A 144,179-nucleotide genomic window follows, 5' to 3' on the forward strand; every position below is an offset into this window, starting at 1 on the left:
GTAGGTTGTAAGCATCCCTGAATAGTAGAGTCTTCAGGGAGCACTTGAAGCTTTTAAAACTAGTGGAGATTCTTGTGGAGCGAGGCAGAGAGTTCCATAAGATGGGAGCCAGTCTGTAGAAATCTTGTAGATGGGAATGTGAGAGTTGCAGTAGTCGAGGCGGGAAAGGATGAGAGTGTGGATTAAAATCTTTGTTGTGATTATACTGTTGTATACTTCAACACTTTGTTTGAGTATATTAGATTTCAACAGTATATCCAAATATGCAACACTCTCCCTACTATGTGTGTGAGTAAATTCTAAATTAAGATCATTTTCCTGTAAATAACTCAAAAAAGAGGGGATCAATTCTTCTGGACCTTTCCGCACAAACAAGAGGTCGTTGATATAGCAACCATAAAAGAGAATGCTCTCTCTAAATGGGTTACTATCTCCAAAGACGCGGAAGAGCTCCCACCAACCTAAATACAAGTTGGCATAGGACATAGTGTTTCCCTTCTTATATTGTCTACCTCTCCTCCTATTACCTGAAAAAGAAAATTTATAGACATTATCATTATCATAGTCCTGTTTGTCTCTAAGGCTAGAGTGACACCGCATTTGCATACTGTTTCACAATATCAAATAAATAATAGGGATAATGATGTAATCTTTCTTTACAGCGCTGGTATATATGATATCTAGATCTAGGTCTATGTCATATGCAGCCTCTATACAATGTATCGTCAGTGTTGTGCCGAGTGTGCATCTATAATGTCAGCTGATTGCTGATTAATCTGTTCAGACGTTCTTGAACAGAATAGTACTATACTCTGATACACTATACAGTTAGTATTGTGCCGAGTGCATCTCTGTGATGGCAACTGATTGCGCTTACAGTCTGGCTATAGTTACTCCAAACAATGATTAAATGGACTAGCATATAATAATACTTTAGCAGCAATTAATCGGATTGTTTAAAAACCACACAGTAAGGATCCCATCGTCCCACACAACCCCCCTGACACGTTTTGCTGGTTAAGACTTTATCAAAGCAAGTGGGACGCCGTGATTTCGGGGATATATGTGCTTCCGCTACCGGACGTCCCTTCTCAATTTTTTTTTTTTTTTTTTTTAAACTGACTTTATTGAAAGAAAAAAAAAAAGGCATATTTGGTACAAAATGGGAGACGCAGCTCCCTTTGGTACAACAATCATGTCAGTGAGGAAAGTAGTCTCTAAAATTTTCTCCATCTCCGCTATGATGGTTCTCCAGAAAGTCTGAATCGTATTACACCACCACCACATGTGCGCCGTGTCACTGCCCTTGTGGCCGCAACGCCAACAGTGGTCTGGTCTATGATTAAATAAGCGGTGGAGTTTTCGAGGGGTGAGGTACCACCTGTGAAGTAGTTTAAGGTTAATTTCCACTATTGAAAGTGAGATTGATGATTTAGTTATGTTCTGAAAGATGGATAAGCATTTTTGTGGGAGAACAATAACACCCAGGTCATCTTCCCAACTCTCCATAAAAGGGGGTATATAGCCTGGAGGGTTAGTGGATAACAATTTATATATCTTTGAGAGAGTGTGTGATAGGGGGGGGGGTTCGAGTACAAAGAACTTCGAAATTTGTTAAGGGTCTTAGCATGTTTCTATAGTGTTCATGGCGGGTAATGTATTGATGTACACGATGATAGTTATACCAGTTACGAAAGTATATGAATCCCTTTTCCACTAGCTCAGGTTGAGAGAGGACTTTCTCATTGGATGAAATCATATGTATAGTGAGATCACGAATGTTACTATCTGGTATGATGTGGTTGGTATTGGGTCCAAGTGAGAATTGTTTGTTATCAATGAGGGATGTTAATGGAGATGGCTTGGATGAGATATAGATGTTGTGGGACAGAGCATTTTCCCATATAGCATAGGTTTCTATCACCATGGGTGGTATATGGGAATGAGTGTTTTTTGTTGTCTCCAAACTCCAGCACTGTCTCCCCAAGTGAGAGGTGTTAGATATTAGGTGTTCCAGGAGTACCCATCGCTTATGGTAATAGTGTATATGCCAGTCTACTATTCTTTGTAAAAAGATGGCTTGTCTATAGAGAGAGATGTTAGGTAGTCCGAGGCCGCCTTGGGATTTAGGAGATTGCATAATTTTAGCATTAATCCTCGGTCGTTTTCTGTGCCAAACAAAGTCGCTAAATGCTTTCTGTAAGCTGGGGATATAACTTTTGGGTAAGGGAATTGGGAGTGACTGAAGAACATATAATAACCTGGGAAAAATGTTCATCTTGATGACATTTATTCTGCCGGACCATGATAATTTTTTTGATAGCCATGATGAAAGGTCCCTAATGATATGTTTTTTGATCAGACCGAAGTTTTTCTCAAAAGTTACTTCTGCTGAGGCTGCTAACTCTATTCCTAGGTAATGTAGAGACCGTCTACACCAAGTAAAGGGGGTTATCTTTTTAACTGACTGTAACGTGTTGCCATCTAGATTAATGTTAAGCACTTCAGATTTGGCGGAGTTTATTTTAAAGTTGGAGAGTGAGTTGAATAGTTCAAATTCTTGTAATAGGGGGGGGGATAGATGCTTCTGGGTTAGTCAGTGAGAACAGTATGTCGTCCGCAAAAAGAGAAAGGACAAAGTCATGTGTGTCAATCTTCACACCTGTAATATAGGGATTTTGCCTAATTTTGGTCGCAATAGTTTCGATAAAGCATGCAAATAAAAGAGGGGACAGCGGACAGCCCTGTCGGGTACCATTTGAGATAGCAAAGGGTTTAGAAAGGGTTCCATTAATTAACAGTTTAGCGTTAGGGTTTGAGTATAGGGAAAATATTCTATCTAGCATTTTAGGGCCAAAACCCATGTGGGTCAGAGTAAGGCGCAGAAATTCCCAATCAACACGGTCAAAGGCCTTCTCTGCATCTATGGACAGTAAAACTGTCGGGATGTTCTTATCTTGTGCAAAGTAGATGAGATTTAAGGCCCTGACCGTGCTATCTTTGGACTCACGTTGCGGGATAAACCCCACCTGGTCCCGATGGATTATATCTGATATGAGGCGGTTCACCCGGTTTGCTAAGACTTTTGCATAAATTTTTATATCAGAGTTTAAGAGTGAAATTGGTCTATAATGCGAGGGGTGATCCAGGGATTTATTTGGTTTTGGAAGTAGTATAATATGAGCTTCTAAAGCTCTTGGAAATAATATTTTAACTTCATCTATATGGCGGAAAAATTGGGTAAGCTGTGGCACCAATTCCTCCTGGAACAGTTTGTAGTACTTATTGCTAAATCCATCAGGACCAGGAGCCTTGCCACTTGGGAGATCCTTTAGTACTACTTTAATTTCCGTTGCTGATATGGGTTCCTCTAATTGGTCTTTTTGTGGGGGGAGACAAGTGGGGGAGATGGAGTGAAGACAGATATGTATTAATGGCATTGGTTTTTATCATCTGATCTGAAGGATTTAATTTGGAAATGTCTTTTAGGTTATATAGTTTTTGGTAGAAGTTCCTGAAAGTGTTTGAAATAGCCTTGGAAGAAAAGTGTTCTGTGTTCTTATCGTCTTTTATGCGTATAATATAGGATTTGTGTGCTTTTTGTTTAAGGTATCGCGCAAGGGACCGTCCAGCTTTATTCCTCCCTTCATAGTGTGTTTGTTGTAGTCTAAGTGATTGTCTTTTGTGTTCTTTATTATAGTGTGAGGATAATTGTTCTCGTTCAGCTTGTAATGCTAAAAGCAACGTGTGGTCAGATGGGGATTTTTTATGGTTTTGTTCTAAAACTTCTATATTGGATAGTAAGGATGCTAAGTAAATACGCTTCCTCTTAAGAATAGCTGCCTTGATACCCATAAGTTCTCCCCGTATCACGCATTTATGTGCTTCCCAGACATCGAAGGGGGAGATATCAGGGGATACGTTATTGGTAAAATATTCTGTGATTAACTGTGATATTTGCTGCTCTACTGAAGGGTCTAGTAAAAGATAATCATCCATTTTCCAAATAAAATCTTGTATGGGTTTGGTTGGCCACGTTAGTGTTCCCATTACTGCTGCGTGGTCTGACCAAGTCGTCGGGGCTATCTGTGAGGAGTGAAACAATGATAGACCTGTTACATCTGTGAAGATGTAATTGATCCTAGTGTAGAGTTTGTGGGGGTACGAATAGAACGTGTAATCGTATTTCTCAGGGTTAGATACCCTCCACAGGTCGTGTACGCAGAGTTTTTTAAGGCAATTGTTAGTGCGGGTAATTTGTGAGTCCGGTATCGATGACTTTGCGTTCAAACAGTCTACTCTAGGATTTAGGGGTAGATTTAAATCACCTCCAATTATTAATACACCTTTCTGGTGTTCTAAGATAAGGTCAGTCACGATTTTAATGAAACTTGATTGTTTAGCATTCGGGGTATACAGAGAAACCAAAGTGACGGGGCGTCCGTATAACAGTCCTATTAATATAATGTATCTGCCCTCTCTATCCCTGAGTGTCTTAATTGCTGTGAATGGTACGTTTTTCCTGATAAGGATCCCCACTCCCTGTTTCTTAACTTTAGGGTGGGAAGAGTAATAGCAAGCGCCAAATTTAATTGAAAAGGTGAGGGGTTCTCTACCTTTAATAAAGTGGGTTTCTTGGATAAAGCTTATGTCTGTTTTATTTCTATCAAAGTCTCTAATTGCTTGGGATCTTTTGGAAGGAATATTAAGGCCTTTGGCATTAATCGTTTTAATCCGGATTGAATCTAGTGGTTTTGTAGAATGTGATGTGTTAGCCATTAGTGTGTAAGTTGGTAAGGGGTATAATTAGAACACCTGGACACCAGACAGCTATATTATGATAGTGGGATAATAGAACATTCTGGAGAGTGTGAACAAGGTCCGCAGCAGAAGGAAAAGGAAAGGGAACAGAAGAATAACAGGTTACATATAACAAGAACATTAATATTGACAGTGGTGACTAAGATGAGGAAGCATTCTCCCCGTCACAGCCCATCAAAAAGAAAAAACATAGTAGAACATATAAAATATGCATAGAATCAGAAATACCAGACTTGTAAAATCTACGAGCTTTAGCTCAGAACCGCATGCCAAGTGGGAAAGCAGAACACAAACAGGTGTTAACCATATAACAGTCCATATGACTCTAGTATAGCCCCTAAGATTATAGCTTTAGGGTATTCAGCGGATACGTTGACCCCAGGGCCCACTTCAGCTTAACCTCTTCAAAACATGTCAAACAAGGCCATCTTGAGGTATTGACAACTTAAAACATTATTATATACAATTCAGAGATATATTGCTGTTGACTGTGTACAAAAAGCTAACCATATTGCACTGCATAAAGTCAGTGCCTCTGTCCAATGCGTACACCAATCAGAACACAGGTAGTATATGCATAAATGACTTTGGCATAAACAAACAAAATAAACTGTCTAGTACATTTACCGATGGCCTTCGCACTACTAGAACAAACAAGAGCAAGTGACAACTCAAGGTAACTATATATACATTGTGAAGTTAAGTTGCTGTTGTCTGTGTGCGACAAGCTAACTTTGATATACTAGAGAGAGTCTGTAACCCCGTCCAATGTGTAAACCAAACAAAGCACAGGTATTGTAGACACAATTAACTTTTGTATGAACATTCAAATTTAACTGTTTAATACATATACATACGACCTTCGTGCTAGTGGAGATACATCAGGTTATTGACTGCCTAGGAGTATGTCCATCCCTAGACAAAGATGACATGTCTTCACAGTCATAAGGGACCTCAGCTCTTTTTTTTGCCGGTTACTAGAGTCCACTTGGATCCTTGGTGGACCGTATTGACCCTTGAGTCGGGGCCACGTGCGGAAGGTCGCTGAGGTTGTGGCTGTTGGAATGTTAGTCCTAAATTTTTGGAGAGTTCATCCAGATCTTCTGAAGTTTTATAAACTAAGGTTTTCCCATCTTTTTGGACTAAAAGGCTGAATGGAAATCCCCACCGATATCTTATCTTATTTTCTTGTAATACGGTGGTGATAAATCTCAGTGAGCGGCGTTTCTCAATAGTGGTTGGACACAGGTCTTGAAAAATTTGTAGGTTATGGTCTTGAAAAGTTATTGTGCCCTGGGATCTTGCCTGTTTCCATATCGCTTCTTTATGTGGGAAAAAAGCAAACTTCAAGATTATGTCCCTGGGGGGGTTTGTGGGTTGAGGTTTCGGGCGAAGGGCTCTGTGGGCCCTCTCCAGAGACATTGCTGACAGATCTAATGAAGGGTCAAGTTGTTTAAATAGTTGAAGTAGGTATGTGACGATATTCTCCTGAGAGATGTCCTCCGGGACCCCCCTAACCCTCAGGTTGCTGCGTCTGTTTCTATTGTCAAGGTCTTCAACCTTTAACTGTAAATCTTGGATTACAGAGTCTTGGCAGTTTAGGTACTGATTGTTGTTACTGACTATGGCCTCTAGATGTTCCTGCCCCTCCTCCAAACACTCAATCCTGGAGCCCATTTTGTTTAGATCTTTTCTAATATTTGAAATCTCAGATTTAATAAAGGTTTTAAGGTCTGCAATGTCCGATTTGGAAGGAAGTGCAGCTATAGTTGTTTGAATTTGTGATAGCTGGTCTATCGAAGCCTGAGGGAGCTGTGTAGGCGAAGGGGTCGCCATGTCCAGAGGTTGCTTGTCACTGTGTGACTGGGATAGATCCTGGTCTTGTTGAACAAAAAAGGAGCTAACTGGTGGGGTTTTAGAGGACGTCAGTTTCTTGCTTGATCTATTAGTTTTCCTAGCTGCCATATGCGTAGAAGAGGCCTAGTATGTCTAGGGAAGTGCCACAAATAGAGAGTAACATGAACATACAGCCCCTGTGCTTTATATGCTCTGAGTGAGGAGTTCACAATCATATACCACAGGAGTTATATACTGTAACTTATTGCTTAAGTCCTGACAGAAAGGACCTGACCTCACTTGTAGTTTTATTATAATAATTTTTAGGTGCCTATCTGTATGTCTCACTATTAAACCGATGATGAAGTAGAGCCCTGTGTGTATAGATTGCGTCGCTGACTAGGTTCACTTAAAGCATGGGCTCAATATCAACAGTCAGGCATAGAAAAAGGCAGGCAAAGTCACAGGACTCATCCTTTTATTTTGCTGGTTAGACATTGTGTTGTTAGAGGTTGAGAAATCATATTTGTGACCCTTTTAAGAGCAACTTAGTTGTTTGTGTCATGCGGCGTGGAGTAGTGTAAAAATTTGCATATCACTCCTATCTGCTTTAGCGGTTCATCTCACCCTCATGGCGTATGTCTGAAGAGGTCTCTCGCACTCCAAATCACTCCGGTACCGGAGTTCAGTAAACGATCAGCTCTCCCCTTCACTTCGTAACTAAACTGCGGCTTTTCAGGGGGCCGGGAACACAGGCCGCAATCAAAGATGGCGATCGGTCGTATGCGCATAAATATAAATTTGCTGTGTATTGCGCTCGGATCTCAGCGCATCTTGCTCAAGTTGTTGTCGAGTTGCCACAGCTAGATACCCTGCTTGCTGGCATAAGATTAGGGGGGACCCAAGCGCTATAAGGGCTGATGACAGGGAAACTGCCACGGAGCTTCACTGAAGTGCAGCCATTCTCATGAACGGCTATGCTCCGCCTCCGTCCCTTCTCAATTTTTAATGATTGGAGTTTGAGGTTGTCAATGAAATCTTGACAGCCTTTGTGGAATCAGATAGAGTTTTGATAGACTTACTCGATGTAAGGTGAATTGCCTTAGTTTAAAAAAGTGAATATATATATTCGTTGTATGTTTGTTCATATACAAAGAAACAAATCCTCATTAATTCACATTATTGGATCTATATGCTTCCTTTTTAATATAATACTTTGAATCTGTGAATTTCTGTTGTATTGTTTTCTAATAAAATTGGTATTTGGAAAAATATGTTTGTGTCAAATATATATTTTTATTTTCTTTATTATATCTACATTGATAATTGTTATCTGTACCTTTTGGATTTTGTTTGTATAAAATCAATGCTTTACCTTTGTTTTAACTTGTTTGTGCTTTGCTGTTTGAATGGATATGTTTGTACTGTAATACAAACTTTCAGTATATTTATTGTAGAAACCAATTTTATTAGAAAACAATACAACAGAGATTCACAGATTCAAAGTATTATATTAAAAAGGAAGCATATACAGTGAGGGGCAAAAATTATTTGATCCCCTGCTGATTTTGTACATTTGCCCACTGACAAAGAAATGATCAGTCTATAATTTTAATGGTAGGTTTGTTTGAACAGTGAGAGACAGAATAACAAGAAAAAATCCAGAAAAACGCATTTCAAAAAAGATATAAATTGATTTGCATTTTAATGAGTGAAATAATTATTTGACACCTTTGCATTACTTAGTACTTGGTGGCAAAACCCTTGTTGGCAATCACAGAGGTCAGACGTTTCTTGTAGTTGTCCACCAGGTTTGCACACATCTCAGGAGGGATTTTGTCCCACTCCTCTTTGCAGATCCTCTCCAAGTCATTAAGGTTTTGAGGCTGTCTTTTGGCAACTCGAACCTTCAGCTCCCTCCACAGATTTTCTATAGGATTAAGGTCTGGAGACTGGCTAGGCCACTCCAGGACCTTAATGTCCTTCTTAAGCCACTCCTTTGTTGCCTTGGCCGTTTGTTTTGGGTCATTGCCATGCTGGAATACCCATCCACGACCCATTTTCAGTGCCCCGGCTGAGGGAAGGAGGTTCACACCCAAGATTTGACAGTACATGGCCCCGTCCATCGTCCCTTTGATGTGGTGAAGTTGTCCTGTCCCCTTAGCACCCCAAAGCATAATGTTTCCACCTCCATGTTTGATGGTGGGGATGGTGTTCTTGGGGTCATAGGCAGCATTCCTCCTCCACCAAACACGGCGAGTTGAGTTGATGCCAAAGAGCTTGATTTTAGTCTTATCTGACCACAACACTTTCACCCAGTTCTCCTCTGAATCATTCAGATGTTTATTGGCAAACTTCAGACGGGCCTGTACATGTGCTTTCTTGAGCAGGGGGACCTTGCGGACGCTGCTGGATTTCATTCCATCACAGCGTAGTGTGTTACCAATTGTTTTCTTGGTGACTATGGTCCCAGCTGCCTTGAGATCATTTACAAGATCATCCCGTGTAGTTCTGGGCTGATTCCTCACCATTCTCATGATCATTGAAACTCCACGAGGTGAGATCTTGCATGGAGCCCCAGACCGAGGGAGATTGACAGTTATTTTGTGTTTCTTCCATTTTAAAATAATTGCAACCAACTGTTGTCACCTTCTCACCAAGCTGCTTAGCGATGGTCTTGTAGCCCATTCCAGCCTTGTCTAGGTCTACAATCTTGTCCGTGGCATCCTTGCACAGCTTTTTGGTCTTGGCCATGGTGGAGAGTTTGTAATCTGATTGATTGATTGTTTCTGTGGACAGATGTCTTTTATACAGGTAACAAGATGAGATTAAGAGTACTCCCTTTAAGAGAGTGCTCCTAATCTCAGCTCGTTACCTGTATAAAAGACACCTGGGAGACAGAAATATTGCTGATTGATAGGGGATCATATACTTATTTCACTCATTAAAATGCAAATCAATTTATAACTTTTTTGAAATGCGTTTTTCTGGATTTTTTTGTTGTTATTCTGTCTCTAACTATTCAAATAAACCTACCATTAAAATTATCGACTGATCATTTCTTTGTCAGTGAGCAAACGTACAAAATCAGCAGGGGATCAAATAATTTTTTCCCTCAATGTAGATCTAATAATGTGAATTAATGAGAATTAGTTTTTTTGTATATGAACAAACATACAAAGAATATATACATTCACTTTTTCAAACAAAGGCAATACACACCTTGAATCGAGTAAGTCTATCAAAACCTCAAATCAGTCATTAAAAATTGAGGGGGGACTTCCGGTAATGGAAGCAAATATATCTCCAAAATCACGGAGGCCTGCTGCCTTTGATAAAGCCTTAACTGGCGAAATGCGTCAGGGGGGTTGTTTGGGACGATGGGCTCCTTACTGTGTAGTTTTTAAACAATCTGAGTAATTGCTGCTAAAGCGTTATTATATGCTAGTCCATTTAATCACTGTTTGGAGTAACTATAGCCAAACTGTAAGCGCAATCAGTTGCCATCACAGAGATGCACTCAGCACAATACTAACTGTATATTGTATCAGAGTATATTACTATTCTGTTCAAGAACGTCTGAGCAGATTAATCAGCAATCAGCTGATATTATAGATGCACACTTGGCACAACACTGAGGATACATTGTATAGAGGCTGCATATGACATAGACCTAGATATCATATATATCAGCACTGTAAAGAAAGATTACATCATTATCCCTATTATTTATTTGATATTGTGAAACAGTATGCAAATGCGGTGTCACTCTAGCCTTCACAAAAAACAGTGATTTAATTAGACGAATAATATTGTTTCTATTAAAGTGAAGGTAAAATTTGGTGAATGAAAGCCCGTTTTTTAAAAATATTATTAAAAACAGGGGCACTTTCATTCATCAAAGTTTACAAAGCAGCCGTTTTGATTAAAAACGTACCTTTTTTTCCTTTCACAGCCAGAGCAGCTTCCCCCTCCTGGAAATCCTCTCTTCACACATCAGCAATGACTAATCTGGCTTCCTCCAATCACAGCATGGCCTCAGGCAATGACTACCCTGGGGGGAAAGCCGTGATTGGAGGAAGCTGGATTAGTCATTGCTGATGTGTGAAGAGAGGATTTCCAGGAGGGGAAAGCTGCTCTGGCCGTGAAAATAAATAAAGGTAAGTTTTTAATCAAAATGGCTGCTTTGTAAACTTTGATGAATGAAAGTGTCCCTGTTTTTAATAGTATTTTTAAAAAATGGGCTTTCATTCACCAAAGTTTACCTTCACTTTAAGTGTCTCTTGGTATTATGAAAACATTGACAAAAGGTCAGATAGTATGATATCCAGGAGATAACTATCATAGTATTGTAATATATTGCAGCAACAACTTGTGATGAAATTTTAATAGTTTCACCCATCTTTTAAAGAAACTGAATAAAAGTTATATTTTATTATTTCCATTCTCTGCCCCCTACTATTCACATTATTTATAAATGATTTGCCTAATGTCTGCAAATCCTCAACTGTATACATGTACGCAGACAACACGGTAATCTATGCAAACAAATCTGATCTGCCGCAGCTTGAAGCAGTGCTCCAAGACCAGTTCACAGAGGTAGAAAAGTGGATCTCGAAAAACAAACTCTTCCTAAACACTGACAAAACTGTCACAATGATCTTTGCAACGGACCTAATATACAAAAATTACAAAATTCCCATCTTCGCATCAAAACAAAATCCAATTGCACGCTGACCGCAGTCCACTCATTTAAATACTTAGGTATGTTGTTAGACCCCAATCTATCTTTTGGACTCCACATAGAAAAACTTGCCTCTAAACTTTATCCAAAACTAGGTGCCCTGTACAGAAACAAATCTTGCCTCAGCCCTACAGTAAAGGAAAAGATTGTACAGCAAATGCTGATGCCTATCTTGGATTATGGGGACATAGTATACGCACCTGCACCGCAAACTCACCTTAATAAACTAAATACATTATATAACTCGTTCTGCCCCTTTGTGCTACAATGTAACTACAGGACCCACCATTGTGACTTGCTAAAAGAACTAAACTGGCTGTCGCTGGAATTCAGACGCACCCTCCATCTTTCCTGCCTTGTCTTTAAGAGTCTTTCTGGGAAGCTCCCACCCTACCTGAGCAGAATGCTCTCCCCGGCTATTCCCACCTCCTATAACCTTCGATCCAATAACAGCGCATTATTTAGCTTGCCTCAATACAAAAAGAAAGCAGCTCGATCCTCCTTTTCCTACAGAGCACCACAATTGTGGAATGACCTCCCGCACACTTTAAAGACTTCCCCAAGCCTAAAATCCTTTAAGAGATCCCTCTATACATATCTCAAAACAGAATGCTCCTGTTATGGTTGATTAAATATTTCGTACCTGCTCTATGTTAAATGTTTGCATATATTATGTATTATTGTTTTTGTATTTTATTGTACCCTATTGTATCAATGCAATGTTTTGTAGTCCCAGGACATACTTGAAAAAGAGAGAAATCTCAATGTATCCTTCCTGGTAAAATATTTTATAAATAAATAAATAAATAAAATAAAATTTCCAGCCTCACATCTAGTCTGGGCACAGAGTGCTATCAGGGCATCCCTTTTCTTAGAACTCTTTCCAAAGCTTTCTCAAAATTATGAATGATGCCAGCATGACTCCCCAATAGAGATTTGTATTAAAATTGGAGTCCATACACTCCCATTTAACAAAGATAAAACTAGTCATAGGGGAGCTTGCCTATATAGTGCCGTTGCCAGTGTGTGTGTGTATATATTTTGATCTAGTGGAGTTAGCCTTGAAAAGTCAGCATGGGGTATTTTAAGTTCTGAGAATTAGAAATTGCTCAATTATCAAAGCTAACATGAAAAGGGGGCAAAATAAACAATGAAAGATATTGCAAAGTTGTTTCATTACTCATAACTAAACATAAAAATCTCAGTGTTTACTGTCCCTTTAAAATTGTGTGCTCTATCTGCTTATTGGACAGACTGGTCTGCCAATCAAATATTTCAATGGCATGAAACACAGATTGTGACCGGTTTCTTCCTCTGCTGATGAAACCTTCTCCAAGAATGTCCTCCAGAAAAGGGAGCCACAAAGATCTACTAAGATTAGCTCTTTGCTAAACAAGCAGCAAAGACTAGTAAAAACATTGGGGCAGTGTAGACCAAAAACTGGAAACATAAATGTTACACAACAAACGTGATCTGAAGTGATCAGTATAAATAGAAATATAACAATAAGTACCCATCACATCTATTCTATTCTGCCGTTTTACAAAAAAGAGAATGGGAAACAATTCGGCATGCATCCATCCCTCCACCATCATGTAAATATAGCACCATTGTAAATGTAATATATATATATATATATATATATATATACTGTATATATACTGTAGTATCATTGTCAATGTAAAAAAATAAGAAAAAAAATATTCACCTAAAAAAATACAGGATATCCATCATTAAAAATATTTTTACGGTCCATAAAGAATAAATGTCACATTAATAAGAAATACAATTAAATATAACTGATTTAAGTAGATGTTCCAATGTGAAACTTATTCTTTCATAATAGTATAATTCAATCCTGTGAATATTAATACTTTATAACATTTTGACAAGTTTATAAGAATGTAATAATAAGTCATACAAATTAGTATACAGCTTTATGCAATCTTGTGCACTCCTGACCAATAGGTTTGTCAGGTGTCCAGTATTTTAGCAGGCTGTCCAGTAAAATGTTCACAGAAATACTGGACACTCAAATGTCTAGTTTTTTAAAGTTCCTGATTTAGCTAAATGTAAAAAGGCCTCCTGTTTCTAAATGAAATACAAATATGGATGAAAAAGAAGCAAAGGGCAGGCAAGGTGGTAAAATATTTTTTGTTTATATTTGTTAGCCTCAGCCAAAGAGATAAAATGTATTTATTTGTTTGTTACTGGTAGCTAAGGAATAAAATAACTTATCAGTTGTAAAAAAATATACATATGGGATCAAGAGTAGACGCTAAGGTAGAGCTTTTGGGGGGGTATTTTGTGAGCCCAGATAAATCACTCCCAGTCACAGACAGATTGTACGGTATGTTTTTGGATGACAGCTAGGAACCCTAAACATTGTTTATTTTTTTGTTTTTTAAGTGAAAACCTCTGCAGTGAACAAATTTTAATTCAACGTAGATTTGCAGTTTAAATTAGGGGTTATGTGGTTTGATTTTTTTAGAACGATGATGGTTGCCAGATGTCTTCCTTAAAATACTAGAAACCAGTGGGTGATCTGTTGAAAACAGTAAATGACCTTACTGACAAGCTCTCAGATCAAACCCCTGGTACTTAAAAGGACAGTATACACCAATTTTCATATAACTGCATGTAATAGACACTACTATACAGAATAATATGCACAGATACTGATCTAAAAATCCAGTATAAAACCTTTTAAAAACTTACTTAGAAGCTCCCAGTTTAGCACTGTTGAAAAGGTTAGCCTGGGACACCCATTGAAATGGGCTGGAAAGCAAAAAGAGCACACACTCCCCTGCATATGAAAAGACCCTTAATACAAACAGGAGCAAGCTGGAGTAGGTATAAAACAGTCTACTTCTAAAACTTTGGGGCTTGGTTAGAAATCAGAAAATCAGCACGTTATTTAAAGGGACACTCAGGTCAAATTACATTTTCATGATTCAGATACAGCATGTAATTTTAAATAACTTTCCAATTTACTTCTATAAAAATAAATGTGCACAGTCTTTTTATATTTACACTTTTTTGAGTCACCAGCTCCTACTGAGCATGTGCAAGAAGTCAGACTATACGTACAGTATATGCATTTGTGATTGGCTGATTGCTATCACATGGTACAGGGGGAGTGGAAATATACATAACTTTGAAATTTGTTAGAAAAAAAATCTACTATTCATTTGAAATTCAGAGTAAATGCTATTGTATTGTCTTGTTATCTTGCATTTGTTGATTATGCAAATCTTTTTTTTTTATAGCCTGATGAAACAACCCATAGGTCACTTTTAAAATAAAGTTTTTTTTTAAATATACACTTGCTGCTGGATGGTGCTTGTTACCATATTTTATCTGCTGACTTTTTGGGAATATACTTTTGGGACTGCTGTTGTCCTGCTTTGGAGCTAACAGTCCACTGGGTGGCTGAGAGGTCCCAGTATGCTGGTATAGCACCTGGAGGTGCTTAGTATCCTGTAAGTGCAGTCACATATCTCTTTGGTCCAAACGATATTGAGCTATGTCTGTGTGTTTCCTCTGACCAACAGGCTCTCCTAAGGACTTTTTGGATCTGTGCTGGAGGTGACCAGTGAACTGGACCACTGCGAAGTTCCAGTCTGCTACAATAGCACCGCATGGGTGCTCCCTGTTTGTGAGTATACTACATCTCCTGCTTTTTTGTATACTTGTTCTGGTGGTACTAGGCCATGTTGGCGCATCTGTTCCCTTCTTTCTCTAGATTATGCAAATCTACTGTGTTTGCTGGTCCTTTAAAGGGACATGAAACCCAAAATATTTATTTCATGGTTAAGATAGAGAATACACTTTTAAACAACATTCCAATTTACTTCTATTATCTAATTTGCTTCATTCTTCAGATATCCTTTGTTGAAAAAAATAACAATGCACATGGTGAGCCAATACCACGAGGCATCTATGTGCAGCCACTGAGCCTATTTAGATATGCTTTTCAACAAAGGATATCAAGACTGTGAAGTAAATTAGAAAAACAAAGTAAATTGGAAAGTTTTTTAAAATTGCATGCTCTTTCTAAATTATGAAAGAAAAAATGTGGGTTCTGTGTCCCTTTAAAATTAAGCAAAACTATACATTAAAAAAAAAAAACTGTATGGGCTTAGTATAAATGGATCATCTACAACTACAAAACATTTATGCAAAGACAACTCTAGTGTACAATGCCCCTTTTACCCATATTGATTATATTTGAATTTGACATTTAACCCTTTGCCTGTCTAGACTGCAGCGCATTCTATAGAAATATAACATAAAAGCATCACTTAACAGAACGCTAAAATTAAGGTTAATCCACGAGATTATGTTAAAAGACAACTAAATATTTATTTAAGAAATAAATTCACAAGGGTGTAGATATTTACACTTATAAACGAATAACTATCATTTGCACTACATTTCTCTGAATGTTAACCATTGAAATTTTCTTTAAAAAAAACTTTATTTAAAACGTACATGTTCACAAGTTTGTATGGCTTCACTCAATTGGTGATTGCGATTTGACGTAATCACTTCGCGACTTGCCATTCATTGCATGCCGGATGCATAGGATGGCTGCGCTGTCAGGGGCTCTGCGTTTGAAGGTGAATGAGAAATATTATATACAGTCAAACTTTTGCTTTAAAATGAGAGCTCGGGAGTGAGCATTTTAAAGGCGGATATTACGGCACCGATGTATGGTTTGTAATAGACCTTTAGGATACCATAGGAGGCTCATCAGATAATACGTACTGGCTGTACTTCAAGTAGAATCAGCCAAGAAGGGAATTTAAAAAAAAAAGTGATGGGCGTAGGAATAAATCTTGTGGTTACAGATACCTTGCAGCACTTTTTAATCGCATTTGTATTTTTCTTTTGTCAGCTTCTGTCCTGGCAGCAAGCTAGGTTGATTCACTCGTGTGTTAGGCTGCTGGCAACCGACAAAGAGATCTTAGTGAAGCTCAGAAAGAAAACTGGATACTCTTTTATGAACTGTAAGAAGGCTCTTGAAAAGTTCAACAATGACTACAAACAAGTAAGATACAAGACTAACTACATGTCACACATGAATATATGATATACAAACCTAATCAATTTAAAATAGATTTTGATGGGGATGGGAGCCCGTTGACACACTTTTAATCAACTTTTATATAAAGAAAATTATAAATGAACTGGATAGAAGGTGTTTTTAGGGGTGTGGGTAAAAGCCGGATCCATGCCTAATTTAGACAAATACACACAAATGTGGGTGTGGGTAAAAGCCGGATCTTGCCGGATCCATGCCTTATTTAGACAAATTTACACACAATTTTTTTTTTTCCACACAAACGCATCCAGACACTTCTGTATCAAACAACATTTTACTCAAAAACATTTGGGTCCTTTCAGAACCAACAGTTTTGCTGTTTTTCTGTAAACAACTGTTGGTTCTGAAAGGTTCTGTGTGGACAAAAATTAAATTTGTGTATATCTGTCTAAATAAGACATCAAAAAATAAGACATCAAAAAAAAAAAAAAAAAAGGATCAGATTATTTGTGTGTAAAACAAATGTGTTTGTTCTGAAAGGACCCAGATGGTTTTGTGTAAAATAGTGATAGATCCGGAAGTATCTAGAGATATTTGTGTGGAAAACACTTACATTTGTGTGTATCTGTCTAAATTAGACATGGATCTGGCTGTTTTTGTGTAAAAAAAGTGGTGGTTCTAAAAGGGACCAGATTTTTTTTTTATAAATATTGATGGATCCACAAGTATCTGTATTTGTGTGGAAAATACTTACATTTGTGTATATCTGCCTAAATTAGGCATGGATCTGGCAGTTTTTCTGTAAAAAAAAAGTGTTGGTTCTGAAAGGACGTAGATGTTTTGTGTAAAATATAATTGGATCCAGAAGTGTCTGAATGTGTTTGTATAGAAAATATTTAAATTTGAGGATATCTGTCTAAATTATACATGAATCTGGCAGGATCCGGCTGTTTTGAATAAAAAAAAAAAAAGTGTTGGTTCTAAAAGGACACAGATGTTTTGTTGTAAAATATTGAAGGATACAAATCAGAAGTGTCTGGATGTATTTGTGTATATCTATCTAAATTAGGCATCTGTCTAAATTAGGCATGGATCCAGTTTTTCTGAAAAGAAGTGGTGGTTCTGAAAGGACCCAAACGTTTTTGTGTAAAATATGTATGGATCCAGAAGTGTCTGGATGTGTTTGTGTGGATAACAATTAAATTTGTGTGTATCTATCTAAATTAGACATTGATCCGGCTGTTTTTCTGTTAAAGTGTTGGTTCTGAAAGGACCCAAATGTTTGTGTGTAGTGTCTGGATGTGTTTGTATGGAAATACTTAAATTTGTGTGTATTTGTCTAAATTGGGCATGAATCCGGCTGTTGTTCTGTAAAAAAGTGCTGGTTCTGAAAGGACCCAAATCTTTTGCAGTAAAATGTTGTTGGATCCAGAAGTGTCTGGATGTGTTTGTGTGGAAAACAATTAAATTTGTGTATTTGTTGGGTGTGGGTAAAAGCCAGATCTTGCCGGATCCATATCTAATTTAAACAGATATACACAAATGTGTTTTCCACACAAACACATCCAGACACTTCTGAGTCCACCATTATTTTACACTAAAACATCTTTTCAGAACCAACACTTTTTTTTTTTTTTTTTTTGCAAAAAAACAGCCGGATCGTGCCAGATCCATGTCTAATTAGGCAGATACAGAAATATAAGTGTTTTCCACACAAACACATCCAGACACTTCTGGAACCAACAATATTTTACACCAAAACATCTGGTTCCTTTCAGAACCAACACATTTTGTTTGTGTGTAAATATAGCACTGGATTCAGCAGAGTGGGTTCTGGTAGGACCCAGATGTTTTTGTACAATAGCTTTGGATTCAGGAGTGTCTGGATGTGTTTGTGTGGAAAGTACTTAAATTTATGTGTATCGGTCTAAATTAGACATGGATCCGGCAGGTTTCAGCTGTTTTTCTGTAAAAAAAAAAAAAAAAAAGCGTTGGTTCTGAAAGGACCCAGATATTTTTGTGTAAAAAAGTTGTGGATCCAGAAGTGTCTAGATGTGTTTGTGTGGAAAACACTTACATTTTTGTGTATATCTGTCTAAATTAGACATATATCCGGCTTTTACCAACACCCTTCAATGAGATAGCCAGATAGATCTAGACACATTGTTTAACGTAAATAACACTTAGGATATACCCCAGACAAAATCTATAAATAAAGGGGGGGCAAAGGTGTATTAATATATTGATTGAAGCCATATAATATACGGAATCAAAGACCATTTGCAGCCCTTTAAAAGCTTCCATTGTGTGCCCCAACCTCTCCATGTTCTTTAAAAAATAAAAATACATATACTATGAAGTATATCATACCCTTACCCTCCCACCTTGTATATCTAACAATCAAATTAATGGAACAAAACTTCCTGTACTTAAAGTGAATGTCTATTTTCAACGAGTGACCGTTTTTTAAAAATACTTTTAAAAACAGGGGCACTTTCATTGATGAAAGTTTACATTGCACCGGATTTGTAGAAATACTTACCTTTTGCTTCTCCAAAACTGGATCGCTGATCCCCTGCCTTCCTCTTCCTGCTGTACAAACACAGCAATGACGAAACCGGCTTCCTCCAATCACAGCCGGGCATCACGAGATGGACGCTCTGGGGGGGGGGAGCCATGATTAGAGAAAGCCGTTTTGTAATTTCTGACGTCGGTACAGAGGAACTGAGGCTGGGATCGGCGCTCCGGTTTTGGAGAAGTAAAAGGTAAGTATTTTTACAAATCCGGTGCAATGTAAACTTTCATCAAAGAAAGTGCCCCTGTATTTTAAAAGTATTTTTAAAAACCGGGCACTCATTGTTGAAAATGTACATTCACTTTAATAATTTAACAACATTGTGTTAAACATAGTTTTGCTTTAGGTCCAGCAGAAGTGCGAAATAAATAGTTTTAGTTCTTTGAGCATTATTACATTTCTCTACTCATTACCCTTGGATGCAGATAAGACATAAGTTTTATTTAGGGCTGCAACTAACGATTATTTTCATAATCGATTAATCGGCCGATTATTCTTTTTCGATTAATCGGATAAAAAATAAAAATATTTGTTTCCTAATTTTTAAATAAAATCCACATACTGAGTGTTAAAAATATAAACTTCAGACTAAAACTTTACATTAACACAACCGTTTGTCCATTTTTTAAGCAGCAGAGCAGATTTTTATAGTCAAGCAAAACAAAACAACAAACTGATTGAAAAGTGGTAGAACTAGAAAGAGGTAGAGTATCACGGTTTTTAACATTGTTATTCACTCTTTCAGAAACTTTGCATTGAAATGCAAAGATGTCAACATGTCCACATGTTCCTGGCTGAGGCTGGCTCTCTTTTTGCAGCTATTTTGCCTGCAGCAGAGAAGAGGCGCTCAGATGGTGTCGAGGTGTCTGAGATGCATAAGTAGGGTTTTGCCAAAGTGGGATATTTATCTTTAACTCTTCACCAATGCTAAGTGTTTTCATCCTTGGCAAAGGGCCTCACAACAAAGTAAGCCTGGACTTCATTATAACATAAATATATCTTGAATACCTATATGCAATGGTAAATAACCAGCTATAAGGTTAGGGAAAAATATCTTGTCCGCTCTAAAAATAACAGATATATAATTATAGAGGTTGCATTTAGTACATATTATCACAATTTATTAACAATACAAAAAAAAAGTCAAAAGCTCTTTGGACTATATACCAATAACAGGACAAAGCCAAAGACATTTATCTATACAGTACATGTGATCAGCTAATAATTGTGCAAACAGATAATAGTGTACATCAATTCAAATAACTCCCATCAATCTAGGGCTAAGTGTAAATAACAAACTTGACACTATATCATGCAAAGCATAATCCCAAATCACCTGATTTAAAGGGACAGTCAAGTATAAATTAAACTTTCATTATTCAGATAGGACTTTTAATTTTAATCGACTTCCCTTTAATATAAACAATCCAAATGATGACTCCTATGATTTCTGGGTTGCACATAAGCCAGGAGTAGTTGTAAACAGGAGTTAATGTCTGTAGACGTCCTTTAGGCTAAGGACATAACCTTACAATACCATGTGCAGGAGCTCATTGGAGTGAAGCAGCTGGTGCTGTTTACAGACCAATTAATTGCAAACCAACTAATCGATTATGAGATTTGTTGACAACTATTTTTATAATCGATTATGATCAATTATAACGATTAGTTGTTGCAGCTCTAGTTTTATTTAATGTTCATGTTGTATGTTTTTAATCTGCCAAAAAATACAAAAATGTATCCATAAGCATATTTTATTTTATTTAATTTGCATACAATTAACAGTTTTCATTGTCAACACATACATATTTATGTAGGATGGGTTACAGAAAATAACACATTCATCACTAGACTATTCAAAACCGTCTTCTAGTACTAATGTTGACTTTTTTAAAGGCAGAAACATGGCTACATCAACAGGCCCAGAAAGAGGGATGGAACAAAGCTTCCAAACTACAGGGGAGAAAGACTGCAGAAGGGCTTGTTGGGCTGCTGCAAGAAGGAAATACCACAGTGATGGTGGAAGTGAGTATGGACCACAAATGTACTTGCTGTATTGTGCTAACTGCCAAAGAAGTTCAGGTGTAGGCTTTTGAACACTATTTAACTTTGCAGATATCTTAGGAGGACAAAATTTAGGAACCTGATGATTATTTCTTTAATATAATTTATCTCTCTAAGTCCAGCTTCCATAGCTCCCAAAAATCACAATGTTCAGTAAGTTTTAAAAAAATATTTTTTTTTGCACCTTGATGATGGTTATTAAATTATTTACTACACTTATTTCACACTTAAAGGGACACTGAACCCAATTTTTTTTCTTTCATGATTCAGATAGAGCATGCAATTTTAAGCAACTTTCTAATTTACTCCTATTATTGTTTTCTTCATTCTCTTGCTATCTTTATTTGAAAAGCAAGAATGTAAGTTTAGATGCCGGACCTTTTTTGGTTCACAGCCTGGGTTGTGCTTGCTGATTGGACAGCACCTATAAACAAGTGATGTCCAGGGTCTGAACCAAACATTGGCTGGCTCCTTAGCTTAGATGCCTTATATGCTTAGATGCCATGCTCTATCTGAATCATGAAAGAAAACATTTGGGTTTAGTATCCCTTTAAATGGATATTAAACAGTAAATACATGCTAGACATAATGATGTATTCAAAGCAAAGATTAGCCTTAGAATAATATGTAGAAGTGTTGTTACAATCATATTAGTTGTGTAAATATTGAAGATAAACATGTAGAGGTTTAGTTTCTATAAAGTACTTAAAGGGACAGTCAAGTCAAAATTAAACTTTTATGATTTCGAGTATGCAATTTTAACAACTTTTCAATTTTTCTTTCATCATCATCACGTTTGCTTTGTTCTCTTGGTATTCTTTGTTGAAGTCTAAACCTTGGCAGGCTCATGCTAATTTCTAAGCTCTTGAAGGCCAACCTCTTATCTCATATCATTTCATTAGCTTTTCACAGTTAGACAGTGCTAGTTCATGTGTGCCCTATAGATAACATTGTGCTCATGCCTGTGGAGTTACTTATGAGAGGGCACTGATTGGCTAAAATGCATAAAATTTATTGCGTCATATTTGGCGCGAGACTTTTTTGGTGCAAGATTGACGTTTGTCTGACGTCAATGACGTCATTTCCGGCGTTGTAGTTGCGTCATTTTTGGCTCTCGTGTTTGTTGCAGACGCTTTTGGCGCCAAAAAATATGTGGGCATCATTCTTGGCGCCAGATTTTTAACATTATTTAAGTCTCATTTTTTAGTTGCTTCTGGTTTCTAGAGGCCTGTTCTGTTTGCATTTTTTTTCCCATTCCTGAAACTGTAATTTAAGGAATTTGATAATTTTGCTTTATATGTTGTTTTTTTCTATTACATATTGCAAGATATTCCAAAAACTGTTCCTGTATCAGAAAATACTGAGGGATTCCTGATGACTGATATCAGTCCTACCAAAGCTAAGTTCATTTATTTTAATGTTATGAATGTTTATCTTTAGCTATGGTTTGTAATAAGTTATTATGATAAACTTTTACATGCAGAGTCCATTAGTATTTATGCATTATCTATTGCTATTCTTTTTACATCTTATGTACAAGATATACTTAGGAATTTATAAGAATATTTTTCTGATTCTATTCTAAAGGCTTTGTCTGACATCCCGCCTTCTAATAAAAATTTTAGGTCTATTTTAAACTTCTCATTTAGTTGATGAAGTTTCAAATGACCAACAACATACTGAATTATCCTTCTCTCATGGTGTTTTTTTCTCATTCAGAATATTCTTCATCAGATATTGACACTAACAAATCTACTTTTTTATTTTTAAATAGAGTACATTCGTTCTTTGTTGAAAAGGTGTTGATTATTTTGGATATTGAAGTAACTAGTTCTTTTGATTTTAAGACTAGCTAACATTTAAATTCTGCTTATTAACCTTCTGTGGTTTCTTCAGAGGTTTTTTTCCAGTTCCTGATACTAGGGAATGGAATAGGCCGGGAATTTCTTTTATTCCTTCTTTAAGGTTTTTAAATTGTATCCTTTGCCGGCAGTTAGTTTTAAGTTTTGAGGAAGATCCCCCAAGTTAATGGGGCTATCTCTACTCTTGCTAAACATACTACTATTCCTATAGTAAATAGTATTTATTTTTTTCCTTGGTGATGTTGCAACTGCTTCAACTTTCTGGTTGGATACTTTAGTGCAACAAGTATCGGATTATGATTTGTTTAGCATTGTTAAGCTGATCAACATGCTAATAATTTCATTTGTGTCGTCATTTTTTTGATATTTTCGCAAATGAGGTTTAATCTATGTCTTTAGCTATTTTAGCTAGAAGAACTTTGTGATTTCAATCTTGGAATGCTAATTTGATTTCTAAATTCCATATTTCTTTTTTTCCAAAGTAATCAATTATTTGGTTCACAATTGGATTTAATTCTTCAACTGTTACTCTGGGCTTCAAGATTGAGTTCTAAGACTAAATTTTAAGCTTTTATTAGTTTTTGTTCTTACTAAGGAATGGAATTCTAAATTCTTCCCCAAGTAACATGTTTATAATTGGAAGTTTTCTTCATTCAATTTAAGCCATTTTAAAGATCAAAGTCAGCTCCCCAAATTTGCATGTAGGTGCAGTTCTTATTCCAGCTTAGCTGGTAAGGGGCAGGTTAAGACTTTTTTTAAAAAATTTGTTTGGTTCAATTCGGTCCAAACTTCTTAGATTTGGGTACAGAATAGAATTCAGAGTAAAACCGTCTGTGAGAAGTGTTTTTTTTTTTTTTTCTATAACATATTCCAGTATGGCTCAGACTTTCCTGAAGTGTGTTTCAGACCTGTATGTATTGGGTACTTGTGAAGCGCGGCTGGTCACCCGTTGGGGCTCAAGGCGCTGCTCAGACCTGGAGTTTTCTGGGGTATTGATACCAGTTCCATTTTAGGAACAGGGTTTGGGGGTTTTATTCACAACTATTCATTATCCCAAAGATGGAAAATCTTTTTGAATTGTCATATAAGTATACCATCTTTTAGAATGCTGTTTATATGGTCTATTCTGCCTTTTTGGTCAGTGATGGCATTATTTGTTTACAATAGATACAATAGATGCATATCTTCATTTTCTGTTTTCATTCAGATTATTTTCATTTTCTGAGATTCTCTCTTTTTGACAAGCATTACCAATTTGTTGCTTTTCCTTCTGGTCTAGCGACAGCTCTAAGAATCTTTTCAAGGTTCTCAGTGTTTCCTTATTTGGACGGTTTCGTGGTACTGGCTCAGTCTTTTCGTTCTACGGAATCTCATATGATTCAACTTTTGTTGTTTCTTCAAGACATGGTTAGAGGATCTTTTTATCAAAGGCTCCTTGATTCCTCAGACTAGGGTCACCTTTTTTAGGTTTCCAGATAGATTGTGTCAATGTCTTTGTCTCTAGCAGACAAGTGACAATTTTATTGGGTTCCGTTTGTCGGAACCATCAGTCTCTATTATTTCCTTCCGTTGCTATATGCATGGAAGTTTTAGGTATTATGGCTGCAGCATTGGATTCCATTCCCTTTGCTCATTTTCATAAGAAACCTTTCCAGTTTTTTATACTGAATTAATGGTGCAGGGATTCTAGGATATCACTTTTTATATCTTTGAATCCCAATGTTCAACTATCTTTGATTTGGTGGTTAGATCACCATCATATAGTTCTACGGGTCTCTTCGGTTTATTCAACCTGGACCATGATCACTACAGATGCGAGTCTTTTAGGTTGGGAGGCTGTCTGGGGATCTCTGTCAGCACAAGGGGTTTGGAAATCTCAGGAGGCGAGATTACCAATCGATATTTTGGAACTCCGTGCATTTTTCAGAGTTCTTCAGTTTTGGCTTCTTTTTGAAGAAAGAGACGTTTATTGTTTTTCAGGCAAACTGTGGCATATGTCAATCATCAGGGTGGGACTCTCAGTCCTTAGGCTGTGAAAGGAGTATCTCAGATACTTGCTTGGGCTTAATCCAGCTCCTGTCTAATTTCTGAGGTCCATTTCCCAGGTATAGACAATTGGGAAGCGGATTATCTGTCAATCAAGCTTTACATCCGGGAGAATGGTCTCTTTACCCAGATGTGTTTTTTCAAATTGTTCAGATGTGAGGGCTTCCAGAAATAGATCTGATGGCATCTCATCTAAACAAGGAACTTCCCAGAGGCCTATTTAGGTCCGGGGATCCTCTGGCGGAAGCAGTGTATGCATTGACACTTCCTTGGAGTTATCAATCTGCCTATATTTTTTCGCCTCTGGTTCTTCTTTTTAGAGTGATTTTCAAAATCATCAGGGAGCGATCTTTTTTTGTGTTGCTGGTGGCTCCAGCATGGCCGCACAGGTTTTGGTATATGGTTCTTATTCGGATGTCCAGTTGCCAATCTTGGTCACTTCCATTAAGGCCAGACCTTATATCTCAACATTCGTTTTTTCCATCAGGAACTCAAATTATTAATTTGATGTAATGGAGATTTAACGCTTAGTACTTAGTCATAGAAGTTTCTCTGATTCAGTGATTAATACTATGTTGCAGGCTCGTAAATCTGTGTCTAGTAAGATTTATTATCGAGTTTGAAAGATTTACATCTCTTGATGCTCTTCTCATAAATTCTCTTGGCATTCTTTTAGAATTCCTAGAATTTTATAATTTCTTCAGGATGGTTTAGATAAGGGTTTTTGTCTGCAAGTTCCTTGCAAGGACAAATCTCTGCTTTTTCTGTGCTGTTTTCACAGAAAAATTTGTTAATCTTTCTGTTATTCATTGTTTTGTTCAGGCTTTGGTTCGTATCAAGTCTGTCATTTCAGCCAATTTCTCCTCCTTGGAGTCTTAATTTGTTTCTGAGGGCTTTACAGGCTCTTCCATTTGAGCATATGCTTTCTTTGGACATTTAAATTACGTTCATGGAAAGTATTGTTCCTTTTAGACATCTCTTCAGCTAGAACAGTTTTTTAATTATCTGCTCTTTCTTGTAAGTCTCCTTTTTCTGATTTTTCATCAGGATAAGGTGGTTTTGCTGTCTTCATTTCAATTTTTACCTAAAGTTGTGAATTCTAACAACATTAGTAGAGGAATTATTGTCCCTTCCTTGTGTCCTAATCCTAAGAATTCTTTGGAGAGATTCTTACATTCTTTGGATGTGGTAAGAGTTTTGAAATTATGTTGAAGCTACTCAGATTTCAGAAAGACTTCTAGTCTATTTGTTATCTTTTCTGGTTTTAGGAAAGGTCAGAAGGCTTCTGTCATTTCTTTGGCATCTTGGTTAATGCTTTTTGATTCATCATGCTTATTTGGAGTCGGGTTAATCCCCGCCTCAGACGATTACGGCTCATTCTAATAGGTCAGTTTCTACTTCCTGGACTTTTAAGAATAAAGCTTCTGTTGATCAGATTTGCAAAGCAACGACTTGGTCTTCTTTGCATACTTTTACTAAATTCTACCATTTTGATGTTTTCTCTTCTTCAGAAGCAGTTTTTGGTAGAATAGTACTTCAGGCAGCTGTTTCAGTTTGATTCTTCTGCTTATAACTTCAGTTTTTTTCATTATAAAAAATGAAACTCTTGATTTGGGTAGTGGATTAATTTTTCAGCGGAATTGGCTGTCTTTATTTTATCCCTCCCTCTCTAGTGACTCTTGCGTGGAAGTTCCACATCTTGGGTATCTGCTATCCCATACGTCACTAGCTCATGGACTCTTGCTAATTACATGAAAGAAAACATAATTTATGTAAGAACTTACCTGATAAATTCATTTCTTTCATATTAGCAAGAGTCCATGAGGCCCACCCTTTTTGTGGTGGTTATGATTTTTTTGTATAAAGCACAATTATTCCAATTCCTTATTTTTTATGCTTTCGCTCCTTTCTTATCACCCCACTTCTTGGCTATTCGTTAAACTGAATTGTGGGTGTGGTGAGGGGTGTATTTATAGGCATTTTAAGGTTTGGCCCTCCTGGTAGGATTGTATATCCCATACGTCACTAGCTTATGGACTCTTGCTAATATGAAAGAAATGAATTTATCAGGTAAGTTCTTACATAAATTATGTTTTTCAGCCACTTGAAATTCTGGCCGTCACACCACGTCATCCGCCTACTTGATGATACACACTATGTGTTGCAGTGCGGGAGTTATTTTGAAGCTGCAACATCTGGTGGCCCTAATGTTGAGTGGTGCAGTGTTCCGAAGTGTGTAGTAATTTTATAAATCCGCCTGATGTCTTGGTGTTAAGCTTTGTGCTCTTTTGGAGATTTTGGTTTTGCTGCTTTTATCAAATCCCTGTGGTGAGTTGAGGATTCTTTGAACAACTCACCCCTTATGACATTGATGTGGGGAATCTTAAGTTTGTCTGCACAATTTGTCCAGTTGTGTGCTATTTGCACTAAGTGCCCGGAGGACAATAAAATACTCTCTATGCTAAACTAATTATTTAGTTACCTGTATCATTTTCTGGGACTTGTCTGGATTGACTATTTTGTATTGTATATGTAATTGTTTGCAGTAATGCTGCTTTAAATTTACATGTTTTATTTAAATAAATATGTTTTGGAGTTATAGTGCAGCCTTAGTATATGATATATATGTTCTTTTCAATTTTTCTCTACTTTGATAAAATATGTGGCCACTGGGAATCCTGCCATAAATTACTGGTCCTTCATATGAAAACATTTAAGCAAATCGCTGACCAGACCATTTTTCAATTTTCTTACCCTTAAAGGGATAGTGAACCCATTTTTTTTTCTTTCATGATTCAGATAGAGCATGCAATTTTAAGCAACTTTCTAATTTACTCCTATTATCAATTTTTCTTCGTTCTCTAGCTATCTTTATTTGAAAATGCAGGAATGAAAGCTTTGGAGCCGGCCTATTTTTTGTTCAGTACCCTGAATAGGGCTTGCTGATTGGTTGCCTGCATTTAGCCATCCAATCAGCAAGCGCGCAACCCAGGTTCTCAACCTAAAATGTTTACATGTTATAGGGATAAGTACAAGTAGCACTTTGCTATTTCCAAACCATTTTTTTTTCTCTCCAAAATTAGCGATATTTACATTGTAATACTGATATCTGTCAGGAATCCGTGAATAACCCTTCGCATGTATATATTTTTTTAATAGACAGCCCAAAGTATTGATCTAGGCTTATTTTGGTATGTTTCATGCCACCATTTCTCCGCCAAATGCGATCAAATAAAAAAAATTGTTAACTTTTTCACAAACTTTAGGTTTCTCACTGAAATTATTTACAAACAGCTTGTGCAATTATTGTAAATGCTTCTCTAGGATTCCTTTTGTTCAGAAATAGCAGACATATATGGCTTTGGCATTGCTTTTTAGTAATTAGAAGACGGCTAAATGCCGCTGTGCACTACACTTGTATTATGCCCAGCAGTGACGGGATTAATTAGGGAGCTTGTAGGGTTAATTTTAGCTTGTAGAGATCAGCCTACCACCTGACACATCCCACTCCCTGATGCTTCCTTGACCCCTCTCAAACAGCTCTCTTCCCTCCCCCACCTCACAATTGTCACCGCCAGGGACATTATACACTCATTTTTTCTTTGCTTAAATGTTTTGTAGACAATTTATTTATATAGCCCATAAAGTTTTTGTTTTTTAAATGTATAGTTTTGCTTATTTTTAAATAACATTACTCTGATTTTCAGACTCCTAATCAAGCCCCAAAGTTTTAGGAGAATACCGTCAGCTACCTACTCCAGCTTTCTCCTGTTTGTGTAAAGGGTCTTTTCATATGCAAAAGAAGGGGGAGGGGGGAATGTCTTATTTCCCACTTGCATTGGGCTTTCCAGCTACCTTTTTAACAGAGCTGAACTGAGAGCTTCTAAGTAAGTTTTTAAACAGTTTTATACTGGATTTTATATCAGTATATGTGCATCTTATTCTTTATAGTAGTGTCTATTACATGCAGTTATATGAAAATTGGTGTATACTATCCCTTTAAGTACTGGCAGAATGTCTGCCAGTATAAAAATAAAAGTTGTTTTTTTATTATATATTTTCTGCAGTGTAGGAACCCCCCCTTACCACCCACCATCCCTGAGCGCCCCCAAACAGCTGTCTATCCCTCCCCCCCTTTACCTATTTCCCGCCATCTTGGGTACTGGCAGCTGACTGCCAGTACCCACTTTGGTTGAAATGTTGCCTTTTTTATTAAAAATAAATAAATTAAAAACCCCTATTTTCTCTTGTTAAGTGTATTCAGTCCACGGATCATCCATTACTTATGGGATATATTCCCTTCCCAACAGGAAGTTGCAAGAGGATCACCCAAAGCAGAGCTGCTATATAGCTCCTCCCCTCACATGTCATATCCAGTCATTCTCTTGCAACTCTCAACATAGTAGGAAGGTGTGAGAGGAGTGTGGAGTTTTTATACTTAATTATTTCTTCAATCAAAAGTTTGTTATTTTAAATGGCACCGGAGTGTGCTGTTTTTCTCTCAGGCAGTATTTAGAAGAAGAATCTGCCTGCGTTTTCTATGATCTTAGCAGAAGTAACTAAGATCCACTGGCTGTTCTCGCACATTCTGAGGAGTGGGGTAACTTCAGAAAGGGAATAGCATGCGGGGTCCCCTGCAGATGAGGTATGTGCAGTAAAATATTTTTCTAAGGAATGGAATTGACTAAGAAAATACTGCTGATACCGATGTAATGTAAGTACAGCCTTAAATGCAGTAGTAGCGACTGGTATCAGGCTGATGAATGTATGTGCAGTAAGTAATTTTCTAAGGAATGGAATTTGACTAAGAAAATACTGTTAATACTGAAGTAATGTATGAGCCTTAACTGCAGTAGAAGCGACTGGTAGCAGGCTTATTAATAACACTTCATAACTTTTAAAATGTATGTTTAAAACGTTTACTGGCATGTTATTCGTTTTTGTGAGGTACTTTGGTGATAAATCTTTTGGGGCATGATTTTTTCCACATGGCTGACGTATGTTTCTGCATAGAAACGGTTAACTGAGGTTTCCCACTGTTGTAATATGAGTGGGAGGGGCCTATTTTGCGCTTTTTTGCGCAGTAAAAATTCAGTCAGTCTTCCTGCTTCTTCCTCCTTGATCCAGGACGTCTCTAGAGAGCTCAGGGGTCTTCAAAATTCATTTTGAGGGAGGTAATCAGTCACAGCAGACCTGTGACAGTGTGTTTGACTGTGATAAAAACGTTAATTGTTAAATTGATTATCCGTTTTGGGTATTAAGAGGTTAATCATCCATTTGCTAGTGGGTGCAATGCTTTGCTAACTTAATACATTTACTGTGAAAATTTGGTTGCTATAACTGATTTGGTTCATTGTTATTTCAACTGTGACAGTTTTTTGTGCTTCTTAAAGGCGCAGTAGCGTTTTTTATATTGCTTGTAAACTTATTTGAAAGGATATTCCAAGCTTGCTAGTCTCATTGCTAGTCTGTTTAAACATGTCTGACACAGATGAATCTGTTTGTTCACTATGTTTGAAGGCCAATGTGGAGCCCCATAGAAATATGTGTACTAAGTGTATTGATGTCACTTTGAATAAAAGTCAGTCTTTATCTGTAAAGAAATTATCACCAGACAACGAGGGGGAAGTTATGCCGACTAACTCTCCTCACGTGTCAGTACCTTCGCCTCCCGCTCAGGAGGCGCGTGATATTGTGGCGGCAAGTACATCAGAGAGGCCCATACAAATCACTTTGCAAGACATGGCTACTGTTATGACAGAGGTATTATCTAAATTGCCAGAATTAAGAGGCAAGCGCGATAGCTCTGGGTTAAGGACAGAGCGCGCTGATGATGTGAGAGCCATGTCCGATACTGCATCACAATTTGCAGAACATGAGGACGGAGAGCTTCATTCTGTGGGTGACGGATCTGATCCAGGTAGACCGGATTCAGAGATTTCTAATTTTAAATTTAAGCTTGAGAACCTCTGTGTATTGCTAGGGGAGGTATTAGCGGCTCTGAATGATTGTAACACGGTTGCAATTCCAGAGAAGTTATGTAGGCTGGATAGATACTATGCGGTACCGGTGTGTACTGACGTTTTTCCTATACCTAAAAGGCTTACAGAGATTATTAGCAAGGAGTGGGATAGACCCGGTGTGCCCTTTTCCCCTCCTCCGATATTTAGGAAAATGTTTCCAATAGACGCCACCATACGAGACTTATGGCAGACGGTCCCTAAGGTGGAGGGAGCAGTTTCTACTTTAGCTAAACGTACCACTATCCCGGTGGAGGATAGTTGTGCTTTTTCGGATCCAATGGATAAAAAATTAGAAGGTTACCTTAAGAAAATGTTTGTTCAACAAGGTTTTATCTTACAGCCCCTTGCATGCATTGCGCCTGTCACTGCTGCTGCGGCATTCTGGTTTGAGTCTCTGGAAGAGGCCATTCGCACAGCTCCATTGGATGAGATTATGGCCAAGCTTAAAGCACTTAAGCTAGCTAATGCATTTGTTTCTGATGCCGTTGTACATTTAACCAAACTAACGGCTAAGAACTCCGGATTCGCCATCCAGGCGCGCAGAGCGCTATGGCTTAAATCCTGGTCAGCAGACGTGACTTCTAAATTGCTTAATATTCCTTTCAAAGGGCAGACCTTATTCGGGCCCGGCTTGAAAGAAATTATTGCTGACATTACTGGAGGTAAGGGTCATACTCTTCCTCAGGACAGGGCCAAATCAAAGGCCAAACAGTCTAATTTTCGTGCCTTTCGTAACTTCAAGGCAGGAGCAGCATCAACTTCCTCCGCTCCAAAACAGGAAGGAACTGTTGCTCGTTACAGACAGGGCTGGAAAGCTAACCAGTCCTGGAACAAGGGCAAGCAGGCCAGAAAACCTACTTCTGCCCCTAAGACAGCATGAAGAGAGGGCCCCCTATCCGGAAACGGATCTAGTGGGGGGCAGACTTTCTCTCTTCGCCCAGGCTTGGGCAAGAGATGTCCAGGATCCCTGGGCGTTGGAGATCATATCTCAGGGATATCTTCTGGACTTCAAAGCTTCTCCTCCACAAGGGAGATTTCATCTTTCAAGGTTATCAGCAAACCAAATAAAGAAAGAGGCATTTCTACGCTGTGTACAAGATCTCTTAGTAATGGGGGTGATCCACCCAGTTCCGCGGACGGAACAAGGGCAAGGTTTTTACTCAAATCTGTTTGTGGTTCCCAAGAAAGAGGGAACCTACAGAACAATCTTGGACCTAAAAATCTTAAACAAATTCCTAAGAGTTCCATCATTCAAAATGGAAACTATTCGAACCATCCTACCCATGATCCAAGAGGGTCAATACATGACCACAGTAGACTTAAAGGATGCCTACCTTCATATACCGATTCACAAAGATCATTATCGGTACCTAAGATTTGCCTTTCTAGACAGGCATTACCAGTTTGTAGCTCTTCCCTTTGGGTTAGCTACGGCCCCGAGAATTTTTACAAAGGTTCTGGGCTCACTTCTGGCGGTGCTAAGACCGCGAGGCATAGCGGTGGCTCCGTACCTAGACGACATCCTGATACAGGCGTCAAGCTTTCAAATTGCCAAGTCTCATACAGAGATAGTTCTGGCATTTCTGAGGTCGCATGGGTGGAAGGTGAACGTGGAAAAGAGTTCTCTATTACCACTCACAAGAGTTCCCTTCCTGGGGACTCTTATAGATTCTATAGAGATGAAGATTTACCTGACGGAGTCCAGGTTATCAAAGCTTCTGAATGCTTGCCGTGTCCTTCATTGCATTCCACGCCCGTCAGTAGCTCAGTGCATGGAAGTAATCGGCTTAATGGTAGCGGCAATGGACATAGTTCCATTTGCGCGCCTGCATCTCAGACCACTGCAATTATGCATGCTAAGTCAGTGGAATGGGGATTACTCAGATTTGTCCCCTCTACTAAATCTGGATCAAGAGACCAGAGATTCTCTTCTCTGGTGGCTTTCTCGGGTCCATCTGTCCAAGGGGATGACCTTTCGCAGGCCAGATTGGACGATTGTAACAACAGATGCCAGCCTTCTAGGTTGGGGCGCAGTCTGGAACTCCCTGAAGGCTCAGGGATTATGGACTCAGGAGGAGAAACTCCTCCCAATAAATATTCTGGAGTTGAGAGCAATATTCAATGCTCTTCTAGCTTGGCCTCAGTTAGCAACACTGAGGTTCATCGGATTTCAGTCGGACAACATCACGACTGTGGCTTACATCAACCATCAAGGGGGAACCAGGAGTTCCCTAGTGATGTTAGAAGTCTCAAAGATAATTCGCTGGGCAGAGTCTCACTCTTGCCACCTGTCAGCGATCTACATCCCAGGCGTGGAGAACTGGGAGGCGGACTTTCTAAGTCGCCAGACTTTTCATCCGGGGGAGTGGGAACGTCATCCGGAGGTCTTCGCTCAACTGATTCATCGTTGGGGCAAACCAGAACTGGATCTCATGGCGTCTCGCCAGAACGCCAAGCTTCCTTGTTTTACGGATCCAGGTCCAGGGACCCGGGAGCGGCGCTGATAGATGCTCTGGCAGCCCCTTGGGTTTTCAACATGGCTTATGTGTTTCCACCATTTCCGCTGCTACCTCGACTGATTGCCAAGATCAAACAGGAGAGAGCATTGGTGATTCTGATGGCGCCTGCGTGGCCACGCAGGACCTGGTATGCAGACCTAGTGGACATGTCGTCCTGTCCACCATGGTCTCTGCCTCTGAGGCAGGACCTTCTAATACAAGGTCCTTTCAACCATCCAAATCTAATTTCTCTGAGGCTGACTGCATGGAGATTGAACGCTTGATCCTATCAAAGCGTGGCTTCTCGGAGTCGGTTATTGATACCTTAATACAGGCACGGAAGCCTGTTACCAGAAAAATTTACCATAAGATATGGCGTAAATATTTATATTGGTGCGAATCCAAGAGTTACTCATGGAGTAAGGTTAGGATTCCTAGGATATTGTCCTTTCTACAAGAGGGTTTAGAAAAGGGCTTATCTGCTAGTTCGTTAAAGGGACAGATTTCTGCTCTGTCTATTCTCTTACACAAACGTCTGGCAGAAGTTCCAGACGTCCAGGCTTTTTGTCAGGCTTTGGCTAAGATTAAGCCTGTGTTTAAGACTGTTGCTCCTCCGTGGAGCTTAAACTTGGTTCTTAAAGTTCTTCAAGGGGTTCCGTTTGAACCCCTTCATTCCATTGATTTTAAGCTTTTATCTTGGAAAGTTCTGTTTTTGATGGCTATTTCCTCGGCTCGAAGAGTCTGAGTTATCTGCCTTACATTGTGATTCTCCTTATCTGATTTTCCATTCAGACAAGGTAGTTCTGCGTACTAAACCTGGGTTTTTACCTAAGGTAGTTTCTAACAGGAATATCAATCAGGAGATTGTTGTTCCATCATTATGTCCTAATCCTTCTTCAAAGAAGGAACGACTTTTGCATAATCTGGACGTAGTCCGTGCCCTGAAGTTCTATTTACAGGCAACTGTCAGTATATTTATGAAAATCTTAGTAGTGCTATCCAAATAATATATATAAGTTTATGGCAGGGTTATAAACACAATACAAAGAAATAGAAACCCTTATCAACCATGCACCTACTAGACCATACAATTAATATAAATATCTGAATTCTTTTATTTAGTTAATATCCATAAACATATTGAACTATATTTGCAGTGAAAGGAAACTAAATAAAAGTTTATATGCGTTAAAACCAACTCTTAAGATATGCTATCCTTCTTACAAAACCCAGAAAAATATACCTTCACAATTCAGCCTTTTATTTATTTAACACAATGGGACTAAAAACCTTTAACATCCAAGCAATACAATTCTAAACAGTGTTTATAAAACAATAGGATAATATATATATTCTGCTATTTAACTGCAATTTATCCTAATACAAAATTAACTGACAATATCAGAACTTGCATAGATGAGTTACTTGGTCAATCAGACGCAGATTTAAACAATATATATATATAGGCTGTGAAATGCTAACTAAAACACACTGTTTCTTTAAATCTATTAAATACAAATTGACTATGCATATAACTTATCTTATAATAAAACTTTTATATACATCACCCAAATAAACAGCAATCCGGTTCCCAATGTTTTGCAACAGATCCAATTCACCTCAGAAATTCAAAATTGGGGTAAAGCATATGGAGTCCATATGGTAGGTGTGTGCTTTTGATTAATAACTGCCGCAGTTACTCCTTTCTGGATCAAAATAACACCACCTCTTCTTAGTCTCTATGCTGGGGTTAAATCCTCTGATTTCACCCCTCCCCTTTTTGATTATTTATCAGTCATTGGTGAATATTGGAAACGCCCACGGCCTTGTCTTGGATTAGTTCTTTGCAATTGAACATGGATTGGTTTATTTGGTAAATGTGTTGTCAAGGAAATGCATTCTTTGCAACAACCAATCATCTCATGGTTGCAATTCCGCATCATAACACTAGGTGGCAGCAGACGTACAAACAAACAAATACAACAAGACCATCTCTAACATTTTTAAGCAAGTTAAAAAAAAATTTTCTTTCATAAAATGGTTATTTAATCAGATCACACTCTCTGCATTAATCATATATAACCCCAATTACAGATGGTTAATATTAGGTTATTTTTTTCTGATTATTCTGATACCAAATATGTTATATTATTAACATTTTATTATATTAAGGTAATTTAACACTGCCAATTACTAGCCCAAAATGCATCACAACTTTGTCAGCATTCTGGCACTTCATTGTAAATAACAGCCTATTTTTATTTCAGTATTGTACTGTATTCCAAGTGAATCCTGTCTATGTAGATCTGAAATAAAAAAAATAAATGTCAATAATCACCTCTCCTCAGGTCCACAAACATCCACTCATGTTTTCAAACACACAGAGGCCAAGATATTCATGCCTTCAAAATATACACATATATGTACACACACACATACATATATATACACATATATATATATATATATATATATATATATATATATATATATATATATATACATATATATATATATATATATATATATATATATATATACACACATATACACATCTCATATCCATTAAAATATATACAGTTGTTTTAAAATCATAATGTAAGTCATGTGCCTTCACTGTATTATCCTAACGTAACGTTCTAACTGCCCTTTCAGTAACTTCAGACTCCCTGTCTCCCATTCACTACATGGGGTCCCCTGCATCAAAGGGCAGATGCTGAAAATCTCACATGACTTGTCACCTGAGCTAGATTCCTAGGTATATTGGGAGGGGTAAATAGATTTTATCTCACATTCCCAAGCAATCATACATATGGTCTTCTGAAACTGTGGCTACATTTTAATTAAACCAAATGTTGTATTGTCAAGCTTTTGGAGACATCCTGGAGATGTGTATTCAGAATTTTACCTGTGTTAATTGAAGAAGTGGGGGAAGAGCTGAACATGATTGAAGTCAGTTTGTCTGAGAGGAATGAATCAATTTTTTTTTTCTGATCAGTGAAATATCTGATCAAAAATACAGATTTATTAATCTTGAGATATATGATTAAAATATATATATTTATTAACCTCACATATACCATGACATAAATCCCCCTTCCAATTTTAAATAGATGTAGGACACATGTATTTAAATTGGCCTAAAGTCAATGGTATTTGATGAGGATCAACCGTATATCTCAGTTCATTTTATGACACTTCATTCTCCCTCTATAACTTGTAGTTGGGATCTGGGATGACATGCTCGCAGTTGATTTATATGGACCCATTTATCTATGAAACTTTCATTTTTGGGGATCCGTATTTTATAGGCCACTGGAGATATTTTGTCAGTAATGACGAAAGGACCTTTCCATGAGGGAAGAAATTTCTTCTCCCTAACCTGATCTCTTCCAAAGTTATAAAGATAAACTTTATCATTTATTTCATATTCCTTTTTGGATGTTTTGAGATCGTAATAGGTTTTAGTGGCAGTTGCGGCTCTTTCTAAATTCCTTTGAGCAAATGCAAAGGCATATTGCAGGTGCTTTCTTAAGTTTTCCACATATTGATGTGTATTGGCAGCGTCTATCAAATTTTGGTCTGATGTACGGTACAGCAGATGCTGAGGTAGAACCATTCTTCTACCAGTCATCAGCTCAAAAGGTGACATCTTGGTAGCACTACTTGGAGTTGCTCTTAATGCCATTAAGACTAGAGGTAGTTTTATATCCCAGTCTTTACCTGTTTCACTCACAAACTTTTTGAGGATTTTAACAATGGACTGGTTGTAACGCTCTACACCACCACTTGAGGCAGCTCTATAAGCAATATGGAGCTTTCTTTTAACCCCTAGTATTTTCCACATTTTTGTCATCACTTCGCTAGTGAAGTGGGTCCCCCGATCTGATTCGATTCTTTGGGGCAAACCAAATCTGGAAAATACATGGTTGATGAGCAATGCTGCACATGTTTCAGCACTATTGTTAGGTGCACTAATGCACTCTACCCATTTAGTGAACAGGCATGTCACTGTTAACATGTACTTGTTACCTCTTGATGACCTTGTTACCGGACCAATAAAATCAATTTGTATATCTGACCATGGCATTACCATCCCCCTTTTCTGCAATGGCGCTCTATGTGTTGGTGCAGTGGGTTGGAACTGTGGGCAGATTAAACACCCTTGACAGTAGGTTTGAACATCTTTCAACATGTGTGGCCAAAAAGCATAATCACGTAATATTTCATACGTGAGTTTGGCACCACGATGACCAGATGTGGGAGCATCATGGGCATGTTGAAGCATTAGACCTCTGAACTTGGTGGGTACTACCCACTGCTGGATGCCAGTTTTGGAGGTTCTAATTAACAAACCATCCTGTAATTTGAATTGCGATTTAGATTTTATTAAGATTCTCAGATCTTCTTTGCCAATACAATCATCTTTTGAGATGGGGTTGCTTTCAGGATCTTCTATGTGTTTATAGAAGATGCCTACAATGGGGTCTTCTTTTTGACTAGTGATCAGGTCCTCACTAGGAGAATCCTGACTCCATTGTACCAAGTTAGGCTCACTCTGTTGTTTTGCCTGGTTTCTGGTAATGGCTTCTACCTGAATTGCACCCATTAAATGGTCAATATTAAGGAGTTCTCCAGTTATGGCTCCTTGTTTGGCTAATGAATCCGCAAGGTCATTGCTTTCCTTATCAGGACCTAGAACTCTGGAATGACCCTTGGTCTTTTTCCAGTGTATGGTTAAATCATTGGATACTACCAGATTATCAATCTCGCAGAACAACTTGCCATGCTTGACTGGTTTGTTATTGCTTTTCTGCATGCCATTTCTTTTCCAAGTTGGCAGGTATTCAACAAAACTGTCACGCACATAATTTGAGTCAGTTATGATCACAAATTCATGAATACCATGTTCAATAGCCATTTCAATGGTTTTGAAAACAGCAGTTAGTTCTGCAACTTGACTGGATCTTGGTCCAATGTTGAAACCTACAGATATATTTGGGAATCCATTTGCCCCCGTTATACCAATGCCAGCGACTAATCTGCGCTCATTATCAATAGTGGCATGGTAAGAACAACCATCAACATATACCCAAGGTAATGTTTGACAATGGTCCTCATTGTACATTTTATATGGGGAAAGCAATTGTTCTTCCAGAAAATCATCTTCTGATAATTCTTCCCCAGGATCTCTAGCAGTACAGTCGTGGAGCTCAGCAAGCCCTTGTGCGACTGGATTCTTTTTATTCTGCTTGTAGCGAATTTCTAAGGGCCAGCCTTGTAAGGAAAGAGTCCACGCTGTTATGCGGCTATTAGACAAATTCCCATCTCTTATTCTCTCACTTTGCAAATATAGCAAAGGCTGGTGGGCCGTTTCCACAATAATTTTCTCGCCCTGTATATAGCTGCGGAAATTTTGTAGAGCCCATACAGTAGATAAGAGGGCTTTTTCGCAATCGCTAAATTTTATTTCTACTGGGGATAGATTTTTGCTCGCATAAGCAATGGCTTTGTTCAAATTATCATGCTTTTGGTATAACACAGCACTCATGCTTATATCTGTGTAACCTGTCTCTAAGAAGAAAGGTTTGCCACCTTCAGGGTATGCTAAGCAAGGTGCTTGAGTGAGTTTTCTCTTCAGCTCTCTGATGGCTGTCTCTTGAGACTCACTCCAGTGCCATTTCACATCTTTCTTCAGAAGAAGTAGTAGTGGTTTAGTTAATTCCGCATAATTATCAATGAATTTGCGAGAATAATTCGTCATACCCAGGAATGATCTCAATTCCTTTAAGTTAGTCGGGTTTTTAGAATTCACTATAGCTTCCACCTTTTTCTTCTGGGGATTAAATCCGTCAGAGGTAACTTCATGTCCCAAGAAGTTTACACGAGTGCGGCACCATTGAGCTTTTTGCAGGGATAATTTGACACCTGCCCTTTTAAGTTGGCTGAGGACATGTTTAAGTTCTGTGATGTGTTTTTCAAAGTCGGTGCTTTTGATTAAAACATCATCAACATAAGATAAGGTCCCCCTTTCCAGTGCGTCAGGCATAGCCTTATGCATGAATACAGCAAATTCATGTCCAGAATTTATGTATCCAAATGGAAGTCTCTGGAATGCATATTGGACCTTTTGGAAAGAGAATGCCAGCTTATACTGGTCCTCCTCATGTACCTTTATGGTCCAATATCCCTGTGCACAATCAATGGCAGTGAATATTTTGGATCCCTGCATTTGTGCTAGGCACTGGTCAATGTATGGTACAGGCCAGCCAGACATGTATACTCGTTTGTTTAGCTGTCTTAAGTCAGCACACAAACGCCATTGTCCATTGGGCTTAAGGACACCTAGAATAGGATTATTGTAAGAGCTGTGCACCTGTCTGATAATACCTCTTTCTTCCAAATTCCTTATGATCTCTGCAAGAGAATCATATGAGGCTAAGGGAAGTCTGTATTGTTTGACAAATACAGGTGGCGCATTAGGATCTGTTTGTATTCTTGCAATGTGCAAGTCTGTGGTACCACAGTCATAAGAGTCCTTAGCGAAAATATCCTTGTATTCCATTAGGAGTTCTCGCAGCTGTTGGCGTTCATCATCGCTGGAACAGCCATTAGCTAAGGATATTTGCTCTTCGACTATTTGCTGAAATCCTGGAAAGATTTCAGGCTGTCCTATTTCATAGGCTTCTTCCAGTCTAGAGGTGAGATCCCCTTGATTATAATTTACATTGCTCCCATGACTCTGGGTATTGGGGTAATCTTGCTGTTTGATTGGCTGATCAAACACTAGAGAGGCTTCTTCAATTTTACAGATGCCTTCCTCTGAGCTGAAGGGATAAATAGACTGAATATTAAATAGACCCTCTGGCATAGATGCAAAGGATTGTTCTATTAATTGTTCTTCAGTTAGGTATCCTTCAGGTATTAGCCCAATTACATTATTCTGGAATCCAAAAGTGTAATAACTTGATTCCAGTGCATATCCTATGGTAGTTCCCTTGGATAATGTTATATCCTGTGGGGTCATGTTATGCACAACAATATGTATTGGAACAGTTCCAATATTCACCATAGGAGTGTAGGTTACTGTGACACCCAGATTTTGTATTCTATGGGAGAGGCAAATCAGTGTTTCAGAAGTTTTTAATTTCTGACCTCTCTTTACCTGTAAGGGTAAAATAAATTTATCAGCCCCAGCAGGAATTATAACATCGCTAGATACCTGCATATTCACAGCATATGGCAATTGCTGGTTTGATTTTAGGGCTGCATTTTCATCCTGAAAAACTTCAGGGTCCCCCTTTAACCTGCTCCAAAGGCAAGAATTAATCAGATCTATTTGTATGGCATATCTATGTAAGATATCATTGCCAATGTATATTTGATTATGGGGAGTATTTAAAACTAAAAACAGGTGTCTTCACTGACTTATTACCAATAGAGATAGATAATAAGCACTTAGCTGTGATGTTATAGCTTTCAGACCTGTCATCCAGGCCGTTGACACTGTGGTCTTGGGGAGAAAGATATTTAATCACTTTAGGTTCAGCTATTTGCGTTAATAAACCTTCGCTTATATAGCTAGCTTCCTGTTTTAAGTTTATTTTAGCATACTCGGTTTTACCAAGGTCATGCACTTGTATAGGGATAAATAGATCCTCTTTAACTCTCTCAATCCCTGTGAGGTATTGAGTGTGGCCTCCCCCCTTAGGGATTTTATGATCCCCCTTGTGGAGTGATATGGTTAATACATCGCTATCTAGGGAAATATTCGCTATCTTTCCAGGCGATATTTTAAAAGTATTACCATCAGAGCCACTAAAAGGAGTCTGATCATCTATTTGTAGAATAGTGATTTCAGGTGTAGAGTTATTCCTGAAATGAATCTCCACAGCATCTGGTTTCTCTTCCACCACGTGACAGCTGTGTCGGGTGCGAGATATACCAGATTTTTCATAATTGATAGGCCGTTTAACTTGCGACCAAATTACATTATTTATGCAATCAATTATGGTGCTTAATCGTTTCAGGAGATCACTACCAATAATTAAACGATCAGTTGGCAGATCCACTATAATGACAGGGTGTCTTATGACCCTGTTCCCCAATTTAAATTTTAACCAGGCAGTACCGTAGACTTTTAGGGAGTCACCCCCAACACCTATTAGAGAACCGTCAAATTCTTTTATTTTAGGTTTGTGGGGTGTTAGCTCATTTAGCTGTGTGTAGTACCTGTGGGATAAGATAGTTGCCTGTGACCCAGTGTCAATTAATCCCCTGATAGGGTTGGAGACTGAATCTTGCAGCTCAACTAGTACATAATATCTTCCTGCAGTTTCTATCATTTCACACATAAAATTTGCATTCTTGTACATCTGTGGGCTTCGCCACATTTTACCTGGATCCGCTGTGTCATTCGATGCAGAGGAAATTTCATACCTACCTGTTTCCCCTATGACAAGGTCAGCTGGGTTCTTGTGTACTGCATCTGTGGAAATAATGTTAAGAGAACACTGCAGAGGAAAAGTTTGGTTAATTTTTCCCGGCTGATGTCGCTCATTGTCACAGCTAATTTGTCCGTTTCCGGTCTGTGGGGAGATAACATGATTAGTATCATTGATATTTATTACTACATTTTTTTATATCTCTCCCCTCCCCTTCAGGTGATACTGCAGTATTTATGACTGTGCCTGTGGTCCACTGCTGACCACTGGCTGTACCCCTAAAAAAGTATTGTTCGGTTGCTGAGCCGTAGATTTTTGACTCATATTAGCGATTTGTTCGCTCAACCGATTTAATTGGGTAAACAGCATATCTACCTGATTGTACAAGTTACCTCTACCCCTGGGCCTATCTCTTGGTGCCCCATTGTACTGATTCCTGGACCATTGGGTTCCCTCAGAATCAGGGCCACTATTTCTATTCTGGCGTGGTTGCCCCTGGGGTTCAGCTTGTTCAGTATTAGTATTTTGGGGAGCATTATATACCTGGGGTGTCTGGTTACCCTGAGAATATCTTCGCCGTTTATTGTATCTACCCTTGCGCGGATGCCAATTATTTGGTGAGTATTCTCTTTGTGAGTAATTATTCACCTGATTATGTCCCCCACTTTGGTTATAGTCTCCCTGCGCCTCAACCTGTGTAGGGGGAGGGGCAGAATTAAACCTCTGTGGAGATGGCCTGTTTTGACTGGCCACCTCTGCATAAGTCCTCTTGTTAGACTCCAAATTGAGGGGGCTAGGTGACACCCTAGTTTCTGCCACAATTTTGGGTTTTGACTCCTTTTTAACCCCCTGCTCACTGGACTGCTGAATAGAGTATAACTTCGTACTCTCTTTGATCAGCCATTCCAATGAGCAGTCCTCATCAAAATCTCTAGCTAAGTTGATTTTGATGGGTGTAGGCAATGCTTCAAAAAATAAATTTACAAATTCTGAGCCATCAAATCTGGGATTATCTTCAGCCATAGTGTACGCATTTTTCAATACAGAAAGGAATTCGACTGGACTCTGATTTGCACGACACTTTAAACCATATACCGCTATTTTCGCGGCAGTTTTAGTGCGATATTGCCCGAATTCTTTTCTGCATTGTTGTTTTACCCCATTCCAGGAATGAATATTCATATCCTTTAGTGAAGCAAAGAATTTGTGATGCTTACTGTCAAATACCCAAGGCAGAAATTCAATTTTCAATTTCTCACTTGTAACATTCATTATAGCTAACGCATTTTCAAAAGCCTGTAAATGATCAATTACAGATGTTGTTCCCTTATTGGAGAATATAGGTACTGCGCGTTGTACGAAGGTGATTATTTTATGGGAATCATAGACTTTATCAGACTTATTTTGGGATTCTCTGTTAGAGTTTCCCTCCCCCGCATCAGCTGCGCTACAGCTGTCCTCTGGATTTACATCCTGAGGGGATTGTCTATTTGGGAAATCTACTTCTGACCCGTTAGGGGTCATTTGTCTATGTTGTTCTATATATTTTCGTACCTCGTCCCTTACGCGTTCGCTAAAGGAGTTAGCATTATCTGTATTATTCTCACTGCTAATATAGGGGTTTTCATTATGGCGATATGACCTTTTTAAATCGCTTAATTCTCTCTGGCTTTGCGCAAGCTGTTTATTTAAATCTTGTATCTGCGCGATTAAGTCCATATTGTGCTTATCTAAGGTGGCTAGGTTTTGGGCAAATTCATCCATTTTATTTTTGGCTATTTTTAAACCCTCTTCGCGTCTGCGCGAGGAACGAATACTATTTTCTAGCTCCTGTATTTGCAATCGTTTGTCTGTGACACAAAACGACATTTCGTCAATTATGCATATTAAAAGGGGCCAGGATTTTAGTATTAGTTCGTCTCGCTTTTTGGGAGCTTCGCATTGATTAATCATTAATAATTCCTGGAAGAATTCATTCTCTTCATTCCACATATTATTATTAACGGTAATATTTTTAGCCCTAGTTTCAAGCATATCCATAAAATCATTTAATTCACCCGCAATATTAAACTTCCCTTTAAGGTAACTTAAGATATCTTTCTTAAGGACCTGACCTTTAGTAATAGGTATGGTTATGGGACCAATTTCATTGCTATGTATAGAATTAAATGAGTCACTTCTGGCTACAGACATTATTATATTGGTTTAGTACTTAGTTAAACTAAAACGCTAATACAATTTTTGCCAACAAAAAGAGAGAAGGAAAATTTTTATATTTCAAAAAAAAATATTATTAATTTTGAAATATGAAAAATTAATATTCCAAAATATGAGAAATTAATATTTTTGATTAACTTTGAAAATATGAAAAATCAATATTTTTGATTAATTTTGAAATATGAAAAATTAATATTTTTATTAATTTTTCAAAATTAATCTTTAATAATATTTCAAGATATTAATGTCAATCTCGAAATATGAAAATTAATATTTCAACTTTTCAAAAAAAATTATATCTTCAAAATATTAATATCGAAATATGAATTTTTTTTTTTTTTTTTTTCTCTTTTATAATAATTTCTATTTACTTACAAATATATTATATCAATTATGATGGAATATTAATAAATCTCAGAAAAAGTGCCTCCAATTATTATGTCAGTATATTTATGAAAATCTTAGTAGTGCTATCCAAATAATATATATAAGTTTATGGCAGGGTTATAAACACAATACAAAGAAATAGAAACCCTTATCAACCATGCACCTACTAGACCATACAATTAATATAAATATCTGAATTCTTTTATTTAGTTAATATCCATAAACATATTGAACTATATTTGCAGTAAAAGGAAACTAAATAAAAGTTTATATGCGTTAAAACCAACTCTTAAGATATGCTATCCTTCTTACAAAACCCAGAAAAATATACCTTCACAATTCAGCCTTTTATTTATTTAACACAATGGGACTAAAAACCTTTAACATCCAAGCAATACAATTCTAAACAGTGTTTATAAAACAATAGGATAATATATATATTCTGCTATTTAACTGCAATTTATCCTAATACAAAATTAACTGACAATATCAGAACTTGCATAGATGAGTTACTTGGTCAATCAGACGCAGATTTAAACAATATATATATAGGCTGTGAAATGCTAACTAAAACACACTGTTTCTTTAAATCTATTAAATACAAATTGACTATGCATATAACTTATCTTATAATAAAACTTTTATATACATCACCCAAATAAACAGCAATCCGGTTCCCAATGTTTTGCAACAGATCCAATTCACCTCAGAAATTCAAAATTGGGGTAAAGCATATGGAGTCCATATGGTAGGTGTGTGCTTTTGATTAATAACTGCCGCAGTTACTCCTTTCTGGATCAAAATAACACCACCTCTTCTTAGTCTCTATGCTGGGGTTAAATCCTCTGATTTCACCCCTCCCCTTTTTGATTATTTATCAGTCATTGGTGAATATTGGAAACGCCCACGGCCTTGTCTTGGATTAGTTCTTTGCAATTGAACATGGATTGGTTTATTTGGTAAATGTGTTGTCAAGGAAATGCATTCTTTGCAACAACCAATCATCTCATGGTTGCAATTCCGCATCATAACACTAGGTGGCAGCAGACGTACAAACAAACAAATACAACAAGACCATCTCTAACATTTTTAAGCAAGTTAAAAAAAAATTTTCTTTCATAAAATGGTTATTTAATCAGATCACACTCTCTGCATTAATCATATATAACCCCAATTACAGATGGTTAATATTAGGTTATTTTTTTCTGATTATTCTGATACCAAATATGTTATATTATTAACATTTTATTATATTAAGGTAATTTAACACTGCCAATTACTAGCCCAAAATGCATCACAACTTTGTCAGCATTCTGGCACTTCATTGCAAATAACAGCCTATTTTTATTTCAGTATTGTACTGTATTCCAAGTGAATCCTGTCTATGTAGATCTGAAATAAAAAAAATAAATGTCAATAATCACCTCTCCTCAGGTCCACAAACATCCACTCATGTTTTCAAACACACAGAGGCCAAGATATTCATGCCTTCAAAATATACACATATATGTACACACACACATACACATATATATATATATATATATATATATATATATATATATATATATATATATATATATATATATATACATATATATATATATATATATATATATATACACACATATACACATCTCATATCCATTAAAATATATACAGTTGTTTTAAAATCATAATGTAAGTCATGTGCCTTCACTGTATTATCCTAACGTAACGTTCTAACTGCCCTTTCAGTAACTTCAGACTCCCTGTCTCCCATTCACTACATGGGGTCCCCTGCATCAAAGGGCAGATGCTGAAAATCTCACATGACTTGTCACCTGAGCTAGATTCCTAGGTATATTGGGAGGGGTAAATAGATTTTATCTCACATTCCCAAGCAATCATACATATGGTCTTCTGAAACTGTGGCTACATTTTAATTAAACCAAATGTTGTATTGTCAAGCTTTTGGAGACATCCTGGAGATGTGTATTCAGAATTTTACCTGTGTTAATTGAAGAAGTGGGGGAAGAGCTGAACATGATTGAAGTCAGTTTGTCTGAGAGGAATGAATCAATTTTTTTTTTCTGATCAGTGAAATATCTGATCAAAAATACAGATTTATTAATCTTGAGATATATGATTAAAATATATATATTTATTAACCTCACATATACCATGACACAACTAAAGATTTTCGTCAAACTTCTTCCCTGTTTGTCGTGTACTCTGGACAGAGGAGAGGTCAAAAAGCTTCGGCAACCTCTCTCTCCTTTTGGCTTCGTAGCATAATACGTTTAGCCTATGAGACTGCTGGACAGCAGCCCCCTGAAAGAATTACAGCTCATTCCACTAGAGCTGTGGCTTCCACCTGGGCCTTTAAGAATGAGGCCTCTCTTGAACAGATTTGCAAGGCTGCAACTTGGTCTTCGCTTCACACTTTTTCAAAATTTTACAAATTTGACACTTTTGCTTCTTCGTAGGCTGTTTTTGGGAGAAAGGTTTTACAGGCAGTGGTTCCTGCCTTGTCCCTCCCATCATCCGTGTACTTTAGCTTTGGTATTGGTATCCCATAAGTAATGGATGATCCGTGGACTGAATACACTTAACAAGAGAACATAATTTATGCTTACCTGATAAATTTATCTCTCTTGTAGTGTATTCAGTCCACGGCCCGCCCTGTCTTTTTTAAGGCAGATCTAAATTTTAATTAAAACTCCAGTCACCACTGCTCCCTATGGTTTCTCCTTTCTTGTCTTGTTTCGGTCGAATGACTGGATATGACATGTGAGGGGAGGAGCTATATAGCAGCTCTGCTTTGGGTGATCCTCTTGCAACTTCCTGTTGGGAAGGGAATATATCCCATAAGTAATGGATGATCCGTGGACTGAATACGCTACAAGAGAAATAAATTTATCAGGTAAGCATAAATTATGTTTTTTCTGTAGTGTGGAAGCCCCCCTCCCAGATCCCTTTAGAAGCATGGATCCCACATATGATCCCCCTCTCCTACCTCCCCCTCCTCCCTCTATCCCACTCGCTGCCGTGATCACTCATCACTGATCGGATGTAGCGTGGCTGTAGCAGTCCCGCCCTCCTCCAACGATGGGCCACCCACCCACCCACCCACCTTCTTCAAAACCCTCCCACACCACCTACGATCGGCGCTATCGCTGGCCGATACAGAGAGGGCGACAGAGTGACCCTCTCTGTATCAGTGTCTTAGGAAAGGGTATTGCACAATGCCTCAATATCGAGGCATCGCTGCAATACCCTGAAAGCGCCTGGAAGCTCCAGCGCTTGAAACCCCAGAGGATGTGTCAGGCACATCCTTGGTCCTTAACGGCTGCTTTTTGTAGGACATGCCTGACACGTCCTCGGTCATTAAGGGGTTTAATCCAAATGTTTTTTCTTCCATTTACTAATTTGTGTGTTCCATTTTTTGATAATATATTTAGTGCCAGATTACAAGTGGAGTGCTAAATATCACTTTTGTGAAAGCGATATTTGCGCTCCACTGAGTAATACCAGAGCACGCTAATGTGCGCTGGTATTACAAGTTGAGCAGAATGCAAACACAAGCTCGCGTTACCATTGCTAGGAAGCATTCCAATGGGAGCCTCGTTCTCACTTTTTTATTTTTTTACGTATAACTGTGATTTTTTTTATTTTATTTAAATGTTTTGCAATTTTTTTTGTATTTACTATTGCAACTATTTTGCTTGAGAGACTACAGGGATGCACATTTTGAAAGCATTGATACCATAAATGACAGTAGTATTCAGTTTACTGCAATGACTACTCTGCTACAAAGCAGTGTTTCAAAAATAATATATATATATATTTTATTTTACAGTGAGATAGGCGCTAGGCACAGTGTGGGTCCTGTGGTGCCAATCTGAGCACTGATTGGTAAGTATGCTTTGTCTGCTTTGAGCATACCTACCAATCAGTGTCCATGTATGGCTCTTATTACATCATTTGTAATGTATGTTGTGTGTATTGCAAAGCCATTTAAAATAGTGTACAGGGTATAGTATAAACATTCCTGATTAAGCAGAGAGAACTAGTATTGGACACCTGTAATAGCCTTTTAATGGGACATTAATGTAATTGGAAAAATGGATTCTGTGCTTAGTTCTATATAGTTGTTTTTTTCAATACACTTGGGGATAGTATGCTTCCTTTCCTATTTTCTAATAAAATTAACCCACTTTCCATCAGTATACATCATAACCAAGCACTCCCATATGTCTTTAAGCCAAGTGTATCCATATTTTTGCATGTGCACAAACTGCTGAAGACTGCAGAAAGGCAGTTAATTATAGCCTAAGATATCTTTTTAAAAAAGCATATTTGTTATTTTTGGGCTTAGTTTATTGGGAATTTATATATAAGTAATGAAACCAACATTAGAGTGTATTCTTTATTTCATGACTAAAACAATTTTTGCATCTGGGTAAAACTATAAAACACTAAAGAGTTCACATTTTTTTCAGGTGAACTGTGAAACGGATTTTGTTGCAAGGAATGTCAAATTTCAGCAGTTAGTTCAGCAGGTGGCTCTGGGATCTTTGAGACTCTGCCAAAGCCAAGAGCAGAACCTGAGCTCTTATGTCAAGGTGAGTAATCTCAGTTATTGGTATCAAGCTCTGAATGAATGATGCCCATGCTTGAAATTATATTACTGCTTTACAATTAAAACACAGAAACCAAAACTTAGATTTTAACAGTGAATAAAACCAAAAAGGCCCACTAAGTCTGTTCATTCTTAAATAGATTTATGTTTAGCCTTAGTCACATCCCATGTTTCTTGAATTCCCCTACAGTCTTTGTAATTATCACTTCTAATGGAAGCTTATTCAACTACCTTTCTATAATGTAGTTAATTCATAAGTAATTACTTTAAAGTGCCCTAAAATATTTAAAGTTATGTGCATATTATAGAAGGGTAAACTGAGGTAAAACAGTGTGTGTGTGGGGGGGAGAGTAAAAAAGCGTATAAGTATTTTAATACAATTTGCAAAAATCTGCAAAATTGCTTTCACTTTAGTGTTGCCAAGTGTAGCCTGCTCCACCCCCCCTTATCAGTGTGCTACTCAATACCTTGTGGTGTCATGTAACAAAAGTATGGTAGTGAGGATAATTACTTCTGCAAGCAAGGGGGAGTTGAGGAGAAATAGCCCTGATATCTAGTGCCTACTGAAAAAAAAAAGGATAATTTATTTTTGTAAAAAGTATATGGAAACATATTTTCTCCTGTTAAGTGTAGTCAGTCCACGGGTCATCCATTACTTATGGGATTATATCTCCTCCCTAACAGGAAGTGCAAGAGGATCACCCAAGCAGAGCTGCTATATAGCTCCTCCCCTCTACGTCATACCCAGTCATTCTCTTGCACCTAACTAATAGATAGGACGTGTGAGAGGACTGTGGTGTGTTAAACTTAGTTTTTATTTATTCTATCAAAAGTTTGTTATTTTAAACGGCACCGGAGTGTGTTGTTTCTTCTCAGGCAGCATTAGAAGAAGAATCTACCTGAGTTTGTCTATGATCTTAGCGGTCGTAACTAAGATCCACTTGCTGTTCTCGGCCATTCTGAGGAGTGAGGTAACTTCAGAACAGGGGATAGCATGCAGGGCCCACCTGCAAGGAGGTATGTAATGTAAGTGCAGCCTTAAATGCAGTAGTAGCGACTGGAATCAGGCTGATATGTATGTATGTATACTCTGAGGTATTTCTGGGGAATGGAATTTCACTAAGAAAATACTGTCTATATTAAAGTAATATTTGAGCCTGCACTGCAGTGAAAGCGACTAGCAGCAGGCTTATTGATAACACTTCATAATTTTCATTTTTAAAAACGTTTACTGGCATGTTAATCGTTTTTTCTGAGGTACTTGGTGATAAAACTTTATGGGCATGATTTTTACCACATGGCTGTCGTTTGTTTCTGAATAAAAACAGTTTACTGAGCTTCCCCACTGTTGTAATATGAGTGGGAGGGGCCTATTTTAGCGCTTTATTGCGCAGTAAAAATTTAGTCACAGTCTTCCTGTTTTCTTCCTCCATGATCCAGGACGTCTCTACAGAGCCCAGGGGTCTCCAAAACTAGTTTTGAGGGGGTAATCGGTCACAGCAGATCTGTGACAGTGTGTTTGACTGTGATAAAAAACGTTTATTATTTCAACTGTTATCCGTTTTGGGTATTAAGGGGTTAATCATCCTTTTGCTTGTGGGTGCAATTCTCTGCTAACTTTTTACATTTTCTGTTAAAATTTGGTTGCTTTAACATATTTGATTCATCGTTAATTCAACTGTGTCACAATTTTATGTTTCTTAAAGGCGCAGTAGCGTTGTTTATATAGCTTGTAAATTTATTTAAACGTTTTTTTCCAAGCTTGCTAGTGTTATTGCTAGTCTGTTTAAACATGTCTGACACAGATGAAGCTGTTTGTTCAATATGTTTAAAGACCAATGTGGAGCCCAATAGAAATTTGTGCACTCAATGTATAGATGTTACTTTGAATAAAAGTCAAACTTTATATGTGAAAAATATATCACCAGACAACGAGGGGGAAGTTATGCCGACTAACTCTCCTCACGTGTCAGTACCTTCGCCTCCCGCTCAGGAGGTGCGTGATATTGTGGCGCCAAGTACATCAGGGCGGCCCATACAAATCACTTTGCAAGACATAGCTAATGTTATGACTGAAGTACTATCTAAATTGCCAGAATTTAGAGGTAAACGAGATCACTCTGGAATAAGAACAGAGTGCGCTGATAATAATAGAGCCATGTCTGATACTGCGTCACAATTTGCAGAACATGAGGACGGAGAGCTTCATTCTGTGGGTGACGGATCTGATCCAAGTAAACTGGATTCAGACATTTCAAATTTTAAATTTAAGCTTGAGAACCTCCGTGTATTACTAGGGGAGGTTTTAGCGGCTCTGAATGATTGTAACACGGTTGCAATTCCAGAGAAAGTATGTAGGCTGGATAAATATTTTGCGGTACCGGCGTGTACTGTCGTTTTTCCTATACCTAAAAGGCTTACAGAAATTGTTAACAAGGAGTGGGATAGACCCGGTGTGCCTTTTTCACCCCCTCCTATATTTAGAAAAATGTTTCCTATAGACGCCACCACACGGGACTTATGGCAGACGGTCCCTAAGGTGGAGGGAGCAGTTTCTACTCTGGCTAAGCGCACCACTATCCCGGTGGAGGATAGCTGTGCTTTTTTAGATCCAATGGATAAAAAGTTAGAGGGTTACCTTAAGAAAATGTTTGTTCAACAAGGTTTTATATTACAAACCCCTTGCATGCATTGCGCCTGTCACTGCTGCGGCGGCATTCTGGTTTGAGTCTCTGGAAGAGATCCTTAGCACAGCTACATTGGATGAGATTATAAACAAGCTTAAAGCCCTTAAGCTAGCTAATTCATTTATTTCTGATGCCGTAGTACACTTAACCAAACTTACGGCTAAGAACTCCGGATTCGCCATTCAAGCGCGTAGAGCGCTGTGGCTTAAATCCTGGTCATTACTGGAGGTAAGGGCCATGCCCTGCCTCAAGACAGGGCCAAACCAAGGGCCAAACAGTCTAATTTTCGTGCCTTTCGTAACTTCAAGGCAGGAGCAGCATCAACTTCCTCCGCTCCAAGACAGGAAGGAACTGTTGCTCGCTACAGACAGGGCTGGAAACCTAACCAGTCCTGGAACAAGGGCAAGCAGGCCAGAAAACCTGCTGCTGCCCCTAAGACAGCATGAAGTGAGGGCCCCCGATCCGGAAACGGATCTAGTGGGGGGCAGACTTTCTCTCTTCGCCCAGGCTTGGGCAAGAGATGTCCAGGATCCCTGGGCGTTGAGAGATCATATCTCAGGGATATCTTCTGGACTTCAAAGCTTCTCCTCCACAAGGGAGATTTCATCTTTCAAGGTTATCAGCAAACCAGATAAAGAAAGAGGCGTTTCTACGCTGTGTACAAGACCTCTTACTAATGAGAGTGATCCACCCAGTTCCGCGGTCGGAACACGGACAAGGATTCTATTCAAATCTGTGGTTCCCAAAAAAGAGGGAACCTTCAGACCAATCTTGGACTTAAAGATCCTAAACAAATTCCTAAGAGTTCCATCGTTCAAAATGGAAACTATTCGAACCATCTTACCCATGATCCAAGAGGGTCAGTACATGACCACAGTGGATTTAAAGGATGCCTACCTTCACATACCGATTCACAAGGATCATTACCGGTATCTAAGATTTGCCTTCCTTAACAGGCATTACCAGTTTGTAGCTCTTCCCTTCGGGTTAGCTACGGCTCCAAGAATCTTTACAAAGGTTCTGGGCTCTCTTCTGGCGGTACTAAGACCGCGAGGCATAGCGGTAGCTCCGTACCTAGATGACATTCTGATACAAGCGTCAAGTTTCCAAACTGCCAAGTCTCATACAGAGTTAGTTCTGGCATTTCTAAGGTCGCATGGGTGGAAGGTGAACGTAGAAAAGAGTTCTCTATTGCCACTCACAAGAGTTCCCTTCTTAAGGACTCTTATAAATTCTGTAGAAATGAAAATTTACCTGACGGAGGACAGGTTATCAAAACTTCTAAATGCTTGCCGTGTCCTTCATTCCATTCAACACCCGTCAGTGGCTCAGTGCATGGAGGTAATCGGCTTAATGGTAGCGGCAATGGACATAGTACCTTTTGCGCGCCTGCATCTCAGACCGCTGCAATTGTGCATGCTAAGTCAGTGGAATGGGGATTACTCAGATTTGTCCCCTCTGCTAAATCTGGATCAAGAGACCAGAGATTCTCTTCTATGGTGGCTTTCTCGGCCACATCTGTCCAAGGGGATGCCCTTCCGCAGGCCAGATTGGACGATTGTAACAACAGACGCCAGCCTTCTAGGTTGGGGCGCAGTCTGGAATTCCCTGAAGGCTCAGGGATCATGAACTCAGGAGGAGAGACTCCTTCCAATAAATATTCTGGAATTAAGAGCAATTTTCAATGCTCTTCTGGCTTGGCCTCAGTTAGCAACTCTGAGGTTCATCAGGTTTCAGTCGGACAACATCACGACTGTGGCTTACATCAACCATCAAGGAGGAACAAGGAGTTCCCTAGCGATGTTGGAAGTCTCAAAGATAATTCGCTGGGCAGAGTCTCACTCTTGCCACCTGTCAGCGATCCACATCCCAGGCGTGGAGAACTGGGAGGCGGACTTTCTAAGTCGCCAGACCTTTCATCCGGGGGAGTGGGAACTTCATCCGGAGGTGTTTGCCCAACTGCTTCATCATTGGGGCAAACCAGATCTGGATCTCATGGCGTCTCGCCAGAACGCCAAGCTTCCTTGTTACGGATCCAGGTCCAGGGACCCGGGAGCGGTACTAATAGATGCTCTGACAGCACCTTGGGTCTTCAACATGGCTTATGTGTTTCCACCCTTCCCGATGCTTCCTCGATTGATTACCAGGATCAAACAGGAGAGAGCATCGATGATTCTAATAGCGCCTGCGTGGCCACGCAGGACCTGGTATGCAGATCTAGTGGACATGTCGTCCTGTCCACCATGGTCTCTGCCTCTGAGACAGGACCTTCTGATTCAGGGTCCTTTCAAACATCCAAATCTAATTTCTCTGAGGCTGACTGCATGGAGATTGAACGCTTGATTCTATCAAAGCGGGGATTCTCGGAGTCAGTGATTGATACCTTAATACAGGCTAGGAAACCTGTTACCAGGAAAATTTACCATAAAATATGGCGTAAATACTTATATTGGTGCGAATCCAAGAGTTACTCATGGAGTAAGGTTAGGATTCCTAGGATATTGTCTTTTCTACAAGAAGGTTTAGAAAAGGGTTTATCTGCTAGTTCGTTAAAAGGACAGATTTCAGCTCTGTCTATCCTTTTACACAAACGTCTGGCAGAAGTTCCAGACGTTCAGGCTTTTTGTCAGGCTTTGGCTAGGATTAAGCCTGTGTTTAAGACTGTTGCTCCGCCGTGGAGCTTAAACTTAGTTCTTAACGTTCTGCAAGGTGTTCCGTTTGAACCCCTTCATTCCATTGATATCAAGCTGTTATCTTGGAAAGTTCTGTTTTTAATGGCTATTTCCTCGGCTCGAAGAGTCTCTGAGTTATCGGCCTTACATTGTGATTCTCCTTATCTGATTTTTCATTCAGACAAGGTAGTTCTGCATACTAAGCCTGGGTTCTTACCTAAGGTAGTCACTAACAAGAATATCAATCAAGAGATTGTTGTTCCATCATTGTGCCCTAACCCTTCTTCAAAGAAGGAACGACTTCTGCACAATCTGGACGTCGTCCGTGCCCTGAAATTTTATTTGCAGGCAACTAAAGACTTTCGTCAAACTTCTTCCCTGTTTGTCGTTTATTCTGGACAGAGGAGAGGTCAAAAAGCTTCGGCTACCTCTCTCTCTTTTTGGCTTCGTAGCATAATACGTTTAGCCTATGAGATTGCTGGACAGCAGCCTCCTGAAAGGATTACGGCTCATTCTACTAGAGCTGTGGCTTCCACTTGGGCCTTTAAGAATGAGGCTTCTGTTGAACAGATTTGCAAGGCTGCAACTTGGTCTTCACTTCACACTTTTTCAAAATTTTACAAATTTGACACTTTTGCTTCTTCGGAGGCTGTTTTTGGGAGAAAGGTTCTACAGGCAGTGGTTCCTTCCGTGTAAAGATCCTGCCTGTCCCTCCCGTCATCCGTGTACTTTTAGCTTTGGTATTGGTATCCCATAAGTAATGGATGACCCGTGGACTGACTACACTTAACAGGAGAAAATATAATTTATGCTTACCTGATAAATTCATTTCTCCTGTAGTGTAGTCAGTCCACGGCCCGCCCTGTTTTTTACGGCAGGTCTAAATTTTAAATTAAACTCCAGTCACCACTGCACCCTATAGTTTTCTCCTTTCTCGTTTGGTTTCGGTCGAATGACTGGGTATGACGTAGAGGGGAGGAGCTATATAGCAGCTCTGCTTGGGTGATCCTCTTGCACTTCCTGTTAGGGAGGAGATATAATCCCATAAGTAATGGATGACCCGTGGACTAACTACACTACAGGAGAAATGAATTTATCAGGTAAGCATAAATTATATTTTTGTCCACTATATATGACAATTTCCAATACACAATAACATCTCTCTATCTCTCATATATGGAAATGGCCAGGGGGAGCTTGCTGCAAACGAAACTGTCTGAATTAAAGGGGTTAATGGGGGTTAAAACAAACCGCTTTGCAGGTAAGCTTTGGCTGCATTATATATTCAGAAACTTATTTTAGTTCCTACTGTTTTATGTCCCTTTACGTATTGCTGACATTTTCAACAGCAGCCAAATGATGGGTGCATGAAAAAAAAAAGCCATAGTGAATTTCATAGGTTTTATACATTGCAGAAGTTTACTGTCAATAAATTCTTATTCAATTTTAAAAGCTAAATATATTTTGCCCAACCAGTTTGAGCTACAGAGGTTTTTTCATTGACTAAAAATGTGGAACAATTTATGCAACACTGGCTTAAAGTGATTGTAAAGTTTAATGAATAAGTGCCTGGTATCTAAAAGTAATCTTAAAAACAGGGGCACTTTCATTCATTAAAGTGAATGTCAAGTTTGATGAATCCGTGCCTGTTTTTTAAAAACCCTATTAAAAACAGGGGTACTTTCATTCATCAAACTTTACATTTCATTCGTTTTGGTAAAATAACTTTTAATCTTGAAAGCCGCTGCAGCGATTCCCCCTCCTGTCACTCGTCACTTCATACGGCACAATAAACAAATACGGCAAGCCGGATTCGTCATTTTTGACATATGAAGAGGCTTGCGACAGGCGGGAGAAGCGCTGGATCGGCTTTCAAGATTATAAGTTTTTTTTTATTTATTTATTTATTTATTTCTTTATTTAGATTTTCAGACATTACAGAATTCAAAAATCCATGAGTTACAATATTTCTATTAAATTGACTCCATTCTTAACAGAAAGTCTAATGCTATCATACAACCATACCTTGCATAGATTACCAGATTAATATTAGTCCTTTTATAGAGTCCTTCTTTCATCTGAACTTCCTATGTTGCTTAACAGAGTATTGTTCAATAACAATTAACAAACAACAATTAAACTAGTTTTAACAATAACAAACAACTTGCAGACTTTAAATCATTCTTATGCAACAAAAGTGGGAAGAAAGTATCGTGCCAACCTGCTTGTAGGGTTCATTTTAATCTTCACATCTTGACTTAACAAGAAAATAAAGAGATGGCTAATTATAAATATAAATTTCCTTTAAGTACCCACATATGATTCCCAATAAAACATCATATTATGAAACATTGTCAATCTGTTTGTTTTTAGATAAAAGTATCTCTCTAGCATTAGGGCTCCCCCAACCTTCTCCTTCCAAGACTCAATTGTGGGAACCTCATTAGATCTCCACTTAAAGGCTATAAGCTGTTTTGCTGTGTTCAGCATAATGTGTATGACATTTCTCTTAATAACACATTGAACTTCTTTCAACACATTAAATAGGCATACCAGTGGGTCAGAAGCTAAATTACAGGACAATGCAACGTTTATTTCTTCAATTATTTGTTCCCAATAAGTTTTTATCTTTTCACACGACCACCAAATGTGGCCCATGTTGCCCACTCCTTGTCTGCATCTCCAACATTTCTCATTGGCAGATGGAAATAGATGTTTCATTCTATTTGGTGTCATGTACCAACGGAAAAGTATTTTATAATTTGTTTCTAAGGCAAATGTTGTATGGGCAGAGAAAGCTATGCTATGAAAAATCTCGTCCCAGACCTTTGGGCTCTTAGCCCCTAGTATTTCCCTAGACTATCCCTTTCTGTGGTATAGTGGAAATGCACATCTGTTCTAGAGGTGTTAGCTGTCTCAACAAGTTAACCCTGTCTCTATGAGTCATTATATAGTGATTTACCTGATGGTATCTAAACCATTGGTCAAAAAAACCCTCTCCCACCTCTTGTAATTCAGACCTCGGAATCATTTTCCCTGATCTAGTTATGAGAGTAATGGGAATATGATCTTTCAAGCTGTGAATTCTGTGTGGGAGATGTCCTTGTCCTTCTGAAAACTCAGGATTCATCAAGACAGGGGTTAGGGGAGAATAGGTGCTAGAGATGCCTCCACAGCTATCACGTATTTGTTTCCAGTCTAAGAGGGAATTTGAAACTGTTTGTGTGGTGTTGGTCTGTATCTTAGATAGTAAATTGGGTGACCAACAGGCCCCCCCTAGTTGTGACATATTACTAATGTCGCATTCTATTTGGATCCAGTGCTTTGGTTCTTCTGAATTATGTCTGCACCATTCCACTATTCTCTGTAGTGAAATGGCCCATTTATAAAGTATTATATTGGGTACTCCTAGGCCCCCCATACTCTTATTAGCATATAAAGATAGTTTATTTACCCGTGCTGGGTTTTTTTTCCATATAAAATTGAGTATCACTCTTTGTATTTTTTGTAGGTATAATTGGGTATGAGGGAGTGGTAACGTCTGTAAAATGTACAGAATTTTAGGCAACAATACCATTTTTACTGTGCTTACTCTCCCTATCCAGGAAATATTTTTAGATAGCCACGAAGAGGCCTGGTTAGAAATATTAGTCAGTAATTTAGAGTAATTATAAGTGCGAATTAATTCTAAATTATGCATCAAGTATATACCTAAGTATTTAATATGTCTCTGTTGAATTGCAAAAGGGCTGTTCTTTTTAATGTTGATTAGTTCTACTTGGGATATATGTAAGGGTAGCAGTTCTGACTTGCTAGGGTTTACTAGAAAATTTGATACGCTTCCATAATCTAGCATTTCTGATTGCACCGCGGAGAGAGATTCCAAAGGACATGATAAAGACAATAAAACGTCGTCTGCGAACATAGATAATTTGTATTCCCTATTTTTAATAGTTATGCCCTTTATGTTATCATTTAATCTAATTCTGCTAGCCAATGTTTCTAGGGAAAGGATAAATAAGAGCGGGGAAAGCGGGCATCCCTGACGTGTGCCGTTTCGTATTTCAAATTGTTCTGAAAGAGTACCATTTATTCTAATTTGGGCCGTGGGAAAGGAGTATAGGGCCATGATTTTATTTATAAATAGGAGAGGGAAGTTAAATTTATTTTAAGTAGTCTGTAGAAAGGTCCAATCTATTGAACGCTTTCTCAGCATCTGTGGAAAGTAGTATTGAAGGAATTTTGTTATTTATATATTCTAAGATATTTAATAATTTGACGATGTTATCCTTTGCCTCTCTCCGCGGCACAAAACCCACCTGATCCAGTGAGATCAAAGTTGGAAGTAGTCTATTAAGTCTAGATGCCAACACCTTGGCTAATATTTTCAGATCTATATTCAGTAAGGATATAGGTCTATAGTTCGCTGGGGTGTCGGGTTTCTTGCCCGGCTTGGGGAGAACCGTGATATAGGCCTGTAACATAGTATCCGGTAGTGTACCTCCATTGTCTATTTGGCTAAATGTATTTAATAAATGAGGGGTCAATATACAGGAGAATATTTTGTAATAGGAACCAGAGAATCCATCTGGTCCCGGTGCCTTTTCTGGTTTTAGTGATTTAATAGCTACTGTAATCTCCTTATGACTTATGGGTGCTTGTAACATCTCTCTATCTACCTCAGACACTTCCGGGACTTGGACGGTTTCTAAATAATCCAGACATTTAATCTCATGATCCGAGCTAGTTCTCCTGGGATAAAGGTTATATAGAGCATGGTAATAATTCTTAAAGGTGTCAGCTATTTTTTTAGTGTCCTCTACTCTCTCCCCTGAGGTTTTTTTTATAGAGTGTATGTACGTTTTTGTTTGCCTAGATTTAAGTAGCCTAGCTAGTTGACGTCCCGGTTTGTTAGCTTCAGAATAATATTTCTGCTTAAGTTTAAATGCAATCGACTGAGCTTTTATATGAAGGTGTGACTGCATCTTGGCTCTATAGAATTTCAATTGTTGGAGGATCCTATCATCTTGTGGATGGAGTTTATGTAAGTAGTCTAGTTGTTCAATCTCTTTAGCAATGTGTTTATATTCCTCTCTTAATTGTTTGTTTGTTAGCCCTAATCTTGATTAGTGAACCCCTTATAAAGCTCTTGTGGGCTTCCCACACCATGGCTGGCGCTATATCCCCCTTGACATTATGAACAAAAAATTCTTGAATTTCTTTTTCTAGTGTCTCACATATCACTGGATCCAAAAGTAATGTCTTGTCAAGTCTTCAGTTAAAATCCCTTATCGGTGCTGAGGGCCAAGCAACGGAGCATCTGACCATGGAGTGGTCTGACCACGCCGTATGTGTGATGTTTGAAAGTGTTGCATTAGATAATGTTAAATGGTCTAATAAAATGAAGTCAATTGTCGAATAGGATTTATTGGGATTAGAAAAAAATGTATAGTCCCTTTTGTCGGGATTAGCTACTCTCCAAGGATCGTGTAGGCCAAATGCTCTTAAAAAATGCCATAATGACTTCAATGTGTTCTTTGCAATGTGTATATTGGTGTTTGAGCTGTCTAAAGAAGGGGTAATTGGCATGTTAAAGTCTCCTATCACTATTAGTTGTCCTTTCTGTATATCCCTCAGAAGGGGAATTATGGATTTGAAAAAATTGGCTTGTTTATGATTGGGTGCATAAATATTTACTATTGTTACTATTTTGTTATATAGGAGTCCACTAATGGCGAGGAATCTACTGTTCTATCAATTTAAATGGGATAGTTCTGTGTATTAGAAAATCTTTTTTTTGCTATGCGCACTATGATAGTGTTGAGAAAAGCCACTATGCATATATTCTTGTAATCCTATAATGTCCCCTCCTTTTTGTCCTAAATCTCTGAGAGCTAGTGATCTCTTATGAGGAACATTAAAGCCTTTTACATTTTGTGTAATAAATTGGATACTTGTAACAGTCATTTAATTACCTTTGTCTCTACTCCTCCGCTCCGGCATGACACTTTACCTGAATATATAATGAAGTGAATCTGAAAGATAACTCCTAACAAAAATCTAACAACATAATCTATATCAACACATAGAACTTTTAACTTAATAAAATAATAACAATTGTAGGGGAATATGGCTAATAAATTCCAATCGGAATCTACTCAGCCCACTTATTATTACTTATATAAGTTTCATTCCATTCAACTTTCTTTACCTTTAATTGGTATTTTAACTAAGCAGACCAAACAGTTGGCACATGAACAGTTACACTAAACACACAAAGGGCACCCCATAAAGATGGAAAATATCTAGCCACCTTTTAATGACCTTTTGTACCCTGATGGGTATTGTCACATAGTAATCAATATTCATTTGACCTGTGAAATATAAATCAAACTTTTCCACACATGCACACATTTTTGGTGTATAACACACACTCCACCACTGGTCTTACCACTGGAACAAATTGTCCTGTGTCAGTCTTTATCAGCCCATTTGGGCCCCAGAGTTCATTGAGGAATGATGTGTCGTTTTCTTGGGCTTGACCGTCTGCCATTCTCTGCGTTGGGGCAGAGGAGTAGAATGGAGATTAGACGAAGCGGTGGTATCTCTCCCTGGTTCTGATTCTCCAGTAGGAGGTGGAATTTCTAGCTTCTTACAGAAGTCCCCAATTTCTGAAGGTGATGAACATAATGCCCTCCTGTTTTTCCAAATTGCTATTAGGTGAAAAGGATGACCCCATCTATAGTTGATATTCCTGGTTTGCAAATGTTTTGTAAGTGGTGAAAGTTCTTTCCTCCTGAGGAGGGTCCTAGTGGACAGGTCAGCAAAAAACTGCAGGGTGGATCCATCTTTCTGTATCGGGCGTTTCTCCCTTGCTGCTGTCATAATGCTCTCCTTTATTTGATAGCTGTTGATCCTCGCTATCACGTCCCTGGGAGGTGCTGTCTCTGGGGGTTTAGGCCTCAAAGCTCTGTGAGCTCTATCTATGACCACTTCCTGTGTGACAGGTGAATTTATTAGGGATGAGAACAAGGATTGCAAATATTCTTGTAGGTTAGTGTTTTCTATGATCTCAGGGATACCTCGAATCCTTATGTTATGTTGTCGGGAGCGATTTTCCAAATCCTCCAATTTGGCTTCTAGTTGCAAAATCACCTTGTCTTGGTGTTCCATATGGTCGCTCACTTTGGTCAGATCCAAGGAATGAGCTTGTGTGGTTTCCTCTAGGCCATCTACCCTATTTCCTATCTCCCCGAGATCTCTTTTAAGGTCTGCTATTTCTTCTTTTGTGCAGTTTAACTTGCACAATTAGAGTTGAAAAATCTTTTTTTGATGGGATGGAGGATAACACATTTTTTGATATTGTTACCATGTCACCTTCAGATTCTGACTCTGACGGCCCAGAGGAAGGTTGCTGTCTTAACGATATTTGGGTCATGTCTTTAGATGATGGCAGGGGAGTAGCTTTAAAATATTCATCCACAGTTGGTGTCGTAGATCCCCCCCCCCTTTGCCTGATTTCCCTTTCTGTATAGCTTTCCTAGGGGACATTGTCCGTTATTTCTAGAGGGGTCTTTAGAATAGACAGAAGTGGAAAGTATTGCTCCAGCAGCAGCTTCCGTGCTGTTGCTCAGTGATAATTTACCCCTTCTCCTCTGTGGTTACCAGAAGTGAGACAGTGGGCTAGCTCACACGTGATATGCACTTATGTTGGTTAAACTGTCCTGGCACTTCATATACTCTTATTTATCTCTATGCATTTAGTGAGATCTGTGTGAGTGATCTACCCCTTTTTATAGTTTTCCTCGTAGTTGGTACTTCTGCCCCGTCTGCTAAAGTTGGAGACCTATTTTCAGTAAGAGGGACGTGATATAGTAGCTGTGGGTTAGTTTGGTGAGAAGTGAAAGGTTTTTATGTCATTTCTACAATTTTGCTCCTACTTGTCGACTTAGGACTGCAGTGCCAGCTACCAATCATTCCTCAGCCTGCTATTTACTTATAAAGCAAAACACATTATCACCGCTGGTAGAACAAGCCACATGCTGCCTGATTAAAACTTGATCTGTGTAGAGTGCTTTGCGTGTAATCGTTGCTGTGCTGAGCCAAGTGATTTCTCCCTGTCTATTAAACAAGGTGTCCCAACTTATATATGCATATCGGGTTAACCAGCATTGGAGACCCAAACTGTACAGATGCCACCAGTATTGATCAAGGTATTCCAGATGCCTGTTGAAAATAAATTTTGTGTGTAGGGGCTCCGAATCAATATAGCAAGCAGAGCGGCATTTATTGTAGTGCGTATGTTTGTCTAAGATGGCGCCCGGCACTGTTATGTGGATTTGACTCCGCATGAGCACACTATCAAGCAGTCCCAATTAAAGACTTTATCTCTCTTGTATGGCACTTTTTATTCAATGTGGGGTTGCCTGAGGTTAAAGCCCTGAGGTTAAAGCTTATTGCTGTATTGTACTCACTAACATTTGTTGTGCCGACGGCTAAAGTTGATCTCAGGAGCCAAGGAGGATGACCTTTGCTGAATTTTCAATTCTCCCCATGGTCAGCGCACCATCCGGATTGCAGGGGTATTAATGTTTGGGCTGAAACAGGTATTTTAAAGGTGATGGAAATATCTTTGTGGGCTAACGCTCCGGAGCTCACCTAAAGTGCGGCCATCTTCTCCAAGCGCCGGCTCCGCCCCTCGTCATAAGGTAAGTATTTTAACAAAATGAGTGAAATGTAAAGTTTGATTAATGAAAGTACCCCTGTTTTTAATAAGGTTTTTTAAAAAAAAACAGGCACTGATTTATTAAACTTGACATTCACTTTAAACTTTACAAAGATGCTTATTTTTTAAAATACTTACCTTTGCGTTTTGATAAACATAATGCAGATCCTCCGCCCGCAGCTCCTGCTTTTATTAGCAGATCAATGACGATCCGGCTTCCTCCAATCGTTGTGTGCCTCACGAGCTGGACGCGTAAGGGGTTACGCAATGATTGGAGGAAGTCAGATTTTTCATCGATCTGCTAAGGATAGCAGCAGATACGGGCGGATGATCAGCGTTATGTTTACCATAACACAAAGGTAAGTATTTTAACAAAACAAGTAAAATGTAAAGTTTGATGAATGAAAGTGCCCCTGTTTTTAATAGGGTTTTTAAAAACCGGGCACTGATTCATCAAACATGACATTTACTTTGCGTTATGGTAAACATAATGCAGATCCTCTGCCCGCAGCTGCTAATTTTATTAGCAGATCAATGACGATCCGGATTCCTCCAAGCAGCAGATGCGGGCGGAGGATCAGCTTTATGTTTACCATAACACAAAGGTAAGTATTGTTAAAAAAAAAAAATAAGAATCTTTGTTTTAATGAATGAAAGTGCCACTGTTTTTAAGATTATTTTTAGATACCGGGCAGTGCCCTCCTCTTTGTTTTCTTCTTATAAGCATATTCTGTAGTAAACTTTTTGAACAGGGTGTTTTTTTTTTTTTTTTTTTTTTTTTTTTTTATGACTCACCCGACACATTTTGGTTTTTCATCCCCGTTTATTAACAAAATCTTAGCTTTATACTCCCAACCTTACGATTTGATTAGGGTCAACGGTATAGTATCTGAAAGTTCCTTAACGGGACTAGGCAGGGATCCCCCTTATTTTAGCCTGTTTAATTAGACACAAGCTTAGACATTACAAGGCCTTATTGTAGGCTCCACAGAATACAAAATGTTATTTATAGATTCAATTTTTTTACTTTATCTTCTTCAGTGTTTTAAATGAAATTCACAAGATCTCGCACATTTTTTTTAACATGAACTCCACCTCAATAATTTACTTAGGAACACCGTTCCCTATAAGGTGTGGGCTTGTGTGCACATACCCTTTTAACCCTTTAAGGACCACCTGGACCAGCGGCGTATTCTGTACATTACTGGTCTTTCTATGGGGCTTACATTTTTTCATTGCGCAGTCTTGCTGCACTATTCTGGGAGGCCTGCTTGAGGGAGGTCATAATAGCAAGGTCTTGCCACCGGCGCTGAGACCCACACTATTTTGCACTGAAAAACCCTTAAAGCTCAGCGACATATGGGTACCATGTGGTCGTTAAGGGGTTAAAATGTGCATAGCCCTAAATCATTTTTTTTGTTTGTCCCCCCCCCCCCCCCCCGAACATTTTCATTTATTTTTTTTAAATGTAGTGTTCCGGGGAGAAAAGAGAGTGCGCTATTTGCATGGAGCAGGCAGGAGGAGAGTGCACGCTATTTGCATGGAGCAGGCAGGAGGAGAGTGCACGCTATTTGCATGGAGCAGGCAGGAGGAGAGTGCACGCTATTTGCATGGAGCAGGCAGGAGGAGAGTGCACGCTATTTGCATGGAGCAGGCAGGAGGAGAGTGCACGCTATTTGCATGGAGCAGGCAGGAGGAGAGTGCACGCTATTTGCATGGAGCAGGCAGGAGGAGAGTGCACGCTATTTGCATGGAGCAGGCAGGAGGAGAGTGCACGCTATTTGCATGGAGCAGGCAGGAGGAGAGTGCACGCTATTTGCATGGAGCAGGCAGGAGGAGAGTGCACGCTATTTGCATGGAGCAGGCAGGAGGAGAGTGCACGCTATTTGCATGGAGCAGGCAGGAGGAGAGTGCACGCTATTTGCATGGAGCAGGCAGGAGGAGAGTGCACGCTATTTGCATGGAGCAGGCAGGAGGAGAGTGCACGTTATTTGCATGGAGCAGGCAGGAGGAGAGTGCACGCTATTTGCATGGAGCAGGCAGGAGGAGAGTGCACGTTATTTGCATGGAGCAGGCAGGAGGAGAGTGCACGTTATTTGCATGGAGCAGGCAGGAGGAGAGTGCACGTTATTTGCATAGAGCAGGCAGGAAGAGACTGCACGTTATTTGCATAGAGAAGGCAGGAAGAGACTGCACGTTATTTGCATAGAGCAGGCAGGAAGAGACTGCACGTTATTTGCATGGAGCAGGCAGGAAGAGACTGCACGTTATTTGCATGGAGCAGGCAGGAAGAGACTGCACGTTATTTGCATGGAGCAGGCAGGAAGAGACTGCACGTTATTTGCATGAAGCAGGCAGGAAGAGACTGCACGTTATTTGCATGGAGCAGGCAGGAAGAGACTGCACGTTATTTGCATGAAGCAAGCAGGAAGAGACTGCACGTTATTTGCATGGAGCAGGCAGGAAGAGACTGCACGTTATTTGCATGGAGCAGGCAGGAAGAGACTGCACGTTATTTGCATGGAGCAGGCAGGAAGAGACTGCACGTTATTTGCATGGAGCAGGCAGGAAGAGACTGCACGTTATTTGCATGGAGCAGGCAGGAAGAGACTGCACGTTATTTGCATGGAGCAGGCAGGAAGAGACTGCACGTTATTTGCATGGAGCAGGCAGGAAGAGACTGCACGTTATTTGCATGGAGCAGGCAGGAAGAGACTGCACGTTATTTGCTTTGAGCAGGCAGGAAGAGACTGCACGTTATTTGCTTTGAGCAGGCAGGAAGAGACTGCACGTTATTTGCATGGAGCAGGCAGGAGGAGAGTGCACGTTATTTGCATGGAGCAGTGTCAGTCTGGGGGTATTGGAGAGCCCGCCTGCACGATGTTAGTTGTATAGCACAAGGCATGAGGAGAGAGAGGCTGAGTGAGCACTAATGCTTAGAGCGTTGGTAGTCAGGAGAGCGCAGGAAATAAGAGTCTGAGCTTACGGAAAGATAATTAAGCCTGCTTAAAGGGACAGTAAAGTCATTTATTAGACATTCATGATTTAGACAGAGCATACAATTTTAAACAACTTTCCAATTTACTTCAATTATTTATCATTTGCTTCCTTCTCTTTTATCCATTGCTGCAAGGTTTATCTAGGTAAGCTCAGGAGCAGCAAAGAACCTAGTTGTGGCTGCATATTTATAACGATTGTCATTGGCTCACCCATGTGTTCAGTAAGAATCCAGTAGTGCATTGTTGCTCCTTCAACAAATGATACCAAGAGAATGAAGCAAATGTGATAATAGAAGTAAACTGGAAAGTTGTTTAAAATTGTAAGTTCTACCTAAATCATGAAAGCAAAGCCAGCATCAGTCTTATTATTTATCCATTTGTGCTTTTAATATGATTGTGTTTGTGTTTATTTATTTTTTCTTGCAATGTGAAACTGCTTGTGGTGTTCTGAATACACAATTTAAAAAAAACTTTTTGTGTGTGTGTGCAGATTGTGCTTTGTGGTGTGTGTGTTAGCGTTAGCGTCGGTAGAAACCTTTAATTTAGGCACATGCATAACATGCAGACATTTAATAATACTGATTTGATTGATGTCTTGTTGCAGAAATTGAAGGAAAAACTGTTGTAGCACACCGGTTTATTTTCTGTAATGGGGTTTAAATTAGATTTTAAAAAGCATCTCATTTTAGTAGCTCAATATGAATATGTGCATTATTTACTTCTATAGTTCTGGGGATCTAGCAGCTTGATGGCCTGGTTACTGATCAGTAATGACAGACACCGAGCCAGATGTGCTCTGCTAAACAGTATTACAATTTATCAAACCAGCTGCTGTCAGTGTTGAGGAAGAGATTATCTCTGAAGGGTTGTGTTAGCTTTTTGCAGGTTTAGAGATAATTGTATTTATAAGTGTAACTTTGTCTGTGTATGGCTCCTGTTATCAACGTGTGTGGTTTTGTGCTGATGAACGTGTATGTGCCTGCAAGAATGATGAGATCATTATTATTTTCTCTTGCAAGGTGTATCCAGTCCACGGATTCATCCTTTACTTGAGGGATATTCTCATTCCCTACAGGAAGTGGCAAAGAGAGCACACAGCAGAGCTGTCCATATAGCTCCCCCTCTAGCTCCACCCCCCAGTCATTCTCTTTGCCGGCTCTAAGCACTAGGGTCTGTCTCGGGAGGGTAAAGTGAATGTGTCCATGACTCTATCTTTGACAGACAAGAGACGTCTAAAATTGATATCAGCTTGTCGAAACCTTCAGTCACGATCATTCCCTTCGGTAGCCTTATGCATGGAAATTCTAGGTCTTATGACTGCTGCATCGGACGCGATCCCCTTTGCTCGTTTTCACATGCGACCTCTTCAGCTCTGTATGCTGAACCAATGGTGCAGGGATTACACAAAGATATCTCAATTAATATCTTTTTAAAACCGATTGTACGACACTCTCTGACGTGGTGGACAGATCACCATCGTTTAGTTCAGGGGGCTTCTTTTGTTCTTCCGACCTGGACTGTAATTTCAACAGATGCAAGTCTTACAGGTTGGGGAGCTGTGTGGGGGTCTCTGACGGCACAAGGGGTTTGGGAATCTCAGGAGGTGAGATTACCGATCAATATTTTGGAACTCCGTGCAATTTTCAGAGCTCTTCAGTCTTGGCCTCTTCTAAAGAGAGAATCGTTCATTTGTTTTCAGACAGACATTGTCACATCTGTGGCATACATCAATCATCAAGGAGGGACTCACAGTCCTCTAGCTATGAAAGAAGTATCTCGAATTCTGGTTTGGGCGGAATTCAGCTCCTGTCTAGTTTCTGCGGTTCATATCCCAGGTATAGACAATTGGGAAGCGGATTATCTCAGTCGCCAAACGTTGCATCCGGGTGAATGGTCTCTTCACCCAGAGGTATTTCTTCAGATTGTTCAAATGTGGGGACTTCCAGAAATAGATCTGATGGCCTCTCATCTAAACAAGAAACTTCCCAGGTATCTGTCCAGATCCAGGGATCCTCAAGCGGAAGCAGTGGATGCATTGTCACTTCCTTGGAAGTATCATCCTGCCTATATCTTTCTGCCTCTAGTTCTTCTTCCAAGAGTGATCTCCAAGATTCTGAAGGAATGCTCGTTTGTTCTGCTGGTAGCTCCAGCATGGCCTCACAGGTTTTGGTATGCGGATCTTGTCCGGATGGCTTCTTGCCAACCGTGGACTCTTCCGTTAAGACCAGACCTTCTGTCGCAAGGTCCTTTTTTCCATCAGGATCTCAAATCCTTAAATTTAAAGGTATGGAGATTGAACGCTTGATTCTTAGTCAAAGAGGTTTCTCTGACTCTGTGATTAATACTATGTTACAGGCTCGTAAATCTGTATCTAGAGAGATATATTATAGAGTCTGGAAGACTTATATTTCTTGGTGTCTTTCTCATCATTTTTCCTGGCATTCTTTTAGAATTCCGAGAATTTTACAGTTTCTTCAGGATGGTTTAGATAAAGGTTTGTCTGCAAGTTCCTTGAAAGGACAAATCTCTGCTCTTTCTGTTCTTTTTCACAGAAAGATTGCTATTCTTCCTGATATTCATTGTTTTGTACAAGCTTTGGTTCGTATAAAACCTGTTATTAAGTCAATTTCTCCTCCTTGGAGTTTGAATTTGGTTCTGGGGGCTCTTCAAGCTCCTCCGTTTGAACCTATGCATTCATTGGACATTAAATTACTTTCTTGGAAAGTTTTGTTCCTTTTGGCCATCTCTTCTGCTAGAAGAGTTTCTGAATTATCTGCTCTTTCTTGTGAATCTCCTTTTCTGATTTTTCACCAGGATAAGGCGGTGTTGCGAACTTCTTTTGAATTTTTACCTAAGGTTGTGAATTCCAACAACATTAGTAGAGAAATTGTGGTTCCTTCATTATGTCCTAATCCTAAGAATTCTAAGGAGAAATCATTGCATTCTTTGGATGTAGTTAGAGCTTTGAAATATTATGTTGAAGCTACTAAGACTTTCCGAAACACTTCTAGTCTATTTGTTATCTTTTCCGGTTCTAGGAAAGGTCAGAAGGCCTCTGCCATTTCTTTGGCATCTTGGTTGAAATCTTTAATTCATCATGCTTATGTCGAGTCGGGTAAAACTCCGCCTCAAAGGATTACAGCTCATTCTACTAGGTCAGTTTCTACTTCCTGGGCGTTTAGGAATGAAGCTTCGGTTGATCAGATTTGCAAAGCAGCAACTTGGTCTTCTTTGCATACTTTTACTAAATTCTACCATTTTGATGTGTTTTCTTCTTCTGAAGCTGTTTTTGGTAGAAAAGTTCTTCAGGCAGCTGTTTCAGTTTGAATCTTCTGCTTATATTTTCAGTTTTTTTCATTATAAAATTTAAATTATTTTGGGTGTGGATTATTTTTCAGCGGAATTGGCTGTCTTTATTTTATCCCTCCCTCTCTAGTGACTCTTGCGTGGAAAGATCCACATCTTGGGTAGTCATTATCCCATACATCACTAGCTCATGGACTCTTGCTAATTACATGAAAGAAAACATAATTTATGTAAGAATTTACCTGATAAATTCATTTCTTTCATATTAGCAAGAGTCCATGAGGCCCACCCTTTTTGTGGTGGTTATGATTTTTTTGTATAAAGCACAATTATTCCAATTACTTATTTTTTATGCTTTCGCACTTTTTCTTATCACCCCACTTCTTGGCTATTCGTTAAACTGATTTGTGGGTGTGGTGAGGGGTGTATTTGTAGGCATTTTGAGGTTTGGGAAACTTTGCCCCTCCTGGTAGGAATGTATATCTCATACGTCACTAGCTCATGGACTCTTGCTAATATGAAAGAAATGAATTTATCAGGCAAGTTCTTACATAAATTATGTTTTTGCGCCTCAGATGCGCACTTAGAATTGCAGAGAAGTTCATGCTGTTTCACATGGAGGGTCCTGCTGCGGTTTGAGGGCCTTACAGAAGCTATATTCCCCCAAATCTGATCCCTAAGGGCAGGTAGGGCCACAGCAAGGCTGTGGCAAGGTGCTGTAGTAATTTTAACCGGGTGTTGGCTTTAGGCTGCTCCGGTTTGGGCATTAAGGGGTTAATCATTCTGCAACTTGTGGTGCAATCTTATTAAGGCTTTAGGTACATACTGTGAAAACGTTTTTTTTTTTTATTTGATTAAAGTGATTTCCAAGCCTGTTTGTGTATACTACTAGTCTGTTAAACATGTCTGACACTAAGGAAAATCCTTGTTCAATGTGTTTAGAAGCCATGGTGGAACCCCCTCTCAGAATGTGTCCCACTTGTACTGATATGTCTATACACTTTAAAGATCATATTGTTGCACTTAAGAATGTAGCCCAAGATGATTCTCAGACTGAAGGTAACGAGGGTAGCCCGTCTGCCTCTCCCCAAGTGTCACAACCAGTTACACCTGCGCAAGCGACGCCTAGTACCTCTAGTGCGTCTAACCCTTTTACATTACAAGACTTAGCGGCAGTCATGGATAATTCTCTTACAGCCTTCTTATCTAAACTGCCCGTGTTACCTGCAAAGCGAGATAGCTCCGTTTTAAGAACAGATTATGAGCATTCTGACGCTTTGGTAGCCGTATCCGATATACCCTCACAACGCTCTGAAGTGGGAGCGAGGGATTTGATGTCTGAGGGAGAAGTCTCTGATTCAGGAAGGGTTCCTCCTCAGACAGATTCAGATACATTGGCTTTTAAATTTAAACTAAAACACCTCCGCGTTTTGCTTAGGGAGGTATTAGCTACTCTGGATGACTGCAACCCTTTGGTGATCCCAGAGAAATTGTGTAAAATGGACAAGTACCTAGAGGTCCCTGTTTACACGGATGCGTTTCCGGTCCCTAAGAGGATTGCGGATATCGTTACTAGGGAGTGGGATAGACCAGGTGTTCCCTTTGTTCCCCCTCCTGTTTTTAAGAAAATGTTCCCCATATCTGAGACCACGCGGGACTCGTGGCAGACGGTCCCTAAGGTGGAGGGGGCTGTTTCTTCACTTGCTAAACGCACAACCATACCAATTGAAGACAGTTGTGCTTTCAAAGACCCTATGGATAAGAAGTTAGAGGGTTTACTTAAGAAAATGTTTGTTCAACAAGGTTTTCTTCTCCAGCCTATTGCCTGCATTATTCCTGTAACTACTGCAGCCGCTTTCTGGTTTGAGGCGCTGGAAGACTCGCTCCAGACGGAGACCTCATATGAGGAAATTATGGATAGAATTAAGGCTCTTAAGCTAGCTAATTCTTTTATCACTGACGCCGTTTTCCAAATAGCTAAGTTAGCGGCAAAAAATTCAGGTTTCGCCATTTTGCTGCGCAGGGCGATATGGCTAAAGTCCTGGTCGGCCGATGTGTCATCTAAATCCAAGCTTTTGAACATCCCTTTCAAAGGAAAGACCCTCTTCGGGCCTGAATTGAAAGAGATTATTTCAGAAATCACTGGGGGAAAAGGCCATGCTCTCCCTCAGGACAAGTCCTTTAAGACAAAGAACAAAGCTAATTTCCGTTCCTTTCGTAATTTCAGGAACGGCCCCGCTTCATCCTCTCCGGCTGCAAAGCAAGAGGGTAACGCTTCACAGCCCAAGGCAACTTGGAAACCTTACCGGGGCTGGAATAAGGGGAAACAGGCCAAAAAGCCTGCAGCTGCCACCAAGACAGCATGAAGGGGTAGCCCCCGATCCGGGACCGGATCTTGTAGGGGGCAGACTCTCTCTCTTCGCTCAGGCCTGGGCAAGAGATGTACACGATCCTTGGGCGTTAGATATTGTATCCGAGGGATATCTTCTAGAATTCAAGGGTTCTCCTCCAAGGGGGAGGTTACACATTTCTCGTCTGGCTACAGATCAGACAAAGAAAGAGGCGTTTTTACGCTGTGTACAAGATCTACATACAATGGGAGTGATCCACCCAGTTCCAATCGTGGAACAAGGGCTGGGTTTTTACTCAAACCTGTTTGTGGTTCCCAAAAAAGAGGGAACTTTCAGACCCATCCTGGATCTAAAAATTCTAAACAGATTCCTCAGAGTCCCATCTTTCAAAATGGAGACCATTCGGACAATCTTGCCAATGATCCAGGAAGGTCAATATATGACTACCGTGGATCTAAAGGATGCATACCTACACATTCCTATCCACAAAGATCATCACCAGTTTCTCAGGTTCGCCTTTCTGGACAAGCATTACCAGTTTGTGGCTCTTCCTTTCGGCTTAGCCACTGCTCCCAGAATTTTCACAAAGGTGCTAGGGTCCCTTCTGGCGGTGCTAAGACCGCGGGGCATAGCAGTGGCGCCTTACCTAGACGACATTTTAATTCAGGCGCCGTTTTTCCAAAGAGCCAAGTCTCACACGGAGATTGTACTGGCCTTTCTGAGGTCTCACGGGTGGAAGGTGAACATCAAAAAGAGTTCTCTTTCCCCTCTCACAAGGGTTCCCTTCCTAGGAACTCTAATAGACTCGGTAGAAATTAAAATATTTCTGACGGAGGTCAGAAAATTAAAACTCTAAACTACTTGCCGAGTTCTTCATTCCATTCCCCGGCCATTTGTGGCTGAGTGCTCGGAGACAATCGGATTAATGGTAGCGGCAATGGACACAGTCCCTTTTGCTCGGATACACCTCAGACCACTGCAACTATGCATGCTCAAACAGTGGAATGGGGATTATGCAGATTTGTCTCCTCAAATTCAGTTGGACCAGGAGACCAGAGATTCTCTTCTCTGGTGGTTGTCTCAGGACCACCTGTCTCAGGGAATATGTTTCCGCAGGCCAGAGTGGGTCATTGTAACGACCGACAACAGTCTGTTAGGCTGGGGTGCGGTCTGGGACTCCCTGAAAGCTCAGGGCTTATGGTCTCGGGAAGAAACACTTCTCCCAATAAACATTCTGGAACTGAGGGCGATATTCAACGCTCTTCAGGCATGGCCTCAACTAGCTGCGGCCAAATTCATCAGATTTCAGTCGGACAACATCACGACTGTAGCTTACGTCAATCATCAAGGGGGAACAAAGAGTTCCCTAGCGATGACGGAAGTAACCAAAATAATCAGGTGGGTGGAGGATCACTCCTGCCATCTCTCAGCAATTCACATCCCAGGAGTAGACAACTGGGAGGCGGATTTTCTAAGTCGTCAGACTTTTCACCCAGGGGAGTGGGAACTCCACCCGGAGGTATTTGCCCAGCTGACTCAGCTATGGGGCATTCCAGAATTGGATCTGATGGTGTCCCGTGAGAACGCCAAACTTCCTCTCTACGGGTCCAGGTCCCGGGACCCCAAGGCGGTATTGATAGATGCTCTAACAGCGCCTTGGTCCTTCAATCTGGCTTATGTTTTTCCACCGTTTCCTCTCCTCCCGCGTCTGGTCGCCAGAATCAAGCAGGAGAAGGCTTCAGTGATTCTGATAGAGCCTGCGTGGCCACACAGGACTTGGTATGCAGACCTAGTGGACATGTCATCTGTCCCACCATGGACACTGCCAATGAGGCAGGATCTTCTAATACAGGATCCGTTCCAGCATCCAAATCTAGTTTCTCTATGTCTGACTGCTTGGAGATTGAACGCTTAGTTCTATCAAAGCGTGGGTTCTCTGTGTCAGTTATAGATACTCTGATTCAGGCTAGAAAGCCGGTCACTAGGAAAATCTACCATAAGATATGGCGGAAATATCTTTGTTGGTGTGAATCCAAGGGTTACTCATAGAGTAAGATTAGGATTCCCAGGATATTGTCCTTTCTCCAAGAAGGATTGGAGAAAGGATTGTCAGCTAGTTCCTTAAAAGGACAAATATCTGCTTTGTCTATCCTGTTACACAAGCGTCTGGCAGAGGTACCAGACGTTCAAGCGTTTGCTCAGGCTTTAGTCAGAATCAAGCCTGTCTATAAACCTGTGGCTCCGCCATGGAGTTTGAATCTAGTTCTTTCAGTTCTTCAAGGGGTTCCGTTTGAACCTTTACATTCCATAGACATTAAGTTGTTATCTTGGAAAGTTTTGTTTTTGGTAGCTATGTCTTCTGCTAGAAGAGTTTCAGAATTATCTGCCTTACAGTGTGATTCACCTTACCTGGTGTTCCACACAGATAATGTAGTTTTGCGTACCAAGCCTGGTTTTCTTCCTAAAGTTGTTTCTAACATGAATATTAACCAGGAAATAGTTGTTCCTTCTCTGTGTCCTAATCCATCTTCGAAGAAGGAACGTCTTTTACACAATCTTGAGGTAGTTCGTGCTTTAAAGTTCTATTTACAAGCAACTAAGGATTTCAGACAAACATCTTCCTTGTTTGTTATCTTTTCTGGTAAGAGGAGAGGTCAGAAAGCGACTGCTACCTCTCTTTCCTTTTGGCTGAAAAGCATCATCCGTTTGGCCTATGAGACTGCTGGCCAGCAGCCTCCTGAAAGAATTACTGCTCATTCTACCAGAGCAGTGGCTTCCACATGGGCTTTCAAAAATGAGGCTTCTGTTGAACAGATTTGTAAGGCAGCGACTTGGTCTTCACTGCATACTTTTGCCAAATTTTACAAATTCGATACTTTTGCTTCTTCGGAGGCTATTTTTGGGAGAAAGGTTTTGCAAGCAGTGGTGCCTTCCGTTTAAGGTACCTGTCTTGTTCCCTCCCTTCATCCGTGTCCTAAAGCTTTGGTATTGGTATCCAACAAGTAAAGGATGAATCCATGGACTGGATACACCTTGCAAGAGAAAACAGAATTTATGCTTACCTGATAAATTATTTTCTCTTGCGGTGTATCCAGTCCATGGCCCTCCCTGGCATTTAAGTCAGGTAAAAATTTTTTGTTTAAACTACAGTCACCACTGCACCTTATGGTTTCTCCTTTTTCTTCCTAACCTTTGGTCGAATGACTGGGGGGTGGAGCTAGAGGGTGAGCTATATGGACAGCTCTGCTGTGTGCTCTCTTTGCCACTTCCTGTAGGGAAAGAGAATATCCCACAAGTAAAGGATGAATCCGTGGACTGGACACACCACAAGAGAAAGTAATTTATCAGGTAAGCATAAATTCTGTTTTTGTTCATAAATTAATTTGTAAACATTATAACACCATACCTAGATTTATTGCAGTTTCCACTCCCCTTGCATATAATTAACTAATAAGTCTTATTTTTAACCACAATATGTATAATCACAATGTGCAATTAGCCCTTAGCATACAATAAAAAAGAATTGTGGCAATAACTCTAGGCAAAAGTTTTTGTATTAAGCATTTTATTATGCAGTTATCACACAAGTAATATGCACGTTCCTTCTTACAATGCCAGAAAGTTACACATTTTTCAGTTAAAGGGACATAATACTCATATGCTAAATCACTTGAAACTGATGCAGTATAACTGTAAAAAGCTGACAGGAAAATATCACCTGAGCATCTCTATGTAAAAAAAGGAAGATTTGTTACCTCACAATTTCCTCAGTTCAGCAGAGTAAGTTCTGTGTAAAATGTTATACTCACCTGCTTCCAGTTGCAGGTAAAAATAAAAAAAAATGAATAAATGAACAGCAGCCAATCAGCATCAGCAGTGCTGAGGTCATGAACTCTTACTGTGATCTCATGAGATTTGACTTAACTCTCATGAGATTTCATAGTAAGCTTCCTTTACCTGATTGGTGAAATAATATGAGAGTGCACGATGCTCATCCCTTCAGATGTCCCAGGACAGACACACTAATGGAAGGTGGCTACTGAGGAAGTTTTGAGGTAAAATATCTTTCTTTTTTACATAGAGATGTTCAGGAGATATTTTCTAGTCAGCTTTTTACAGCTATGCTGCATCAGTTTCAAGTGTTTAAACATTTGGGTATTATGGCCCTTTAACAATTAGATTTTCTGATGGCTTAAAATATTCTTCTTTGCCTGTAAAATGTTAGTCACTATAAAAGTGCATTCTGCATAAAGCTACAACAGCAATGTGGATGCTAATTGATTCGTGAACATAATCTCTTGTTTTGGTTGTATTTAAAATAAATCACTGGTTTTCAAACCTGTCCTCAGGCCTCTCCAGCAGGCCAGATTTTTAGGATTATGTTTGGTAGAGCAGGTTAATAACCATGTTTACTAATCAACTGTTTATTTTACCTGTGCTCTAGTTTAGATATCCTCAACACCTGGCCTGTTAGTTGAAAACCAGTGAAATAGAGTAACGTGGAAAGTTTCTCTTTTTCTCTTTCTTTTCTCGTTGGCAATATATTTAGTAATCCAATCATAGCGGGAATTCTCACTACTCGCTACTTTGCCAATTTCCTTCCTTATCCACAAAACCTTCTCCTTTTACCCATCTTTTAGGAAATAAGCATCGAATTGCTCCCAATTTCTGAATGGGCTCAGTATAAATATTAAAATTATAGACGGGTTCCCCAATTTCCTATTTTCCTGGTTCACCTACTTTCCAATACACCACTTTATATCCTTTTAGAAAATGGGACTTTGATCAGACTTCAAACCATATTTAAAATTTTATGTGATAAACTAAAGAACCTCAGAAAAAGAGAATTTCAATTTAATATAGAATTATCTTTGAGATCTCCATTCAATCTCTTCCTTCTTATACCTCTATATGGGAGAAAAGGACTTAAAGGGACATTAAACCCAAGAAATGTCTTTCATGATTCAGATAGAGAATACAATTTCAAACAACTTTCCAATTTACTTCTATTATTTAATGTGCTTCCTTCTCTTGTTATCCTTTGCTGAAATGTTTATCTAGGAAAGTTCATGTGCAGCAGACAACCTAGGTTCTAGCTGTTGATTAGTGGCTGCATATATAAACTGATTGTCATTGGCTCGCCCATGTGTTCAGTTAGAAACCAGTAGTGCACGGCTGCTCCTTCAACAAATGATACCAAGAGAATACATCAGATTAGATAATAGAAGTAAATTAGAAAGTTGTTTAAAATTGTATTCTCTATCTGAATCATGACAGAAATTGTTTGGGTTTCATGTCCCTTTATACACACTATAATGCACAATAGATCAAGATATTCTTATCCACCAAAAATCCTCTATCTCTGCATCTGTTTTAGAAACAAATAATAAACTATTGTTGAGATGGTATCTAACTCAAACCCACCTACATTCCATATATCCTCCTAGTTCAGACAGGTGCCGGTGAGAGTCCCATTTCGTGGGGTTGCGAGGTGATACAGACCTATTAATCCCAGGTAATCAACCATATGGAATCTACACTAGGTTGCTCCATTGGTTTTTCCCTCTTCTTATCCTTCTAAATTACCCCCATAAGATAACTTATAGATACAGACTAACCTTATTACTTATTACTTACAACCTTATTGTAAAAACCTCATTCTAAAAAAAAAAAAATTGGACTTCTTTTTAAACCTAGAGTATTTTTGGTACGATATCTCCCATGGTTGAGATCAGTCAGTGAATGAAGTAACCTGGTATGACCTCATACACATAAGTTTCTTTCTCTTCAATATAATAAAGACTCATTTTTATTTTGATGAACAGTTATTTTTCCTTGGTCATATACTACTGAAACAAGAAAATCTTTAACTGGATTTTCACCAACATGCACTTTATTTATGGTTACATTTTGTAGCCACTGCATCTTTTATGTGAATTTTTTAAAATTATTTTTTTATTGAAATTAAAATTATATTCTATAGTGCAGAGCTCTAGTTTTCCATGCTCCAGAGGTGATTAGAAAATGGACCCTGGCGCTTGGTAAAATTTGCTCCAAACTGGCTGGGGAGAAGGGAGGGGATCTCCCTATATTGCCTCTCAATGAGAGCTGCAAATCATTTTAGCTTTCTATGTGCACGTTGAATAACTTCCCTGTTGAACGTAGAAAAGTCTGCCTAAGATATGAGATGTGTAGTAATTTTGCAAAATTCCCTTTTTCCAACTGCCATGGTTTATGTTCATCTCCTCTGTGTGTGCTGGTAACAGACAATTTCAATAGGCAATATTTAAGCACAGTGACAGGTTGTCTTTCCAGTCTCTTAACCTTCCTGCTAGAGATTTACTTTTTATACTAATATTAATAGTTACTAGTATGTCTGCTATAAAACAGTGGGGAAAGGGAGTAGATGTGAGACTTAATAGATTTGGTCACGTTCAGTGGAGCATATTTAGATTAGATTAAATAAATAAAATTTCTCCAACATTGGTGTGTCCGGTCCACGGCGTCATCCTTGTGGGAATATCTCTTCCCCAACAGGAAATGGCAAAGAGTCCCAGCAAAGCTGGCCATATAGTCCCTCCTAGGCTCCGCCCACCCCAGTCATTCTCTTTGCCGTTGCACAGGCAACATCTCCACGGAGATGGTTAAGAGTTTTTTGGTGTTTAAATGTAGTTTTTTATTCTTCTATCAAGTGTTTGTTATTTTAAAATAGTGCTGGTATGTACTATTTACTCTGAAACAGAAAAGGATGAAGATTTCTGTTTGTGAGAGGAAGATGATTTTAGCAGACAGTAACTAAAATCGATTGCTGTTTCCACATAGGACTGTTGAGATGAAGTAACTTCAGTTGGGGGAAACAGTTAGCAGACTTTTCTGCTTAAGGTATGACTAGCCATATTTCTAACAAGACCATGTAATGCTGGAAGGCTGTCATTTCCCCTCATGGGGACCGGTAAGCCATTTTCTTAGTCAAGCAAACAGAATAAAGGGCTTAATATGGGCTATAAAACTGGTAGACACTTTTATGGGCTAAATCGATTGCTTTATTTGGGCATTTTATACATGTTTATGCTGATAATTCACATTTATAAACTTGGGGAACGTTTTTTAACGGCAGGCACTATGTTAGACACCTTTTCCAGTCAGGGAGGGCCTTCCCAGTTGTAGGCTGAGCCTCATTTTCGCGCCATTACTGCGCAGTTGTTTTTTGAGAGCAAGACATGCAGATGCATGTGTGAGGATCTGAAAGTAGCTGGAAAAGTTTCTAGAAGGCGTCACTTGGTATCGTATTCCCCTCTGGGCTTGGTTAGGTCACAGCAAAGGCTATAGCTGGGACTGTATAGGGCTTAAATTTGTAAACGGCTCCGGTTCCGTTATTTTAAGGGTTAAAGCTCTGAAAATTGGTGTGCAATACTCTTAATGCTTTAAGACACTGTGGTGAAATTTTGGTAATTTTTTAACAATTCCTTCATACTTTTTCACATATTCAGTAATAAAGTGTTTTCTGTTTAAAATGTAAAGAGACCGTAACGGTTTTGTTTTAAAACTTTTTTGTGCTTTATTGACAAGTTTAAGCCTGTTTAACATGTCTGTGCCTTCGGATAAGCTATGTTCTATATGTATGAAAGCCAATGTGTCTCCCCATTTAAATTTGTGTGATAATTGTGCCATAGCGTCCAAACAAAGTAAGGACAGTACTGCCACAGATAATGAAATTGCCCAAGATGATTCCTCAGATGAGGGGAGTAAACATGATACTACATCATTTCCTACTGTGTCTACACCAGTTTTGCCCACGCAGGAGGCCCCTAGTACATCTAGCGCGCCAATGCTTATTACCATGCAACAATTGACGGCTGTAATGGATAACTCCATAGCAAATATTTTATCCAAAATGCCTACATATCAGAGAAAGCGCGATTGCTCTGTTTTAAACACTGAAGAGCAGGAGGGCGCTGATGATAATTGTTCTGTCATACCCTCACACCAATCTGAAGTGGCCATGAGGGAGGTTTTGTCAGATGGGGAAATTTCAGATTCAGGAAAAATTTCTCAACAAGCTGAACCTGATGTTGTGACATTTAAATTTAAATTAGAACATCTCCGCGCACTGCTTAAGGAGGTGTTATCTACTCTGGATGATTGTGACAACTTGGTCATTCCAGAGAAATTATGCAAGATGGACAAGTTCCTAGAGGTTCCGGTGCACCCAGACGCTTTTCCTATACCCAAGCGGGTGGCGGACATAGTGAACAAGGAGTGGGAAAAGCCCGGCATACGCTTTGTTCCCCCCCCTATATTTAAGAAATTATTTCCTATGGTCGACCCCAGAAAGGACTTATGGCAGACAGTTCCTAAGGTCGAGGGGGCAGTTTCTACTCTAAACAAGCGCACTACTATTCCTATCGAGGATAGTTGTGCTTTCAAAGATCCTATGGATAAAAAATTGGAGGGTTTGCTTAAAAAGATTTTTGTACAGCAAGGTTACCTTCTACAACCCATTTCGTGCATTGTTCCTGTCACTACAGCAGCGTGGTTCTGGTTCGAGGAACTAGAAAAGTCGCTCAGTAGAGAGACTCCATATGAGGAGGTTATGGACAGAGTTCACGCACTTAAGTTGGCTAACTCTTTTATTTTAGATGCCGCTTTGCAATTAGCTAGATTAGCGGCGAAAAATTCAGGGTTTGCAATCGTGGCGCGCAGAGCGCTTTGGCTAAAGTCTTGGTCAGCGGATTTGTCATCCAAGACAAAATTGCTTAACATCCCTTTCAAAGGTAAAACTCTATTTGGACCAGAATTGAAAGAGATTATCTCAGACATCACTGGGGGAAAGGGCCACGCCCTTCCACAAGATAGGCCTTTCAAGGCCAAGAATAAGTCTAATTTTCGTTCCTTTCGCAATTTCAGGAACGAACCGGCCTCCAATTCTGCATCCTCTAAGCAAGAGGGTAATGCCTCACAACCCAAACCAGCCTGGAAACCGATGCAAGGCTGGAACAAGGGTAAGCAGGCCAAGAAGCCTGCTGCTGCTAACAAAACAGCATGAAGGAGTAGCCCCCGATCCGGGACCGGATCTAGTAGGGGGCAGACTCTCTCTCTTTGCTCAGGCTTGGGCAAGAGATGTTCAGGATCCCTGGGCACTAGAAATAGTTTCTCAGGGTTATCTTCTGGAATTCAGGGAACTACCCCCAAGGGGAAGGTTCCACATGTCTCACTTATCCTTAAACCAAATAAAGAGACAGGCGTTCTTACATTGTGTAGAAGACCTGTTAAAGATGGGAGTGATACACCCAGTTCCAATAAAGGAACAAGGAATGGGATTTTATTCAAATCTGTTCGTAGTTCCCAAAAAAGAGGGAACTTTCAGACCAATTTTGGATTTGAAGATCCTAAACAAATTTCTCAGGGTACCATCGTTCAAGATGGAAAACATTCGAACGATTCTACCCACTATCCAGGAAGGTCAATTTATGACTACCGTGGATCTAAAGGATGCGTACCTACATATTCCTATCCACAAAGAACATCATCAGTTCCTAAGGTTCGCCTTTCTGGACAAACATTACCAGTTTGTGGCCCTCCTATTCGGGTTAGCCACTGCTCCAAGGATTTTCACAAAGGTACTAGGGTCCCTTCTAGCGGTTCTAAGACCGAGGGGCATTGCAGTAGTACCTTACTTGGACGACATTCTAATACAAGCGTCGTCCCTGTCAAAAGCAAAGTCTCATACAGACATCGTTCTGGCCTTTCTCAGATCACACGGATGGAAGGTGAACATAGAAAAAAGTTCTCTGTCTCCGTCAACAAGAGTTCCCTTCTTGGGAACAATAATAGATTCCTTAGAAATGAGGATTTTTCTGACAGAGGTCAGAAAGTCAAAACTTCTAAGCACTTGTCAAGTTCTTCATTCTGTTCCACGTCCTTCCATAGCGCAGTGCATGGAAGTAGTAGGGTTGATGGTTGCAGCAATGGACATAGTTCCTTTTGCACGAATTCATCTAAGACCATTACAACTGTGCATGCTCAAACAGTGGAATGGGGACTATACAGACTTGTCTCCAATGATTCAAGTAGATCAGAAGACCAGAGATTCACTCCATTGGTGGCTGACCCTGGACCATCTATCCCAGGGAATGAGCTTCCGCAGACCAGAGTGGGTCATTGTCACGACCGACGCCAGTCTAGTGGGCTGGGGCGCGGTCTGGGAATCCCTGAAAGCTCAGGGACTATGGTCTCGGGAAGAGTCTCTTCTCCCGATAAACATTCTGGAACTAAGAGCGATCTTCAATGCTCTCAGGGCTTGGCCTCAGCTAGCAAAGGCCAGATTCATAAGATTCCAATCAGACAACATGACGACCGTTGCGTATATCAATCATCAGGGGGGAACAAGGAGTTCCCTGGCGATGAAAGAAGTGACCAAAATAATTCAATGGGCGGAGGATCACTCCTGCCACCTATCTGCGATCCACATCCCAGGTGTGGAAAACTGGGAAGCGGATTATCTGAGTCGTCAGACATTCCATCCGGGGGAGTGGGAACTCCATCCGGGGGAGTGGGAACTCCACCCGGAGATCTTTGCCCAACTAACTCAATTATGGGGCATTCCAGACATGGATCTGATGGCGTCTCGTCAGAACTTCAAGGTTCCTTGCTACGGGTCCAGATCCAGGGATCCCAAGGCGACTCTAGTAGATGCACTAGTAGCGCCTTGGACCTTCAACCTAGCTTATGTATTTCCACCGTTTCCTCTCATTCCCAGGCTGGTAGCCAGGATCAAACAGGAGAGGGCCTCGGTGATCTTGATAGCTCCTGCGTGGCCATGCAGGACTTGGTATGCAGACCTGGTGAATATGTCATCGGTTCCACCATGGAAGCTACCTTTGAGACAGGACCTTCTTGTTCAGGGTCCATTCGAACATCCAAATCTGGTCTCCCTCCAGCTGACGGCTTGGAGATTGAACGCTTGATTCTATCAAAGCGTGGGTTTTCAGATTCTGTGATAGATACTCTGGTTCAGGCCAGAAAACCGGTAACTAGAAAGATTTACCATAAAATATGGAAAAGATATATCTGTTGGTGTGAATCCAAAGGATTCCCATGGAATAAGATAAAAATTCCTAAGATTCTCTCCTTTCTACAAGAAGGTTTGGAGAAAGGATTATCTGCAAGTTCTCTAAAGGGACAGATCTCTGCTTTATCTGTCTTACTACACAAAAGACTGGCAGCTGTGCCAGATGTTCAAGCATTTGTGCAGGCTCTGGTTAGGATCAAGCCTGTTTACAGACCTTTGACTCCTCCCTGGAGTCTAAATCTAGTTCTTTCAGTTCTTCAAGGGGTTCCGTTTGAACCTTTACATTCCATAGATATTAAGTTACTATCTTGGAAAGTTTTGTTTTTGGTTGCTATTTCTTCTGCTAGAAGAGTTTCAGAGTTATCTGCTCTGCAGTGTTCTCCGCCCTATCTGGTGTTCCATGCAGATAAGGTGGTTTTGCGTACTAAGTCTGGTTTTCTTCCAAAGGTTGTTTCTAACAAGAATATTAACCAGGAGATAGTTGTACCTTCTTTATGTCTGAATCCAGTTTCAAAGAAGGAACGTTTGTTACACAATTTGGACGTAGTCCGTGCTCTAAAATTCTTTTTAGAGGCTACAAAAGATTTCAGACAAACATCTTCTTTGTTTGTTGTCTATTCTGGTAAAAGGAGAGGTCAAAAAGCGACTTCTACCTCTCTTTCCTTTTGGCTTAAAAGCATCATCCGATTGGCTTATGAGACTGCCGGACGGCAGCCTCCTGAAAGAATCACAGCTCACCCCACTAGGGCTGTGGCTTCCACATGGGCCTTCAAGAACGAGGCTTCTGTTGACCAGATATGTAAGGCAGCGACTTGGTCTTCACTGCACACTTTTGCCAAATTTTACAAATTTGATACTTTTGCTTCTTCGGAGGCTATTTTTGGGAGAAAGGTTTTGCAAGCCGTGGTGCCTTCCGTTTAGGTAACCTGATTTGCTCCCTCCCTTCATCGGTGTCCTAAAGCTTTGGTATTGGTTCCCACAAGTAAGGATGACGCCGTGGACCGGACACACCAATGTTGGAGAAAACAGAATTTATGCTTACCTGATAAATTACTTTCTCCAACGGTGTGTCCGGTCCACGGCCCGCCCTGGTTTTTTTAATCAGGTCTGATGAATTATTTTCTCTAACTACAGTCACCACGGTACCATATGGTTTCTCCTATATTTTTCCTCCTGTCCGTCGGTCGAATGACTGGGGTGGGCGGAGCCTAGGAGGGACTATATGGCCAGCTTTGCTGGGACTCTTTGCCATTTCCTGTTGGGGAAGAGATATTCCCACAAGTAAGGATGACGCCGTGGACCGGACACACCGTTGGAGAAAGTAATTTATCAGGTAAGCATAAATTCTGTTATTCTCTTTAAATTGATTTTTCTGTATATTTAAATAGCAACCTAAGAGGAAAATAGTCTTCAAACAAGTTAAAAAAATAGTAAATAAAAGGGCAGTGCTAAAAATATATAGTAACCAGAATTAGTGTAGACCAAATATAAATTCCTTGTTAATTATTGTGGAGAAGAGGAAAAAAATAAATATAAATATATATATATTGCTATAAATAATAAAAAACGCACAATAAATCTCAAGTTTGATACACTCATAAATTATACTCAAAATGTTTTTTAAAAAGTTGTGTTTATTTTTTTCCAGCTATATAAACTCCAGAAGATGTATAATTTTCTCACATGGATGATCATTTGGAAACCCAATTATAATTCCTTATTTATTATAAAGCTGCACATTTATGATACAAATTAAAGGGACACTGAACCCATTTTTTTTTCTTTCGTGATTCAGATAGAGCATGCAATTTTAAGCAACTTTCTATTTACTCCTATTATCACATTTTTCTTCGTTCTCTTGCTATCTTTATTTGAAAAAGAAGGCATCTAAGATTTTTTTTCGGTTCAGACTATGGACAGCACTTGTATATTGGTGGATGAATTTATCCACCAATCGGCAAGAACAACCCAGGTTGTTCACCAAAAATGGGCTTTTATGGGATTTTAGATACTATTGCTTTGCAATTTCTGTGTTTTTGACAAAGAGTAATTGACAACTTCGAATACCTTAATAGCTTTTTTTAATGATTTTATTTTGTTTAAGAGAAGAATGTATCATGTTTTATTAATAAAACCCTACAAAATGGGCAGTAGATACATAGAAAAGAGTTCCAGTAAAAATGACTAGGATACATGCAGTAAGGACTACAAGAACATTTACGTTTTCATATATTGCAATCAAAATGTTATATCTGCTTTATTATTATTTACTTTAAAGTCTGTTTAAAGGCATTGTGGCTGTACTTGCAGGGTTTTTAAATGATAGTTTCCTCATGCATTGCTTCCATATAGGGATTCCTTGGCCAGGAGGATCTCTTGCAGTTAAAAACAGAAGAATCATTACTAAAGGACCAACTAGCACTAGCTATAGGTATGTATATCTTCTTTAAACAATTTTCTCATGTGTATTTAGTTACTTCTTGCCAAGCAAGGGGTGTTCAGCTTTGCTTTACACTAGGTAGTACTGCATTTCAAATGGACTATACCAGCAAAGTTTGCTAGTTTTCTATTAGTGAATATTAAGATAAAAAAGAAAAAAAATATCCTGGTTTCACAAAAGTAAAAAGCCTTTTATTCTAACAAAATGAAAAGTCCATAACAAGAACAGAGTGAAAGCTGTAATCATAGACCTGCCGATTCAGGTGCAACATTCACCATAAAATGTATTATTCGTGATTAATTTTTTTTAATAAATGATCAAAGAATACTGTAATATAGGGATGTAGAAATAGAACTATTTTAGGATTTTTTTGCTCTCTGTCTTCCTGGTTTTTCATTTTTTGTGCATAAATATTTACTGTCTGCCAGTGTATCATTTAAGGTCCTTGTCTCTTTGTCATTTGAAGGGAAACTTGGAGAGAACATGAGCATAAAGAGAGCTGTCTGGGTGATGACTACTTCCGATGTCTTCGTTGGTTCCTATATGCACGGTACCCTCCCGACAGAAACACCATTTTTGGCTAATATGGCCTTTGGCAAATATGGGGCTTTAGTGATGTGCCAAGCAGCTGACCCCAAGGGCAATATTGCTGAACTTGGCCGAAGACTAGGCCAGCATGTGGTGGGCATGAACCCTCGGTCAGTGGGATCTCTGGAAGATGAGTCCATAGGGGAAGATGAGACCAGAATGCTGGCTCAGTCTTTCCTGCTAGAGCCCAGCCTTACAGTGGGACAATACGTGCAGCCAAGAGGAATACATGTGCTTGACTTTGTGCGCTTTGAGTGTGGAGAGGAGACAGAGTCCCCAGAAGCCTGCTAGTTAGAACACAAAGCTTGATTCTTGTGAGGATCATGGACTTTTTTTTTTTTTCCTAACCTGAAATAAATATATGATGTAAGTTCACAGAATTACATGTAGTGAAGTTTTTCATGCACAGTGGAAAATGAGGCATAATATGATTTTTACACAAAGTGAAATGATTTTCCCTAAATTGGAATTGTCGATGTTATTAACACTGTACAGGATTATGGAAGGGGACAGCAGTCAGGGTATAGATTATTTTTATCCAGAGCATTTTCTTGTAGCATCAATGGAGCAGAGTTAGTGGTATTTTTTTTAAGGTTATAAGTATAAACAAATTACATTTGCCCAATATTTTGGAGAAAAAGTTATATGAAGTTTTCCCTACAAATGCTGAACTGTACTGGAGGAGCAAACTCTGCTGTCTGATGCAAATTATTGTTCTGTGCTTGGAGGAGACGGTGGTTGTCTTCTGTGAAGGACAAACTAATTGGGCAGTGCTGTAGGGATGAAGAGAAAATTAAGCTGCTTAGTGGTTAAAAAAACATTAGTACTGGGGGAGGAGGCAAATCTACAGGGAGCTGTTTCATTCTTGGGGATGAACAGAGACTCAAGAGGGGAAGGCATCGCAGAATGAGATCTGAGAATAGAGTGGAGAGGCATAAGAGAGTGATGCATGTAGATGGGGGGGAAAGGCAAGAGTGTGAAGTCTAGAATAAAAGTGTGAGTTTGGGTATAGGAGTAAGGGAATAAGTGCAGTGACAGGCAAGAGAGTGAGATTCCAGTGTGGAAAAGGCTTATTTCTCTTGGTGTATCCAGTCCACGGATCATCCATTACTTGTGGGATATTCTCATTCCCAACAGGAAGTTGCAAGAGGACACCCACAGCAGAGCTGTAATATAGCTCCTCCCCTAACTGTCATAGCCAGTCATTCTCTTGCAACTCTCAACAAGCTAGGATGTTGTAGGAGAGAGTGGTTAAATATAGTTAGTTTATTTTCTTCAATCAAAAGTTTGTTATTTTTAAATAGTACCGGAGTTGTGCTATTTTATCTCAGGCAGTAAATAGAAGAAGAATCTGCCTGAGGTTTCTATGATCTTAGCAGGTTGTAACTAAGATCCATTGCTATTCTCACATATGTCTGAGGGGATTACACAGATGAGGTAACTTCAGCGAGAGAATGGCGTGCAGTTTATTCTGCTATCAGGTATGTGCAGTTATAATTTTTTCTAGAGATGGAAAACACTAGAAAATGCTGCTGATACCGGATTAATGTAAGTTAAGCCTGAATACAGTGATTTAATAACGACTGGTATCATGCTTACTCCCAGGGGTAATACCCTTATGATATTGCAATATAAACGTTTGCTGGCATGTTTAATCGTTTTTATATATGCATTGGTGATAAAACTTTATTGGGGCCTAGTTTTTTCCACATGGCTGGCTTAAATTTTGACTAGAAACAGTTTTACTGAGACTTTCCACTGTTATAGTATAAAAGTTACAGTTGGTGCAGTTAAAATTACAAACTGTGACATCCAGCTTCCCTCAGGAGTCCCCTGTATGCTATAGGACATCTCTAAAGGGCTCAAAGGCTTTCCAAAGTCGTTTATTGGGGAAGGTAGGACCACAGCTTGCTGTGGCAGTTGGTTGTGACTGTTAAAAACAAAAAAAAAAGTCTTTCGTTTTTTTGATCCGTTTTTTGAACTAAGGGGTTAATCATCCATTTGCAAGTGGATGCAATGCTCTGCTAGCCTATTACATACACTGTAAAAATTGTTTGATTTACTGCATTTTTTCACTGTTTTTCAAATTCTGACAAAATTTGTTTCTCTTAAAGGCACAGTACCGTTTTTTTATATTTGCTTGTTAACTTGATTTAAAGTGTTTTCCAAGCTTGCTAGTCTCATTGCTAGTCTGTATAAACATGTCTGACATAGAAGAAACTCCTTGTTCATTATGTTTAAAAGCCATGGTGGAACCCCCTCTTAGAATGTGTACCAAATGTACTGATTTCATTTTATGCAATAAAGATCATATTCTGTTTTTAAAAAAATTATCACCAGAGGAATCTGACGAGGGGAAAGTTATGCCGACTAACTCTCCCCACGTGTCAGACCCTTTGACTCCCGCCCAAGGGACTCACGCTCAAATGGCGCCAAGTACATCTAGGGCGCCCATAGCGTTTACTTTACAAGACATGGCGGCAGTCATGGATAATATACTGTCAGCGGTATTAGCCAGACTACCTGAACTTAGAGGTTAGCGAGATAGCTTTGGGGTGAGACAAAATGCAGAGCATACTGACGCTTTAAGAACCATGTCTGATACTGCCTCACAATATGCAGAAGCTGAGAAAGGAGAGCTTCAGTCAGTGGGTGATGTTAATGACTCAGGAAAGATACCTGTTTCTAATATTTCTACATTTAAATTTAAGCTTGAACACCTCCGCGTGTTACTTAGGGAGGTTTTAGCTGCTCTGAATGACTGTGATACCATTGCAGTGCCAGAGAAATTTTGTAGACTGGATAAATGCTTTGCAGTGCCGGTGTGTACTGATGTTTTTCCAATACCTAAAAGGTTTACAGAAATTATTAATAAGGAATGGGATAGACCAGGTGTGCCGTTCTCTTCCCCTCCTATTTTTAGAAAAATGTTTTCCAATAGACGCCACCACACGGGACTTATGGCAGACAGTCCCTAAGGTGGAGGGAGCAGTTTCTACTCTAGCAAAGCGTACTACTATCCCTGTCGAGGACAGTTGTGCTTTTTTAGAGCCAATGGATAAAAAATTAGAAGGTTACCTTAAGAAAATATTTATTCAACAAGGTTTTATCCTACAGCCCATTGCATGCATTGCCCCTGTCACTGCTGCTGCGGCGTACTGGTTTGAGTCTCTGGAAGAGGCTTTACAGGTAGAGACTCCATTGGATAACATACTTGGCAAACTTAGAGCACTTAAGCTAGCCAATTATTTTATTTCTGATGCCATTGTTCATTTGAATAAACTAACGGCTAAGAATTCTGGTTTTGCTATACAGGCGCGCAGAGCGCTATGGCTTAAATCATGGTCAGCTGACGTGACTTTAAAATCTAAGCTACTTAACATTCCCTTCAAGGGGCAGACCCTATTCGGGCCTGGTTTGAAGGAGATTATTGCTGATATCACGGGAGGAAAAGGTTGTGCCCTTCCTCAGGACAGGTCCAAATCTTGGGCCAAACAGTCTAATTTTCGTGCCTTTCGAAACTTCAAGGCAGGTGCGGCATCAACTTCCTCTAATAATAAACAAGAGGGAACTTTTGCTCAATCCAAGACGGTCTGGAGACCAAACCAGACCTGGAAAAAAGGTAAGCAGGTCAAAAAGCCTGCTGCTGCCTCTAAGACGGCATGAAGGAACGACCCCCTATCCGGTAACGGATCTAGTAGGGGGCAGACTTTCACTCTTCGCCCAGGCGTGGGCAAGAGATGTTCAGGATCCCTGGGCGTTGGAAATTATATCCCAGGGAAATCTTCTGGACTTCAAAGCTTCCCCCCCAAAAGGGAGATTTCACCTTTCACAATTATCTGCAAACCAGATAAAGAGTGAGGCATTCTTATACTGTGTACGAGACCTCCTAGTTATGGGAGTGATCCATCCAGTTCCAAAGGAGGAACAGGGTTTTTACTCAAATCTGTTTGTGGTTCCCAAAAAAGAGGGAACCTTCAGACCGATTTTGGATCTAAAGATCTTAAACAAATTCCTCAAAGTTCCGTCGTTCAAGATGGAAACTATTCGTACCATCCTACCACTGATCCAGGATGGTCAATATATGACTACAGTGGATCTAGAGGATGCTTATCTTCACATTCCGATACACAAAGATCATTATCGGTTTCTCAGGTTTGCCTTTCAAGACAGTCATTACCAGTTGTAGCTCTTCCCTTGGGATTAGCTACAGCCCCAATAATCTTTACAAAGGTTCTAGGGTCGCTTTTGGCGGTCCTAAGGCCACAGGGCATAGCAGTAGCCCCTTATTTAGACGACATCCTGATACAGGCGTCAAACTTCCAAATTGCCAAGTCTCATACGGATGTAGTACTGGCATTTCTGAGGTCGCATGGGTGGAAAGTGAACGAGGAAAAGTGTTCTCTATCCCCACTCACAAGGATTTTATCTTTTCTCCAAGAAGGTTTGGAAAAAGGATTGTCAGCTAGTTTCTTAAAGGGACAGATTTTTGCTCTGTCTATTCTTTTGCAATAGCGTCTGGCAGATGTTCCAGACGTTCAGGCATTTTGTCAGGCTTTATTTTGAATCAAGCCTGTGTTTAAACCTGTTGCTCCACCATGGAGCTTAAACTTGGTTCTTAAGGTTCTTCAAGGAGTTCCGTTTGAACCTCTTCATTCCATAGATATCAAACTTTTATCTTGGAAAGTTCTTTTTTTTTTTTTTTTTTTTTGGTAGCTATTTCCTCGGCTCGTAGAGTCTCTGAGCTATCTGCCTTACAATGTGATTCTCCTTATCTGATTTTTCATACGGATAAGGTAGTCCTGCGTACCAAACCTGGGTTCTTACCTAAGGTGGTATCTAACAAGAATATCAATCAAGAGATTGTGGTTCCATCCTTGTGTTACACAATCTGGACGTGGTCTGTGCTTTAAAGTTTTACTTACAAGCTACTAAAGATTTTCGTCAAACATCTGCTTTGTTTGTTGTCTACTCTGGACAGAGGAGAGGTCAAAAGGCTTTGGCAACCTCTTTTTCTTTTTGGCTAAGAAGCTTAATCCGCTTAGCCTATGAGACTGCTGGACAGCAGCCTCCTGAAAGGATTACAGCTCATTCCACTAGAGCTGTGGCTTCCACTTGGGCCTTTAAAAATGAGGCTTCTGTTGAACAGATTTGCAAGGCGGCGACTTGGTCTTCGCTTCATACTTTTTCAAAATTTTACAAATTTGATACTTTTGCTTCTTCGGAGGCTATATTTGGGAGAGAGGTTTTACAGGCAGTGGTTCCTTCCATTTAAGTTCCTGCCTTGTCCCTCCCTTCATCCGTGTACTTTAGCTTTGGTATTGGTATCCCACAAGTAATGGATGATCCGTGGACTGGATACACCTTACAAGAGAAAACACAATTTATGCTTACCTGATAAATTTATTTCTCTTGTGGTGTATCCAGTCCACGGCCCGCCCTGTCATTTTACGGCAGGTAATTTTTAAATTTAAACTACAGTAACCACTACACCCTATGGTTCCTCCTTTCTCGGCTTGTTTTCGGTCGAATGACTGGCTATGACAGTTAGGGGAGGAGCTATATTACAGCTCTGCTGTGGGTGTCCTCTTGCAACTTCCTGTTGGGAATGAGAATATCCCACAAGTAATGGATGATCCGTGGACTGGATACACCACAAGAGAAATAAATTTATCAGGTAAGCATAAATTGTGTTATATTTGTTATATTTTTGGTAAGTTATTAATTGATGAGTACAGTGTTTTCCATATTCAGGGCTGCTTGAACATGTTCAGATTTGAGCTAATCCAAAGCAATCGCAAATGTTTTATAATGATCCTTATAATTTTGCCAGCCTCACCATCTTGACAATCCATTTTCGAACGGGTTTGCAAGGCACTTTTTACACTTTTTACACTTTTTTCCCTTTTGACCTGTTAGTCTCATGAATGCTTAGTTCACATTTTACAAACACAATTATTTTTAAAATAAAGATGCTAGAATATTAACAAATCACTTATTAAACTTCTAGTCGATAAGCCTGCCCAGAGGGCAGTCTAAATATTTTTTAAGCTACAGATGTAGAAACAACCTATTTTGTTACCTTTTCTTTTATATCAATATTTAAGAAAATCGCAAGTAAAATTAATAACCCCTTAACCGTCAACCACCCACATCGCAATACACCTAATTACCCTATTAACCCCTAAACCGCAAAATCCCCACATCACAATAAACCTAATTACCCTATTAACCCCTAAACTGCAAAAACCCCCACATCGCAATACACCTAATTACCCTATTAACCCCTAAACCGCAAAAAACCCCACATCGCAACACACCTAATTACCCTATTAACCCCTAAACCGCAAAATCCCCACATCGAAATAAACCTAATTATCCTATTAACCCCTAAACCGCAAAATCCCCACATCGCAATAAACCTAATTAGCCTATTAACCCCTAAACCGCAAAACCGCCCACATCGCAATACACCTAATTACCCTATTAACCCCTAAACCCCCACATCACAATAAACCTTATTACCCTATTAACCCCTAAACGGCGAAACCCCCACATCGCAATAAACCTAATTACCCTATCAACCCCTAAACGGCAAAACCCCCACATCGCAATAAACCTATTTACCCCTAAACCGCAAAACCCCTACATCGCAATAAACCAATTTAACCTATTAACCCTTTAAACCGCCAAAACCCACAACGCATATAACTATTTAAATAACTAAGTACAGTACACTAACCTAACACCCCATTAAATAAACCCAAATTACCTAAACTAATACATTCTAACGTTACACAAAATAAAAAATAAGTTTACAAAAAATAAAAAAAGGCTAACATTACAGAAAATAAAAAAAATCAAATTACCAAATTTAACAAAATTAAACCTAATCCCTATGAAAATAAGACCCCCCCAAAAATAAAAACGCCCCCTACTCTAAGAATAAACTACCAGTAGCCCTTAAAAGGGCTTTTCTCTTGCAAGATGTATCGAGTCCACGGATTCATCCAATACTTGTGGGATATTCTCCTTCCCAACAGGAAGTGACAAAGAGAGCACCCACAGCAGAGCTGTCTATATAGCTCCTCCCTTAGCTCCACCCCCCAGTCATTCTCTTTGCCTACTCTAAGTGCTAGGAAGGGTAAAGTGAGTGTGGTGACAAAAATGTTAAGTTTTTATTTTCTCAAGCAAAAGTTTATTTTAAATGGTACCGGTGTGTACTATTCACTCTTTAGCAGACAAAGGGATGAAGATTTTTGCAAGGAGGATGATGATCTTAGCACTTAAGATCCACTGCTGTTCCCACAGAGGCTGAGGAGTACAGGAAAACTTCAGTTGGGGGAACGGTTTGCATGCTAAGCTGCTTTGAGGTATGTTCAGTCGATTTTTTTCTAGACAGACTGTGATAATTCTAGAAAAGGCTGACATTTTCTCCATGAGGGAAGGGTAAGCTGTATTCAGAGACTTAGTATGGAATCCCAGCTTGCACAAAGGGCTAAATTGTTACTGGTGGCACTTATAAGAAAAACGTTTTTTATTAAGAGAGATTAACGTTTTGAGAGACTTTGGGAACTCCATTATGGCTTATTCAAGGGTTATTAACCCACATGGCTAGTTTAGAAACACTTTCGTGTGTTTCTTTTAGACCCCACTGACATCGAGTGAGGTGGGAGGGGCCTATTTTTGCACCTCAGATGCGCAGTTTATTTTACACACAAGACATCCAACTGCTACTCCGGAGGGTCTTGCTGTACTTGAGGGCCTAAAGGAAGCTTTTTCCCCATAAATCTATCCCTAGGGGCAGGTAGGCGCCACAGCAGAGCTGTGGCAAGGTGCTAAACGTTTTTTTATACCGGTGTTTTGACGTTTTGTCAATCCGTTTTTTCCATTAAGGGGTTAATCGTTTATTTGACTGGTGGGGCAATCTTACTAAGGCTTTATGATTCCACTGTAAAAATTTCGAAAAGTTTACTGCTTTTTTACACTGTTTTGCAGAGTTTGTGCATCTTTTTTCTCTTAAAGGCACAGTATCGGTTTTTTTTCTAAGTACTGTTTACTTTGAATAAAGTGTTTTCCAAGCTTGCTTGTTTCATTACTAGCCTGTTTAACATGTCTGACATCAAGGAAACTCCTTGTTCAATGTGTTTAGAAGCCATTGTGGAACCCCCTCTTAGAATATGTCCCACTTGCATTGATATGTCTATAAATTTTAAAGAGCATATTATAGCACTTAAAAATATAGCGTTAGATGATTCTCAGACTGAAAGAAATGAGGTTATGCCATCTAGCTCTCCTCAAGTGTCACAACCAGTATCGCCCGCACAAGTCACACCAAGTACCTCTAGTGCGTCGACTTCGTTTACTTTACAAGATATGGGCACAGTTATGAATACAACCCTCACAGAGGTTTTATCTAAACTGCCTGGGTTACAAGGAAAGTGTGACAGCTATGGGTTAAGAACAGATACTGAACCTTCTGACGCTTTAGTAGCCGTATCCGATATACCCTCACAATGTTCTGAAGTAGGGGTAAGGGATTTGCTGTCTGAGGGAGAGATTTCTGATTCAGGGAAGACGCTCCCTCAGACAGATTCTGATATGACGGCCTTTAAATTTAAGCTAGAACACCTCCGCTTGTTGCTCAGGGGGGTATTAGCGACTCTGGATGATTGTGACCCCATGGTGGTCCCAGAGAAATTGTGTAAAATGGACAAATACTTAGAGGTTCCTGTTTACACTGATGTTTTTCCAGTCCCTAAGAGGATTGCGAGCATTGTTACTAAGGAGTGGGATAGACTAGGTATACCGTTCGCTTCCCCTCCTGTTTTTAAGAAAATGTTTCCCATATCTGACACCATGCGGGACTCGTGGAAGACGATCCCTAAGGTGGAGGGAGCTATTTCTATTCTCGCCAAGCGTACAACTATACCTATTTAAGACAGTTGTGCTTTCAAAGATCCTATGGATAAAAAATTAGAGGGTCTCCTAAAGAAAATATTTGTTCATCAAGGTTTTCTTCTCCAACCTATTGCATGCATTGTTCCTGTAACTACTGCAGCTGCTTTCTGGTTCGAGGCTCTAGAAGAGGCTCTTCAGATGGAGACTCCATTAGAGGATATTATGGATGCTGATGTGTCATCAAAATCTAAACTTTTGAACATCCCGTTCAAGGGGAAGACCCTATTCGGGCCTGAACTGAAAGAGATTATTTCATACATCACTGGAGGGAAAGGACATGCCCCTCCCTCAGGATAAAACAAATAAAATGAGGACCAAACAAAATAATTTTCGTTCCTTCCGGAACTTCAAGGGTGGTCCCTCTTCCTCAGCTGCGAAGCAAGAGGGGAATTTTGCCCAATCCAAGTCAGTCTGGAGACCTAACCAGGCTTGGAACAAGGGTAAACAGGCCAAGAAGCCTGCTGCTGCCTCTAAGACAGCATGAAGGGCTAGCCCCCGATCCGGGACCGGATCTAGTAGGGGGCAAACTCTCTCTCTTCGCCCAGGCTTGGGCAAGAGATGTTCACGATTCCTGGGTTTTAGAAATTGTTACCCAGGGTTATCTTCTGGACTTCAAAGACTCCCCCCCCCCAAGGGGGAGATTTCACATTTCTCAATTGTCTGCAAACCAGACAACGAGAGAGGCGTTCTTACGCTGTGTAGAAGACCTACATACCATGGGAGTGATTCGCCCAGTTCCAAAAGCGGAACAAGGGCTAGGGTTTTACTCAAACCTGTTTGTGGTTCCCAAAAAAGAAGGAACTTTATGACCAATCTTGGATCTCAAAATTCTAAACAAATTCCTCAGGGTACCATCGTTCAAGATGGAGACCATTCGGACCATTCTGCCTCTGATCCAGGAGGGTCAATATATGACCACCGTGGACTTAAATGATCCGTATCTGCACATCCCTATTCACAGAGATCATCATCATCAATTCCTCAGATTCGCATTTCTGGACAGGCATTACCAGTTTGTGGCCCTTCCCTTCGGGTTGGCCACAGCTCCCAGAATATTCACAAAGGTGCTAGGGTCCCTTTTGGCGGTGCTAAGACCGCGGGGCATAGCATGTGGTGCCTTTATCTAGACGACATCTTAATTCAAGCGTCGACTTTCCAGCTAGCCAAGTCCCACACGGACATCGTGTTGGCTTTTCTGAGATCTCATGGGTGGAACGTGAACATAAAAAAAGAGTTCTCTCTTCCCTCTCACAAGAGTTTCCTTCCTAGGGAATCTGATAGACTCGGTAGAAATGAAAATATTTCTGACGGAGGTCAGAAAATCAAAACTCATAACCACCTGCCGAGCTCTTCATTCCATTACTCGGCCATCAGTGGCTCAGTGTATGGAGGTAATCGGACTTATGGTAGCAGCAATGGACATAGTTCCTTTTGCCCGCCTACACCTCAGACCACTGCAACTATGCATGCTCGAACAGTGGAATGGGGATTATGCAGATTTATCTCCTCAAATACATCTGGATCAGGAGACCAGAGATTCTCTTCTCTGGTGGTTGTCTCAGGACCACCTGTCTCTGGGAATGTGTTTCCGCAGGCCAGAGTGACTCATAGTAACGACAGATGCCAGCCTACTGGGCTGGGGTGCAGTCTGGAACTCCCTGAAAGCTCAGGGCTTATGGTCTTAGGAGGAAGCTCTCCTCCCGATAAACATTCTAGAACTGAGAGCGATATTCAATGCTCTTCAGGCGTGGCCTCAGCTGGCTGCGGCCAAGTTCATCAGATTTCAGTCGGACAACATCACGACTGTAGCTTATATCAATCATCAAAGAGGAACACGGATTTCTCTAGCGATGATGGAGGTGACCAAAATTATTCGATGGGCGGAGACTCACTCTTGCCATCTTTCAGCAATCCATATCCCAGGGGTAGAGAACTGGGAGGCGGATTTCCTAAGTCGCCAGACTTATCCTTTGTTGAAATGCAGGAAGGTAAGTTCAGGAGTGTGCACGTGTCTGCATTACTATATGGCAGCGGTTTTGCAACAATGTTGTACATTAGCAAGAGCGCTAGATGGCAGCCTTATTTCCTGTCATGTAGTGCTTCAGACATGTGTACGCTACCTATCTAGATATCTCTTCAACAAAGAATAACAAGAGAATTAAGCAATTTTGATAATAGAAGTAAATTGGAAACTTTTTTTTTAAATTGTATTCTCTATCTGAATCATAAAAGAAAATGTTTGGGTTTCATGTCCCTTTAAACTGAAAAAGCACCCGGCTGACTTTTCAAGACTAAACCTGCTAAATATATTTCCCTGATTGGCTTTAACTGATAACAACTGCAAACCAAATGCACTTTATACTAATAATATGACATTGAGATAGCCTTGTCAGCTGCAGTGAGATTGGCTTCTCCAAAAATAAGCAAATGGGTAGAGTTTTGCTATTGAAAAAATAAGTAGATCACATACAATGTTAATTTGTTTTAAAAATGTTAAGACTTGGCTGATATGTTATTCTATAACACTGGTGTTCAAACCTGCCCTCGGGCCTCCCTAACAGGCCACATTTATTTATCTGAACTGAAGCACAGGTGAAACAATCAGCTGATTTATTTTACCTGTTCTCATCCAAGGTAATCCAGAAAACCTGGACTGTTGGGGAGGCCTGAGGAATGGTTTGAAAACCAGTGTTTTATAGCAACACAACAGAAATGGGTTGTACAAGGTGCTTTACTGTCCCTTTAAAGTATATGTGAGATGTATAGTCTGTTACTGGCTGACCAGACAGACTGACAGCACAAGATATAAGATAAGTCAGCCCCCTTGGTATAATGGTATCTAAAAGTGATTTATTTACTTCAGCTAATTTTTCTGGGTACATTCTGAAGCAAGATTCTGCTTCTCTAAGTGATGTCATTGTTAAGTGGAAAATAATTGCTAAGTGTGCACAATGCTGCTGAACGGGACTGACATTTGCTGGTTAAAGTCACCCTCAAGCCTGTTTTTATTTATTTGTTTTAATTTCAGTAGTGTTGTGGCCTAAACCTACAAAGAGACTGACTGTGCTAAACTAATTACACATTTAATCTGTGTCTGTGAGTGGCTAAGAGTGTACATCTGAATGTGATGATGTTATTGTGAAATTTAAAACTACTAAATAACTAACCAAGCAATTCTAGTTCAATTGATAGTTTGCCTCATCCCTATGTTCAAAATAATTCACTTTTTCATAACACTGTTGGGGCAGTAAAACCAAAATGTCGCAAAAAGACTTTTAGCTCAGGTAGAATATTTGTGCATGGCTTATATACAGAACGTTCTGGGTTTGTGTAATCTTCACCACTTGCCTACAATTTATTAACAAACTCAGGCATGAATTTAAGTTTTTGCCTTTTTTTATACAAAAATGCTAAAAACGGGTGAATTCCTGGTTTCAGCCGCTTCTTAATCAAAAGTTGAAGCTTCAGCTTGCTTTTGGAGGGCATTGCAGAATTAAAAACGTGGTTTTTTTTTTTATTAAAGGGACAGTATACTGTAAAATTGTTTTGAGAATTAGCTTTTTATGGTTTGCGTATACAAAAAGCTGATTTTGTGTTTTGAAGCCACAACCTAATAAAATGGATTGAGCTTGAAGGTATAATCAGATCTCATTACTTTATCACATTGTGTACATATACATGCTTTATCTTATATCTGTCCATAAAACAAAGACCAATACTTAGAGAGAAATTTAGATATTATGACCCTAGAGACTCAAAACAGAAACACTCAATCTAATAATACATTCAGACTTCTTCAAACCAAAAGAAAATTACTAACCAAATTTTTGAATGACTCCGCAATGAGAGCTATCCAAAAACTAAAAGCTAATTATTTCCTATATTCTAATAAGCCAGACAGATACTTAGCTAATAAATTACGGAACAAGACGAAATTATACTCAATACCCAGGTTATACACACAGACTGGAATTCAGACGTCACATCCCCAAGATATCTCCAACACTTTTGCGAGTTACTATGAGAAGTTATATGACGGACAAAAAGTAGACAATAACGACCAGATGCAGGCACTCTTAACTCAATTTCTTCAACAGGCAAAACTCCACACAATTACAGTAGAGGAAAGGGAAGCCCTAAACGCAGAGATCTCATTACAAGAAATCCTTGCAATGATCAGAGTTAAAATCAGGGAAGGCAAGCAGGTCCTGACGGCTTACCCAGTGAATATTATAAATTGTTTAAAACATCCTTGACACCCCATCTGCAGAAGTTCTGCAACAACATAATGCAAGGCATTGACGTCCCCACAGACATACTTGGAGCCAAAATTACTGTTATCCCCAAACAAGGAAAAGACCCTACTAGGTGTCAGAGCTATAGGCCTATTTCTCTGATAAATCAGGATCTCAAGATCCTGACAAAGATTTTGGCAAACAGACTCCAGATATTACTGCCACGACTGATTCACCCAGACCAAGTGGGCTTCATCAAGGGTAGGGAAGCTCCTGATAATGTTCGTAGAACAGTAGACCTGATTGAATACTTGAAACGGACAGGGCGCCTTCTCTGCTTCTTTCTTTGGATGCGGAGAAGGCGTTCGATCGCATAGACTAGACATGTTTAAGACGCTTTCTGTGATGGGGTTTAGAGGCCCATTTGTGTGAGCGCTCAAAGATATATATTCTACCCCTCAGACATTTTCTCTTTTCTGCGGGGGGAAGGGAGGGCAAGAATAGCATCATACATTCTAACCAGACATAGAAGGTTGGGAGGAGTGGGTGTACCGAATTTACAGGATTATTATTACGCAGCTAGACTAGCACAAGCATCACTTCTCCCAAACCGACTTTAGACATCATCTGGACAAGAATCAATACAGATATAATGGGAATAGAACATTCAGATGATCTCTTATGGGACTCGGGGAAGGCCTCAGTCCAGAGTACCTTTAGACTCTCCTCGACTGCAGATACATTGACACACTGGACACTGATAACCAAACACTCGGGGATTCTCCCTTTGAAAACCTGGGTTAGACCTCTTAGGTCGTTACTCCCGGGGGAGATACATAGACTAGTAGAAAAGTGGGCTAATAAGGGTCTATACAGGGTTGCAGACCTCGTTACACAATCCCGAATAATAACATTTACCCGCCTACAGGCAATATTACACCCACATAAATTGCAATGGTTTCTATACCTACAAATATCGTCAGCCCTTAGTAAATATGGCGTAACTTTGGCCAAACACCCATTAACGGTCCTGGAGAGAATCTGTCTAAACCCAAATAGGGAAAAAGCATTATCTCCAAATTATACATAGCAATACAGGACATAAACCACACCTCAAAATCCACTGTAGCATTAAAGTGGGAGGTGGATGGAACTGACCAGCTCCTACAAAGCGAATAGGACCAAATATTTTTAATTCCTGTAGGGGTCTCATTAGCGCAGACCACAGAGAAAACTGCATAAAACAGCATTTCTGTGGTATTTGACCCCTTTGAGAACATCCCACTATGCTCTTAATAAATCTACATTATATTACAGAGGTTGTGGGGAACAGGGTTCTTACAGACATATGTGGTGGGATTGTAACTTTATCAGAAATATCTGGCGGTGGGTTGATGATCTGCTTAGTAAGGTTTTAGATGAAAAGATAGTCTTAACTATGACTCAAGCACTTCTGAATAAAGAGATTCCCAATTTGAATGCTATAACTAATAAACTCATCAAAATTATATGCACGGCTACTAGAGTGTGCATAGCGAGACATTGGAAGGAAGGCCCCCCGACATGACAAGAAGTATTAGATAAGATTAATGATATTTATCTAATGTCCAAAAAGGTAGCCTGGATTCAAGGGGAGATAGAACGATTTAATAGTATTTGGTTTTACTGGATTATACACAGCTCATCAAGAGAAAAATTATAGGTGCTATACACAGAGAGACTGGTAAGGCATTGTTTCCCTGGATACTAGACAATAGAATTAGAAGATGATCTCAGAAGTGAAACTCATATATATAAATTAGATTATAAGCACTGACCATTAATTATTTATCTGTTTTTACTTGTTTCTTGTTCTTTTTAGTTTTTTTTTTAGTTTTTTTTTTATCTTTCTCCCTTCTTTTATTATTATTATGATTTTATCTATTTGCAAAGTTCATTGGAATTTCTGTTCAGCATACAATATGTACAAAATGTTTCTGTTAATAATAGAGATGTTACATCGTCTGGGACAATGTGTTTATTGATCCCAGGATGTCATTTTGGATGTATAACTGCTCCATGGAAACAAATAAAAAAACATTCAACATAAATACAAGGTAACTGCAAACAAAGAATCTCTTAGCCACACTTTTTAAAGCTGTAACAATATATTTAATTATTAGCGCTCATACAGTGCATAGAAATAGACATTTAAAGATCGTTGTATATATCTACTGCAGTTGGTTCCAGGACTCTTAGCAGACTTGTGATTAAGCTATTCATAGATGGTAGATTCCTTATTCCTTCAATGTAAGCACCTAGAACATGGTTTGTCAGTTTGGCAAATATGAAATGAAGGTAGCTGATGTTTATTGGCTAGTAGGGTCCATGCGCTTGGTTGCCTTTGCATATGCTTGACTAATACTTCACATGATTAAAACTGATCAACGTACCAAAGCACAAAAACTCATATTGTAGAATGTGGTGTCACATGGTGGGGATTAGCTGCTATGGTATGTAATGTGTTGTCATGCTAAATGACTTAAGTATTTTATGACCAGTTTGTCTCTTTATAAAACAATGGCAGATAATGCCCAAGGTAGTGCAGTATATAGTTTGGTCTCAAAACAGTCCCTTCTCTTTCTTCACGTTCAATTGTTTCCATGTAGGTAAAGCAGAATATTCTCCCCTGGTGACTCCGAAAGCAGAAATAAAGTCTTGGTCAGAAAGGTAATTCTAGAAAAACAAATGCAGTTTGTGATTAGTTGTATTTTTTTTTTTTTTAAATTATAACAATTATAAATAATCATTAATTTTATAATATATAATAATCTATCTTCTTGTTTCACATTGTGTTAAAAATGGTTTGATTGGCTGTTTGTGCTGCTGACTAAAGGTTGGTGCATAATGATGAGGTACAGTAAGACATTTCCTTTCCTAAATTAGTATTTGATTCAGTTTTATTAATAATAATAATATTAATGCAGAATTTTGTAGTCTATAAAAAATAATGCTACTGCCTCCTCGAGCCATCTCGAGTGAGCTCCAGAATATTTAATTTTAGAATCCTAATGCAAAGAATGTTGTCATTCTCCTTAATAATGAAGTACATTTATTATAAATATATGTAGCACATTATTATCAGAATTGACTTTAGTGTTGTCATAACTAGATTATAGAAGTCTGATTCATATTACTCTCTTCTTGCAGTAAAGGATTCATAGTCTGCTTCCCTAATTTGTCACTAGGGCTACTAGAAGCACAGTGTAAAATGTTATTGAGACATAATCAAGATGCTAAGACAGTTCCTCAGTTACAATAAATGGAAGGGGATTTCTTTTATAAAATGATAATGGTCCACTGTCCTCCATAACATATGGGATATATTTCCCGCCACTAGTAGGAGGCCAAGAGCCCATATCAGAAGTTAAAATCCCTCCCACCTCCCATCGCTCTCTTAGTTTTGTTCTTGGCCTCGTAGGAGTTGATTGAGAATAGAGGTGTTTCCAGCTTATTGATTCAAATTTGGGAGCACAGACCAATGTGAGACCCAGAGTCCCTGGGAATTATCATTCACAAAGAAGACAGAAGAGAAATTTCACAGCAGCTGAATAATACAGGGACATAGGAAAACCGGTATTTCCTACTACAATCCTCTGCGATACCCAATACCTGCACTACACCTGACGGGCTCTCTACTGGATACTGCTGCAGCTGCATTGACAACGATTTGACATGCCTGGTAAGCCAGTGGAGGGGTGCTGTATAAGGTAAGTGACTTTACACTGCCCAGAGGCTATTTGTAGGTACTCTAACACATGTACAGCATAGCCAGGGACTTAGCTTGCACTCCCCATGACACACTTTTTTCTTTTTTTTTTCAGGTCCCTACCTTCCCTATTCTTATCAGGGACATAGCCAGGTAACACTGTTGCCCTTCACAGCCCTCTGGCAGCTCTGGGGAAGTATTTATGGCACTTTTTAGAAAATAGGTGCCTGGCCCTTTAAGAAAACAGCTAACTGTTCAGTGCAGTTAGCTGTTTAATAGAGGAAATTCTGGTTAGGCAGGGGAGCATTCTTTTATGAAAAGTATTTATGCTTTCTGAGTTGTCAACCTTGTCTTGTGATTTTCCAATTCTCCCTATTCACAAGGATAAGGCTGTACTTCATACTAAATATAATTTTCTTCCAAGGTAGTTTCTTTGGAAAAATTCAATCAAGAAAGTGGTGTTCCTTCATTGTGTTCATATCCTGCTAACTCTTAAAGGGACATGAAACACACATTTTTTTCTTTCATGATTTAGAAAGAGAATGCAATTTTAAACATCTTTTCAATTTACTTCTATTATGTCATTTACTTTATTCTCCTGATATTCTTTGCTGAAAAGCATATCTAGATATGCTCAGTAGCTGCTGATTGGTTGCTGCACATAGAACCCTTGTGTGATTGGCTCAGCCATGTGCATTGCTTTTTCTTTAACTAACTATATCTAAAAAATGAAGCAAAATAAATAATAGAAGTAAATTGTAATGTTTAAATTTGTATTCTCTTTCTGAATCATGAAAGAAAGATTTTGGGTTTTAGTGGTCCTTTAAGGAGGGGCTTGATGTAGTCAGGACTTTGAAATTCTATCTCCAAGCTACTAAAAAATTCAGACTAACTTCTAGTTTGTTTACTACACTGGGACTTGTAAGGGGCAGAAAGCTACCAAGGTAGCATTGGCCTCTTGGCTTTAACAACTGATTCACATGGCTTGCTTGGTGGCGGAAAAGTCGCCTCCTAAGCATATTACAGCTCTTTCTACAAGAGCAGTTGCAACATCTTGGCTTTTAAAAATAATGCATCTTTGGAGCAGATTTGCAAAGCTGCAAAATGGTCTTCTCTGCATACTTTTTCCAAATGTTATCACTTTGATATTTTTGCTCCTTCACAAGTAGCTTTTGGCAGGAAAGTATTTAAGGTCGCAGTGTCAGCTAAATAGGAACTGCCAGAAAAATTGTCCCCCCTTCCCGTAACATAGACCATTGGCTTGGATATTAATCTCATATGTAATGGAGGACTGTGGACCATCATTATTTTTCAACTTTTGGGCAACATTTCTAATAACACCTCTGCAAACCCTGCTTTGTCTTCCCTACCTATGTGTTTCCTATTCTCTACTCAGCTGTTAAACTAAGACAGAGATGGGAAGGATTTTAAGGGTTCAGGGGTTCTTGACCTCTTCCTAGTGCCAGGAAATATATCCCATATGATATGGAAGACTGTGGACCATCATCATTCCGAAACAAAATAATTTATCAGGTAAGCATATTTTTTTCTTTATAACTGGGCCTCCATTTATATAATAAAAACAGTATTGTATTTGATTGTTTATTTTGTGTGACATAAGTAAATGTGTTATTTATTTGCATCAGTCCAGTTACAGTAGTTTATGTGCAGTTATTGTACAGTTCAGTACAGGATGCAGACACCTCCTGCATGGTATTTCTGATGTTATGGGAACAACTAACATCAAGGCCACAGAACAAGCTGTAAACCCTGTTTGTTTTTCTGAGCATCCATAAATGGTTATAAAAGTGCATTGTATTTATATTTATAGAATTATGTGTTTAACTCCTGCAAAGTGGTTAAAATACATAGGGCTTGATCACAACCCTTTAGAAAACATCATATCTTATGATTTTCAACAGAAAACACAATTAAAGTCTATGGGCATTTTGTAAATAAATCATTTTATAAGTTTTCTAAAGGATTGTAATCAATCCTATAGTAAGAAGTCCGCTCCAAAGCAGCTGTGCACATCTGGTGAGCCAATGACAAGAGGTTTATGTGCATAGCCACCAATCACCAGCTAGCTCCCTGTAGTGCTGATGCTGTTCAGCAAAGGATACCAAGAGAACAAAGTACACTTTATAATTGAAGTAAATTGAAATGTATTTTAAAACTGAATGCTTCATCTAAATAATGAAAGTTTTTTATTTTGACTTTCATGTCCCTTTCAGCATCTAAAATGCAAATGCTATTTGTGTGCGGAGACTGAATGATTACATCTAACCATCCTTGGTAAGGATATATATTCAGTGAAACACATTAGCAGAGATTATTTAGGTTCCTCACTTTATTCTGTAAGAGATTTGATACAAATTCAGTTTAGTTGGTCCTCATCAACAGAACCAAATTATTAAAGGAACATTATTAAAGTAATTTATAAATATATGCATAGTATATATGAGCAATTAAGGACTGCATTGCAAATACTTGTTTAAAGGGACAGTCACTCTACACCAGAATATTTGTTTTAAAAGATAGATAATCCCTTTATTACCCATGCCCTCGTTTTGCATAACCAACACAGTTATATAAATACACTTTTCTCTTGTTAAGTGTATCCAGTCCACGGATCATCCATTACTTGTGGGATATTCTCCTTCCCAACAGGAAGTTGCAAGAGGATCACCCACAGCAGAGCTGCTATATAGCTCCTCCCCTCACTGCCATATCCTGTAATTCTCTTGCAACTCTCAACAAAGATGGACGTAGTAAGAGGAGAGTGGTGTATTATAGTTAGTTTTTTAACTTCAATCAAAAGTTTGTTATTTTTAAATGGTACCGGAGTGTACTGTTTCATCTCAGGCAGCATTAGAAGAAGAATCTGCCTGTGATTTCTATGATCTTAGCAGAAGTAACTAAGATCCACTGCCGTTCTCACATATTCTGAGGAGTGAGGTAACTTCAGAGGGGGAATGGCGTGTAGGTTTTCCTGCAATAAGGTATGTGCAGTTAACATATTTCTAGGGATGGAATTTGCTAGAAAAATGCTGCTGATACCGGATTAATGTAAGTTAAGCCTTAAATGCAGTGATAGGGACTGGTATCAGGCTTATTAACAGAGATACATACTCTTATAAAAGTGCAATATAAAACGTTTGCTGGCATGTTTAATCGTTTTTATATATGCTTGGTGATAAACCTTATTGGGGCCTAGTTTTTTTCCACATGGCTGGCTTGATTTTTGCCTAGAAACAGTTTCCTGAGGCTTTCCACTGTTGTAATATGAGTGGGAAGGGCCTATTTTAGTGCTTTTCTGTGCAGATAAAAATACTGACAGAGACATTCAGCTTCCCTCTGCATGATACAGGATATCTCTGAAGGGCTCAAAAGGCTTCAAAGTCGTGTTTGAGGAGGGTAACAACCACAGTAGACTGTGGCAGTTGTTGTGACTGTGTTTAAAAAACGTTTTTGTCATTTATTATTCAGTTTTTGTTATTAAGGGGTTAATCATCCATTTGCAAGTGGGTGCAATGCTCTGCTGACTTGTTACATACACTGTAAAAATTTTGTTAGTGTAACTGCCTTTTTTCACTGTTATTTCAAATTTTGTCAAAATTTGTTTCTCTTAAAGGCACAGTAACGTTTTTTATATTGCTTGTTAACTTGCTTTAAAGTGTTTTCCAAGCTTGCTAGTCTCATTGCTAGTCTGTACAAACATGTCTGAAACAGAGGATACTTGTTCATTATGTTTAAAAGCCATGGTGGAGCCCCATAGGAGAATGTGTACTAAATGTATTGATTTCACCTTAAACAGTAAAGATCAGTCTTTATCTATAAAAGAATTGTCACCAGACGGGTCTGTTGAGGGGGAAGTTATGCCGACTAACTCTCCCCACGTGTCGGACCCTTCGCCTCCCGCTCAAGGGACGCACGCTAATATGGCGCCAAGTACATCAGGGACGCCCATAGTGATTACTTTGCAGGACATGGCTGCAATCATGAATAATACCCTGTCAGAGGTATTATCCAGATTGCCTGAATTGAGAGGCAAGCGCGATAGCTCTGGGGTTAGACGAAATACAGAGCGCGTAGATGCTGTAAGAGCCATGTCTGATACTGCGTCACAATATGCAGAACCTGAGGACGGAGAGCTTCAGTCTGTGGGTGACGTCTCTGAATCAGGGAGACCTGATTCAGAGATTTCTAATTTTAAATTTAAGCTTGAGAACCTCTGTGTATTGCTTGGGGAGGTATTAGCTGCTCTGAATGACTGTGACACAATTGCAGTGCCAGAGAAATTGTGTAGGCTGGATAAATACTATGCAGTGCCGGTGAGTACTGATGTTTTTCCAATACCTAAAAGGCTTACAGAAATTATTAGTAAGGAGTGGGATAGGCCCGGTGTGCCCTTTTCCCCACCTCCTATATTTAGAAAAATGTTTCCAATAGATGCCACTACACGGGACTTATGGCAGACTGTCCCTAAGGTGGAGGGAGCAGTTTCTACTTTAGCAAAGCGTACCACTATCCCGGTTGAGGACAGTTGTGCTTTTTCAGATCCAATGGATAAAAAATTAGAGGGTTACCTTAAGAAAATATTTATTCAACAAGGTTTTATTTTACAGCCCCTTGCATGCATTGCGCCTGTCACTGCTGCGGCGGCATTCTGGTTTGAGGCCCTGGAAGAGGCCATCCATACAGCTCCATTGACTGAAATTGTTGACAAGCTTAGAACTCTTAAGCTAGCTAACTCATTTGTTTCTGATGCCATTGTTCATTTGACTAAACTAACGGCTAAGAATTCCGGATTCGCCATCCAGGCGCGTAGGGCGCTATGGCTCAAATCCTGGTCAGCTGATGTGACTTCAAAGTCTAAATTACTCAACATTCCTTTCAAGGGGCAGACCTTATTCGGGCCTGGTTTGAAAGAAATTATTGCTGACATTACTGGAGGTAAGGGTCATACCCTTCCTCAGGACAGGGCCAAATCAAAGGCCAAACAGTCTAATTTTCGTGCCTTTCGAAATTTCAAGGCAGGTGCAGCATCAACTTCCTCTGCTTCAAAACAAAAGGGAACTTTTGCTCAATCCAAGCAGGCCTGGAAACCTAACCAGTCCTGGAACAAGGGCAAGCAGGCCAGAAAGCCTGCTGCTGCCTCTAAGACAGCATGAAGGAGTGGCCCCCTATCCGACAACGGATCTAGTAGGGGGCAGACTCTCTCTCTTCGCCCAGGCGTGGGCAAGAGATGTTCAGGATCCCTGGGCGTTGGAGATCATATCTCAGGGATATCTTCTGGACTTCAAAGCTTCTCCTCCACAAGGGAGATTTCACCTTTCAAGATTATCTGCAAACCAGATAAAGAAAGAGGCATTCCTAAGCTGCGTACAAGATCTCCTTGTAATGGGAGTGATCCATCCAGTTCCGCGGACGGAACAAGGACACGGGTTTTATTCAAATCTGTTTGTGGTTCCCAAAAAAGAGGGAACCTTCAGACCAATTTTGGATTTAAAGATCCTAAACAAATTCCTCAGAGTTCCGTCATTCAAGATGGAAACTATTCGAACCATTTTACCCATGATCCAAGAGGGTCAGTACATGACCACAGTGGACTTAAAGGATGCCTACCTTCACATTCCGATTCACAAGAATCATCATCAGTTCCTGAGGTTTGCCTTTCTAGACAGGCATTACCAATTTGTAGCTCTTCCATTCGGGTTGGCTACAGCCCCAAGAATTTTTTCAAAGGTTCTGGGCTCACTTCTGGCGGTCCTAAGACCGCAAGGCATAGCGGTGGCTCCTTACCTGGACGACATCCTGATAAAGGCGTCAAGCTTTCAAATTGCCAAATCTCATACAGAGATAGTTCTGGCATTCCTGAGGTCGCATGGGTGGAAAGTGAACGAAGAAAAGAGTTCTCTAACTCCTCTCACAAGGGTTTCCTTCCTAGGGACTCTTAATAGATTCTGTAGAAATGAAAATTTACCTGACGGAGTCCAGGTTATCAAAACTTCTAAATGCTTGCCGTGTTCTTCACTCCATTCCGCGCCCCACGGTGGCTCAGTGCATGGAAGTAATCGGCTTAATGGTAGCGGCGATGGACATAGTGCCATTCGCGCGCCTGCATCTCAGACCGCTGCAATTATGCATGCTCAGTCAGTGGAATGGGGATTACACAGATTTGTCCCCTCTACTAAATCTGGATCAGGAAACCAGAGATTCTCTTCTCTGGTGGTTATCTCGGGCCCATCTGTCCAAGGGTATGACCTTTCGCAGACCAGATTGGACAATTGTAACAACAGATGCCAGCCTTCTAGGTTGGGGTGCATTCTGGAACTCCCTGAAGGCTCAGGGTTCATGGACTCAGGAGGAGAAACTCCTCCCAATAAATATTCTGGAGTTAAGAGCAATATTCAATGCTCTTCTGGCTTGGCCTCAGCTAGCAACACTGAGGTTCATCAGATTTCAGTCGGACAACATCACAACTGTGGCTTACATCAACCATCAAGGGGGAACCAGGAGTTCCCTAGCGATGTCAGAAGTCTCCAAGATAATTCGCTGGGCAGAGACTCACTCTTGCCACCTGTCAGCGATCCATATCCCAGGTGTAGAGAACTGGGAGGCGGATTTTCTAAGTCGTCAGACTTTTCATCCAGGGGAATGGGAACTCCATCCGGAGGTGTTTGCTCAATTGGTTCTCCGTTGGGGCAAACCAGAATTGGATCTCATGGCGTCTCGCCACAACGCCAAGCTTCCTTGTTACAGATCCAGGTCCAGGGACCCAGAAGCGGCACTGATAGATGCTCTAGCAGCGCCTTGGTTCTTCAACCTGGCTTATGTGTTTCCACCGTTTCCTCTGCTCCCTTGTCTGATTGCCAAAATCAAACAGGAGAGAGCATCGGTGATATTGATAGCGCCTGCGTGGCCACGCAGGACCTGGTATGCAGACCTAGTGGACATGTCATCCTTTCCACCATGGACTCTGCCTCTGAGACAAGACCTTCTAATACAAGGTCCTTTCAATCATCCGAATCTTCTTTCTCTGAGACTGACTGCATGGAGATTGAACGCTTGATCCTATCAAAGCGTGGCTTCTCCGAGTCAGTAATTGATACCTTAATACAGGCACGAAAGCCTGTCACCAGGAGAATTTACCACAAGATATGGCGTAAATATCTTCATTGGTGTGAATCCAAGAATTACTCATGGAGTAGGGTTAGGATTCCTAGGATATTGTCCTTCCTCCAAGAGGGTTTGGACAAAGGATTATCAGATAGTTCTTTAAAGGGACAGATTTCTGCTCTGTCTATTCTTTTACACAAGCGTCTGGCAGAAGTTCCAGACGTTCAGGCATTTTGTCAGGCTTTAGTTAGAATTAAGCCTGTGTTTAAACCTGTTGCTCCTCCATGGAGCTTAAACTTGGTTCTTAAAGTTCTTCATTCTATTGATATCAAACTTCTTTCATGGAAAGTTCTTTTTCTGATGGCTATTTCCTCGGCTCGAAGAGTCTCGGAGTTATCTGCCTTACATTGTGATTCTCCTTATCTGATCTTTCATTCAGATAAAGTTGTTCTGCGTACAAAACCTGGGTTTTTACCTAAGGTGGTTTCTAACAAGAATATCAATCAAGAGATTGTTGTTCCATCATTATGTCCTAATCCTTCTTCAAAGAAGGAACGTCTTTTGCATAATCTAGACGTAGTCCGTGCCTTGAAGTTTTACTTACAAGCTACTAAAGATTTTCGCCAAACATCTAACCTGTTTGTTGTTTACTCTGGACAGAGGAGAGGTCAGAAGGCCTTGGCAACCTCTCTTTCTTTTTGGCTTCGGAGTATAATCCATTTAGCCTAGGAGACTGCTGGACAGCAGCCTCCTGAAAGGATTACAGCTCATTCTACTAGAGCTGTGGCTTCCACCTGGGCCTTTAAAAATGAGGCCTCTGTTGAACAGATTTGCAAGGCTGCAACTTGGTCTTCGCTTCATACCTTTTCCAAATTTTACAAATTTGATACTTTTGCTTCTTCGGAGGCTGTTTTTGGGAGAAAGGTTCTACAGGCAGTGGTTCCTTCCGTTTAAGTTCCTGCCTTGTCCCTCCCATCATCCGTGTACTTTAGCTTTGGTATTGGTATCCCACAAGTAATGGATGATCCGTGGACTGGATACACTTAACAAGAGAAAACATAATTTATGCTTACCTGATAAATGTATTTCTCTTGTAGTGTATCCAGTCCACGGCCCGCCCTGTCCTTTTCAGGCAGGTCTAAATTTTAATTAAACTACAGTCACCACTGCACCCTATGGTTTCTCCTTTCTCGGCTTGTTTCGGTCGAATGACTGGATATGGCAGTGAGGGGAGGAGCTATATAGCAGCTCTGCTGTGGGTGATCCTCTTGCAACTTCCTGTTGGGAAGGAGAATATCCCACAAGTAATGGATGATCCGTGGACTGGATACACTACAAGAGAAATAAATTTATCAGATAAGCATAAATTATGTTTTTACCGCTGTGATTATCTTGTATCTTAGCCTCTGCAGACTACCCCCTTATTTTAGTTCTTTTGACAGACTTGCATTTTAGCCAATCAGAGCTGGCTCACTGGTACTCCACGTGCATGAGCACAGTGTTATCTATATGAAACACATGAACTAACACCCTCTAGTGGTGAAAAACTATCAAAATGCCCTGAGCTAAGAGGCATCCTTGAAGGGCTTAGAAATTAGCATATGAACCTCCTAGATTTAGCTTTCAACTAAGAATACCAAGAGAACAAAGCAAAATTGGTGATAGAAGTAAAATGGAAAATTGTTTAAGATTACATGCCCTATCTGAATAATGAAAGTTTGTTTTGGACTAGACTGTCCCTTTAAGTTCCCACGGGAACAGGGCCCAAAATTTCTCATGTATTTATTTATCAAATATTGTTAATATAATTTTTTTCTTATATCAATTTTCCCATGGACAACGCTGCAGAATATGTTGGTGCTTTATAAATATAGTATAATATGTTATGCTAACAATGTGCCAACCAGTAACAAACAGTTTAAAAAGTCCAGAGGAATGTGTGTACTGCTCTAAACAACCACTGTGTCATATGTAGTCAGGTCAGTCGATTACTGTGACATAAGTACCCTGCAAAATGCAACAATTTGGGCTCCAGTCTCTCTAAATAGCATGTAACAAGCCTAGTTTCCAACATTTCTAAAAAAAATCCAGGGATACTGGAGTATTGACGACCTACTGTTCAACTGCTCCGCCCACTCATTTTGCCAATTTGATAGTAATTATATAATTTAGACTTTTCCATATCTTATTATATAGATCACAGCACCAAGCCCTACTCCATCATATAACAATACCAGTCTCTGGGACACATTCTGGGCATAGGGTCATTGTGGAGGAGCTGGTTGAGTTTTTTCTTCTGATTTGTGGCAGTTTAAATATCGATCACTCAGAGAAGGTGCAGTGCAACCTCACTGGCAGCTCCTCCCCACTAACTTGTGTCACACAAGCTTCAGCTCAGCTGCCGCCCTCCAAATCTCCTGGAGGGAACATTTCCAGGGACAAAAATATCCAGGGACATACATCAAAATCCAGGGACTGTTGACAACTATGAACAAACAGTTTGCAGAGGTATTTTATAGCAAGATCAAGCAAAATAAATAATGAATACAGATTAAAGTGTTGTTTTGCTTTTGTATTTCATTAAAGTAGTTTAATTTCCCTTTAATTATCTTAAATGTTATTTCTCCAGCATTTATAACTCACCTCTTTCTTTGTAGGATCCACCCCCTCAGGCAGCTCATCTGTCTGTTTCCATTGCAGCGCATCTAGGGGATAACATTGGTAGCTGTTGCTGGGTGTTGGGGTGCTAGGAGATAACCCATTCATATCCTAATAAAACAGATACAGGCTGCACATAAGTCAAAGTCATTTAAAATATTTGTAGTTTTTTAAAGTAATTTAATGTAATTAGACTGAGTAATAAATATTTGTAGTTTTTAAAGTAATTTAATGTAATTAGGCTGAGTAATAAATATTTGTAGTTTTTTAAAGTAATTTAATGTAATTAGGCTGAGTAATAATATATCTGAAAAAGCTAAACAGTTGTCTATGGAGCAACCATAACCCCCAGTGACAATTGGATTATGTTCTGATACATCACTTCTGGTGGAAAGCTTAAATGTTCAGCATTTTTGCTCATGAGACAGTCATCTTTGATACTAGCGAAAGAGCTAGCGAAATGCATCAGATTACAACAACCTTAGAGTTTATGTGTATATTATTGTTTTTTTTTTTACCTATACTGAATAATCTGGCCATTTAAAAAAATATAAAATACATCCTATCACAGGTTATTGACAAACTAAAGAATTTCAATAGATGCTCTCAGTAATTGTCCGACTGTGGTACTTGGTGTTATTACCTATTGTGTCCAAAACTAAAAGCAATACGGATTTGGTTGCTGTCAAAGGGGGATATTTATTAAAATGTGAAAGAAATATAAGAAGAAAAGCTATAATGCCCCATTATTAGAACAAGTTTAGCTACCAGATTTTATCTATGGAAGGACAAAGTTTGTAACTCTCTGTTTAATTTTGTCTTATGTATATCAGCTTCCGTGGAAAGATAAAAAATTCTTCCATGTTTGAAACAAGACATAACATTTTAAACAAGCTTCCAACTTACCTCTATTGTCAAATTACACTAAACTCAAATTTTTTATTTCATGATTCAGATAGAGCATGCAATTTTAACCAACTTTTTAATTTACTCCCATTGTCAATTTTTCTTTGTTCTCTTGCTATCTTATCTACACTTTAGCCCTCTGGGTAGAGAGAACAAATGACAGGCTGGACATAAAGACATGAGATATGTAAAGTATTAAAGTTCAATAAATAAAGACCCTCTTACCTGTGTCAGTTTGGTAATGGCTGCAGCGTTTCCCAGTTCTTTCTTCAGTTCTTCGTATGACTTTCCACCCTACGGAAACAGAATCATTTTAATAAAATACATTTGTCCTTTTAAATCATTGATGTTATGGGATGAACCACAAAGCTCCATTTATAGCATAACTAGATTTAAGCAAAGTGTTAGTTGCTGTGCACATAATTTACAAATCACAAACCTGTTATTAGGCTGAAAACTAGTGTCAGTCACAGCATTTGAATATAAAGAAATCCTCACTCAACTGATTTGAGTGTTCCTTATATCACTTAGATAAAGGGTTTTCAAAGTCTTGGGTGATGGGCCTCCCCTCTGAGGAAATTTACAAGACAGCATTTTATTTTTAATTTGGGGAATTTATATCTGATCCAGGGTTCACACACACCTCTCAGAGCTGATTCTGCTTAAAGTGAAGATAAAGTTAACCTAACTCGGTAACGGCATACTATAGATTTTGTAAAATTAGGCCTAGTTTAATTCATCTGTTTTTTTAAATATTATTATTTACTGCTGTTTATTACCTTTTAAACAGCCAACGCTAACCTTCGTTTCTCCGCCTGCCATTTTGTCAAAATGATTGACTGGCGAGTCGTATTCAATCCTCAAATGCTCGTTTCTCCCCCCCCCCCGGGGTGTTCAGCCCATTCTCTGCAACGTCACGAGTACGTTAAACCCAGAATAGCATAGTTGATTATACATGCTCGTTCATGAGACAGTAAAGTAATTCATTGAATACTATGTGTCATCAGCGATTGGCGCATGCGCAGTGTACATCAGCATCGGGAATGCACTTCTGGGCGACGTAGAGGGCGGGTGGGACCGCTCAAGATGTCACACACAGAGTAACACGGAAGTAGGGGTTGGGAGGAGTCAGCAGCGAAATGGTAGGGAATTAAAAATATATATATATTTTAAAAACAAGAGCTGTTATATAAGAAACAAGTTAGCGACTAAACTAAGATACTATTGCAAAATGCCTGGGTGTCTTCTATAACAGTTAACTTTACCTTCACTTTAATCAATAGTGCTTCACTCACATTTCAATTTGCATTCTTCTACTCCTGGGTTAAACATAAGTTACTGATAAAGACAACAAACTCAACACAGTGATTGAGTTACTTTTACCTTAATGCCATGACATGGCAAGGGTCATAATCGGTTCTTAAAAACCGTTCTATATTTTGCCAAAGTCAGCTGCTGCTTGTGATTTCCATTGGATAGGTTGAAGTATCAATTTTTCCACGCCTCCCCTTATATGGTCTAGTGCTCCCCTGGCGAGACCCGCCTTATACCACAGATCACTACTACCTAATTATTTCCCTGCTGTTTCTGTGTTTGAAGAAAGTATTACTATGCTTCTCATTTTTGTTAAGATACCTTTTGAGCAGCAGTTGGGCAGAGGATAATTAGTTAAGTGCATATGATAGGTAAAGAGATGGTTCACTGTCAGAATGGAGTTCTCCTTCATTTCTGATTGATTTTTTTGAGAGGGGAGTGCACAATCCTGATATTGAAGCCTCTCAATTTTGATTGGGTAATTGCTTATCTGGGGAATAATGCTATGAATAAGAGGAAATTCATAAATGGCATGTATGCTACTGAATAATAATGTGACAGTCTAAAATGAAATATGCTTAGTTTTGCTATAATTACTCTAAAATGTTCATAAACTAATGGAAACAAAATACACAATACAGTAAAAAAAACAATATTACTGTAAAATATTGGTGCTCACTCAATGTGATCAATTAAAATACAGGGAGTGCAGAATTATTAGGCAAGTTGTATTTTTGAGGATTAATTTTATTATTGAACAACAACCATGTTCTCAATGAACCCAAAAAACTCATTAATATCAAAGCTGAATAGTTTTGGAAGTAGTTTTTAGTTTGTTTTTAGTTATAGCTATTTTAGGGGGATATCTGTGTGTGCAGGTGACTATTACTGTGCATAATTATTAGGCAACTTAACAAAAAACAAATATATACCCATTTCAATTATTTATTTTTACCAGTGAAACCAATATAACATCTCAACATTCACAAATATACATTTCTGACATTCAAAAACAAAACAAAAACAAATCAGTGACCAATATAGCCACCTTTCTTTGCAAGGACACTCAAAAGCCTGCCATCCATGGATTCTGTCAGTGTTTTGATCTGTTCACCATCAACATTGCGTGCAGCAGCAACCACAGCCTCCCAGACACTGTTCAGAGAGGTGTACTGTTTTCCCTCCTTGTAAATATCACATTTGATGATGGACAGGTTCTCAATGGGGTTCAGATCAGGTGAACAAGGAGGCCATGTCATTAGATTTTCTTCTTTTATACCCTTTCTTGCCAGCCACGCTGTGGAGTACTTGGACGCGTGTGATGGAGCATTGTCCTGCATGAAAATCATGTTTTTCTTGAAGGATGCAGACTTCTTCCTGTACCACTGCTTGAAGAAGGTGTCTTCCAGAAACTGGCAGTAGGACTGGGAGTTGAGCTTGACTCCATCCTCAACCCGAAAAGGCCCCACAAGCTCATCTTTGATGATACCAGCCCAAACCAGTACTCCACATCCACCTTGCTGGCGTCTGAGTCGGACTGGAGCTCTCTGCCCTTTACCAATCCAGCCACGGGCCCATCCATCTGGCCCATCAAGACTCTCATTTCATCAGTCCATAAAACCTTAGAAAAATCAGTCTTGAGATATTTCTTGGCCCAGTATTGACGTTTCAGCTTGTGTGTCTTGTTCAGTGGTGGGCGTCTTTCAGCCTTTCTTACCTTGGCCATGTCTCTGAGTATTGCACATCTTGTGCTTTTGGGCACTCCAGTGATGTTGCAGCTCTGAAATATGGCCAAACTGGTGGCAAGTGGCATCTTGGCAGCTGCACGCTTGACTTTTCTCAGTTCATGGGCAGTTATTTTGCGCCTTGGTTTTTCCACACGCTTCTTGCGACCCTGTTGACTATTTTGAATGAAACGCTTGATTGTTCGATGATCACGCTTCAGAAGCTTTGCAATTTTAAGAGTGCTGCATCCCTCTGCAAGATATCTCACTATTTTTGACTTTTCTGAGCCTGTCAAGTCCTTCTTTTGACCCACTTTGCCAAAGGAAAGGAAGTTGCCTAATAATTATGCATACCTGATATAGGGTGTTGATGTCATTAGACCACACCCCTTCTCATTACAGAGATGCACATCACCTAATATGCTTAATTGGTAGTAGGCTTTCGAGCCTATACAGCTTGGAGTAAGACAACATGCATAAGAAGGATGATGTGGTCAAAATACTCATTTGCCTAATAATTCTGCACTCCCTGTAGATTGATTAAGGGATGGCCAAAAGAAACAGACAGTTAATATGGCTGAGAAACAAGTTGCTATTTTACTAATGTTTAGAATAAATCTGCTCTTATTTACACCCTTCTCTCCATATATTTGATTTTTTACTAAATTGGGATGTTCCTAATCCAGAAGTCCTTCTGTCCCTAATGCATTGGAAGTCTCTGGTGGAAGGAGGTGGCTGCTAGCCATTGGTTAGTTCAGCTAGGGAACTTCAATAAGCCAGCATGTTGTGATAGCATCTGCAGGTGCAGGTATCATTGCCTATCCTGTCATTTTCTGTGTGTCGATCCCAGGCCAGACACAATCCGGTAAAGATTGGTGGCTCAAACCCCTGCTTGACAATAATTATCGATGTCTCAGGGTCTCTTCCACCAGGATGTGTCTTAAGATACTCTACGGCAGTCACAGGTGCTTCCTTCTTCTCTGCCTCATTGCCTATCCTGTCATTTTCTGTGTGTGGTTACAGACAATGCTACACTATGAGGCACTTCCTATTCTATTCTGTCTTTGCAGTGATAAACTACTAGAAAATCTAGTAAAAGGATCAAGATTTTAACTCACACTCCATTTGTGTGGATCCCAGGCCAGAAACCATCCAGTAAAGATTGGTGGCTCAAACCCCTGTTTAACAATAATTATTGATGTCTCAGAGTCTCTGCCACCAGGATGTGTCTTAAGATACTCTACGGCAGTCACAGGTGCTTCCTTCTTCTCTACCTCATTGGCATCAGATCCAATCCACAGGAATATCTTTAAGAAAATGAATAGCACAGTGAATCCATGTTCTAGAAACTCATATATAAAAAATAATATATGTAATATGATACAATAAATGTAAAAATTGAACTAAAATGGTTTACTTATCTGAATGGTCTACTGACTGTAAATTTTAATAAATGACATAAAAGAATTTATAAACCAGTTTATTAGCATTTACAGTATGATCGGCCAGACTACAATTAACCTTTAAATTCTCAAATCAAAAAAATAACTCTCAACTCGTATCTATTTGTCCTGGTTACTCTTCTGGTTTTAGCATACTCCCAAACCATAAAATAAGATGCATCATCTTACCTGATCCCATGTGTCCAGAAGCATGACATCACTTGGATCAAGGTCATCTTGTGTGAAGTCTGTGACCTCAGTCATAATAAAGCGTCCGGTCTTGTTAGAGCATTCAAAAAGACGTGGCTGGAAATCGGATACCTCCTGCTGAAGTCTGAGAAAAAAGAAAATGCTCAACAAATAATGTTTTGTCTTCTCAAAGGGATCAATAATTTAATTTACATTAATAAAATAGCAGATGTGAGAGAAACAAAAAAATCAACATTAAACTTTTATGATTCCGATAGAGCAAGCAAGTTTAAAAACCTTTCCAATTTACTTCCATTATCAAATTTACTTAATTATTTTCATATGGTTTGTGGAAGAACATACCTAGGCCTCGGTCACAATCTATTGGCTGTGACTCATGCTTGTAATTATTAATGTAATCAGACCAACCTAATGCTTTTTTTTCTTTGGGTATTAATGCACTTTCTGTTTGTTCATTACAGGAGAATACTAACATTGTTCCCCCTACAGTGAAAAATGTTATCAAGGCTGCAGGTTCTGAGGCCCTGGCTGCTCTCCCTCCTTCAAACAAGCGTAAAAGGTCAGTTCAGATATTACCTTCTACAAGTTCTATGTGCCCTGAAAACAGGTATACTGTTATGTCTTCAGATGGTGAAGTATCCTCTGGTGATGAGGAATATTCACCTGAGGTTGAACCTGATATTTTCTCTCTTTTTGTTTAAAGTTGAACATATTCGTTCTCTTTTAAAGGAGGTCTTAGAAACTTTAGTATCTTTGACCCCTAAAGCAATTGATAATAAGCCTTGTATTGTTTACATTTTCAGACTGTTGTTAATCTCCCTGAGTTATTCCCTGTTCCTGGTGCTGTTTCTGACATTATTTCAAGAGAATGGTCTAAGCCAGGTAATTTAATTTACTCCTTCTGCAAGGTTTAAAAAAATTATATCCTTAAACCGCTGCTAATATTTATTTGTGGGAAACCGTTCCTAAGGTTGATGGGGCCATTTCTTTCATGTAATTAGCAAGAGTCCATGAGCTAGTGACGTATGGGATATACATTCCTACCAGGAGGGGCAAAGTTTCCCAAACCTTAAAATGCCTATAAATACACCCCTCACCACACCCACAATTCAGTTTTACAAACTTTGCCTCCCATGGAGGTAGTGAAGTAAGTTTGTGCTAGATTCTACGTTGATATGCGCTTTGCAGCAGGCTGGAGCCCGGTTTTCCTCTCAGAGTGCAGTGAATGTCAGAGGGATGTGAAGAGAGTATTGCCTATTTGAATTCAATGGTCTCCTTCTACGGGATCTATTTCATAGGTTCTCTGTTATCGGTCGTAGAGATTCATCTCTTACCTCCCTTTTCAGATAGACGATATACTCTTATATACCATTACCTCTACTGATTCTCGTTTCAGTACTGGTTTGGCTGTCTACTATATGTAGATGAGTGTCTTAGGGTAAGTAAGTCTTATTTTATTATGACACTCTAAGCTATGGTTGGGCACTTTCTATGTAAAGTTCTAAATATATGTCTTTAAACTTATATTTGCCATGATTCAGGATAATCAGTATTCCTTTAAAATCCAGACTGTCAGTTTCATTATTTGGGATAATGCATTTTAATTCAATTTTCAATTGATCTTTTTTCCCTGTGTGCTGTTAGGCTCGCGGGGGCAGAAAATGTTTATTTTTATTGCGTCATTCTTGGCGCGGACTTTTTTGGGGCAAAAATTTTGTCATTTCCGGCGCCGTAGTTGACGCCGGAAGTTGTATTCTGTTAAAACGTCATTTTTGACGCATGTGTATTCAGACATTTTTTTTGCGCCAAAAAATGTGGGCGTCGGTTCTGGCGTCAGAGGATGTGGAGTCATACTTGGCGCCAAATATATGGGCGTTGTATTTAGCGCCAATAATGTGGGCGTCATATATGGCGCCAAAAAATGTGGGCGTATTTTTTGTTTTACTTTTTTTCCTCACATTATTTAAACCTCACATTTTTATTGCTTCTGGTTTCTAGAAGCTTATTATTTTGCATTCTTTTCTCATTCCTGAAACTGTCATTTAAGGAATTTGATAATTTTGCTTTAAATATTGTTTTTTTCTATTACATATTGCAAGATTTCACTGTTCCTGTTTCAAAACAATCTAAGAGGATTCCTGTTGACTGAGTTCAGTCCTACCAAAGCTAAGTTCATTTATTTTAAATGTTATGAATGTTTATCTTTAGCTATGGTTTGTAATAAGTTATCATGATAAACTTTTACATGCAGAATCCATTAGTATTTATGCTTTATATATTGCCATTCTTTTTACATCTTATGTACAAGAAATATTTAGAAGATTTATAAGAAATATTTTTCTGATTCTATTTTAAAGGCTTTGTCCGACATCGTGCCTTCTAATAAAAAAATTTAGGTCCTTTTCAAACTTCTTTTTTAATTATTGAAGTTTCAAATGACCAACAACATACTGATTTATCCTTCTCTGATGATGTTTTTTCTCATTCAGAATTTTCTTCATCAGATATTGACACTAACAAATCTACTTTTTTTTTTTTTTTTTTAATTAAAGTACGTTTGTTCTTAGTTGAAACGGTGTTGATTATTTTGGATATTAAGGTAACTAGTTCTTTTTCAAGACTAGCTAACACTATTTCTGCTTATTTATTCTTCTGTGTTTTCAGAGGTTTTTTTCCAATTCCTCATACTAGGGAATGAAATAGGCTGAGAATTTTCTTTTATTCCTTCTTCAAAAGTTTTAAACTATATTCTTTGCTGGCAGTTAAATTCAATTTGGAGGGTTCTCCAATTTATTGGGGCTATCTCTACTCCTACTAATTATGCTATTGTTTCTATAGCAAAATAGTATTTATTTTTCTTTAGATGGTTGTATCTTATTTATGGAAAATTATTTAGTTTCAGGTACTTTTCTTTGACCTGTGATTTATTTGGATGATGTTGCAATTGCTCCATTTTTTCTGTTTACTTTAAGATCAAGTATCAGATTATGATTTATTTTAGCATTGTTAAAGGGACAAAATTTACTAGACTAGGTGCTGTTGCATTTGTCTTGTTGTTTTGCATTTATTGATTATGCAAGTCCAGTGTATTGACTGGTCCTTTAACTGGACTATCATGCTAATAATTTCATTTGTGTCTTCATTTTATTGAATATTTTCGCAAATGAGGTTTAATCTATGTCTTTAGCTGTTTTAGCTAGAAGAATTTTGTGATTTCTAAAAATCCATATTTCTTTTGTTCTAAGATAATCAATTATTTGTTTTATAATTGGATTCAATTCTTAACTGTTACTCTGGGCTTCAAGATTGAGTTCTAAGACTAAAACTTTAAACTTATACTAGTTTGGTTGTTCTTATTAAGGAACAAATTCCTGAATTCTTTCCCAAGTAACATGTTTTTAATAGGAAATTTTTCAGTTAGAAATCAGCTCCCTAAAATTGCGATGTACGTGCCGTATTCCAGCTTGGCTGGCAAGGGGCAGGTTAAGACTTTTTTGAAATTTATTTGGTTCTATTCGGTCCAAATTTCTTTGATTTTATTCCAGTAAGGCTAACACTTTCTTTAAGTGTGTTTCGGTACTATATATTTTGGGTACTGTTGAAGCATGGCTGATCACCCGTGGGGTTCAAGCGCTGCTCAGACCTGGAATCTTCTGGGGTATTTCTTCCAGTTCCATTTTTAGGAACTGGGTTTTGGAGTTTTATTCAAACTATTCTGCCTTTTTTTGGTCAGTGATAGTATTATTTGTTTTCATTAGATACAATAAATGCATATTTCCATTTTTCTGTTTTCATTCAGATTATTTTCTGAGGATGCGGAATCTCATATGATTCACTTTGTTCTTCCAGGACATAGTTAGAGGATCTTTTTTTCAAAAGCTCTTGATTCCTCACACAAGGGTCACCTTTTTTAGGTTTCCAGATAGTTTGTGTCACTGTCTTTGTCTCTATCAGACAAGGGACAATTTTATTGGGTTCCGTCTGTCGGTACCTTTAGTCTCTATTACTTCCTTCAGTTGCTATATATGCATAGAAGTTTTAGGTCTTATGGCCACAGCATTGGATTCAATTCCCTTTGCTCATTTTCAATAGAAAGAACCTTTCCAGTCTTTTATGCTGAATTATGGTGCAGGGATTCTAGGATTTCACATTTTAAAGCTTCGAATCCTAATATTTATCTCTCTTGATTTGGTGGTTAAGATCACCATCATTTAGTTCTACAGGTCTCTTCGTTTCTTTCAACCTGGACCATGATCTCTACAGATGTGAGTCTTTTTGGTTGGGAGGCTGTCTGAGGATCTCTGTCAGCACAAGGGGTTTGGAAATCTCAGGAGGCGAGATTACCATTTGATATTTTAGAACTCCGTGCTTTCTCCGAGTTTTTCAGTTAGTTTCTTTTTGAAGAAGAGACGTTTATTGTTTTTCAGTCAATATCACAACTATGGTGTATGTCAATCATCAGGGTAGGACTATCAGTCCTTAGGCTGTGACAGAAGTGTCTCGGATATTAGCTTGGGCTAAATCCAGCTCCTATCTAAATTCTCTGGTTCTTTTCCCAGGTATAGATATTTGGGAAGTGGATTATCTCTGTTAATCAAGCTTTACTTCCGGGAGAATGGTCTCTCTTACCCAGATATGTTTTTCAATTTTTCAGATGTGAGTATTTCTAGAAATAGATCTGTTGGCATCTCATCTGAATAAAGAATTTCCCAGTAGCCTATTCAGGTCCGGGGATCTTCAGGCGGAAGTAGTGTATGCATTGACATTTCTTTGGAATTATCTTTTTGCCTATTTCTTTCCGCCTCTAGTTCTTCTTCCAAAGTGATTTCCAAAATTCTTATGGCGTATTTGTTTGTTATGCTGGTGGCTCCAGCATGGCCTCTCAGGTTTTGGTATGCGGATCTCATTCGGATGGCCAGTTGCCAACCTTGGACACTTCCGTTTAAACCAGACCTTCTTTCTCAAGGCCCATTTTTTCCATCAGGATCTCAAATCATTAAATTTGAAGGGATGGAGATTGAACGCTTGATTTTTAGTCATAGAGGTTTCTCTGACTCATTGATTAATACTATGTTTCAGGCTCGTAAATCTGTCTCTAGAAAGATTTATTATTGAGTTTGTAAGACCTACTTTTCTTGGCATTCTTTTAAAATTCATAGAATTTTATTATTTTTTCAGGTTGGTTTGGATAAGGTTTTGTCTTCAGTTCTTTGTTAGAACAAATCTCTACTCTTTCTGTTCTTTTTTCACAGAAAGATTGCTAATCATCCTGATATTCATTGTTTTGTACAGGCTTTGGTCCGTATCAAGCCTGTCATTAATTCAATCTCTCCTCTTTGGAGTCTCAATTTGGTGCTGAGGGCTTTACAGGCTCCTCCGTTTGAAACTATGCATTCTCTGAACATTAAATTACTTTCTTAGAAAAGTATTGTTCCTTTTGGTTATTTCTTCTGCTAGAAGAGTTTGAGTTATCTGCTCTTTTTTGTGAACATCCTTTTCTGATTTTTCATCAGGATAAGGCAGTGTTACTTCCTGATATTCATCATTTTGTTCAGGTTTTGATTCGTATCAAACCTGTCATTAAGCCAATTTCTCCTCCTTGGAGTCTTAATTTGGTTCTGAAGGTTTTTCAGGCTCTTCTATTTTGAGCATATGATTGCTCTGGACATTAATTACTTTCATGGAAAGTATTGTTCCTTTTGGACATCTCTTCAGCTAGAACAGTTTTTGAATTATCTGTTCTTTCTTGTGAATCTCTTTTTTCTGATTTTTTTCATCAGGATAAGGTGGTTTTTGCTGTCCTCATTTCAATTCTTACCTAAAGTTGTAAATTCTAACAAACATTAGGGAGGAATTATTGTTTTCCTAAGACTTCTTTGGTGAGATTCTTACTTTCTTTGGATATGGTAAGAGTTTTTGAAATTCTATGTTGAAGCTATTCAGATTTCAGATAGACTTCAAGTCTATTTTTTATCTTTTCTGGTTTTAGGAAGGTCAAAAAGCTTCTGCCATTTATTTGGCATCTTGCTTAAACTTTTGATTCATCATGCTTATTAGAGTCGGGTGGATTCCCGCCTCGGAGGATTACGGCTCATTCTACTAGGTAAGTTTCTACTTCCTGGGCTTTTTAAGAATGAAGCTTCTGTTGATCAGATTTGCAAAGCAATGACTTGGTCTTCTTTGCATACTTTTACTATGTTCTACCATTTTGATGTTTTCTCTTCTTTAGAAGCAGTTTTGGTAGAATGGTACTTCAGGCAACTGTCTCAGTTTGATTCTTCTGCTTATAATTTCAGTTTTTTTCATTATAAAAATTTAAACTTTTTTGATTTGGGTAGTGGATTAATTTTTCAGCGGAATTGGCTGTCTTTATTTTAACCCTCCCTCTCTAGTGACTCTTGCATGGAAGTTCCACATCTTGGGTATTTATTATCCCATACGTCACTAGCTCATGGACTCTTGCTAATTACATGAAAGAAAACATAATTTATGTAAGAACTTACCTGATAAATTAATTTCTTTCATATTAGCAAGAGTCCATGAGGCCCACCCTTTTTTGTGGTGGTTATGATTTTTTTGTATAAAGCACAATTATTCCAATTCCTTATTTTTTTGATGCTTTCGCTCCTTTCTTATCACCCCACTTCTTGGCTATTCGTTAAACTGAATTGTGGGTGTGGTGAGGGGTGTATTTATAGGCATTTTAAGGTTTGGGAAACTTTGCCCCTCCTGGTAGGAATGTATATCCCATACGTCACTAGCTCATGGACTCTTGCTAATATGAAAGAAATGAATTTATCAGGTAAGTTCTTACATAAATTATGTTTTCCACTCTGGCTAAACAAACTACTATCCCTTTGGAAGACAATACTTCTTTTAAAGACATTTTAGATAGAAAATTAGAGGGGGTTTTTTGGATTTTTTTTTTTATAGAAGGGCATTTTTACAAGCAGGCTATTTGCTCAGGCCAGCTATTTCTATAGCTGATGTGGCTGCTGTTTCTACTTACTGGTTGTCTAGTCTTTCAGAACAGTATTCCGATGACTCTGCTAGTGCAAATCTTTTGGGTTTACTCGAGTGTCAATTATTTTATTTATGATGCTGTATTTGATATTATGAAGATTCATGTCTTTGGCAGTCCTTGCCTGGAGAGTTTTATGGCTTAAATCCTGGTCTGCTGATATGGTGTCAAAATTCAGATTATTATCTCTTTCCTTTCAGGGAGAGACATATTTTGGTTCTGGATTTAAATTCTATATCTACTGTTAATAGTGCTGGTCTAATATATGAGCAAATTGCAATAATATCTACTGTTACTGAAGGTAAAGGAGCTGTTCTTCCTCAAGACAGAAAGTCTAGAGGGAAATCTAAAGCTTCTAATCATTTTTGTTCCTTTCGTCAGAATATGGAACAAAAGATTGACTCAAAAGTAAGGCACCTCTGATTCAGTCTGGAGACCTAGTGCTAACTGGCACAAGTCAAAGCAGGATAAGAAATCTATACCTACTACCAAAACTGCATGAAAGTGTAGCCCCCTATCCAGATGATTTTTTAGAAAGCAAATTAAGTCTCTTTCAGGAGGCTTGATTTCAGTCTGTTCCAGACCCCTGGATTCTGAATATAGTTTCTCAGGGATATCAAATAGGATTCAGAACAAAGCCTCCCAGAGGAAGTTTTATTTTTACTGTCCAATGTTCCAAGGAATCCTGTAAAAGCTCAAGATTTTTTTAAGTCTGTCTCAGATCTGGAAGCTATGGAATTTATTGTTCCAGTTTATTTGCAGGAACAGGGGATGGGATTTTATTTAAATCTCTTCATTGTTCCAAAGAAGGAAGGTACTTTCAAACCAGTTCTGGATCTGAAAGCCCTGAACAAGTTTGTAAGGATTCCATCTTGCAAAATGGAGACTATAAGAAATATTCTGCCTTTTGTTCAGGAAGGTCAGTTTATGTCCACAATAGATTTAAAGGATGCTTATATTCATGTTCCAGTTTACAAAGAACATTTCTGTTTTCTGAGGTTTACCTTTCTAGAGAGGCATTATTTTTGTTTCTCTAACATTTGGTCTTGGCTCTCCAATAATATTCACAAAGGTCCTGGGTGCCCCTTTTGTCTGTGATCAGGTCTCAGGGTATTACAGTGTTTCCATACCTGCATGACATCTTGGTTTAAGCTCAGTATTTTCCTTTAGAAGAATTTTACACCAACCAACTTGTTGTCTCTCCAAAAGCATGGTTGGAAAATCAATTTTCCAAAAAGTTATTTGGTTCCTCAGATAAAGGTAACTTTTTGGATTTTCAAATAGATTTCGTCTCCATGAGTCTTTCCCTAACAGAGCTGAAAACGTTAATTAGTGTCAGCTTATCTGAACCTTCATTCTCTCTTGTTTACCTCGGTTGCTCTTTGTATCAAAGGCCTAGGTCTCATGATTGTAGTTTCAGATCAATTCCATTTGCTCGTTTTCACATGGGGCCTCTTCAGCTTTGTATGCTGCTTCAATGGTGCAGAGATTATACTCAGCTGTCTCAAAGGATATTTTTGAATCCCAGTACAAGTCAGTCCTTAACTTGATGGCTAGATCATCAGTTTGTTATTCAGGGGGCTTTTTCTACGTGTCCTACCTGGACTGTGATCACTACAGATGCAAGTCTCTCAGGTTGGGCAGCTGTTTGGGGGTCTATGAGAGCACAGGCAGTTTGGGATCCTCGGGAGGCGAGGTTACCAATCAATGTTCAAATTTCAGGGCTCTTCAAGCTTGGCCTCTGTTGAAAAGAGAGTTTCATCTCCGTTTCCAGACAGACAATGTCACAGCAGTAGTTTATGTCAACCATCAAGGGGGAACTCAATTCCCTAGCAATAATGGAGATGTCTCAAATTCTCTCATGGAGTGTGAAACCAATTCCTGTTTCTGCGATTCATATTCCAGGGGTGAACGACTGGGAGGCAGACTTTCTCAGTCATCAATCTCTACATCCAGGGGAGTGGTCTCTTCACCAGGATATATTGAATCAAATTGTGGATCTTTGGGGTCTCCCAGAGATAGATATGATGGTGTCTCATTTGAACAACATACTTTCCAGGTACTTTACAAGGTCCAGGGATTCTCAGGCAGAGTTAGTGGATGCTATAGTAGTTCCTTGGTCTTTTTAGATTGCTTATCTGTTTCATCCTCTGGTTCTTCTTCCCAGAGTGATTTCCAAGATAATCCTAGAGAAGTCATCAGTAATCCCAAATGCCCCATAATGGCCTTCGCATGATTTGATATGCAGATCTGGTTCAATGACCAGCTGTCCTCCTTGGCCTCTGCGGTCAGACCTCCTCTCATGGTCCGTTTTACCATCTGGATCTCTCTCTCTCTGTCTTGATGGCTTTGAAAATGAATGTTTAGTCCTTAGATATAGGAGTTTCTCTGATTCTGTGAATGAAGCCTTGATTCAGGCTTGTAAGCCTGTAACTAGAAGAATCTATCACAAGGTCTGGAAGACCTTTATTTCTTGGTGTTTAGATCATGGTTTTTCCTGGCATTCTTTCAGAATTCCCAGAATTTTTTAGTTCTTGCAGGATGGTCTGGATAAGGGCCAGTTCTCTGAAGGGGCAGATTTCTGCAATTTCAGCTTAAGCTTGCTAATCTTCCTTATATTCATAGTTTTGTTCAAGCTCCGGTCCATTTTAAACCTGTAATTAAGCCAATTTATTCTCCATGGAATCTTAACTTAGTGTTAAGGGTTTAGCAGGCTCCGCCTTTTGAGCCTATGCATAAGGTGGATATTAAACAACTTTTTGTTATTTCTTCTGCTAGAAGAGTTTCTGTTATCTGTTCTTTCTTGTGATCCTCATCTGATTTTTCATAAGTATAAGGCAGTTTTACGGACTTCATTTTGCCTAAGGTTGTTTCTTCAGACAACTTTAGCAGAGAGATTGTTGTTCCTTCTTTGTGTCCCAATCTTAAGAATGATTCAGAAAGATTGTTGCATTCTTTGGACATTGTTAGGGCATTAAAATATTACATTGATGCTAATAAGGACTTCAGTTAAACTTCTAGTTTGTTCATTCATTCATTTACTGGTCCTAGGAAGGGACAGAAAGCTTCTGCTGTTTCTTTGGCATTTTGGTTAAAATTTTGATTTACAAGGCTTATTTGGAGGCAGGTCAGCCTCCACCACAATGGATGACTGCTCAATCTATTAGGTCAGTTATCACTTCTTGGGCTTTCTAGAATGAGGCTTCAGTTTATCAGATTTCGTGAGGAATCTACTTGGTCTTCTTTGCATACTTTACCAGTTTGTTAGGGTGTCCTTCAGACAAACAGTTGTCTCAGGTTGATTTATTTTTGCCTGTTGGTTATTTTTTATTGCCTTTTTTAGGCTCTATTAGGGTTGTGGATTTAGTTTCTCAGTAAAAAAAAAGAGCGGTTTTTAGATCCCTCCCTTTTCTGTTATTACTCGTGGACTCCACAGCTTGGGTTTAAGTTCCCAGGAGTAATGGATTATGGACTCTCACCACCTGTATGAAAGAAAACATAACTTATGTTTACCTAATACATTAATTTATTTCATGGTTGTGAGAGTCCACGAGACCCCATCCTGCTTTTTTCTAGTTCATTAGCTGTTTAAATATTGTCAAAACAAATATAAAGTTTTAGTGTCTATAAAACAATGGGAGCTGCCATGTTGTAACTTAGGTTACCTTCCCTGCTGTGTCCAATTAGGGACAGTTATAAATAGGTTGCTAGAGTTTGCAGCCGATGACTGTGTGGAATACAACAGTGTTCTGCACTTCCATTTCTAACAGCAACTGAACGGAATTACAGGAAAAGGGGACAAAATAAATAATGAAAGTATATTGCAGAGTTTTTTTTTTTTATAAATAAATCATTTTATATTACCATCTCAAAGTGTTTAAGACCAAATAGGTGACAACATGAACCACCAGTATTTACCTCATTTTAAATTATAACTCAATATAATACAGCAAATGCATTATCCAGTATGTTCTCAATTACCACATTCCCATTTTTATTTATAGATACCATCTAAATACGCATATAGGGCTTCTCTTCAGCCCCTGACCACCCTTATGAATTGTCATTAGTAGTTAGGGGATGGGAGATCACTTTACGGTCTTTATGCATCTCAATATGAAGATATACCATATGTTAGTAACGCTGCTTTAACAGAAAATTGGTACACCTTAACACTATAATATGGTATATTGAGAATAGATAAAAAGTAAAGGGGTTCTAACAGAGTGGCAGCAAGATTACTACATATAAACATTAACACAAAATCCTATGGAGATAGCAAGCCATATACTGTGATATTTCCCTTACTATAGAGGGGCTAAAATAAAATACTTTCATTAATAAAAACTTTGTGCAAGCCTACAACTATTTATTTGTCATTTACTTTGTTATGGTGATTCAGAGGGCCTGAAAAAAGGGGGGGAATAAAAAGGTTTAGTCTATAAATATAATTTCAGGTTTGCTCCTTGTACATAATAACCAGAGTCTACATGTTTCATGTAGCTGTTAGTAGGATATGATGTATATCACTTAGTCTGACTCTAAAAGCTTATGACCAACATTTTAGGCACATTATGACTCTTTGCTCCTATCTTTATAAACCTTAACACATTGCTCAATAAAATATTCCAATAAGTGCGCAGCATTAAAACAGAGGGGGGAAACCACGCTTCGGAGCATAACATTTTGGGGGTAAATCTCAAGTCAGTCCCAATGGTAGAACTGGTATCAAACCTCTTGGGGGGAAGTAGTAGGGAGAACATGCGGATCATCCGATTCCAGCCTTTACAATTCGGCAACCCACTCTTATCCAGAGGCCACAGATAGTAGAAACTATAGGCTTGTCCTCCGTCTCCTCCGCCTCCTGGCAACGGGCCTTCAGTAGTGAGATAGCGTTGGCATAAATCTCTGGTTTAGAGCCCTGCAAAAGTGCCTCCTCCCTAAGTGTCCTCCATTCAGACAAATGATGCTCTAGTATCAGCTCACAAAGAGATCGATATAAACTGCCTACCCATCTTCCCATCACAGGCTCCAGAGACTGAATGAACGATGAGTGCTTCCAACCGGAGGTGCATATTATATGTGCTGGTCTACGGTGTACACTATTCCAGTGTAGGTTTTCTTTACTTAGGTTAGAAATGAGCAGCATGTTAGTAGTGGGATCCAGGAAGCCCGCCTCTGCCACTTTCCACTCCGCAGCGACTCTGCTCACAATCTCAGCACAGCTGACACCGGTAACCTGCACTCTTGTGCTCTTCTTAATCACCAATAATGGTGCCTCTGGGTGCTCTATTTTTTGTGAGGTTCTCCACATTGCCGGTTTGATAGAACTTATATGTCCCCGCATGGGCAGCTTGTCCTCCTAAGTGAAACATATAACTTCCGGATTCACAGTTTCCATGTCTCTCCCCCATGTCAGTTGCGGGGACTCTGTTAGATACTTAGCTGTATCCAGATCTAACTGTTGGACAACATCAATTCCCCATGCTGCAGCCAAGTCCCTCTCAAGGCAGGAAAAATGTTCATCAAAAAGGTTATTGAGTATTCCCAAGAGGTTTTTGCCACTGAACTCCATTTTAGACATATGTGTTGTAGATCTTTGTTGTAGATATCTTTGATTACTGTATAGGAAAAGTAGAGAAAATGTAGAGCAGCCCTTTTCACTGCTTATAACCCAGGATCAATGAAATCCTGGGGGGGAAATATGCAGCAGCCCCAGCAGCATAGGTGAACAGAAGCACAACACAGGTCTCACTGCCATGCGGTCTGTCTCCTCGTCGCTTAGCTGAAGAGCATAGGAAGGATCATCTTTGCGAGATAGGTTCACAAACTTTCCCAGGAGTTCCCAATAGAATGTAGCTAAAATTTTTGCTGTGGAAATCAGCTTATGTGGGAAATAATTCTCTAAAACCTAGTGAGGATCAGGAGCTTCTCTAAAACATGACCTTCCGCAACAGCTGTAGGCTCCGCCCCCCCAATTGCACATTTTAAGAACATGACTAAATGGTCAATATATTAACATACTCCATAAAAGCTGTGACAGCGTCTTTATATAGAGTGTAAGAAAGAAGCATTACTTAGAGATCTATCTCAGGTTTACTGATGGAGACCATATTTTTGGTTCTGTCTCAATGCACCACTCCTGTTAAACCTGCAGGTATGTTAGGGAAGAAGTCTTGATTATGATAAGAAGGCTATGACACAGAAGGAGCAGTGCTCTCTGAGAAAGGTCTGGTTGCACGACTTATTAGGGACAGAGTCTTTTATTCTCTTTAGTATTATGTTAATGTGTGAGCAAGTTAGCATTTATTATAATGCTATTGCTACTCTTGGTCTATGAGTACCAGCAGAACCCCCCCACACACACACACAAACTAAAGGAAGCAAAAAGGTATGCAAGATATATAAGTACCAAATAGATATATGATTTTCTAGCAGCTGTTTGTTGTGATAACTTAATGTTTACGTTTAGACAATATTAAACATTGGATGATGGCACAGGGAATACAACACAGTTTCTACAATGTACTTTCTAGCCCTTACCTTTTGTCATTAGCATATGGGGCCTTCCCACCCAGTAACTCCCAAAACTTTATAGTCTCCTGTCCTTCTGCCAGTGTCTCCTCGCTGCCATCAGATATGACTGCTGCCAACTGCTTGGCCATTTCCCGTTCATCACCACTGGAGCCCTGCGGAAAAGAACAAAACGTGTTGTTACATTAGTATTAATATAAGGGACACTGGTCAAACCAATGAACAACTGTGATATATAATTTCCAAAGCTATACAATAAACCAATACGAAACAGAAACTGGCAGTAGTGCAGGGCACAGCTTTATAGATATTAAAGTAAACCATTTGTACCAGAAAGCATGGGATATCTACATGATGCGTGATAAAGAGACTTACCAGTTTTAAAAGCTTGTACTTCATTTAAACAGCATAATGTGTAAATAAAATTCTCTAGTTCATTGAACACTATCACCTAGATTACGAGTTTTGCGCTTAACAGGGTGCGAAAATAACGGCAAAAAATTTGCATTATTGCACTCCATAGCGCTGCCATTACGAGTTACTGAAAAACCTCCTTGTGCTGTGCGTTATGGTGCATTTAGCTCCATACCGCACAAAAACCAAGGGCTGAGTTTACGTGCTCGTGCCCGCTTTCCCCCATAGACATCAATGGGGAGAAAAAAAACCTAACACCTACGATAGCGGAATGGAGATCGCCGTAACGCAGCCCCATTGATGTCTATGGGGAAAAGAAAATTAGGATTAAACCAAACATCCTAACACAAATCCCTAGTCTAAACACCCCTAATCCGCTGCCCCTGACATCATGACACTAATACAAGTTATTAACCCCCAATCTGCCACTCCCTGACACTAATACAAGTTATTAACCCCTAATCCGCCACCCCTAGCATCGCCGACACCTAAATAAACTTATTAACTGCTAAACCAACAGCCCCCACATCGCCAACACTATAATAAGGTATTAACCCCTAAACCTCCAGCCCCCCACATCGTAACTACTAAACCTATGAACCCCTAAACTGCTGCCCCCCACGTTGCAAAACACTAAATGAAACTATTAACCCCTAAACCTAACACCCCTAACTTTAAATTAAAATTACAATATAACTATCTTTAAAAAAATAAAAACTGTAAAATAAAAACCTAAGTTTAAACTATAAATTAACCTAACTATTCTAATAAAATAAAAAACAACTACCAATTAAAAACCTAAATATTTTTTTTTTTTAAAAACTAACACTACGAAAAAAAATAAAAAAAATCTAAGATTACAAAAAATAATAAACACTAAATTACGAAAAATAAAAAACTCAAAAATAAAAAAACAAAATTATCAAAAATAAAAACAATTACACCTAATCTAATAGCCCTATAAAAATAAAAACCGCCCCAACAAGAGGTCCAATAATTCAATAGATGGACCTGGATGTTGTGGGAGAAAGAGATACCAAAATTGTTATGGTTCAAATGCTCAATAAACCCCACTACCTGTTCGTGAGAGCCCCTAAAAATAAAAAAAAGATTGTCAATGTAACGGCCATAGAACACCAGGTTAGAGAAGAAGATAGACAGATATTTCATTAAAGATACAGAAAAAGCCAAACAAAATACATTTAAAGATTCCAATCCCCCACTGTTTATTACAAAATTTAACTTGAATCATCGAGAAATACATAAGATCTTGTGTAAACATTGGTCAGTTTTAACAAGTGATCCCATAATTCGAGATATAGTTGGTCCCAAGCCCAAAATGGTATACTGAAGGGCTCCAACATTAAAGACCACCCTGGCTCCTAGTAAGGTAGTAAGGGATAAAAAAACAAACACTATGACATCCTATTTTAAGGATTTGACTAAAAATCAAAACAAGAATAGAGTGTCCAAATGTTTCAGAAAATGATGTGGGATGTGTAAACACATAGAACATGGGGCATCATCATTTAAATCCTATACAACAGATGAGCAATTCCCAATTAAGAGCCATATGACATGTGAATCCACCTTTGTCATATACCTACTGCACTGCCAATCTGAGGTCCAATATGTTGTCCACCCTTGTAGAAAGGTAAATCCACTCCTTAAAAAAAGGTTAAAGCCCTGGCCCAGACGGCCTTGTATTTATGGGCATATATGCACAGAGATAAGGGACACCAAAATCCTGTATATGCGTGCTAGTATGGAAATGTGCATATGCATTAGAGTCAATTACTCAAAATGGCCATACATATGCACTCACACGCTTATATTAATATATATTTATTTTCCCTGAATAGTTCTAGTATCCATAATTATATATTTGGTTATATTTTGTTATATAATTTATGTTATCACTATAGTATAGTGTTCTTCCCACTGTATAAGATACAGTTTGGGGTGATAGCCGTAGCATTTATATATAATTTTTTTTTTCCGATGGGTGTATCACGTTTATTATATTACTATGGGTTACGGGTGAGTGCACATTAGATCAGGGTTTTTAGGTACACCACTTGAGTATATCACATTATCCGGATCTAATTACTATGTCCATTTATACATCGTATATAATGATCCTCTGGGAGAATCAAATACCCTCTGTTTTTTTTGGAACAAGTGTAACACCCATTAGGGGTGTGGACACTGCTTTACACGAGAGTGTGTTTGTCATCTGACACGAGCGCCTGGCAGTCTGTGATTGGTCAGCCGAGTTCTGACACACCCGGAGGGTGATCCCATAGCGCTCATGTATGTTTGACAACAGCGGTCGTGTAAATCGGAACATGAAGAGCAATATTTGTTATGAATACACACGGATACACGTACTAAGGTGGATTTATATTGTCATTGTTCACACATCCACAACAGAAGGGACGCATATACATTGGCTAAAAGGTCATTATAATATACCTAATTAAGATGTGTGTAAGAGGTATTTGGGCCGCATAACACTATTCCAATTAGATCATGAACCTGGCATCAGATGGGGGAATAAAGGGAAGTGTTAGGTATGTCTGTAGCAGACTTGTTCGTGCAATGTTCACTTATTCTAATTTTTTTATCACTTTGGGATCTATGAATGTATGTTTGGGGGGGGGGGGGTACCGAGGGTCTCAATGAACATATGGGTTCTATTAACTTGTGAGACTTTGTATCAAATATATGGCAAATGTGGATGTATTTAATTTGAAACTACATGCTATTACTAGTATGAATATCCTGTTTGTTTATCACAGTATCCATAGTAACCAAGCTAATTAGCATTGAACACACATGATCTCAATTAGTATCCCTCCAATCAGATTGTATTATGTTCTTTATATAGCAGGTGTATGTTTTAAATTTCTGTGCAATAGCCTGAGGAAACAGCCCTGCAGTGACTGAGAAACGCGTCGCTTTTAATAAAGTATATTTTTTTATCTATACACTTGCTGCTGTTTTATCTGGTGATATCTATTATCCCTGAATATTTTGGAAGTTTTTTGTGACCTGCTGAACCCTTGGAATCAGTCAGCTGGGCGGCTGAGAAGCTCCAGCATGCTTTGATTGCACCTGGAGATGCTTTGGAACATGTAAGTGTGTTTATTCCCTTAATACACACACCCTTGTATCAAACTGTATCAAACTGTGCTGGGCTATGTTGGCTCTGTCTCCCTCTATATAGGAACATCTTGGAATCTATAAGTGGGGACTCCCCTCTGGTCTTCTGGCTGTTTATACCAGTTAGCTGGGCAACTGTGAGGTTCCAGTCTGTTTGTTTGCACCTTCGGGGGTGGTCCGTTTGTAAGTATCCATTTTTGCTTACTTGTATCCACTCTGTGTATATGGTATTAGGCCATTGGGCGCCTCTGTGTTCTTTTCTCCTAGACCACTCAAATTACCAGTATCCTGACCCTCCTCTGACAGAGAGCTGACCTTTTCATTCTTTGGAGCATTATACTCTATTTGGACTTTGTGTTTATGGACTATTATTTGCATGATTTTAAGTATTATTATTTTTGATTTGTTGTTGTTTTATTTAAAATTATTCATCTGTTAAGAGTGCCCCCTGGAGGATTGGTGTGTCTATTACACATTATATCTGTGTTTTTATAATTTATAGTTTAAACTTAGGTTTTTCTTATTTAACAGGTAAGTTTTTATTTTTTTAAAGATAGTTATATTATAATTTTAATTTAAAGTTGGGGGGGGTGTTAAGTTTAGGGGTTAATAGTTTAAGTGTTTTGAGATGTGGGGTGCCGGTGGTTTAGGGGTTAATAGGCTTAGTTTAGTAGTTACAATGTGGGGGGCTGGAGGTTTAGTGGTTAATACTTTATTATAGTGTTGGAATTGTGGGGGGCGAGTGGCTTAGGGCTTAATAGGTTTATTTAGGTGTCGGCGAGCGGTGGATTAGGGGCTTAACAGGTTTACTCAATAGTCGCTATGTGGGTGGGCGGCAGATTAGGGGTTAATAGGTTTAATATTATATTATATATAATAATATTTGCAATGCGGGAGGACAGCGGTTTAGGGGTTAATAGGTAGTTTATGGGTGTTAGTGTACTTTGTAACATTTTATTTATGAGTTTTGTGAAATATCTTTGTTACACAAAATCCATAACTACTGCTCTCAGATGGCGGTATGGATCGTGTCGGTATAGGCTGTAACACAAGCATTTTAGCCAGACCGCACAACCTTTAATACAGGCGCTATGAAAATCCCACACTCAAACGTCATTTTTTTGAGTGCGGAATGGACGTTGCGTTACCGGCTTAAATGCTTGCCGTATAGCTATACTGCCGCGACTCGTAATATGCGTTCCGGCCATTCCTTGCGTAATGGCTAATTTTTCAGCGGTATAGCTGTACGTCAAAACTCGTAATCTAGCAGATTGTCATCATGGGACAATAGTGCAATCTAACAAATTAGAGCTTTTTAGATTTCCATTAGAATTTCCCTTAAAATAGGTTGTCTGAATAAAGCCATCTAAAGAACTAATGAAGTGTTTTACTTGCTTTTTCATTAGCATGTAGAAGCCACATACATCTCTCTCCCCATGAACTTTCAGACAAGACCTTGCATTCCATGTCATTTGAGGGTTTTTTTTAGTTGTTGTCATGTGACTTTGTCATACAAGCAAGCAATTCTTATCAAAGAGTCTACTTCAGTATATCCCATACAGCACAGTACAATATTTGAACGCTGCCTAAGTTTCCGTAGTGAATAGGGGCTGGAACCCAGGAAATTCATCACTATAATAGTTTGTAAGAATGATTCATTTTTACACCACTCACCTTTCCATACCATAAGTAATGCTCTGACTGCGTCTTTAGCAGAAACACATCATTTGAGTTTAGTGAAGAGGAGAATGCAGGGACTTCGACAGCTTTGGTGTTTGAAGGGTCAGTACCATGAATCTGAAAGAGTCGGACTGGGGGCTCTGGCTCTTGGTTCCCTTTCCGTGAAGTGCCTCCCTACACAGACAGGGAAAGAAACATTTAACTGAATATGCCCATTTTCTTTACTTGTAGTATTATTCAATTATGCAGGATATCAAATGTGCTGGTTCTGTTCAAGAAACAGTTAGAACGTACAATAATTAGTGGGCCAATACCAGACATTTTTGTGGCTGAGTATTAGAGACTCAAGAGATTAAGCTGGGCCCTTCATCATTTTGTGGGTGGGGCCCTGTTGATTAGTGGATGTAATTTGTGGTTGTGTCAAGGTAGTGCCTGGGTGGTCTATGATTGGGGCTAAGGGGAATTCTGCAAATAGGACATATTGCTGTCTCAGAGTGACATAGCTCAGAATTAGGGACTGTCCCCTCAAATACAGACAGTTGGGAGGTTGGTAAAACGAGCTGCAGTAAGGGATAATCGGAGAACCAGGGTTACTTGACCAACAAGTTATTATATTTAATCTGCACCAATTAAGCAACACATTCACTGAGGAGACATCACATTTTGCACAATTAATGTGCATTACCATGAGTGTCTTTCAAAGCTCACAACCACAATTTGTTTCTTCAGAGAAAAAAAAAAGTGAGATCATTGTTGAACGAGTCACTCAAATTTTCAAGAAGGCATCATAGCAGTAATATAAAAGAACAAAGCAGAGGTGCCACACGGTGCAGAACTCGCATCCACAATAAGAATCAGGATAAACCAATAAGGTCAACTCATTTACGATAAGTACATACGTGGAGGCTCCGCCTTTGACCTGGTGATGATCTGCTGGCTAAGCACTATATGTGCTTATGATGTGAGTTGACCTAATTTGTTTATACTTATTCTTATTGTGGATGGGAGTTCTGCACCATGTGGCGCCTCTCCTTTTGTCGTCTAAGACTTTGATATTCCGACCAGTTGTAATCGGAGTGCTGTCTCAATAGTGTGCTGGATTGTGGACCATCGGGACTTTTTTAAAATGATTTTTCACACATATCTGTTAGATATTTATACATTATATTGCGTGCACCTCTGTTATTTCATATTAATACGATTTGTTTATCTTAGCAGTAAAAATCCTCTCAAAATGATGCGTTTTGCTTAAGGCTGTGACACACTGCTTCGCGTTGTGACGCATTGCTTCTGAAGTTCAAATAATTCAACTCAGAGCGCTCAGCTACACGACCTGACGCGGCTGAGCACGCAAAGATGAAAAGGCAGGACACACTGAGCGTGCGCAGCTGCATCATCATGCTGCGCGTCGCTCTCAGTGTGTCACAGCTTTAAGAAGATATGAAGAATCTCTGAATCATTCCTTTAAAAAAATTAAACATGGTGATCTGCAAGGGCTACAACAAATATTTAAAGTAAAATCAAACTAATTTAACAATGATTTTTTGTACAATTTCTGAGAGGAGGATATTCTCTTTTCTTTTGGTACAAACATTGTAGGTATCCCAAAAACGCCCTTATATATACTGTTAGAAAGATGAGAACAATTATGTTTTAGTATATATAATATATTAGACGTGCATTTGTCACTTTTGTTTAGCAAATTCTTTTGAATATGGCCGACTCCAGCAGCATTCAGTTGTTTCTGGAGCTGGGTTTCTTCTTGTAAAAGTGCAACAAAGATCTGGTTTTGCCCAGATCTTTGTGTGTTGCACTTTGACAAGAATTTTTTTTTTCTCTAAAAAGAACCGAATGCCACAGTGGCCATATTCGTCATTTGTTGCTAAACGAAAGTGACAAAAGCAGATATTGCTAGATAATTATCTTATTTCTACAGATATGAAGTACATGAAATCATAGTATTATTCCAGAGCATTGCTGTCATTACTAAAATACACAGATTACAAGTGGAGCACAAACATTTGCACTCAGGTTTTTGCAACCGGTTGCGCGCAGGTTGAATTATGCTTGTGTTACGAGTAGAGCATAAACAGGATCGCATGAGCGCAATCGCAATTTATGCTAGTATGATTACCATGACTTCAAAGCTGTGGTTAACTGTTTCGTGAAACATAAAAGTGTCACAAAACACATCAAAAATACATTAGAAAAATACACTTACACTCATAATAACACTGTCTAATAAAAAATGTGCACACAAAAGTTATTAATGCTCAAAGATAAGAGATCTCAGGTGTTAGAAGAAAAAAATAAGGCAGACAAAGGACTTAAACATAGAGATACATACACACACATGTCTAAAGATGGCTATGTATGTATTTATATGTGTACATGTGAATTTATGTATTTACAGACATATATACACATACATACATACACATGTCTAAAGATGGCTATGTATGTATTTATATGTGTACATGTGAATTTATGTATTTACAGACATATATACACATACATACATATGTATACATATATATATAATTGCATTGAAGCCCTTTGGAGTTAAGTAGATAAAACATGTAAAAGCATATTTATGCAATATTCATTTTTAATAAACTATGTATTTACTGTAAATATTTCACATTACAATGTTCTGCACATAGCAGAATATGTTCTATGTATTTGTAAATAGATATTCCTATATATAACTTTCTACTTTCAACTCCTAATTCCAGCACAACCTGACGAGAGCAAAAAGTTTACTCCACCTGTAATGTGGCCCATAATTGTATACTACACAGTTTATTTAAATTTAAAATTTCCCTTTGCCCCTTTAAGGTCAAATTAATTTAAACCTCAAGAAAATTATAATTATAAATTATCTCCTTTTTAGAAAGATTTGTTTAGCTGCTATATTCAGCAGACAAGCGGGAGGCACCTCTCCTTTTTCAGGGAGTCATTTCACATTTTACAGAATAAAGTGTTTTTGTTTGGTTATTTTATTCACAAGTAAAAAAAAATATCCCATAATTTGTCGCTAATCCTAAAGGTTAAAACTGAAATTTGGAGATCTTCCAAATGATCCTTCCTTCCTTAAAGTAATAATACATTTTAAAGATTGTTTAAATCAATATAACATAGTTCTTCAGATTGCTGGTGTAAATGTAATATGAGAGGGGTGCATTTTAGCTTTAAGCATACAAATTGTCCTTATAGCGAAACAATGTAGCAGCTTGGTTTTCAGAAGTTTCTGTTTAAAAAAAAAAAGATTCCTCCCTCCTCGTGATGTAATGGAGTGTGACGTTCAACGTACGTTTCGCCTATTGGCCTTGACAAAGCGTATAGGACAGTGTATAGTTTTACTATTCTATGCAGTGTCTATAATGTGGTGTGTATGTGTGTAACATTCACCTTGCATTACTTTTTAAAATAAATAACTACATTTTTGTATTTACTGAAGTGTGCTAAATTTCCTTACTTTAAATTCATGCTGAAAGTGAACATGATCTCTCTTTTTGCATTTTGAATAACTGAATGAAAGAAATATCCAGTATTCAAACAAATTTTGTACTTAAGTGTAGTAGTAAATACTTAAAGCACTATATAAAATATTACTTTTAGTTTGCGGTTTGTCATTTATACAGTAATAGCAGTGTAATGGTGGTAAATTATTTTGATTAGACAAGTAAATACATTTTAAATAGCTTTCAAATGTACTTCTATTTAATTAGCTTTCTTCTGTTGTTATCCTTTGATGAAAGGTTTGTCTAGGTAAGCTCAGTAGCAGTAAAGCACCTGGGTGCTAGATACTGATTGGTGGCTGCATTTATATACCGATTGTCATTGGCTCACCCATGTGTTCAGTTAGAAACCATTAGTGCATTGCTGCTTATTCAACAAATGATACCAAAAGAATTCGGGAAATTTGATAATAGAAGTAAACTGGAAAGTTGTTTAAAATGTTTCTGATCTACCTATTTTACTTTACAATTGGTCAGTCTCTCCCCCAATGACTTGTTTGAAATAACTCACCTCAAATATAACCAGCTTTCCTTTGAATATTGCCATGAAGTGACGAGGTTCTTTGCCCATGCAAACTCTCACTTGCACCGGCTCCCCATTAAAATCCTGATCAAGCTGCACTGCCAAGAATGCAGAGGCCGCTAGCTCATCTTGAGAGGCGCGGCGTCCCTGTGGTGTATAACATAAATAATATGACTGTATGTGAGTAGTTCATAAGGTGAGTGATGCAGTTTTCTAACATAAGCCTGGATTCCAATCCGTTTGAATTCATACACTGAAACATTGCACAATGTTTTATTATTTTTATAGAAACTCCATAAGAACTGCTGTTTGAAAAAAAAGGTGTTTTAGAAAATGATAAAACAGCAAAAACACATAAAAAAAACTAACTATAAGAATCAGGGACCTTCCAGGATTTCCAAGCGGGTTGGTACGAACATTTTCACAGATTTTCATGGAAGCAAAATACACAAGGCCAAAGCAAAACATTATTTTGGTATTTGTAATATGTTTAAATCATGTCTCTCTCTCTCTCTCTCTCTCTCTCTTAAACCTTTGGAACTCTCTAAACCTTTGCATCTTTAACTATATTGCTGTAATCTCTCTCTCATATCATGTTACATATTTCATTTTTGAATGTTAGTCTTATAAAACGTGAATACAGTTGGTTGGACCTTCTTTGTGTTTGCCTTTCCAAAAGATATTTTTGCACTGAAGGCAAAGTGATTTGTTTTATACACTATATAAATAATGTTCAGTTATTAAAATGATTTTATCATGTGCTTGAGAGTATTGGTTTGACACTCCCATTGGGTAGCATCTGTAAACAACTGTGATAGATACTCAAGGCCTGATTTTTTTGAAAGGCCAAAGAAGTTATGACAAGGGGGAATCAGACAGTCGTACCCTAAGGGCCAAGACTGTCAGCTGGGGCAATGCACAACATGCCAGAACATGTGGTGATAAGATACAGAATGTGGTAAGCATATTAAAGACCGTGTATGTAAAGGGTAAGGGGAACAAATGACCAAATGACTGCCGAGAAGGTGCCTCAGGCACTATACATACCTGCCAGATATAGAGTACATAGTGTGCTTTCTTGTTCACGTGGTATGTGTACAGCACCAAATAACAGTCACCGCCGTAAAAATAGCCAAACCACTGGGAATCCACAGGAACCATCTCCAGATTCTCTATCCTCCAAACCTGTAAAATCATACAAATTAATATGTTAACATTCCAATAAAAAGATACAGCTCCCTGGTGTCACAAAACTGCAATAAAATAGTTCATAAGGCTTAAAAGATTGCTCAGTGGTACAAAAGAAAATAATTAACTTAAATATTAATTAGGGGTCCTACAATTTACAATAGTAAATATAAAGACAGATTCCTTGGCTTGGAAATATTGTCTTTATTGCATATATACTGTCATATAAAATATATCTTTCTTTCATGTAATTAACAAGAGTCCATGAGCTAGTGACGTATGGGATATACATTCCTACCAGGAGGGGCAAAGTTTCCCAAACCTTAAAATGCCTATAAATACACCCCTCACCACACCCACAAATCAGTTTTACAAACTTTGCCTCCAAGGGAGGTGGTGAAGTAAGTTTGTGCTAGATTCTACGTTGATATGCGCTCCGCAGCAAGTTGGAGCCCGGTTTTCCTCTCAGCGTGCAGTGAATGTCAGAGGGATGTGAGGAGAGTATTGCCTATTGAATGCAGTGATCTCCTTCTACGGGGTCTATTTCATAAGGTTCTCTGTTATCGGTCGTAGAGATTCATCTCTTACCTCCCTTTTCAGATCGACGATATACTCTTATATTTACCATTTCCTCTACTGATTCTCGTTTCAGTACTGGTTTGGCTTTCTACAAACATGTAGATGAGTGTCCTGGGGTAAGTAAGTCTTATTTTCTGTGACACTCTAAGCTATGGTTGGGCACTTTATTTATAAAGTTCTAAATATATGTATTCAAACATTTATTTGCCTTGACTCAGAATGTTCAACTTTCCTTATTTCCAGACAGTCAGTTTCATATTTGGGATTATGCTTTAAATTATCATATTTTTTCTTACCTCAAAAAATTTGACTTTTTTTCCCTGTGGGCTGTTAGGCTCGCGGGGGCTGAAAATGCTTCATTTTATTGCGTCATTCTTGGCGCGGACTTTTTTGGCGCAAAAATTCTTTTCCGTTTCCGGCGTCATACGTGTCGCCGGAAGTTGCGTCATTTTTTGACGTTATTTTGCGCCAAAAATGTCGGCGTTCCGGATGTGGCGTCATTTTTGGCGCCAAAAGCATTTAGGCGCCAAATAATGTGGGCGTCTTATTTGGCGCCAAAAAATATGGGCGTCGCTTTTGTCTCCACATTATTTCAGTCTCATTTTTCATTTGCTTCTGGTTGCTAGAAGCTTGATGTTTGGCATTTTTTTCCCATTCCTGAAACTGTCTTATAAGGAATTTGATCTATTTTGCTTTATATGTTGTTTTTTCTCTTACATATTGCAAGATGTCTCACGTTGCATCTGAGCCAGAAGATACTACAGGAAAACCACTGCCTGCTGGATCTACCAAAGCTAAGTGTATCTGCTGTAAACTTTTGGTAGCTATTCCTCCAGCTGTTGTTTGTAATAATTGTCATGACAAACTTGTTAAAGCAGATAATATTTCCTTTAGTGATGTACCATTGCCTGTTGCAGTTCCCTCAACATCTAAGGTGCAGAATGTTCCTGATAACATAAGAGTTTTTGTTTCTGAATCCATAAAGAAGGCTTTGTCTGTTATTTCTCCTTCTAGTAAACGTAAAAAGTCTTTTAAATCTTCTCTCTCTACAGATGAATTTTTAAATGAACACCATCATTCTGATTCTTTGGACTCTTCTGGTTCAGAGGATTCTATCTCAGAGATTGATGCTGATAAATCTTCATATTTATTTAAGATGGAATTTATTCGCTCTTTACTTAAAGAAGTACTAATTGCTTTAGAAATA

General features: G+C 39.0%; 2 protein-coding genes across 2 annotated transcripts in view; one reads left to right on the top strand and one right to left on the bottom strand.

The window, feature by feature from the left end:
* The first annotated feature begins 15,937 nt into the window (after nt 1-15,937).
* TSFM (Ts translation elongation factor, mitochondrial) lies at nt 15,938-86,407 on the top strand. Its single transcript, XM_053708211.1, has 6 exons — nt 15,938-16,023; nt 16,302-16,454; nt 20,920-21,048; nt 49,049-49,171; nt 85,352-85,430; nt 85,906-86,407. Exons 1-6 carry the CDS (start codon nt 15,982-15,984, stop codon nt 86,316-86,318), a joined length of 939 nt encoding a protein of 312 aa, XP_053564186.1. The 5' UTR covers nt 15,938-15,981; the 3' UTR covers nt 86,319-86,407.
* Nucleotides 86,408-101,351: 14,944 nt separating this feature from the next.
* Nucleotides 101,352-144,179, bottom strand: part of AVIL (advillin) — a 220,141-nt gene continuing 177,313 nt past the window's right edge. Inside the window, exons 12-20 of the mRNA XM_053708212.1 lie at nt 142,253-142,390; nt 141,194-141,352; nt 137,156-137,335; nt 131,912-132,057; nt 118,327-118,471; nt 117,814-118,002; nt 113,883-113,951; nt 112,737-112,862; nt 101,352-101,938 (exon numbers count right to left, since the gene is read on the bottom strand). Coding sequence (XP_053564187.1) covers nt 101,825-101,938; nt 112,737-112,862; nt 113,883-113,951; nt 117,814-118,002; nt 118,327-118,471; nt 131,912-132,057; nt 137,156-137,335; nt 141,194-141,352; nt 142,253-142,390 — 1,266 coding nt within the window. The 3' untranslated portion in view covers nt 101,352-101,824. The remainder of the gene's footprint in view (nt 101,939-112,736; nt 112,863-113,882; nt 113,952-117,813; nt 118,003-118,326; nt 118,472-131,911; nt 132,058-137,155; nt 137,336-141,193; nt 141,353-142,252; nt 142,391-144,179) is intronic.

Source organism: Bombina bombina, chromosome 3, assembly GCF_027579735.1.
Source record: "Bombina bombina isolate aBomBom1 chromosome 3, aBomBom1.pri, whole genome shotgun sequence".
In the NCBI taxonomy this organism is placed as follows: Eukaryota; Metazoa; Chordata; class Amphibia; order Anura; family Bombinatoridae; genus Bombina; species Bombina bombina.

Excerpts from the sequence above, each read along its gene's own strand:
- TSFM (XM_053708211.1), top strand. The coding sequence starts at position 15,982 with ATGCATAGGATGGCTGCGCTGTCAGGGGCTCTGCGTTTGAAG. Across the intron at positions 21,049-49,048 it reads ATACCACAGTGATGGTGGAA|GTGAACTGTGAAACGGATTT; the intron begins GTGAGTATGGAC and ends CATTTTTTTCAG. Across the intron at positions 85,431-85,905 it reads CCAACTAGCACTAGCTATAG|GGAAACTTGGAGAGAACATG; the intron begins GTATGTATATCT and ends TGTCATTTGAAG.